General features: G+C 52.5%; 4 protein-coding genes across 7 annotated transcripts; 2 read left to right on the plus strand and 2 right to left on the minus strand.

Annotated features, from left to right (window-relative positions):
• Nucleotides 1-10,875: 10,875 nt before the first annotated feature.
• SDSL (serine dehydratase like) lies at nucleotides 10,876-26,252 on the minus strand. Of its 2 annotated transcripts, XM_075012637.1 has the most exons (9): nucleotides 22,014-22,174; nucleotides 21,511-21,629; nucleotides 19,579-19,746; nucleotides 19,076-19,115; nucleotides 17,850-17,989; nucleotides 15,644-15,732; nucleotides 14,548-14,775; nucleotides 12,517-12,641; nucleotides 10,876-11,784 (listed from the first exon to the last, which is right to left on the minus strand). In XM_075012637.1, the coding sequence occupies exons 2-9, from the start codon at nucleotides 21,568-21,570 to the stop codon at nucleotides 11,591-11,593; spliced, it is 1,044 nt and encodes a 347-aa protein (XP_074868738.1). In that variant the 5' UTR covers nucleotides 21,571-21,629; nucleotides 22,014-22,174; the 3' UTR covers nucleotides 10,876-11,590. The 2 variants fall into 2 exon arrangements, with proteins under 2 accessions (XP_074868738.1, XP_074868739.1); XM_075012638.1 differs by lacking the exons at nucleotides 21,511-21,629; nucleotides 22,014-22,174 and adding an exon at nucleotides 26,126-26,252.
• Nucleotides 26,253-33,053: 6,801 nt separating this feature from the next.
• On the plus strand, nucleotides 33,054-56,705 carry LOC142022508 (L-serine dehydratase/L-threonine deaminase-like). 3 transcript variants are annotated; one of them, XM_075012438.1, is made up of 9 exons: nucleotides 33,054-33,352; nucleotides 43,126-43,248; nucleotides 46,942-47,102; nucleotides 47,767-47,806; nucleotides 48,314-48,453; nucleotides 48,647-48,738; nucleotides 49,605-49,832; nucleotides 51,192-51,316; nucleotides 54,319-56,705. In XM_075012438.1, the coding sequence occupies exons 3-9, from the start codon at nucleotides 46,950-46,952 to the stop codon at nucleotides 54,525-54,527; spliced, it is 987 nt and encodes a 328-aa protein (XP_074868539.1). In that variant the 5' UTR covers nucleotides 33,054-33,352; nucleotides 43,126-43,248; nucleotides 46,942-46,949; the 3' UTR covers nucleotides 54,528-56,705. The 3 variants fall into 3 exon arrangements, with proteins under 3 accessions (XP_074868539.1, XP_074868537.1, XP_074868536.1); XM_075012436.1 differs by lacking the exon at nucleotides 43,126-43,248; XM_075012435.1 differs by lacking the exons at nucleotides 33,054-33,352; nucleotides 43,126-43,248 and having other exon boundaries at nucleotides 46,754-47,102.
• A 148-nt stretch (nucleotides 56,706-56,853) lies between these two features.
• PLBD2 (phospholipase B domain containing 2) lies at nucleotides 56,854-70,893 on the minus strand. Its single transcript, XM_075012434.1, has 12 exons — nucleotides 70,645-70,893; nucleotides 68,288-68,381; nucleotides 67,646-67,804; nucleotides 66,802-66,902; nucleotides 65,295-65,509; nucleotides 64,828-64,922; nucleotides 64,302-64,462; nucleotides 63,096-63,191; nucleotides 62,505-62,576; nucleotides 61,699-61,851; nucleotides 60,741-60,903; nucleotides 56,854-60,447 (listed from the first exon to the last, which is right to left on the minus strand). Exons 1-12 carry the CDS (start codon nucleotides 70,854-70,856, stop codon nucleotides 60,280-60,282), a joined length of 1,689 nt encoding a protein of 562 aa, XP_074868535.1. The 5' UTR covers nucleotides 70,857-70,893; the 3' UTR covers nucleotides 56,854-60,279.
• Nucleotides 70,894-83,892: 12,999 nt separating this feature from the next.
• SLC8B1 (solute carrier family 8 member B1) lies at nucleotides 83,893-100,673 on the plus strand. Its single transcript, XM_075012902.1, has 15 exons — nucleotides 83,893-84,281; nucleotides 89,961-90,113; nucleotides 90,611-90,663; nucleotides 91,336-91,392; nucleotides 92,469-92,575; nucleotides 93,141-93,308; nucleotides 93,462-93,569; nucleotides 93,661-93,723; nucleotides 94,119-94,249; nucleotides 95,275-95,416; nucleotides 96,231-96,352; nucleotides 96,770-96,923; nucleotides 97,904-97,984; nucleotides 99,321-99,385; nucleotides 99,881-100,673. Exons 1-15 carry the CDS (start codon nucleotides 84,117-84,119, stop codon nucleotides 100,076-100,078), a joined length of 1,767 nt encoding a protein of 588 aa, XP_074869003.1. The 5' UTR covers nucleotides 83,893-84,116; the 3' UTR covers nucleotides 100,079-100,673.
• Nucleotides 100,674-101,114: the final 441 nt, after the last annotated feature.

The following is a 101,114-nucleotide window of genomic DNA, read 5'->3' on the forward strand; positions in this document are numbered from 1 at the left end:
CAGATCCAGAGAAGTTATTATTCCCCTCTATTCAGCACTGGTGAGGCCGCACCTGGAGAACTGCGTCCAGTTCTGGGGTCCCCAGTATAGAAAGGATGTGGGTGTATTGGAGCAGGTCCAGCGGAGGGCAATGAAAATGATTCGGGGGCTGGAGCACATGACCTATAAGGAGAGGCTGAGGGATTTAGGCTTATTTAGTTTGCAGAACAGAAGAGTGAGGGGCAGGTTGATAGCAGCTTTCAACTTCCTGAAGCGGGGCTCTGAAGAGGATGGAGAGGGGCTGTTCTCAGTAGAGACTGATGGCAGAACAAGGAGCAACGGTCTCAAGTTGCAGAGGGGGAGGTCTAGGTTGGATATTCGTGTCGGGGAGGGGGGGAACTATTTCAGCAGGAGGGTGGTGAAGCACCCTTTTAAGCAGCATTCATGGAGATTAGGCCCAGCTGGAATGCGCTGTCTAGAGAGATGGTGGAATCACCATCCCTGGAGGTTTTTATGTCCCAGCTTGACCAAGTCCTGGCTGGGATGATTTCAGGGTTGATCCTGCTTTAGACAGGGGACTGGACTCAATGACCTCCTGAGGTACCTTCCAGCTCTAGGACTGTATGATTCTAGTCTGACCTCCTGTGTAACACAGGCTAGCAAATCCCACCTTATATATATATATATATGTATGTATGTATGCATTTCATCAAGCTCATAACTTCTCTTTGAGCTACTCCCTCTCTTACAAAGACAACTGGTCTTGACCTAAAGACTGTTTGTGATGGAATCCACCATGACATTCCTGCTCTGGAAACCTTACAATCCAAACAGGCGTGGCAGACAAAGCCAATACTATGATCCCCATTTTACAGATGGGAACTGTGCCAGAAAAGGCAATGCAGCATGCCCAGGGGCATGTAGGAAGTCTGTGGCAGAGAAAAATATGGGCTCCAGGTAACCCAAGTCTCGCGCCTTAGACTGGGGGAGTGCAAAGTGGGAGGCGGACCCCAACCGGGGTGTGTGTAAAATTTCATAAGAAGGGTTGCAGCACAATCGGCTGCTGAGTGTCATTCAGACATTCACCGTTTATCGAAAATAATCAGGAGGGTTTTTTGTTTTTGTTTTTGTTTTTTACTTTGCATTTAGAATGTTGGGAGCCACAAACATGTCCTTAAAGAGCCACATGCGGCTCCGGAGCTGCAGGCTGCAGATCCATTATCTAAGTGTATATTGACCTGGGAATGTGGCCGGTCCCTTTAAACTGGAAAGTCCTGTGTGGATTTGGTGAGATGGGTTTTACCAAGATATATTGGCATTAGAAAAGGTTCAGAAAAGGGCAGCTAAAATGGTGAGGGGTTTGGAACAGGTCCTATATGAATTGAGATTTAAGAGACCAGGATTTTGCAGCTTAGAAAAGAGGAGACTAAGGGCTGGGTATGCTAGAGGTACATAAAATTATAAGTGGTGTGAAGAAAGTGAAGAAGGAAAAATTATTTACTTGTTCCCATAATGAAAGAACTAGGAGCCACCAAAAGAAATAAATGGGCAGCAGGTTTAAAACAAATATAAGGAATTTCTCCTCCACACAGCACACAGTCAACCTGTGGAAGTCCCTGACAGAGGAGGCTGTGAAAGCCAGGACTATCATAGGGTTTTAAAAAGTGGTAGATAAGTTCATGGAGGTTGGGTGCGGCTGAACTGGAGAGAGCTGAACCTGGTGTGGGGCAGAAGGGTCCCTGTGTGTGCCGAGGGGCTGCGTGCATGGATGGGGCAGCTGGCTCTGGGGGGTGTGCCTGTGGGTTTAGGATGTGTCCCTGTGTGCACAGGTAGAGACTACACATAGAAGGTGTGTCAGTAAGAGGGTGTGAGCAGTGTGTGTGGGAGAAAGAGATGGGGCTGGTGAGACCTTTTTTTGCTCTGCACACATTTGTGTGTGCAGCTGGTGTCATGGACAGCATGTACAATAGCCCAGAGAAAGCCCTGCCTTCACAGGTTGCAGCTGTGTGAGACCCAGGGCTAGGGCTGCTCTGGACCTGCGCTGGCTGCTTGGGCTGGGACTTGGATGTAGCGGCTGGTTGGGGCTGGCCAGGGGCTCCTCTGCCTGCAGGGGGGCTCAAGGTGAGAAACAGAAGTGGCCACACTGGGTCAGACCAAAGGTTCTTCTAGCCCAGTAGCCTGTCTGCCGACAGTGGCCAATGCCAGGTGCCCCAGAGGGAGTGAACAGACCAGGTAATCATTGAATAGTTGCACAGAGGAGAAGGTAATCTCTGAGCAATCTCTCTCCTGTCACCCATTTCCAGCCTCTGACTAACAGAAGCTAGGGACACCACTCCTACTCATCCTAGCTTCTGGCTGACTCCAGGTTTCCCTGCTATTAAGGACCAGTGGATCCTCAGGGATGCGGTTATGGGGGATGGGCCTTGTGCATAAGGGGCAGTCACAGGGTTAGACTCACCAAAGGAGGGAAGGTCCACTCACCACCCATGGTTAGTGTTTCAATACACACAGGATGTGTCATTAAGGCTGTAGCTACACTGTTGTTGCTGTTTCAGGATACAAATATATCCTGAAATAGCAACTCCAGGGCTAAACTTTCCATTTTCACTACCCTTCGTGGTGACAGGGGTAGGAGAAACCTCGAAATAGTCCCTTATCTCGAACTTCAGGGCCGTTTGGACAGCACTGAGTTTGAAATAAGGTCTCTCAAAAGAACTTGGTTGCATTGTGCAAATTGTGTAAGTTATTTCAAGTTATGCCTACAGTGTAGCAATGTCCTAAGTGTGTGTGTGTGAGATCAGAGAGGGTGTGTGTGTTTAGCATGTTTTGTTGCATATGTATGCCTCTGTGTGTGGTTAGATGTGTCAGTCTGTGTGCATGAGATCAGGGTTGTGTCTGTGTGAGTGTTTCTGGGTATATGCCTGTGTCACATGGTTCGAGGGGGTGTGGATGTGTGTATAGCCAATGGACATGATGGTGTGTATAAATAGCTTGTACTGTGTTTCTGTGACTCTACAATTGGAATGTGGCTGGGGGGGTGTAGATATGCTTGTGTGTCTGTGTGATTCAAAAGTAAAGGTGTGTGTGTGTGAGAGAGAGAGAGAGAGAGAGAGAGAGAGAGAGAGAGACACAAGATGGGGTGTGTGGGTATCCACATAGTCAGAAGAGCCTGGGGGAGGGGGGTCTGCTGCATGGTGACAGGTGCGTGCGGAGGGGTGTTTTAAATATTGCTCATGAACTCAGCCAATAATTCACTGTAACACGCAGGTCTCTATGCATTGTTCTCTTCTGACCAGAGCCAGCACAGCAGGAATGAGGGAAGAGTGTAATAATTACAACAAAAAATGCAGAAAGACAGTAGTAAAGTCATTAAGGGGAAAAAGAAGTGCTGGCTAATTACTGCCTGGAGCTGCACTCGAAACAATTTGACTGAAGTTAAATATTAAGAGTAATAAACAAGCCTCATCACTGTGGGCCCAGCATCCAGCACCAGGTATTGGCTGTACATGGACGACATTGCTTTGACTTGCGTGCCAAACTGGGCATGGCACCGGCTTCAGAGGGCTTTGGTCGGGGGAGTCAGGAGACCAGAGGGAAGCACATGCCCTTGAGCCTGCCCTGGCCCCTTGGTTCAAAGTGCTGGGCCTACTCCAACAAAGGGCTGCAGTACTCTCCCATGGTTCATCTACAGGGGAGCCGGGAAGTGTAATTCCCAGCGTGGGTAGACACAAGCCTGTGATCCAGCTGACAGTGTGGCTGCAGGCCTAGGTTAGGCCATAGAGTTGTATGTGGCTGGAATTATGCAAGGGCTGGAGACTTGCGACCTCTGAACAGTGCCCAGGTATATCTCCCAACTGGAGTCTGACTCAAAAGAAAAACCCTGGTCAGTCAAGCTGGCATCTGACTCTTACTACCATGGGAATGAACAGCTGGGGAGGCAGGGAGGGGGAGGAACTGAGTGGTGGGAGGTTTAGCTGAGTCCCAGAAGAGCAAGCTGCACTGCTGACTTGCTGTGTGTCCCTGGGCAAAAGTCATGTCTTCCCACGCCTCAGTTTACCCATCTCTAAAATGAGACTAACAATACTTTGTCCATCAGCCGAATGGGAGGCTTCACTCATTGTCAAGCACGGAATGTGGTGTTCTTGTCCTAAACCATTGTCTACCCCTTGCTCTGTGCTGTTAAACTTCTTGCACTCTCCACCCCAGAGGTAGCCGCGTTTCAGCGGGCAGCTCAGTGAGCAATACGTAGAACAAAGGCATAAATGTGCATAGACTTCAGCTAGCTTTAAAGACAGATTGTAAAACAAAGGATTTTTGTGATGGTCGCCCCCAAGGGAGGTCAGAGCCTCATTATGCTGGTCCTGCTCGTACTAGTGAGAGACCAACTATGTCCCAAAGAACTCACCGGCTACATAGATATGACAGAGAGAGGGTGAGATGAGACAGCAGGTCAGTGGCAGATGTCAGGAATGGAACCCAGGTCTCCTAAGCCATGTCTACACGTGCACGTTACTTCGAAGTAGCGGCACTAACTTCGAAATAGCGCCCGTCACAGCTACACGTGTTGGGCGCTATTTCGAAGTTGAAATCGACGTTAGGTGGCGAGACGTCGAAGCCGCTAGCCCCATGAGGGGATGGGAATAGCGCCCTATTTCGACGTTCAACGTCGAAGTAGGGACCGTGTAGACGATCCGCGTCCCGCAACATCGAAATAGCGGGGTCCGCCATGGTGGCCATCAGCTGAGGGGTTGAGAGACGCTCGCTCTCCAGCCTCTGCGGGGCTCTATGGTCAACGTATGCAGCAGCTCTTAGCCCAGCGCTTCTGGCTGCTGCTGCTGCACCTGGGGATCCATGCTGCATGCACAGGGTCTGCAACCAGTTGTCGGCTCTGTGGATCTTGTGTTGTTTAGTGCAACTGTGTCTGGGAGGGGCCCTTTAAGGGAGCGGCTTGCTGTTGAATCCGCCCTGTGACCCTGTCTGCAGCTGTTCCTGGCACCCTTATTTCGATGTGTGCTACTTTGGCGTGTAGACGTTCCCTCGCAGCGCCTATTTCGATGTGGTGCTGCCCAACGTTGACGTTGAACGTCGACGTTGCCAGCCCTGGAGGATGTGTAGACGTTATTAATCAAAATAGCCTATTTCGATGTCGCTACATCGAAATAAGCTACTTCGATGTAGGCTTCACGTGTAGACATAGCTCTATTGTAAGCCCTAAGCCATGTGCTAAAAGACAAGTTACATGTTGCAGCCAAGCCATAAAATGGACGGGATACACCTGTGTCTGAATTCACCCAACAATGTGCCACGTCCCCTGCCAAAGGACTCGCTGAAGCCAGTGGTGTGAGGCCTGTTTACACCAGCCCAGCACATGGCCCTGGATATTTCATTACATCAAATCACTTCCCAGGAAAAACGTGGGCACATGAATGCCCCCATGATCTTAAAGGCCGATGGATGAAGTGGGGAGGGGGGTTGAGCAATGGAAAGTTACTGAGGAAAACTGGCCTTGCTGGTCTTCCACACAAGAGATCCACTTCCTGGATGCTACTGTGCAAATAAGTGATGGTCGCATAAGAACCACCCTACACCAGAAACCCACTGACTGCTGTGCTTACCTACGTGCCTCCAGCTTCCATCCAGGGCACACCACATGATCCGTTGTATTCAGCAAGGCACTAAGGTACAACCTCATTTGCTCCCATCCCTCACACAGAGACAGACACCTACAAGACCTTTACCCTGCTTTCCTGAAACTACAATATGCACCTAAGGAAGTGGAGAAACAGACTGACAGAGCCAGACGTATACTCAGAAGCCACCTGCTACAAGACAGGCCCAACAAGGAAAACAAGAGAACACCACTGGCCGTCACATACAGCCCCCAGCTAAAACCCCTCCAGCGCATCATCAGTGATCTACAACCCATCCTAGACAATGATCCTTCACTCTCACTGACCTTGGGAGCAGGCCTGTCCTCACCTACAGACAGCCTGCCAACCTTAAACAAATCCTCACCAGCAACTATAGACCACACCACAGTAACGCTAAACCTGGAACCCGTCCCTGCAACAAACCTCGCTGCCAGCTCTGCTCACATATCTATACCAGTGATATCATCACAGGACCTAACATCAACCACATCATCAGGGGCTCCTTTACCTGCGCACCTACTAATATAATATATGCCATCACGCGCCTGCAATGCCCCACTGCAATGTACATTGGCCAAACTGGACAGTCTTGATGTAAAAAGATATATGGCCACAGACCAGACATCAGGAACGGTAACATACAAAAACCTGAAGGAGAACACTTCAATCTCCCTGGACACTCAGTAACAGATTTAAAATTAGCCGTCCTCCAACAAAAAAACTGCATAAACAAACTCCAAAGGGAACCCGCAGAGCTGCCGTTCATTTTCAATTCTGACACCATCAGCCAAGGACTGAACAGAGACTGGGAGTGGCTGGCCCATTACAAAAGCAGTTTCTCTACTTTTGATGTTAATATCTTCACATTAGCTATTGAGAATGGGACACATAATCCCCCCACCCCCACCCCAACTGAGCTGACCTGATTTCTCCTCTCTTGATATTCACAACTCCTCATTAACTGCTGATTATGGGCCACATCCTCTGTGACTGAACAGACTTTGTCAGCTCTGGCCTTCCCCTTGACTAAGGTGCCCTCTTTAAACCCTCCTCCGGAACGCCCTGCCCCATGCATCTGATGAAACAGGTCTTTGCTGGGGAAAGCTGATGCTTCAAAATACCTATTAGTCCATCAGGTGACACAGGACTTCTTGGTGCTTTTGAAGACACAGACTAACTCAGCTGCCTCTCTGCTACTGGCCTTGCTAATTGTTCAGGAATCTCTATGTGAGTTTGAAGGGAGAGTATTAGCGGCAATGGGAAAATCTCCCATACCTGGTTCACCGGCAAAAATGTCACACCCCACTTGTGAATTGTGTAGCACTGGATCCTTGCTAGTTGCCAACATCCAAAGAAAATTACTGGTAGAAATGCCAGTTCAACTATGAGTGAGATGATGGCTCGAACAAACCAATAGGCCAAGTTCTTTGGGAGAAGGCAAAGGATGCTGGGAAGGAAGATCCAGCATCCCACACAAACCTCAGGAGTCTGAGTCACACACACACCTCCCCCACCCCACAAGGGGAAGTTGGTCCCCCCCCACCATAGCCGATGTTCCTGCCAATCTTTTCCAACCATGTGTGGATTTTTACCATCCATGTGTGGAATAATTTTATGTGCACCAAGGCACATGCAATGTGTACCACCAATAGTGAGCACTGTGCTAATCAGCTGGGCATCATTTGAACTCCTCCTGAGTGGCTGCCATGTGCACAGCTTACAGAAACACTGCCACCACCCTGCTGCCCCCAGCAGCTCCTGGCCCCGCTCCCCCCTCCTCTTTCTCTGCTGTGGCAGTGTGTGAAAAGGGCATCTGTTGTCTCAGGTGGAGGGGGAGGAAATAAAGACAGAGCTCCCCAAGCTCCTGTGTGCCAGCGCCCTAAGCACGCAGCAGCTAACAACAGCTGTTGCAGAGCCCAGGGTTTCACACAGCAAACAATGGGGCCGTGGGGGCTTAGCGAACAGGTGAAAAGAGCCGCTGTGCGATTCATCCGGGAAAGACAAAGATCCGGGAGACAAGACCTCACAGAGGGGAGCGGGCCTGGGTTATTTTTCTACCGTGTAACAACAAGCCAGCCTGGCACCAGCCGCTTGCTAACTGCTCGACTCTCATAAGGACATGGGTCCAGCCTGCCTGCTGTGTTGGCTGCAGCCTAACTGGGTTCTGTGGGCTACACTGTCCCAGTCCCGCTCAAATCAGAGGTGGCTTTATGTCAGGTGTGGGAGGGGAGCCAGATGGTTCATCTCAAACCGTGCTCAGCCCGTCACTGGGTCAGGCTAAGCCAGAGATCCACTAACCTGGGACTTAGGAGAGCAGCAATCATTTCTCTGCTGTCCTACAGCCTCGCTCTGTGATTTAGCAAATGTCTACACAGCCCCATGGCAGCCTGTCGCAGAACCAGGCTCAGAGGGCTCAGGCTTGTGAGGCTCACATAGAGGGGTAACGATCCCGGTGCACCTGTTCCTGATGGTGCTCTGAGCCCCACCTTGCTCACCAGGGTTGTTGCTTCCTTGTCGACATTGCTATGGGCTCTGAATGCCTCCTCTTCTCCAGGGCATTTACTTTGCCACCCCCTCCCTTGGTACCAGGACAGGGCTCCCAGGCACAGGGCAGGAATCAACACAGGCTCAGGTCCTCCATCCCTGCATGGTCCTGGGACCTAAGATCCGAGCCCTGAGTTAACCAAAGCAATTGGTATTTGGCCTCAAGGCGGGTTAGCTGAAGCCTGGGTTTACACTGCTGCACGGACATACTCCAGGCCTCCTGGGTCCTAGTCCTTTCTCTATCCCAGACTTCCCGTAACCTCCACTGTGCCTCCAATTCCTCCTCTTTGGAAAGGGACAGTGAGACTCGCCCACCTTGAGAAGTGCATGAAAATGCAACAAATGTGCAAAGCATTAATTCATTCACAAGCACCCTAAAGGCTCTGAAAATCTGCGGAAGTGGGTCTTACCCACGAGAGCTCACCACCTACTAAATAACATGGTTAGGCTTTAAGGTGCTGCAAGACTGCTTGTTTCTTATGAAGCTCTAGACTGACCTGGCTGCCCCTCTGAGCCCATTAACTAATTATTGTTACTATTACTATTATTGATTTTGGACATTAAAATGGGTTGGGAACATATTAACAGAAGGGGTGAGCACTCCTGGTTGCCTGATGTAGCACTGGAGGTGTGTTGGTCCTGGGATGTAGAAGGACAAGGTGGGTAAGGTAATTAGTTGGGCCAAATTCTGTTGGTAAGAGAGACAAGCTCAAACAAGTTGGTTCAGTAAAACACACCCACCTTGTCGTGCTAATTATCCCCAAGACAGGTACTAACACTGCATCCCTTGTAGCCAAGTACAAACACCAGTGTGCCCTTGTAGCCAAGAAAACCCATGGCATATTGAGGTACATTAGGAGGAGCATTTCCAGCAGATCTAGAGAGGTTGTCGTTCCCTTCTATTCGGCACTGGTGAGGCCACATCTGGCGTATTGTGTCCAGTTTTGGGCCCCCAGTATAGAAAAGATGTGGATGTGTTGGAGGAGGTTCAGCAGAGGGCAACGAAAATGATTTAGGGGCTGGAGCACATAACCTATGAGGAGAGGCTGAGGGATTTGGGCTTATTAAGTTTTCAGAAGAGAAGACTGAGAGGTGATTTAATAGCAGCCTTCAACTGCCTGAAGGGGGGCTCTAAAAAGAATGGAGAGAAACTGTTCGGAGTCGTGACAGACAGCAGAACAAGGAGCAATGGTCTGAAGTTACAGAAGGAGAGGTATAGATTGGATAATAGGAAAAACTACTTCACCAGGAGGGTGGTGAAGCATTGGAATGCGTTGCTGAGAGAGGTGGCGGAATCTTCATCCCTAGAGGTTTTTAAGTCCCGGCTTGACAGTGTCATGGCTGGGATGACTTAGTTGGGGTTGATCCTGCTCGGGGCAGGGGGCTGGACTAGATAGCCTCCTGAGGTCCCTTCCAGCCCTAGGATTCTATGGTTCTATCCAGAGAGGATGTGGCTAAGGGGAAAAGCCATTCAGGGGCATTTGGACACCATCACCTCTTTCCTCCAGGGCACATTTAAGAGTTGTAGCAGATTAAATCATCAAGGGCTCTGTTTCAATCTTTGAGCCACACTCCATTCTTTCCTGGTTGGTTTTTAGCTGAGAAACACAATCAGTGTTGCAACCCCCTAAAGGAGCAAGGCCTGAAAAAGCAACAGATGGTCTTAACAATCACCAGGCTTCTTACAAATCAGAACTTTGAGATCTTTTTATGTTCCTTCTAGTGTGGGAGCCTTCGGGGGGCCTGTTAGGGCTAGAAACATGCTTTTTGAATCTGAAAACTGAGTCTCATGTGTTTGCCTGCTGCCAGGAACTGTGAATACAAGAACAGCACCTAATATCATGAGCCTTGCCATAAAAAATCATGAGCCGGGGGTTACACTGTATCTGGAACAGCGAGACCCATTTTGCTGAAGGAGCCGTTGGATGGTCTCAGAGCTATGTATTGTCAGACCTGACACCTCACAGCTGCATCTACACGTGCACGCTACTTCGAAGTAGCGGCACCAAATTCGAAATAGCGCCCGTCGCGTCTACACGTGTCGGGCGCTATTTCGAAGTTAACTTCGACGTTAGGCGGCGAGACGTCGAAGTCGCTAACCTCATGAGGAGATAGGAATAGCGCCCTACTTCGACGTTCAACGTCGAAGTAGGGACCGTGTAGACGATCCGCGTCCCGCAACGTCGAAATTGCTGGGTCCTCCATGGCGGCCATCAGCTGGGGGGTTGAGAGATGCTCTCTCTCCAGCCCCTGCGGGGCTCTATGGTCACCGTGGGCAGCAGCCCTTAGCCCAGGGCTTCTGGCTGCTTCTGCGGCAGCTGGGGATCTATGCTGCAGGCACAGGGTCTGCAACCAGTTGTCAGCTCTGTGGATCTTGTGTTGTTTAGTGCAACTGTGTCTGGGAGGGGCCCTTTAAGGGAGCGGCTTGCTGTTGAGTCCGCCCTGTGACCCTGTCTGCAGCTGTGCCTGGCATCCCTATTTCGATGTGTGCTACTTTGACGTGTAGACGTTCCCTCGCTGCGCCTATTTCGATGTTGGGCTGAGCAACGTCGAGGTTGAACATCGACGTTGCCGGCCCTGGAGGACGTGTAGACGTTATTCATCGAAATAGCCTATTTCGATGTCGCAACATCGAAATAAGCTATTTCGATGTTGGCTGCACGTGTAGACGTAGCCCACGTGAACAGGTAGGGAACGTTAGACCTTTAACAAAAAATTCCTTTCTCCCAAGCATGCGGGCAACTGATCAGTAGCCATGAAAATGAAGTCGGAAGGATTTCCTGGATTTTTAGCACGAATATGCACACAGCTGAAAGCCTGGCTTGTGAAGAGTCCTATGCAGAACCCAGCCTCACTTTCCTTTATTTGCTAACTAGGCACATTTCAGCCCTCCAGCCAGGAACAAGGAACGTGATGGTCAATCACACATAGCAAAGCGCTGAGGGTGAACAGTTTGCGCCCCCCCCCCACACCCCCCTGCTCAGAATGATTCAGAACTGTGAAGGACTAGAACTCAGGATCAGTTGTGAATGACTCACACTGAGAAAGGTGGGTTAAAATCACAGTGATGTTGAGTCAGAATCCATTGTTTGTTCTGCTTCAGCGTGTGCCCTTTCCTACCTTCCCCAGATGCCAGAGCTAAGAGAACAGGAGCCGCTCACCTGACTTCCTCCTTCATTCTTCCCAGGAGCTGGGACCGCAAGGGCAAGCGGCCACACCCAGAAGCTTGAAGCTGTCACTCGGAGGCAGTGGGGAGCTTGAAGCCAAGCTGTAAAAGAACCCCGGCATATTTTCTGTAACTCCCTTGAATTTCACTAGACTCCACTTACAAAACGCCAGCAGTACGGCTCATCCGTGGTGTGCACACAATCCCCTGCCCCCCGCCCCAGGAGCCATGCTGGGGTTAGCATCTGCCGTCATTTCATGCCCAGCTGGGCTTTCAGGGCCTGCAGCCCAGCCATTTGGATACTGCTTCCTCCGCACACAATAATGACGATGGAGTCCAGGTCTGGCTTCAAATGCCCTTCCTGCTGTAGCTGTTGCACATAGCCTGTGTAGAGTAGGGCCAGCGGAGCTCCGCAGGCAGGCTCCACCAGCAGCCGCTCATCATCTGGACAAAGCCGGCAGGAAGGAGAGAGAAAGAAAGAAAGAAAAGATCATTCGTCCTCAAAAGCACAAACCTCCATTGCTGGACTGAAGGAGGAAATTCCCCGGTCACCGGCACTAAGCAGGTGTTCTCACAGGGAAGCCACTAGGAAAATGACTATACACACGAATTGGAGACTCGCCCTTGTGCTTTCAGTCTAAGCTGGTTTCCTGCATAGGCAACACACTTGGACTTTCGACTAATGGCCACATTCCCGACCAGCACACTGTGCTCCAAGCCCGTTGAGGAAGCCCCTCGCTACCTCTGATTTCTTCGGGCCGATGGCACGAGTCCTTTGTTGGCTGGAGCACGGCTGGACCCACCTCCTCGGGTGAAACCAAACATACATGATTAGGAAACATGTGGGACACAGCTGGGTCATAACTGCATTGCGTGGTTGCAACGGTAACACAGATGGGTCTGCAAGCGTCCGACCCCTGGAGCTGATTTCTCTATTCCATGATCCCATTTGACAGGAAAATCCTAACTAGCCCTATGTTCCTATTCTGCAGAGAGCTAGCAGAATCCACGGTCAACAACTTCCTTATGCAAGAAAGAGAGCTCGGCAGATGCTGCTGGGAGAGCTCAGCGCATGAAGCACCTTCCAGAGGCATTGGGTGGTGCTGTTGGCTCGCCTGGCATCCAGAGAACCGCAGCAGCAGCAGCCACAACTGTAGCAAAAGCTCATCCACTTACCCAGGAACTGCTCTATGGCTTGGACGGCTTCCACATCCTCCACCAGCTGGGAGATGACCTGGCCTTCACTGGCACACTCCAGTGCTCGCACACACACGGTCTTGGCACCTAAGCTTTTGGCCACACTAGGAAATGGAGTCAGCAAGACAGGAACCCCCATAAGCACTGAGAAATCCAGCCCTTGCAGTCTGCTGCAAGGACGCAGTGCCCTTGAGGAACGACATTGACCGGCCATAGCACAGGCCAGCTGGGAGGCAGAGGAAAGCAAGTCACACGGGGGAGTTTGGTCTCCAGGGCCCACCCAACCTTTTGCCTCTGCTGGCTGCCTAACCGTGTCGCTGGGGTTTGGAGCCCAGGAGTGAGACCCACCAACTCATTGCACACAATGACACTCGAGTGAGCAGACACAGTGAGAGTCGTCACCGACTCAGGCGGCATTTGAACCCAGTGCTTCCAAGAGGTGGCTGCAGTGAACGGGGTGGAGCTCTACAGCAATCACGCTGGGCCAAGCACAGAGTATCAGCAACAGCCGCTCTCCCTCCCACCTACAGACAACGCCAACGTGGTCATCTCCGCAGCTGCAGCCTAGACAGGACCTGACTCTACTGCCCTGATGGCAACCAAGCAGGGCATTGTCCACACATTTCACCCATGGCTGCAAATAGCCTTTGGAGTCCAAGGCCGGGCTCAAAAGGGCCTGCAGAGTTGGGCTCTCAGCTGTCAATGTTATTTCCACAGTCCCTCTCACTGCAGTGTCCGAGCCCCTCGTGAGCTTCAGTGGAGCTGTCTTCAGAACAGCCGGGAGTCCTTATTCCCATTGTACAGGTGGGGAACTGAGGCATATTGCCTGGGTCACACACAGTCTGCAGCAAAGTGGGGAACAGGCCCTGTCTCTCTCCAGCCTGAGGGGACACCCAAACCACGGGCCCCTCCCTTCAGCTCGCACAGCTCTGCAAAGCACAGCCCCAAGAGGGAAGGCGCTGATGGCTGGCTCAGCTTCTAGCTCTGGTCAGTTCAATCAGACCCTTGCATGGAGCAGAGAAAGTCCTGGGGGAGTTCAGGACGCAGCCCCCAGCGGAGCTCCGGGCATTCCTGTGGGTTCGATATTTCCTTTGCTTATATTGCCTGAGAAGAAGGCATTAATTCCCCACCTCCCTGGGAGAACATCCTGCCTTCAGATCTTCCTAGGGGCTTCTGTCCAGCTGGGTACCTGAGATGCCAGAGCGCACGAGGATGTCACTGCTGTTAGAAAGCAGGACACCCCCCTTCTTATGTTGGGCCTGGGACACAGACTGGCTCCCTCCTGATTTCTGGCTTTTTCTGTCTTGAACTGCCTGATGGGAGAGTCCCCAGACCTTGCGAAGCCCAGCAGGTCCCCGCCAGCTGCTGGCCTTGTGAATGACAAGAGTTCAGGGTGAGAAGCTGGGTCTGGAGCAGCCTGGCTTGGCGGGGCTGCCCCAGAGCTGCAGCACCTGGAATCCAGGGACCTCCTGCGAGGGCACCCTGGCACGGAACCGCAGGCAGGCCAGCCGGCAGGGAGCCGGGCCAGGGATTCAGCAAGAGGTCTTGCCAGCAGAGAGGTTTCTTCCAAAGCAGGGGCTGGGGAAGAGAACCTGCCCTTGGGTTTCCTGTTTGAAGCTGGCTGTCTGGCCGCAGACACCAGCTGGAAACTCCCCATAAGAGTGAGTGAGGAGCATCAGCCGGGCAGCGTGGGGGCCAAGCTCTTTGAAGAACTCATTCAGCTATTATTGGTCCCATTTCCTCCCTTCCCCACCCACCCACCTGCATGTCTCCTGCCCCTGCCACTACCTTTCCCCCTGGAGTCTGAACAGCACCTAGCACAACAGGGCTCCACCCGATCGAGGCCTCCGCGTGCTTCTGCAAGGCAGATTGGATAATAATAGCCCCAGATCCCTCTGCCCAGTCCACCTGCCCCAACATCCTCGCCTATCCACCCCCCACTGTCCTCCCCTGCCCGCAGAGCCCCCTTTGTGATGGGTTCCCTCAAGCCTCCATGGCCACTACACCCACCTGGTGATCTGTGGCAGGGTGACCAATCGCCCAGCCCTGAGCGATGCATTGAAGCTGTCAGCTCCTTTGGTTTCCACAGCAACGATGGGAACGTCCTGCCAGCCCACATCCTGCAGGCCAGCCACCACTCCTGCCAGCAGCCCTCCACCTCCCACGGCCAGGACAATGGCTCCCGGCTTGGCGCCTAGTGACTCCTTCAGCTCTCTGACCATGGTGGCATGGCCTTCCCTAGGGGGACACCAAACAGGCTGTGAGAAACCAACCAACGGGCACTTTGGTGTGAAGTGCCCCCTGCCAGGCTCTGACAACGGGCACAAGGCTGGGCAGTGTCAGCCCAAGTCAGACTTCACTGCAGTTGCACAAGGAGGCCAGTCAGGGCCCCCGGTGCCAGCCAGGCCGTGCAGCGGCAAGAGACTTGGAGGCAGCAGAAAGGCTGGAGACCATGGGAGGAGGGCTGGATAGATGCTCAGGTACAGCCAAAATCAGGACAGGGGGTGAGGGGTCCCCAAATGTCCCTTCTCCCAAGGCAGTCCCCCCAGCAGCTGAACACCCAGGCAGGACTGACTCCCACCTGGTGATATTCAGAGCCATCTCCCATGGGCTCACAGCTGCCCCACCAGGTCTAGAGAGAGAAGACCCTCTCGGCGAGCAGCTCCCTGCTCTGGACAAAAGGGTTGGTTGGACCCACCCACAACCCTACTGTACACAGGGTGGGGATAAGGGCAGCAGACCCAGCAGCCTCTCCCTCCCAGGCCATCCCTTGTGCATTTGCCTGGCTCCTGGCTTGTCTCCCCACATGGATCCTTCCCAGTGGTTTGAGCTCACAGCCTGAGGTCAGTCAAACCAACAAGCCTTTGGAGGCAGATGGAGGAACCATGCAGTGAATGGAGACACAAGCCCCAGAGCAGTGGGGGGCAAGCCCTCTGCAACCTGATTAGCCCAACAGCTATCCTGGCCATGGACAGGGCAGAAGATACAGAGAACTGGGGGTTGGGGGCACAGTGCACAAGCAAGACCCCAGAGGATCCCTGAAAGGCTCAGCAAGATGTGCTGAGGTCTCAAGAGCCAAGGAAAGGTCAACGCTCCAACTTCTCACCAGAGCAGAGGATGGTCGAAGGGGTGCACACTAACCCAGCCTTCGGTCTCCGCTAACGCTAGTGCTTTTATGTAGGCATCGTCCCAGACCTGCCAACACAAGGATGCGGGGAAGGATTATTTCAGACCTGTCTGCCATGGCTAGCTTCATCCAGCCCTTGCCAACACAACTCATCTTCATCCAGCCCTGACCAATGCAGCTTCATCCAACCTTCACCAATGCAGCTTCATCCAGCCCTCATCAATGCAGCTTCATCCAACCCTCACCAATGCAGCTTCATCCAGCCTTCGCCACAACTACCTCAAGCCCTTGCCAACACAACTTCATCCAGCCTTTGCCAACACAACTTCATCCAGCCCTCACCAACACAACTCCTTCCAGCCCTGACCACCCAGCCCTCACCAATACAACTTCTTCCAGCCCTCACCAATACAACTCATCCAGCCCTCCCCAACACAACTTCAATCAGCCCTGACCAAAGCAGCTTCATCCAGCCCTCGCCAACACAGCTGGCTGGGAACGTCCTGCCTGACACTTAGACTTTCCTTATATTTATGTGCAAAATCTCACACAATGGGGCCTCTGGGTGGGAGGGAAGTTGAGCACCGCACCCTGGTCACCCTCTTCCTGCAGAATGATCTAGGAGTCCACCCAGGAGTGGACTTACACTGCTGGAATACTGGGGGAAGCAGACACTTGGGCCCAGCGATTGCTAGGGTGTGCTCCTGTGAGTTTGTGTATTTGTGTCTGTGTGCCAGGTGACAAACAGGCCTACGGACTGGTGACCTTGTGTGTGTGAAGGAGAGGTGACTCAGGCCTACAGATCCATGAGTGACTGGGTGTACAGGACGTTGCAGAGACCCAAAATGACACACCAGGCCAAATCTTGCACTCCGGCCTGTTGCCCTGTGATGTGCATTGCGTTGCCCACTGGTAGGGTTCAAGAGGCTGAAATTTGGACCCTTATCACTGCGGTACACAGGGAAAGTCCATTTATCTGACTTTCAACTCTTTTAACGCCGTATGTCCTCCCCCACACCAGCCCTGTGGGAGCTGATCACCTGCTGAGTGACTGCAGAGCCGCAGGTTGGAAGAAGAAATAGGAAGAAGGGGAACAGCGGCAGGAGACAGGAGCGGGGCATGCAGGTCTGTTGGGCCAAACCAGTTATCCCAGGGCCTCGGACCTCCCCCAGGCCATTCAGATGAAGGGAACCCACCTGGATGTGCTGGCTCCTCTAGCTACCCATTAGCAATGTCCAGCAAGTCAAATGCTAGGCAGAGAGCTGGGCTATCCCAGAACCCCAGGGGTGCACATGACTGGCCTCGAGCAGTTTTACTACCTGCTGCTGCTCTGCAGGTGTATGCTAGGTGCTGTTCTCTGCATTTCCCCCAGCACAGGAGTAATGAATGGGGGCGCTTTCTGTGTTGCTCTTAATGAAGGATCCAGGTGATTCTACCTATCACTTGGGAGTGACTAGCCAGCAAGGGCAGAAAAGCTCAAACGCCGCAGGCAGGCAGACCAGGAGACACCTGGTGCTAGTGTCACATCGCTCTCTGGGGTGACATGAGTAGGTACCAAGGACTGTCTAGAACCAGCCGAAATCGATGGAGATCTGGGACACCAGTGGGAAACCCAATGACTGAACCATTGACACCCAATGCCGGCAAGATCTGGCAGGAGGAATATATGGCCCCAGCCTGGATCTCCAGACAGAGGAAAGGACCACAAGGAGTCTGGTGTCCGGGTGAAGAGTTGAGCCCCACAAATGGGCTCTCCCCTGGTACTGAAAGACAAAGGGGCTGAGAGGCAGCCAAGATGGCCCCTGCAGCAGCTTGGCTGAAGCTTTACCCCTCAGTGCTAACCAAAGGACTTTCAGCTTCTTGCAGCCCGAGGACAAACACATTGTTCCTGTGTCCGGTAAAGGCTGCCCGATGCTGCTGCAAATAGTCCCTGGGAGCATGGCACGCCAAAGAGGCCCAGAACGGGCCTCCTGCTAGATCCAGCTCAGCTGCACTGGCAGCACGGGGCCATGGAGTGAGATGAGCTGGCTGGTGGCCAAGGCCACGCTTCAGTGTTATCGACTTCATGGACCAGCTCCCATGGAACTGTGGCCCTGGGTGTGGGGCTGCTGGAGGGGTCACTTCTAAGGAACTGGTTTCCGGCTGGGGCCTAGACCAGACTCTGGGGAGCCATGACAACAGGTACCTTCCCGAAGACCTCCACCTTCACCCCCTGCTCTTCCAGCTTCTGCACTGTGGCCTGAGAGGTGTTCGTAGGCACCACAATGGTGGCAGAGATCCCCAGCTTCTTAGCAGCATAAGCTGTGGCGAGCCCAGCATTCCCCCCTGCAGGGACACAGAGAACAGTTTTAGGGGGTTGGGGCACCCTCTTGGAGCAACAGAACAATGTTCCAGGGGGCTCTGGATTCAGAAACAAGCCCAGGTCACCATGTCTGGATCCTGGCATGGATTCTGAACACCTTGCAGATGGTGGCTCTTTGGAACGGGGGTTTGGGTCAGGCCCCCCGTCTACCAGGTAGGGGATCTGAAACCAGAGCATGATAACCCCCACAGCTGTCACAGAATCAGTCGCTGCCCCCAGCGTGGAGACAGCCCCCCCACACCCCCAGACAGACAGGGAAATGCATAGCGAGGAGCTGAGCCTATTGGCTGCAACCTGTGACAGAATCTGAACAAGCAGTCCAAACACTCTTGGTGTCAACTTCTTCAGGGACACACGTCCAAGCAGGCCCCCACCCGCCCTAGCAGAGACCGGCAGGAAGTCAAAGGAGTGCAGGATTGCAAATGGACACACAGCACCTAGTAGTCCTGGGCCTCTCTGGGGCTATTTCCCCACATGGGATGACAGGCTCCCTAGTCCCTGGACTTTGCACAACCAAGGTCATGCCAGGTACAGTGCAGTAAGGACCCACCAATGCAGTCCAAATCCCCATGCCCCTCTGTGTTCCCTGCAGCGAGTGTGGCGGCTGGTTGGGACAGGGAGGATGAACATCCTGCTTTCCTCCCATCATCCTCCCTTTCAGAGAATGAGGTTCTTCTCCCATCCCCGTACCCTTCCACCTACTGCTCCGTTTGCCACTGAGGTGAGAAATGATGAGTCATGAGACTGAGCTGAGACACAAATATTGTGCCTAGAAATGAAACACGGATCTGTGATCCGCTGCCTCATTCCCTCTTGCTCGGGTTCCGGGCTGGGTTCCAAATGTGTCTTCTGGCCAGTGTTTAAGAGGCCAGATGCCCTTGCCTGAGCCTTGGCAGGGTGACAGGAAATCCACCATCCCCTATTCTTTAAAGAAATCCCCCTCCATACCCCTTGGAACCCCAGGGCACCTTCCCAGGAATCAGGGGCTGAAGCAGAACAGCCTTGTCTTGCTCAATATCCCGAGGGAGAACCGTTTGAAGTAAATTTACCTGTGGAACAAACAAAATGTTTGCAGCCCTTCTTGGCAGCCTGAAACCAAAGAGAAAGTAGAGCCTGGAATTCATTTAATTCTTGTCTCAGGGCTGATCCTGTAAACCAGCCATGCCCCAAACACAAGCTGGGGGTGAAATTTACCATACAATTACAGCTATAACACCACGCGTTCAGTAATACTGTTCAGACTGCACACCCACACTCAAATGCAGCCTGTGCCATATGCTCACATTACCTGTACCACACACACACAAACGTACATCGCCTCCATCCCACACAATGATCCTGTGCCATTTTGCAAGCACACACAAGTGCGTTTTGCACACACGCCCACACTAGTGCACTCTGTACCACCACACACACACACAAGCACCCCAATGCATTTTGTACCACCACACCCCAGAATGTACACATCTTTCTTCTGTGCACACTCACAGCAAACTGTCAGCCACCAAGCTCCTCACAAGAGAAAGTGCTAATGCCTCAGGGCTAGTCTCACCTCCTGACAGAAGTAGCCAATGCCCCGAATCTTGAAGGAACCTGTAGGTTGGACATTCTCCAGTTTCATGTAGACCCTGGTGCCTGCAGCCTTTGACAGGGCTATACTTTCCAGCACAGGTGTGACCAAATGGAACCCTCTCCCATGCCTCTCGACCACAGCTGTCATCTGTGTCAAAGGAAACACCTTAAAGTACAGATCAAGTATAGCCGAAGGCAAGGAGATTAGGCAGGAGATACCCAAGGTCAGATCTGAAGCATTGCCACTGACTGGAGGTTAGTGCAGTTACTCCGAATTTGCACTGATGTAAGTGAAGGAATCCAGCCGACAGCCTTTCATGCCACACATACATAAGGGAGCAGGGAAAATCTCAAAGGCCAATCTGCTTTCTCTGCCCAGGGAACCAAGAAATAGGAACAAAATGACTAGTGCAAAAGCACAAGCGATTTGTCCTTTCACAGACGTGGTTCCAGCCTTCCAAGAGTCTCTTTGCATGGGTAAGAGTTGCAGGATCTGGCCATGAGGAAAGGTGTATCTTGCAAACTATTTGCAAGGACATTGCATGGAGCAATGGGCTGAAGTCACAGAGTGAGAGAAGTAGGTTGGATATCAGGAAAAACTACTTCACCAGGAGGGTGGTGAAGCACTGGAATGCAGTGCCTAGAGAGGTGGTGGATTCTCCATCCCTAGGTGTTTTTAAGTTCCAGCTTGACATGGTCATGGCTAGGATGATTTAGTTGGGGTTGATCCTGCTTTAGGCAGGGGGCTGGACTAGATGACCTCCTGAGGTCCCTTCCAGCCCTAGGATTCTATGATTCCATGACATCTGAATGAATTGAAATTTGAATGGTTTTGCAGTTCTTCCCCAAGTTGCAATTGTCCCACTCACCATTTTCCCCCCCCAAAAAATATCAAGACTGAGCTCTTCTGAGCGAAAAATGGCCTTTGACCAAATTCCTATCATTGTAACAACATGGCTTTGTGTAATTTTGCGTGGCTTTTTCAGGTAAATTGCTGCTTTCAGAAAAATGATGACCACAAAGATTAATGACATCAATACACTGGCGGAAAGTGTCATGAAAAATGTCCTTGCTTGAGAACTTGGTTGCAATTTTTCACACTTTTGTAATTAACATGACTCAGATATTTCTGGTAGAGAAGCAGAACCCCTTCCCACTTGAGTTAAAATTCAAGAAAGTAGTATAGGACATAGGAGGTACAGTTATGCAGTTCTGATACCGTGCAGTAGAGAAGAGTGGTGGCATCTTGCCACTAGTCTGCTTATTAAAATGCAAAATTCAAAAAAAAACATTCTGTTTTGGTGGGAAAAGAACATTTAACAATTATTTATTGCAGTGACTCTGGATAACTGTGCTGCTATCACTAGTCAATGGGCTTGGCTACACTAGCTCCCTACTTCGAAGGGAGGTTGGTAAGTAGGGTGTTGGGAGTTATTGATGAAGTGCTGTGGTGTATGTGCAGCCCTTCATTAAGCAAATTCCGCCCTCCCCCCCACAGCAACTACAACATGGCTCGCCCGCCAGTACTTCGAAGTGCCCAGGCACTTCAAAATTTTGAGGAGTAAAGGGTCTTTGAAGTACCCCAGGCACTTCGAAGTACGAGCAGGTGAGCCGTGAATAGACGTGAGCCAGTACTTTGAAGTTTAACACTTCCAAGCTGCTGCGGGGAGGAATTTGCTAAAGGAAGGGCTGCATATGGACCACAACACTTCATTAATAAACTCCCGACACCCTACTCACCATGCTCCCTTCGAAGTAGGGAGCTAGTGTAGACAAGCCCAATGTGTTTGTTCTTAGCTGTCTTTATCCACATGGGACCAGACATTTGCCTAACGTAAGTCGGCAGTATTCTCTTGACTTCCATTGCGCTAAGTTGATTTACACCCCCAGAAGATCAGGCCTGTGTTCTCACCTTGCATTCTTCTTTAGTCTTCCTTTTCATGTCATGTAATTGTAGGCCCAGATCACCCATGGTTCTGTATGGCAATGCACTCACCCTTGTTTAACGAGTATTTCACTTACAAGCACTTGCTAAAAGGAGGGACACACATACAAAGCTTTGTTCTCTAAAAGAGTGAACTTCCCCTGCTTATATGAGCCAGCCGTGGGGTCCCTGGCCCGGGGGGGGAAGGAAACCCGCAGCCCCAACCCAGCCCACTCCTAACACCCCCAGCTCACAACTCCCTGCACAACCCCACCAGCCCAGCCCGCTCCCAACACCCACCCTGGCCCAGTCTCCTCTCCCTGCCACCTGCTGCACCCTCCACAGGTTTCACCACTGCAGCCTGAAGAACAAGCCACCACCCCCTCCACTGGAGCCGCCCCCAGGTTTTAACCCTCCCTCCCGCTCATGGCGCCAAATTGCCCCCAGCCTTTAACCTTTTCCAACCCCCCCCGCCCCCAAAGTTCACTTACTTTTCAAAAGCAGCTGCATGCTGCTCCTCCTTCCCTCAATTAGGAGCCCTAGGAACCAATCAGAGACTTGAACATGTATTTAAGGGGAATTTAGTGTCTCTCTTATGAGTTTTCACCTACCAGCAGAAAGCTGGGAATGAATTGTGCTCGCATAGGGAGGGATGAGCGTACTACCTTTCCCTAGGCAAACTGGCCATGGTCTGTACTTTCCGGAATTCCCAGAGAGAACTGAATGATAAAGGAAGCGGTGGTTGCATTTAGGAAGGGGCCTGCCTGTAAAATTTTCCATCCAAACTGGTTTTCAACAGAAAATACAGCTTTCAACAACAATAAAAGAGACCCTACAGCGCAAACAAAAGTTATGGGCTTAATGCAAAAATTACAGCATGAGGTTCTCCACAAAAATAAAAATCTCAGATTAATAAATTCACACATGTAAGGCTGGAAAGAAACGGCTATGCTCATCTCATCTAATCCCTGCACAGCACAGGTCAGAGAACCTCATGCAATAATTTTTTTCATTAAGCCCATAACTTTTGTTTGTGCTGTAGGGTCTCTTTTGGAACAGTATCCAGTCTGATGTAAAGGATTCAAGTGGGAGACAATCCTCCATGCCCTAAGGTGAGGGCTTCCAATGGATGACTAACTGCACCTTTACTTCGAACTGAGAGGGGCTTAGCTATGGCTGTGGGTTTGGTGGGAGATAGAAAAACCCCTTTGCTCATTTTGTTGACCTTTGGGAGTGGCTTTCCCATGCTGCGCAGTCTCAGCCAACTCATCACTGGTGGTTGCCATGTGGCTCTGAGCCCTTCACCCAGAGCTCAGAAGCTCTGCTTAGCACATGAACAAGAAAGAGGATGGAATGATTTTAAAGAGGAGCAATGGAGACTTCCGAACCTCACTCAAAGTAGCAACTGCCCCATTTGAAATTTGGGGTATTTCACACACAGAAATGAGGCTCTCCAGCTGCTTTCCCAGCCTCACACAGAAAGCACTTCCCATCTCAGCCACCCACACATCCCACTGGTCTGCTTCTGCCCAGGAGGTAAGTCCTGGTCTCAGCACGCAAATCCCCAATGCAAGCACCCTGCATGGAGAGCATCTGGGTGCCATATATCTTTTGAAATATAGAAGGGATATATATGGAGATTCACATATCTCATAGAGCTGGAAGGGTCCTCAAGAGGTCATCAAGCCCTGTCCCCTTGCCCTCGTGGCAGGACCAAGCACTCTTCCTGAGAGATTTTTTTTTTAAATCTATTTGTCACAGTCCCTTAAATGGCCCCCTCTAAGGCTGAGCTCGCAACTCTGGGTTTACAAGGTCAGCTCTCAACCCCGTGAGCCACCCTCCTCCACCTTTATAAGGCCATAAAGTAGCTCCTGTTAAGAGGTTCTGTACGAACACCTGTGACTCCTGGGAATCATTACTCTTCGGAAGCTATGACTTGAATCTCTGTCCTTCCTCAGTCTCGGTTGCCAGTCCCATTTCGGCTGATCTGCACGGCCTCCCTGCTGCCCTGGTGATCACGCCAACAGCTGTGACATTTCGGGCTGTCAGGATCAGACTCAGCACTTTGGACTTGTCCTCAAAATCACCCAGCGGGTCTCCAGGCGAGGCTGGCACAGGCCTCTTATGTCAGACTCTGCTTAGCACACAGCTAGTGTGCTGTGCTAGCAGCAACGTCCTCATGCTTCAGACGTGCAGCTTCGCACATTGCTCCCAGCAATGACTGAGGCCAGAGAGGGGAACAAAGCCAAGGATGACTAAGCACAGCGAGCTCCCCCAGCCAAAGAAAAGGCCGCAGATAGCAGGAGATGCACAAAGCAGCAAGTACAGGCTGGGAATGCAGCAGTAGGTGGGGATGAAACAAAGCCCCAGACATTGGAGACAAGTGCAAGATGCACCCTATGAACTAGGGGAATCACTGCAAGTGCTCCGGGCACTTCCCCTCTCGCCTCAAGTTCATCTTGGTCCTAGCTTGCTGGGTCGGACCCTGCTGCCTCAGGCTCAGTTCGTGGGTGCCTGCTCTGGGGGCGGGAACGAGGTGGGGAAAAGAGAGCTTAAGCAATCTGTGTGCTCCATGTTCCGGGGCTCTGCAGGCCCCTGTCCAGTCCATGGGGTAAGCTAGAGCAGCCTCAGAGTTGCTCGGACGCGGGATTTGCCCCCTCGGGAAGCACAGAAGAGTTCAGCGAATTACAGCCATGCCCCCTTTCTGTCCCTAACGCGACCTCAGCGGCAGCAGCTGGACGAAGAGGCACTGCAGAGCTCTCATGTCATTTCCACAGCAGCCAAAGGTCCTTTCCTGAACCCTTGTGCTGCCAGCAGGGACGGAGTGCGTATTAATATAACTGAGACGTGGACCCCGGGCAAGCCCCTCTGATGCAGCCTGAGAATCAGATGTCTGTCTGTCTGTCTCTCTCTCTTTCTGTCTAGCCCAGCGGTGGCCAATAGCAATTCAAGGATCACCACATTTGAGGTTGTCGTCCTTCTGTAATCGATGCAGCCCTGCCCCCCATTCTGACAATGCCCTCCCTGTCCACTAGAGCCGGGCACCCTCAGTGCCCCCCAGCTCTAACAACGCCTTCCCCTTCCCCCAGAGCCAGGCACCCCAAGCCCCCCCAGCTCTAACAATGCCTTTCCCCTCCCCCAGAGCCAGGCACCCCCAGCCCCCCCAGCTCTAACAACGCCTTCCCCTTCCCCCAGAGCCAGGCACCCCCATCCCCCCAGCTCTAACAATGCCTTCCCCTTCCCCCAGAGCCAGGCACCCCCAGCCCCCCCCAGCTCTAACAATGCCTGCCCCTTCCCCCAGAGCCAGGCACCCCCAGCCCCCCCAGCTCTAACAACGCCTTCCCCTTCCCCCAGAGCCAGGCACCCCCAATCCCCCCAGCTCTAACAACGCCTTCCCCTTCCCCCAGAGCCAGGCACCCCCAATCCCCCCAGCTCTAACAATGCCTTCCCCTTCCCCCAGAGCCAGGCACCCTCAGCCCCCCCCAGCTCTAACAACGCCTTCCCCTTCCCCCAGAGCCAGGCCCCCCCAGCCCCCTCCTCCTCCTGCACAAACTGATTGCAGCGACTCACCAGACCCACCACCGCAGGAGCCGCGCAAGCCGCACCGGGGCCCAAGCCGTGGCCACAGGGGCCGCTGCTGCCACGTGCTTATCCCACTGCCAAGCAGAAGGGCGCGTGCGCAGAGCAGGCAGAGGACACGCCACGCGTGCGGCCTTGAGGAGCCGCAGTTAATGGCTCCAAGAGCCTGAAATCGCCACACCGCACTGTCCCCTCCGCCCCCTGTGGCGAGCGGCGAACGTTTTGGACACCGCAGATCTAGCCCATCATCAACATATCAAACACGTTACTCAGGACAACAACACAGCTGCAGAACAGGCCGCCAGCTGCCTACCCTTCCGCCTGTATTTCCTTTGGAGGGGTCTGGCACCCACACCCTCAGAAGCAGGTGCCTAAATATCCCCGAGGCTCTGGTCCCGGCTGCCTGAATCCACGCCGGACCCTTTCTCCTGACCCCTTCAGGAGCTGCTCTACATCCCACCAAGGCTGTTTTCTCCACTCCTGCATAAGCAAAAAGGTGGCCGCTGAGAGCAGCACAAACGTCGGCCAAGGTCACCCGGCGGTGGAGGGAGGCGGTGGCCGGTCAGCGCAGCCTCAGAAGCCGTGAATTCTCAAACTCAGAACCTTGGACTCGTTGGCAAAGGTTTGACCCGTTGGAGGGCTGAAGAAAGAGGACGGAGTTCAATCCCTCGTTGACTATTCCTGACATTGAGCGAGACCCTGGCCCGCACATATGACCTGTCTGCACTTAGGGAAGTGGGTCAGGCTCATACAGGGGTTATCGGGTACAACAGAAGATAATCTCAGTTCATGGGGAGTTGAAAATCCTCCCTCCCTAAAAAAACCAGGCCCTGCCCTTCCGAATCAGACACTCCCCTTGCATGCAAGGACAGGATTGGCTCCCTGAGCTCAGCTCTCCCCAGCCCTCCCCGAGCTGCCTCTGTAGCAGCTTTGCCCATCTGGTGGCTGCACAGTGACATTTCTGCCATCTGCTTCATAGCTGGAATAGTTCAGTTGATTCTGCCCCAGTCCAGAAAGGAGATACCTTTCTCCAAGCCCACAGAGGGGGAGTCCTGCGTGAGTGCAGAGGATTGGTCTCTTGAGGTCCCTTCCAGTTCTATGAGATAGGCCTGAGAGGAGTCGCTGATTCCAACCTGCAAGCAGCAGGGCAGAGTTGAAGAAACAGAGGCGGGGAAATGGAGTTAATGAGGGACATGCGACAAGCCCACTTCCGCCCAGAAAACGTTTCACCGGCGCTTGCTGCCAATAGCGCCCAGAAAGACTGCCGGGGACGGGAGCAGAGAGGAAGGCAGACTGCGCTCCTCTCTCAGCCTGTTTACTTGGTGTTTCGCAGGCTGGCCGTTCCACTGCTGAGTCAGGGTGACATTTGCAAAAGCACCTAAGTGAATGAGCAGCCAAAGCCTCCTTTTCAGAAGGGATTGGAGGCTGCATTTTGAAAGGCGTTAGGTGCCTTCCCCTCAAAGGCCCATATAAATCTTTCGGCTCCAGGCCCACAGGAGGTTAATCTGGCACTGACTCTGCCCCACAGGCTCCAGAGGCTTCCCCCCCTGCAGGCAGCACGGGGGGAATGCAGAATTAAGCCCTGCCATTCCCAGCTGTTGTCCTGCAACGGGGCACTGGACGGGGGCTCCTGCCTTGCCGTGGTGGCCCTGGGCATAGAGGCTGCAGCTTCCCAGTGGGGGCAGGGGACCCTGGAGATTGTGGCTGCAGCCTGCAGGCCAGTGTGGTCCTCCCTGGCTAAGGAGGTGGCTGCCCAGACATGGGGCACCAGTAATAAGCCAGGCAGAGAAGGGGGCTGGCTGCAGGGGGCTGCCCCAAGCAATGGTGCACAATGGGGCTGCTGCCCCCTGGAGGAACGGGGGGCGCTCCTCCATAGCAGCCCCACACTGAAGGGCTCCCCAGCTGTTCCACACTGCAGCGTGCTAGGAATTGGCTGCCTTCACGCCACAGGGGAGCTCCCAAGCTACAGAGGCATTTGCCCTGTGGGAGCTACTGCCCCATGGGCAGGGCTCTTCCTGGCTGCCCCATGCTGCGTGATATCAGGAACAGGGCTGCAGCCCACAGCTGTGGCTCCCGTGTTCCCAGAGCTGCAGGGAGCTTGGAACCAGGCTGCAAGCCCTGACTTGGGGAGGTGCCTCCCTGGCTGGAGGGGCGGCAAAAAGGACAGTGGGGGACACACACTAGCCCCCCACCCCAATAAACCCTACCTTACCCTATGGCATGGCCCCTGCTAGCTCCCTTCTCCTGCTGCTGCCTGCACACCTGGGCAGTTGGTACCTTCTACACATGCTCTCCAGCCAGCCCCTGGTACTTGCAGCTGCAACTGTGCTGACCTGGGGGAAGGGCAGATCTGCTGGAGGCATAAATATGGGATAATTAGCCCTTAAAATAAATCAGGACGCCTTCCTGACACCTGAAATACAGGACTGTCCCCACCAAAACGGGATGGATGGTCACCTTTCCTTTAACGGTCTGAGCCTCGGGGCTGTCAGCAAGATTTAAGACTCTGTAACAGCAAATAACAAATCATAAAAATAAGCATCCAAATCATTTTTGAAAACTGGGTTTCAACTCCTAGACCACGTCATCATCTGAGCTCCCTTAACACCAGATTACAAAGGGAGACATCTGAACTGGAATTTATTCTCAAATTTGACACCTTGCGACTTGGTCTTAACGGACATGGCAAATACCTTACACACAACCAAGACAGCTTCCCCATCTTTGATATTCGTAGTGATCCAGGCAAGCCACTTCACTTGAGAGACACTTGCAGTAAGTAATTGTCTTCCCCCTCCCCAACCTTCGTCCCCTCAGCTGATGTCAGGTATTTTTGTCCATTTTCTCTCTCTCTGTTATATATTTGTCGTGCCAGTTCCTTTCAGCGCTATTTCCAGATCTGAAGAAGTAGGTCTGCCCCTAAAGCTCAACACCTAATAAATTAGTTTTCCTAGTCATTAAAGTGCTCCAGGACTGCTCTTCTGCTTTGCCAGAAAGTTTCCAGGTTTAGTTTGGCTCTTGTGACACTGGGCTATCATACATCCTCCCACGATCCTGTTGCAAAGTTGCCGTAAGGGAAAGCAAACCTGGCATTGTGCTGCACTAACAGAGCATTGAAACAATATTATTTTGTTGCTTTGCTAAATTGGTGGCCTTTCCTGCCAGGGCACCACTCCTCATGCCATGGTGAGCCTGGCCACTTTTCCAGGCATGCGCCAAACAGCCGGGCTGAATGTCCACTACAGTTCTAGGAACTTTAACCTCTTCACTACCGGGTCCCCATTATTTCTGCTGTCCAGCTGTTGTTCTATTAGCATGCCAAAGGACTATTTAGCTAGTGGGATGCACTTCCCAATATGTTCAGGAACTCAGCAGGTGCCACTGAGCAGATATCTCTGGAATGTTTGGCTGCACATAAATAAACTAAAATCCATAATGGGTGTAGTGCATGTGCATTCACAAGGACAAACAGAGCCGTGTACGCAAACTCTGCAAGCATCCATGCGACAAAGAACTGTGTGAGCAAAACCCGCAGTCGGGTTTACATGCAAAACGCAGGGAAATGCCTGCACACACAGCCACATGTGCAATCATGCATGCAAAAGCCATCTGTAGCCATGCCAGTTCACGTGGGGTTGCCTGGCATCATGTGTGTCTGCAGACACAGGTCACCTTTTTGCACAAAAACATGCAGAATTTGCTGGTGCCACTTCAGGACTGAATTTTGGAGATTTAGCTCTGAGTGCTGCCAAACAGCCTCCCCATATGCACTTTCAGGGCCCCAGCTACAGGCCTTCCCAACAAGGAGCAAGTTGAGCAGACCAGCTCAGCAGCCAGACTTCTCTGCTTTGCAAAGGATGAGCCAAACAAGAGCTGGACAACACTGCAGCAGGGTGCAACCAGACTGGCTCAGCAGCGGACAGCCTTGCCAGCGTCTTGATGCCATTTACAGATTTGCACAATAATGCTTCCGTCTGCGCCATATGCACAAGTGCCCTTGGATTACGTGAGATCTGTGTTTAATAATCAAGCTCAGGTGCATCAGTCAGGTTGTACCTGAGCTACAGAAGGAAGGACAGGGAATTATCTTTGCAGCCACAGGACTAAAGGGTTTGGCCTGAGCCTGTCGTAGACCTCAGACAGACTGTTGGGGGCTTCTCGTTGATCAGACATGCCCATGAGCAAGCCCTCTTCATAGAATCATAGAATCATAGAATACTACGACTGGAAGGGACCTCGAGAGGCCATCGAGTCCAGCCCCCTGCCCCAATGGCAGGACCAAGCACTGTCTAAACCATCCCTGAAAGACATCTATCTAACCTGTTCTTAAATATCTCCAGCGATGGAGATTCCACCACCTTCCTTGGCAATTTATTCCACTGTTTGACCACCCTGACAGTTAGGAACTTTTTCCTAATGTCCAACCTAAACCTCCCTTGCTGCAGTTTAAGCCCATTGCCTCTTGTTCTATCCTCAGAGGCCAAGAAGAACAAGTTCTCTCCTTCCTCCTTATGATTCCCTTTTAGATACCTGAAAACCACTATCATGTCTCCCCTCGATCTTCTCTTTTCCAAACTAAACAAGCTCAATTCTTTCAACCTGTTTTCATAGGTCACATTCTCTAGACCTTTGATCATTCTTGTCACTCTTTTCTGGACCCTCTCTAGTTTCTCCACATCTTTTTTGAACTGCGGTGCCCAGAATTGGACACAATACTCTTCTCAGAAAGTAAAAGATACTCATGCGTTTGTGTACATGCCCATGACAGCAGTTGCACGTGTGTGCCTGTGTGTTACTTGTACACGCATGTGAGCAGGTATGGGTGCATGCATATGGTAGGTAGACCATGTGTGGGTGTACACTTTGGAGTGCAAGCTTGTGGTTATCCAGTATTATTCTAGACAGCAGGATCTCCCCAGAGTTACGGTTGCCTAACACTTTCCGTCATAAGTCCCGGTTTTCACTTGCTCTCAACTCACAAACATTAATGAAATTTCCTGCACCACAAAGCTGATTTTCTGAAAGCTTCAGTTAAGACTGACCTGTAAAGGAAGCTAGAGGAAAATCTGTTGTTTTGCCTGGAATTGAAAATTCTTGCAGTTGACTGGATAATATCCTAATAATCATCATTAATGCTCACAGCTGCTTCTGCCTGTCTGGTTGATTTCTTTGTGAGAAACAGACTCTCTCAGCTTCCCCTCCCTGCTCCTGGAGCTCGGCCAGATCTGTAGGTACTGAAAACGCGGGACAGGCTGCTCAGAGAACTAATGAGCCAAGAGTCCCAGCCTGCTGCTGCTGAAGTCCGAGGAAAAACCTTTGGACTAGCCCAGGGCCAGAAGCAAATATTTACCGAACCTGCTTAGCGCAGGATCCCTTAGGAAGTGGTACCATTTGTCTCCTTTCTTGCTGGCCCTGCGCCTGCTTTTCCCAGCAGAAGGAGGGGGCTCCATGCTCGTTGCCCCTGGCTCAGGACATGTTTCCTGCTGAGCTTTTATTCTCTTATCCCAGTTGCCAAGGGACAGCTAGGCTGGCACAAACAAATCCAGCAGCCCTGGCTTCCCCTCCACTCCCCCTCCAGCTGCAAAGCACAATGGTCGGGGGGCAACACCTGGCAGCCAACGCTCTGCCCAGTGCCAGCTGGGGGTGGGAAGCGTCCAGCAGGGAGAGGAGAGTGTGGAGGAAAGGTTAAGTGTGGAAGTGAGGAAACATGGTAGATGGAGGTTGACTGTTAAACAGGAAGCTGGGGAGCACTGCAATAAAGGGGGAGACACTCGGAGACTCTGTGGGCCCCCCAAGTCAGCAGCACCAAACAATTCACACACAATGCCTGGAACAGTAGTTCAAGGTGCCAGGCTCTCTATCCATTTGTGCAGTGAAACCTGGCGGGGGGTTCCCAGTGCATGAGTACCTCAGACCTGGAGACCCACAATCTTACCCCCGGGGAGGTCAGTGAAGCAGCAAGGCAGGAGATATGCAGGGGGGAGGGGTGGCTTTCAGCTTAGTCCTGGAGTTTCTTTAGGTTCAGGGAGGAAGGTGGGGTTCGGGCTTTGCGAGGGGCATTTCCCCTGGGGAGGTTGTTTTGCCTCACGCCTGGGCAATGGCACAGTGGGACACATGAAGGTGAGGAATAATATTTGCCTTTGATTCTGCCAAGCATGGGATATTCCTGGCGAGCTCCCAAGAGCTGTACTGGTGAGTGAAAGTGCCCACCAATGGCTCAGGACTCGCAGCCCAAGTGGGCAAGTGGTCCTCCGCCTGCACAGCTCTCAGCTGTGGGGCTGCAACCCTGCCCCCAGTGCCAGTCACCACCCACAGGAGGCCACGGGGGAGATGGGGAGCTGCTCGGGGCTGCAGAGCCAGCAGGAGGCAGCAAGCCACACTCCTGGCCATCAAAGGCCTTCTCCTGGCTCCCTCAGTGCTCAGCTAGTTCAGCCCCTGGATGAAAAGCAGCTGGCTAAGGCCCGATGTGGGTGAAACCCAGGGGATGTGGATCGCAAGAGGGAAGTGCTCTGATGAACTCACCTCCTCCTTGGAGCAGGGATCACCTCTCTGTTCTGGGATCGTACAGCACCTGGCGCGGGCTGGGGCTGGCCCTAGGATAACATTACCTGCAATACCTTCCGCTGTCAAGGGTGCCTGCCTTCAGACCGCCAAGTCCTCCTCAGCGTTACAGTCTTTTTGGCCTTGCCAGCGCTGTTAGATGCCAAAAGAGCTCCAGAAACATCCAACCCCGATGGCCCAGCCAGTCAGTTGCACCCCCAACCCGCTGGGTGTATGGCAACTTCTGGGGCCAGATTCCCTTCTCATACACACCACTGTCAGCCAGGAGTGAGTCTTCATGGAAGGCAACGGTGCTACACCACTCTGACCCTAGGGTGAGTGAATGGAGATGCCGGCCCTCTGTGTCGACCACACTCCCTGAAAAAGCACCACCTGGACAAAACGCAGCAACCCCTCAACCCCAAGCCCCCACCTCCCAGATGTACCTAGCACCCCTGTTATCTGCTGGCTGTACCACCTCACTGACCAGCAAGTCCAGAGCAGGGCTTCTGTCCTCAGATTCAGCACCTCCCTGTGACTGGCTCAGGCCACGGGACTGACACTACCCTTACAACCACACGACAGCTAAGTCCCTGCAGCACAACCTAACTATAGAGGTGTATGGAGAGGCTTGAGAACACCAGCAACAGGGGAACTGGAGATAGACCGTGGAACTGCCGGCCACAAGAAAGGAGCCATCCTAGGCTCAATCTTTTGAGAACTAAAAACTTTGAGCTCAGCTTTCCCTCCGCTTGTTCTTCATACATAACACACCCATGCTCCGTAGCTCATCTCCCAGGCCAGGCAGAATCCCAAGCTAGCTTCTGCTGGACAGGAGGTTAGTGTTGTTTTGAACTTGAAACCATTGGGAAGAGCTGGTAGATGGATGGAGGAGGCCCAGCAAAGGTACTAGCTCGTTCCTCATCACACCAAGTCAAAGGGAACCCCAGAGGCCTGCCTCTCAGCCCCACCCCCCACCTCACATTTCATCATATCACGGGACCACCTCTTATAATCTAGTATTTATAGAGCAGCAAACGTGCCCAAGTCTTGTAGCCGTTGGAGAGAAGATTAACAATAAGCCAGATTTGAAGAAGCAGCGATCCCAGCTCTATGGACTCCCTTGTCCAGTCCAGTCCCTGGCTTGCGTTTTCCCTGCCAAAGCAAAGGGACAGCTTGTCCTTTTGAAAGGAAAAGCCCTCCCCCGCTGCTGCCTTTCCCCCTAATCATCATTCCAGACCCAGCTCTTCAGCCTGGTTTGAGCCGGCTCAGAAACATCTGACTCAAGGAACCTTTGTCTGAGCAATGTCCCCACCCCAGTGTGCACGTCATCCTCTTTTTGGCACGTTAGTGCCTGAAATAGGCTCTTTTCCTTTTGCAAAGAGCCTCCAGCATTCCCCCTCCCTGACCTCGTCCCTTTTGGTATTGTTGCTGCTGGTTTCTCTCTGGCTGGAAGAGGGACGAATGACATCAGAGGTGAGGAGGGTGTGGGGGGTGCCCCATTCCCCAATTGGCCACCAAGCAAAAACCATGGGCCTATAAAACTTGCCAAGAGACCAGCATCCTCCAATGAGGCAGTGGCTCCACAGATTACCCTAGCTGCAGAGAAGGGACCACAGACCAGCAGCCAGACTTTCTCCTGCCCTGAAAAGCAGCAGCAAGAACACAAACACTTGGAATATACATTAGCAACAAGCTCTGCTGCTAACCGGTAAGTACCTTCTCTTGCTTCCTTTCCAAGCATGTCAGGAGATGATTTGTTACTAAGAAAGAAACAGCCAGGTTTGGACAGAGCCCAGGTAGCTCTGCCACTGACTCCCTCCAGGGCCATGGGCAAGTGACTGCATCGCTCCCTGCCTCAGTTTCCCATCTACTCATTGAGGTAACTGCTTTTCCCTGGCTCGAGGGAGGATGAATCAGTGAAGGTTTCTGAGGTGCCTCTGCTTCTCGTCCGCCCTTGTCCTCTTGGCAGCGGAGGATCTTTGATGACAAAGGATGATTGTTTTCCGACCCAGCCACTGGTTTTGTGAGGGTCTCAGTTTCTTTGGGGCCTGGCTGAAGATGAGTAAGAATAAGTGGCCGCTTCTTCTTAAAGGTAGCCCTCCGGTGTTTGGTCCAGGGCAAGTCCAGTTATTGCCAATCAGGTTCCTGTGATGTGCTAGGAGCTGCTCAGCCCTTTGTGGAGTCAGGCATCACGCGCTGCACACTTCTAACAGGAATGAGCTGGACTCAGGAGGCTGCTGCGCTGTCTCTCCCCCTCACACACCCTGCCCCATGCCTCTGTTTCCCTGCTGGATCTTCAGGACCACGCGACCTAACCCTCCCCAACTTTTCCATCTCTAACCCCACCGGTCCCCCATCTCTGCCATTGCCTGGCTAACCAAGCCGGGTTCACTTGATAGCTAAGGGGCAGGTGGACGGCCAGAGGGGATGCCATGGGGGCAGTGGCATAGCCTTCTCCTCTCCATCGGAAAGAGGCTGAGCAGTCTTTTCAGGCCTCACGAGCCAAGTCACTCACCTTCACAGGGATGATCCGTTAGTGCATTTCTGCTCGCAAATAACCATCCCGGGGACCGGCTGTAAATGGGACAGCTCTGACGTAGGGCCCCGGGAGGCCATAGAGAGGATCTGTCACTCCAGCAAAGAAGACATCACTGAGTTAGCAGCAGGATGTTTGCTTTGTGCATGTCATGCACTCAGAATGAAGTTCCCTGATTGGACTCCAGTCACAAGGTAGGTGCAGTGCAGGCAGTTGCGGGGTTAGCTTCCCAAACAGGCTCCCAGAGCATTCCCCTGCCTGCACTTCTGGGATAAGGCAGGAGTTCAGAACCATGCTGCTACACACTCATAACAAGAGCCAGTTAGGGCAGTGGGCTGCCTGGTGCAACCCCTAAGTCATTCTCCACGTAGGTAGAGGGGCCTGGTGTCCACTAGAGCCAGGTAGGAATTTTCCACTAAAATGTCTTTCCATCAGAAAAGGCTGATTTCTCAAAACAACCATTGCCCAGGGAAAAGTTGCTGGCGACAAATTTCGAATGAAGGTTCAAAATTGCCAAAACTTTTCATTTCAACATGTCATAAATAAAAACACTTCCACTTTGCTAACTCAGAATAATTTTTTGTTTCAACTTTTAAGCCAGTTATAGTTTTTTTAAAAAGAAAAAAAAAGGTCAAACTTGAAAGAAAATGTGTAAACTGACCTGAAACAACACTTGTTTCAGATTTTTAATTTGTGGGGTTTTTTTATTGGTTTGTTTTTTTTTTTGATACCTCAAAAGTTTCCATGAACTGGGAAACCCATATTGCTAGCCAGATCAACTGTTTACTAATAATTACAGATTCATAGAGCTGGTAACACAAGAAAAACAAAATCAGGAGTCTCTTCTCCCCTCCCTCCTCCCAAAAAAAAAATGTCTTTTTGACAAATTAAATATTTTTCATTTGACTGAACATTTTCAAAGAAAACTGAGAAACATTGCTGTGTATTCCTTCTGGAGACAGGGAGAGGATAAAGAAAAGAGGTTAGAGTGGGAAGGATAAAAAGAGTGTGTGTGTGTGTGTTTAGTAATATGCAAAAATGAGGAAAGGTCTTTGCCCCCAAAGAACTGACCTTCCAGACATACACATAGACAAGAGCTGGGGAAGCAGTGTTTGAATGTGTCAGGTTAACTACACTGGCCAAGTGTCTGGGGTCTCCTCTGTAGCACCTGGTCCATATAGAGATAAAATTCCACTACTGCTGCTAGCGGCTGTAACTCAAGTGGCAGCAGCCTGGATATTTTTTTGGTCATGGAGGCTCCAAGGTGTATCCCAGGTGCTGGCCTCTGGTGGGGTTGTTATGCAAGCATCTGGCTAGTGCCGTGGTCTGTTTTGGGAGTGTCGTTGGCTGCCTTTCTTTAAGAGGAACGCTTGGATTTATAGGCCTCATTGGCTATGTCTGCACTAGCAAGTTGTTTTGAAAATGCTGGGGCTCTTCTGAAAAACCCCATGGAGCGTCTACACACAAAATGAGTTCTTTCAGTATTAAATCAGAAGAAAGCACCATTTTCTCAGGTGGCCCTCTTCCACTCCCAGATGAGGAAAAGCACCTTCTTCTGAATGCTTCTTTCAGAATAAAACATGTAAATGCCCTGGGGGCCCTTTTTTTTCCTGAAAGAGCTGTCCTCGTGGCACTGGATTTTTCAATCCCTGGACCGTTCTTTCGAAAGAGAGGCGGCGGTCTGGAAGTGCTCTATCGAAGGAGCAGCTCGATCTTCCGATCTGCTTTTTCGTGTGTGGACGCTTTCTTTCAAAAGATGTTTCTTTGGAAGAGATCTTCCAGAGAACTTCTTTCGAAGGACCACTGTAGCGTAGACGTAGCCCCTGTGTTTGGAAGGGTGGGTGAGGGCAGGGATACTGCAGATGGCGGCCACACCTAGCAGGCCACGTGGAAGACAGGACAGGAGTGAAAAAGGACATAACTGGATGATGGGGACTGAGATTCAATCTACTGACTGACCTGGGGTCCGGTGGATTTGGCCCCTCAACGCGGGCAGATGGTACGAGGGGCAAACGGACGTCCTCTTCCTCTTTCTATTCTGACAGTTCACCGGCTTCACGAGCTGGCCTGAAGCGGACAATATGCTCCATTTTCTTTAGACGGGCCTTTTAACTGGGCATTTTTCCTCCAGATCTCATTTGCTACATTTGGGTTCCTGGATTTGTTTGACAGGGGCAGGCTGGGGAGCTTGCCTCTCCAGGAAGCAGCTTCACCCACCGCCCCTGCCCTTCAAGCTTAAGGTGACCCCACCGCCCTACAGCAAATACAGGACACCAGCCTGCAGGGATGGGGGGGCTGCTGTTCCATGTCACGTCTCCTCAGCAATGGGGGCAGATACTCACAGTGAGGCACCATGGATGGGGGTTCTGCAGCCTCCTGATGAGGGGAAGAGGAGGATGGGGGCTCCACTAACTCCCTGCAGGGGAGCTCCAGGGAGTAAAAAGGCTGCCCCATGGCACAGCTCACCAGCCGGGGGCTGCCTCTGTGGGGTGCCAAGGAATGGGGCAGCCACCCAGCAGAGGAGCTCCCCGGCAGTGGGGGCTGCTGCCTCAAGACATCAGGTGCCAGGGAACAGGAGCCCTACAAAACATGGGACAATTTGCCCATTTTCTTCAAAAAGTCGGGACGCCTGGGAGACCCCTTAAATAAGGGACTGTCCCAGGAAAAACGGGACAGATGGTCACCAAATTGGAGCTGAAAGGCTCCATATCCCCTTGCCCCAGTTCAGGTCATCCTGGATAACATCTTTCACACACAGGACCACAAAGCAACTTCGCTCCAGGGAGCCATAAGCTAAGGAGCAAAGGAAGGTTTTTCACATGAACCCTATAGAGAGAACAGGACTCAGATGACTCTGGCAGACGCAGTCCAGCATGGTCTGTAGCTGGGGCACACAGAGGGCACTGAATCTATGCCAAAAGCTGAGAAGGGGGAGGCTGCAGATATTGCTAGAGGTGGCCAGAGAAAGCCTTGGGAGGGTAACATTGTGGGCAGGGACCGATATGCCCGAGGGCAAGGTGGGAGTAGATTCTGCAACAAGATCCTGTTGTATCCTTTGGAGTCACCACATTTAGGAAGAAATCGCTTGAAATGCAGAGAACTGCAGCAAATTGCAGGCTTTCCATTTTACTGGAACTAACTGGAACCAGCCAAAACCAGCTGGGCCAGCCTCTTATGATTTAACTCAGTTACTGCACACCAGCAAGATCTATCACTACGATAACCCAATACACAACTTTTTCCTCCCCCCTGAATAAGAACGTCCCTGGTAATAGAATAAACACTAAAGTAGGGAATGAGAGTAGACCACCTCAGTTCCTGGCTAACTCTGGGATTATTTAGCCTCGTAACCATGGGTTAGCCTTAACTAGAGATCCAGCTACTGAGGAGATCTTTGTTCTCTAGCCGGATTAGGGCAGACATCTGGTGTACTTCCACCCAAAGGTCCTATAGGTGCAGGCCTGACAGGTTATGTCTAGACAGTGGGCATTATTTGTCAATACAGTGGTATCCTGAAATAGCAGCCCAAGTCTGTGCAACATGCCTGTTGTCTCAAAGCAGTTTTTGAGATAACGGGCGCACTATCCCCATTCAAGGTGACGGGCGTGCTATCATTTACATGAGGAATACAGGGATGCCTCAAAGTAGGGCTTTATTTCAACATGCAGCACCTTTTAGATGGTGCCACATACTGAAATAACCTAGTATGAAATCTACTTGAAATAAGCTATGCAATTTGCATAGCTCAAATTGTGTAGCTTATTTCAAGCTTACCACGCCGTCTAGCCATGGCCACAAGTGAAAACAGGTGAGGCTGTTGAATCAGCCTGCACAGGGATGGGGTTTGTGTTCACCACAGGCAGTGAAGGAGGAGGAAAATCAGGAACTGGTGACTCTTGACTCAGTATCTCATCAGTAGTGGAGAGGTCAGGCAACTCCTTTGGATATGGGATAGATCATAACCTGGCAACAGCTGATCTACATGCCACCGCCAGAGGAGATCATTTGCAGTTCAGACAGTGTAGAAAACAGGTCTGTTTGAGCAATGACAGTGATGGGGACCCCTTTAGCTCCAGAAGCATAATTCTGAGCCAAAACCAGCTGTCCAGGAGCTAAAGGTTTGGTCTTTTGCCCTAGATGCAAATCTGATGACTTGAGTTGCTGTTGATGTTACACTATTTGCCTTGGTTCAAAAGGTTTCAGCAGATGAAAGCAAGTGTGCGGCTGATGTTCCATCATTAGAAAGGCTGGGGATGCTTTGGTTGTAGCATGAGGTGTGTGTCTGTAGGCTAGTGAGAAGGTGTTCAGACGCTTTTGAATGACTGATGTCCTCCAGCCAAGTTCAAAGCTCGTTTCGTTGTCTGTACAAACTTTCAGCGAATCAACTGGTGGATGGATGATGCGGTGCTGAAGTGATGTGATGAACCCCGTTTGCTTTAATAAAATTTCCATACTCCTGCAGACCTTTGTCACGCACAAGTTTTTCTGGCAAACCAAAACAACTGAAGATTCCTCACTGTTTTTGGAGAATACTCTCAGCAGTAGTGGACAGCTTTCCACAGGTTTCTGTCCATTTAAAATGGGCATATACCAGCAAGAACATGCTTCCTTCCAGCAAAATCAATGTGAATACACTGCCACAGTTTTTCACAAAACTCCCATGGGGGTAGAGGTGCCAACTGAAGTGTATTCCTGACACCCTGACATGAAATACAAGCTCTTGCCTTCTCTTCAATGGCACAGTCCAAGTCAGGCCACCAAAAAAAGCTTCATGCAATTTCTTTTATGTGCACCATTCCACAGTGACTGTAGCTGTTGTAACATCTGTGATCTCAGAGGTGTTGGACACACATTCCCCCCAGCAAGCACCCAAAATGGATCGATAACTCCGTCCTCCAGCACATGTGGGGAACAAGGATGCGTGAGAACTGAGAGTCCCACAGAGATGTTCCGTGCATCACTAGGTCCATAACTTGGGACAGTACTGAGTCAATGTTTTTCTCTTAACCTGAATGGCAATGATAGACATGTTCTCCACCTGTTCAAAGGAGATTTCTTTCTGCCAGTATCTTGATGGTTGACTGGCAAAGACAGCCCTGAGAGACCATCTGCATTGCAACACCGAGTGGATTTCCGATATCTGATTTCACATGCGAGTCCAGAAAGCAACAATGCCCATTGTTGCGTACGCCTAGTAGCCAATGGTGGAATTCCTGTGTGGAGACCAAAAATTGAAATAAGAGGTCAGTGGTTGGTGAGAAGTGTAAACTTCCATCCAAACAAGTACTGACGAAATTCCCAGCGTGATTCCCAATGCTTCGTCCTCAATTTGTGCATAGCTGGTTTGTGCCTTGCATAAGATACATAAAACAAAAACAATTGGTCTCTCTTCTCCCGAAGGCATAATGTGTGACAAAACAACTCCCACTCCCTGAGGGGAAGCATTGCAGACCAACTGTGAAGGTAAACGGGGATCAAAATGTGTTAGGCCCTCTGAGTTTAGCAATGCACATTTAGCTTTGTTAAATGCAAAATCACAGGCTTCAGTCCATTTCCAGGCCTTGCTCTGGCCAAGGAGTTCATGAAGTGGTTCCAGCAGTGTGTCTAACTGTGAGATAAACTTTCCATAATAGTTCAATAGTCGTAGAAATCAGAGACATTGGCTAAAATTTTGAGGGTGTGGAGTGTCCAGAGTAGGCTTAACATTTGCAGGGTCCTTACAAAAGCCAGTAGCAATAACGATGTGTCCCAAATATTCAACAGAGTGCTAAAAGAATGTACACTTGTCTTTGCAGACTTGTAGGCTGTACTCTTCCAGTCTTTGTAGGGTAGCCTCTAAGTTCTTAAGGTGGGCCTCCTCATTCCTACCAGTGAGCAGGATGTGCTCAAGATAACACTGGACTCCTGACAAGCCACACAAGATCTGGTCCATAGCCCACTGGAACAAAGGTGGGGCAGATGTTATTCTGAAGGGTAAGTGACAGTCACAATAAAGCCCTTTATGCATCACAATAGTCAACAGTTCTTGGGACCTCTCATTGGCATGATATTCTTGACTCAGATCAATCTTGCTAAATTTTTGGCCCCCAGCAGGCCTGCAAGAAGGACATTGACTTGGGGAAGAGAATGTTGGTCTGTATACAACACCGGATTAACACTGACCTTAAAATCTGTGCAAATCTTTTTCAATATTGGAACAATTGGAGTTGCCCATGGGCTATGGTTGTTTGATACTTGGACTCCATTTTTGACTGGGTACTCTAGGTCCACTTCAACTTTTGGCCTGATGTGATGTGTCACAGATCTGGCCTTCAGATTTGATAGCTTCAAAAGCAAGCTATCCCACTGCGTAGGAAAGATAGAAAACATGGCAAAAGACTGCCTTGGCTTAACCAGGAGATCTTTCATGATCTCAAACTAAAAAAGGAATCATATAAGAAATGGAAACTAGGACAAATTACAAAGGATGAATATAGGCAAACAACACGAGCATGCAGGAGCAAGATTAGAAAGGCTAAGGCACAAAATGAGCTCAAGCTAGCTACAAGCATAAAGGGAAACAAGAAGGCTTTTTACGAATACATTGGTAACAAGAGGAAGACCAAGGAGAGGGTAGGGCCATTGGTCAGTGATGAGGGAGAAACAGTAACAGGGAATTTGGAAATGGCAAAGATGTTTAATGATTTCTTTGTTTCGGTCTTCACTGAGAAAGCTGAAGGAATGCCTGACATAGAGAATGCTAGTGAAAAAGGGGTAGGTTTAGAAGTTGAAATACGAAAAGAACAAATTAAAATTTACTTAGAAAAATTAGATGTCTGCAAATCACCAGGGCCTGATGAAATGCATCCTAGAATCCTCAAGGAGCTGATAGAAGAGGTATCTGAGCCTTTAGCAATCATTTTTGGAAAATCATGGGAGACGCGAGAGATTCCAGAAGACTGGAAAAGGGCAAATATAGTACCCATTTATAAAAAGGGGAACAAGAATAACCCGAGAAACTACAGGCCAGTCAGCTTAACTTCTGTGCCAGGAAAGATAATGGAGCAGGTCATTAAAGAAATCATCTGCAAGCAGTTGGAAGGTGGTAAGGTGATAGGGAACAGCCAGCATGACTTTGTTAAAAACAGATCATGTCAAACCAATCTAATAGCTTTCTTTGATACAATAACGAGCCTTGTGGATAAGGGAGAAGTGGTGGATGTGATATACCTAGACTTCAGTAAAGCATTTGACACAGTCTCACATAATATACTTATCAATAAACTACTCAAATACAACTTAGATGGGGCTACTATAAGATGGGTGAACAACTGGCTGGATAACCGTACCCAGAGATTAGTTATTAATGGTTTTCAATCCTGTTGGAAAAGTATAACTAGTGGGGTTCCGCAGGGGTCTGTTTTAGGACCGGTTCTGTTCAATATCTTCATTAACGATTTAGATATTAACATAGAAAGTACACTTATTAAGTTTGCAGATGATACCAAGCTGGGAGGGGTTGCAACTTCTTTGGAGGATAGGGTCATAATTCAAAAGGATCTGGATAAACTGGAGAAATGGGCTGAGGTAAACAGGATGAAGTTTAATAAGGACAAATGCAAAGTGCTCCACTTAGGAAGGAACAATCAGTGTCACACATACAGAATGGGAAAGGACTGCCTAGGAATGAATGCAGCAGAAAGGGATCTAGGGGTTATAGTGGACCACAAGCTAAATATGAGTCAACAGTGTGATGCTGTTGCAAAAAAAGCAAACATGATTCTAGGATCCATTAACAGGTGTGTTGTGAACAAAACATGAGAAGTCATTCTCCCGCTCTGCTCTGCGCTGGTTAGGCCTCAGCTGGAGTATTGTGTCCAGTTCTGGGCACTGCAGTTCAGGAAGGATGTGGAGAAATTGGAGAGGGTCCAGAGGAGAGCAACGAGAATGATCAAAGGGCTAGAGAACATGACCTATGAAGGAAGGCTGAAAGAACTGGGCTTGTTTAGTTTGGAAAAGAGGAGATTGAGGGGGGACATGATAGCAGTTTTCAGGTATCTAAAAGGGTGTCATAAGGCAGAGGGAGGGAACTTGTTCTTCCTTGCCTCTGAGGATAGAACAAGAGGCAATGGACTTAAATTGCAGCAGGGGAGGTTCAGGTTGGACATTAGGAAAAAGTTCCTAACTGTCAGGGTGATCAAACACTGGAACGAATTGCCAAAGGAAGTGGTAGAATCTCCATCACTGGAGATATTTAAGAAGAGGTTAGATAGATGGCTTTCAGGGATGGTCTAGAAAGTGCTTGGTCCTGCCATGAGGGCAGGGGGCTGGACTCAATGGCCTCTCGAGGTCCCTTCCAGTCCTACTCTTCTATGATTATTTTGGTTGGCTGCCAGGTTTAATGTCAATTTCATAGTGATTCCCCGCCTACTTCCCAGTTCCTCTCCAAAAAAACAGCAGCATGTTTCCTTACTAGATGGGTCAGACCCGTTTCTTCTCTAGTCATCCAGCACATTTCTGCCTAATTCAGCTAGCTCTTCCTAAACCATAATCTATTCCTTAAGGCTGCGTAATGGCCTTTCCCTGCAAATCGTGTTAATTCAAGTGTCTCCATTGAGCTCCACCTTCACATTGGTAGTGCCCAGCAGGGGTACAGCTTCTCCTGTCTATGTCCTCAAAACCATCTTTGTTGTCTTAAGTGGCAGGTGCTTTAGCTTTTCCTTTCACACAGTGGCTGAGACCAGAGAAACTGATGCACCAGTGTCCAATTCCATGCTTACAGTTTGCCATCCAAGGAGGGGGTGACCAAGTATTTATGTGAGCTGGCTGCCAAAGGCAAAACATGGAGTGGCGCTTCTTCTTCAGACGTGGTGTCCCCTTGACCATCCTGAGCTTGCTGGAGGGAATGCAGATATTTTTTCCTTTTTGGTACGCAGCCCACAGGTCTCTTTTTCTTTTGTTTGCAGGCACAATCAATGTGTCCCTTTTTGCCACATGGTCGACACACAAGGTCCTGACATCAGCATTCTAATGCATTGTGATTCAGCTCACCACAGCGGTAACATTCCTGGCTCCTCACCGTTCTGTGGGTAGGTTCTTGGGATGTGTAATGTACCCTAGGGGGTGCACTGAGGTATGGCACCTCCCGTGTGGCTGGTTCCATGGAGACCACAATATCAACGGCCTTCTGTAGGGTGAGCTGGGCCTCTGTTAATAAGCGTTTCCGTATAGCTTCACTTTGCAGGCCCCATAATAACCTGTAAATTATGGCATCATTTAGCATCTCCTTAAATTCAGAGTGTTCCATGAGCTTTTTTTCATAGTTGCTACAAATTGTACAAGCGTCTCACTTTCTTTTCGATCTCTTTTGTGGAACCAGTGCTTTTTTTGTATTTAAAAAAAAAAAAAGAAAGAAAAAGAGGAGCTGGTACTGAGCCGACCTGCCGCCCCTCTCCACAAGCCAATCCTGCAGTGGGGGCTGCCGAAGTGCCAGTACTCAGTACCAGCAAGTACTGGCACAAAAAAATGCACTGTGTGGAACCCAAACTTTTCTGCAGTTACTAATGGGTTTGGAGAATCATGTGACTCCAGGATTTCCACAATGTCTGTAAGATTCAGCCTTTGGTTTAACGGGGTGCAGTAAACTGTGCAGCAAAGGGGTAGGTCTTAGCCCCTACAACACTTCAGAATACTGGCACCTTCTTCTCTTCCTTAATGTCATTTGCAGTATCAAAAAGCTCAAGACGCTCAGTATGTACTTGCCATTGGGTTATACTCTCCTCAGAAGGTCCCAGCATAAGTCTAACCACGGCTGCTGCACCTCCCTGCTTTCTCTTTCTTCTTCTTCTTGTTTTAAATGTCCCAGCCTCTGGGCCTCTCTTCAGTCTAAACAAAGCAGACTCCATTTTAGTTTCAGTTTGCACCATCAGTGTAACAGTGACTTTTCACCCCTTCCTCGTTTAGGACAGCAGAAAGGTTTGGGTTTTTTGATTGATGTCTACTTCTTCTGTTGCTGGAGGCGGCACAAGAATCCCATCCTTGTCACCACTTTATCTTTTGAGATCACCAAGTTTAGGAAGAACTCTCTTGGAATACAGACAGCTGCAGCAGTTGTAGGTTTTCCATTTTATTCCATCACACAAACCTAGCTAGAACCAGCCAAAATCAGCTGGACTAATGCTTAAAATCAGGGCTGATCCCCACTCTGACACTCTGGGTGCATCTACACTAGGAACTAACTTTTAAGTTAACTTTGACATTAGGCACTACATCAAAGTAGCCAGCAGAGAGTCTATACCTGTTTTCCCTTACATCAAAGTTAACTTTGAAGTAAGGGAGCCCAACTTCAAAGTCCTTACTCCATTCCCAGGAATGGAGTAGTGCCCTACTTCGAAGTAGGGTGCGTGTAGATGTTCCACTTCAAAGTTATTAACTTCGAAGTTGTACTTTGAAGTAAGCAGCTTCAAAGTTATTTTTGTAGTGTAGACACAGCCTCTGAGTGCAGAAGGTAGGGGCCTGCAAAAGACCTTAAAGATACCTTGCCTTTATAGGCTTCTGCTTACAAGCTTCCCAAGGTCACAGATTCCCTGACCTTGGGATGTAGCTCATCATCATTATCCATAACCGTGGGCTCAGCACCCGTTGGTGTCTGATGCTTGTCTCACTATTTCCTTCCATCTTTCCCTGTCCAGCGCAGAGTGGCTTAATTTCTGTAGACTAGCTCCACACCAAACTACTATATCATCTATCCCTTGCCACCACCTGTGTGGGAAAAAAAACCTTTAAAACCCAGGAAAACACACTTGAGATGTCCCACTGTGGGTAACCCCAAGCTTCTGCCCCTCCCTTAGGAGAGAATTTAGACACAAGGAGATGGAATTACACTGCAATCTGATAGCTGACCTTTTGGTCAAGGCATGGGTATACACGGATCTTTCTTTAGGACACAGGAATCAAATCATTGCCTTAAAAATGTAATTGATTAACGAAACACAAAAATAACATGTACTTGGTTGGTAGTGTCACAAAGCAACTAAAATCAAGGTTAGAGCACAGAGAATTATTTCACTAGGTTGCAATTTAAGAAGTTACAGAGAATAGGGGAAATACATCAATCAACCTGAGAAGCTCCACACCTAATCCAAAATAAAAAGTAACCTGATCGTGTCTGACTAAACATTTCCTTCTACTCACATATCTGTACACTGTGATTATGAAGTGGCCAGGATATATACTGGAGTCATTAAACCTTCTCAGGATTAAGCATCTTGGGCTCTCCCTCCGCTCGGGCCAGAGAACAAAAGACCACCTCAGCGCACAACTGCTTCAGTTCAAATGATCCCTCTCTCTCCCCAGTTGTCTCACCTGGCTGCTTGCCAACAGAGAACCCACCCTTTCTGGGTTTAACCCTTTCCAGGCATTCATTCATGACATCTACTGATCTTCTTCAGTTTCTACAACCAGATCGATCACAACAACCCCATACACAACAGGTCCCCTGGGTGCTGTGGCACCTGGTATGTCAGCCTGGTAAATATGCGGCCACTTCACTGCATTTGAAATATGGATAGGGCTTAATAGGAAGGAACAATCAGTTTCACACATTCAGAATGGGAAGCAACTGTCTAGGCAGGAGTACTGACGAAAGGGATCTAGGGGTCATAGTGGACCTCAAGCTAAATATGAGTCAACAGTGTGACGCTGTTGCAAAAAAAGCAACCTTGATTCTGAGGTGCATTAAAAGGAGTGTTGTGAACAAGACACAAGAAGTCATTCTTCAGCTCTATTCTGTGCTGATTAGGCCTCAGTTGGAGTATTGTGTCCAGCTCTGGACACCACATTTCAAGAAAGATGTGGAGAAATTGGAGAAGATCCACAGAAGAGCAATGAGAATGATTAAAGATCTAGAGACCATGAGCTACAAGGGAAGTCTGAAAGAACTGGGATTGTTTAGTTTAGAAAGAGAAGAAATGGGAAATGGTAGGGGTTTTCAAGTACCTAGAAGAGTGTTACAAGGAAGAGGGAGAAAAATTGTTCTTGGCATCCGAGGACAGGACAAGAAGCAATGGGCTTAACCTGCAGCAAGGTGGGTTTAGGTTGGACATTAGGAAAAACTTCCTAACTGTCATGGTGGTTTAACTCTGGAATAAATTGCCTAGGGAGGTTGTGAAATCTCCATCACTGGAGATATTTAACAGAAGTTTAGATGGGCATCTGTCAGAGATGGCCAAGATGGTGCTTGGTCCTGCCTTGAGGACAGGAGCCTGGACTCAAAGACTTTCGAGGTCCCGTCCAGTTCTCTGAGTCTATGATTCAATTCATTAAACCAGGAAATGAACGCTCCACTCAGTACTGCAAGCCTCTCTCCCCCATTTGTGTTAGCTTCAATTAGTTTATTTCATGTTGGTCCAACGCTTTTATTGTGATACAGATTTTTGTATTGTGTGCAGGGGAGCGGAGAGAAGCTGGAACAGCTGCGCAAGGGAAGTTGGGGATTTTAACAGCGGGATAGGAGGCAATTTCAACATGTGTGTGAGGTGAGGGGGGGCGTAAATACATTAGCTAAAATGATCAGCAGTGAAAACATTAACAGTCCTGATACATGAACCATCATCAGGCTGCAGAGTCAACAGTCCATTGACATGAAAAAGGCAGCGCACACTTCTGTAAAAACAAGAGCTGAGACCCTGGAGCACAAAGCCATAGCACGAGGCGGGTTCCATGGTCAACCCACAGAATACTCGAGGGCCTGATGATGGGTTTATTTCCCCTTTTTCCCTCAGAGCCCAGCATGACTTCTGCCAGGAGTCTGCACGTGAACACACCCCTGAGGGACAGCATCCCACTCTCCAAGGTGGCCGGCACCAACGTTTACCTGAAGCTGGACAACGCTCAGCCCACAGGTTCCTTTAAGATCCGGGGGATTGGCCACCTCTGTCAAACGGTATGGACTCAGGGCAAGAGGTGGCAGTGAGAAGGGCACAATGATGGCCTGGTGGGGAAAGAAGATTGCAGAGCAAAGCTGGAATGGTCCAGTGCTGGGGCATGTAGGTGGGGGGACATGAGGGTAGGTTGGGATCCATTTTCAGCAGGCACAGCCATCCGGTCTGGGTGTTCCCTGCTGCAATCTCATATGCTGGGAGAGCATTAGCTCATGAAGCCTGACCGGATGACCAACATGGAATCCTGTTGCCCCCTAGAACGAACTCTGAATGCAGCCCTGGTCTAGGAGGAAAAGAACCTGGCCTGGATTCCTGTGTCCTCCTGGTGCGGACCAGCTGTGGTCCCGACACCTTTGCAACACATCAGACTGACCGCATCAGCTGTGGGACTGACTATGGGAGAAGGAGGGTGGAAATTTCTGGGACCCCACTTTTCGGAGCTGCAGGAGTGGAAGGGAGGCTGCTGCCTGGCTTCACATCATTGTGTTGGCTTTGGTGGTGATGAAGAGACTCTCTGGGTGGCCGTTATGACAGGCATAAAAGGAGCTCCAGCCGGGGGGAGAAATGGCTTGGAGGACGTAGGCTGCTGAGAGAGGAGGTCATGAGGTCACAGGCTGTGACCACGCTCGCACCCACTCACCCCTTCCTCTTGCTTTGTCTCCACAGTGGGCAGAGAGAGGCTGCAAGCGCTTCGTATGCTCCTCAGGTGAGATAGGCCAATCCAGGGCCCTGGCTCCCTGAGGGGGCTGGCAGCCATATCACAGCCCCGCGGATACTGCCCCAGAAACTCAGAGGCTCGGCTCCTCCTCTTGTTCCCATATGTAAATAATGATCACACAGGTGCGCAGGAACCCCTAGCCAGGCTGATTCCAGCTGGCTGGTGCCACATTTGTGGGACCTTCGCAAAAGGAAGAGAAGCCCCAGTGATGATGTTGGTGGGGTTGTGCAGGGCTGGTGACAGGACTTCAGACATCTTTGGTCAAGTGGGAAATGTAATCTTGAGTTCCTGTGAGGCTACAGTCCTCCCCGCCTTGGTCTTTCTGTTGGGGTGCTGCACTTCCTGAAACTCCTGGGCAGCCCCAAGCCCGGGGAGGGCTGGGGAGCACTGAAGGAGAAGAGGTCAGATCGACTCACTGTTTTGGGAGGCAGCACTGAGACACTTCCTACATGGTGGAATGCGAGAAACTATAAGGCCCCATGTGGTTGATTTTAGGTGGCAATGCTGGCCTGGCAGCTGCCTACTCTGCTAGGAAACTGGGCATCCCAGCCACCATCCTCGTGCCCACATCCACACCGGCTTTCACCATCGAGCGGCTGAAGGACGAGGGGGCCACCGTCTGCATTGTGGGAGAGGTAGTTATGTGCCAATTAGACTGCCTGACTGGGAGGAGAGCCCCAATATCTCCCCCAGCCATGTCCCAGCGCCAGAACTTAGACAGCTCTGCAGAGCAGGCTGCCCCGTTGGCTCTGAGGTTCATGGTTCTGGCCGTAAAGTGCTTGGTGCAGCCTCCGAAGAGGTGTCCAATAAAAGGTCTCTTCCCTGCAGATGTTGGATGAGGCCATAGAACAAGCCAAGGAGCTGGTGAAGAACAACCCCGGGTGGATCTATGTGCCCCCTTTCGATGACCCTCTCATCTGGTATGTGGCCTGAGGGAAGGCTGAGTTTGGAAGGTCTCATTTAGCCATTGCTGCCAAGTAATATCGCTACTCCCCTGAGTAACCAAGAGCTGAGATTAAACCCAGCTGCATGTAACCCCAACAAGGTCATTGTCTGTGGCACATGTCGGGGAGGTGATTTGGCAGAAGTCCACCCTCTGCTGACCGCATTCGCCTGGCCACCATCTCTCGGCACAGCAGGCATGGGATGCAGGGCGAAGCTTGCCAGAGAGCGAGAAAGAGTACGTGCCTATTTGCCACCCATTTATGGGGCCTGTGCTCTGCACCGCTAAAGTCAGCACCTCCAGAGAACATAGACCTAGAGCTAAGAAAGGGAATCATGTTGTTTGCTCGCACCTGATTTTCACAATTACCACGGCGCTGCCGCCCCCCATCCCTGCCCTGAAAACCACAGCCCTGTCTCAGCCCCACTGGAGCAAGGGCTTTAGAAGGACATATAGCAGAGGGGAGACGTTCAAAGGTCCTCCCGCCCTGAGGGGAGATGGGGCTGTGGTCTGTTTGTCACAGAGTCCCTCACCTCCTCGTTCTCACACCCGGGCCTGGCCCAGAGGTGGTGAGATCGCAGCCTGAGCACAGAGGGCAGCCTTTCTAGGCTGAACTGGGCTAACCCAGGCTGTCCTAGGCTGGGGGATATGCTGCTTCACTGACACTGGTGTGAGCCAAGAGGAATGCCTCAGAACTCAGTGGGATGAGATTGGTGGCCCTGAGCAGAATCAGGACCTGTGCTTTCTGGGCACATTTATAGAGCATGGTCAGGACTGTTGATCTCTGGATATCTCTAGGATTATTTTCCCCTGCTCCTGATCTCTCTCTCTGTCTCTCTGCAGGGAAGGCCACATGTCCATAGTGAAGGAGCTGAAGCAAAACTTGGACTCCAAGCCTGGGGCACTGGCCTTGTCTGTGGGAGGTGGCGGGATGCTGTGTGGAGTGGTCCAGGGCCTTCGGGAGGTGGGCTGGGAGGATGTGCCCATCATTGCCATGGAGACCAAAGGAGCACACAGCCTGAATGCTGCCATGGCTGCTGGGCAGCTGGTGACGCTGCCAGAGATCACTAGGTGAGTGACAGGAGGAGGGTAAATCAGAGCTCTTTGCCTGCCTCATATTGAGGCAGAGGAACCATGGCTTGGGGAAGGGGGGTGGTCGGCAGAACCCTCAGCTCAGGCCTGATAGGGGAGAGAATTGTCCAGCAGAATCATGATTCCCTCCATGTTCTTTACTCTGCCACCTGCATGCCTTGGATGTTATTCCAGTTTGGCTTCCTCCCCCTCAGCACCTCCAGCCAGCCCCTCCTGTGCATAATCTGACATAGAATCATGGAACAATAGAGCTGGAAGAGACCTAAAAAAGCCATCGAGTCCAGCCCCCTGCTCTAAGCAGGACCAAACCCATCAGATCAGCCCCTCCAGGGCTTTGTCGAGGCAAGACTTAAACACCTCCAGGGATGCAGACTCCACTACTTCCCTGGGTAGACCATTCCAGTGCTTCACCACCCTCCTAGTGAAAAAGTTTTTCCTAATGTTCAACCCCGACCTTTCCAACCACAACTTGAGACCATTGCTCCGTGTTCTGCCATCTGTGACCACTGTGAACAGCCTCTCTCCAGCCTCTTTGCAGCCTCACTTCAGTAAGTTGAAGGCTGTTATCAAGTCCCCCCTCAGTCTTCTCTTAGGCAGACTAAACAGTCCCACTTCCCCCAACCTTTCTTCGTAAGTCATATGCTCCAGCCCCTGAATTATTTTGGTCGCCCTCCGTGGGACCCTCTCCAGTGTATCCACATACACAACATAGAGTTGGAAGGGACCTGAGAGGTCATTGAGTCATCCCCGGCCCTCATGGTAGGACCTCTCAAGGGTCTGGGCTGGGGAGAGGCCCCCCTCAATGGCTGAACTCGCAACCCTGGGCTTATAAGGCCAGTGCCCTAACCACTGAGCTATCCCTCCCCCCAACAATACTGCCCCACAGAGACAGCTGGAGGAAAACGTGTCTTGGCACCGCACATGCCCTCTGCTTCCTGGGGACACACACCTGGGCCCAGATCCACAAAGTTGGACTCCTTTGTGATCTAGGAATAGGTAGGAACCAGGCGTCACAGGCACCTGCTGCCCTCCATTGACCATGCGAGGGAGAGCCTGGAAGGACTGACTGTCTGAGCAGGGACAGGGGACAAGAGAAGACAGCAGCTTGCCCAGTGCTACCCTAAAGCTAAGGCTCTCCACCCTGTACAGAAAGATGCAGCATGAATCTAAGGAGAATGTGGGGACACTGGGGACTCCACCCTGATATACTCCAGCTCCTTGCCAGGATCAAACCCCAGCAGCCTGCGTGCTCGCTGGGACAGGTAGCATTCACCCGACTAGGTGGCTCATTATCACCGGCGGCCATGTCTCTTTCCTCCTCCCCTCTCCTGGCCGCAGCGTGGCAAAGACCCTTGGGGCCAAGACCGTGGGAGCCGAGACGCTGAAGCTGGCCCGAGAGCACCCTGTCTTCTCAGAGGTCATCACAGACCAGGAGGCAGTTATGGCCATTGAAAAGTTTGTGGGTACGTAACAGCCCCCTCCCTGCACGCCACAGCCTCAACACACTCACAGCCAGCCACTGGCCAAGGGGGGATCCTTTTCACGAGGGGGTTTGCTGTTCCCCAGTGGTGAATTAAAATGTTGAAAATAGCCACGCTGAGCAGGGCCAGGGCTCTCCCAGTCACAGGCGTGGCAGGTGCAGTGTGCAGTTCAATCACGTGCTATGGCTGACCTTCTCCCTGTAAGTCGCAGGCTCCTCACCTCCAACCTGTTGACGTTCCAGTGCCAGATTGTGCCTGGAGGGGCGAGGAACCTTTCTGGGGAACAGGAGACACCCCAAAGTGAGAAACAAAGAAGCCCAGTCCTCACTGACAAGCCCCCAGCTAAGACACCCCCAACCCCTTGCACTCCAGGCCCACAGGCAGGAGGGACAATGGAGGTTCAGAGCTTTCCCCAGACCAGGCTGACTCTTGTAAGGTCACAGGGAGAGCAGATTTTGTGGGCTCCGTACACTGTGGGGTGGTGCCAAAAATGAGGGGTTCAGTGTGTGAGAGAGGGGCTACCACAGAGCAGGATGAGAGTGGGGGGGGGTCTGGGAGTGGAGGGGGAGGGTCGGGGTGGGAGGTTGGGTGCAAGAGCAGACTGGGGATAAGGGGTTGGGGGGAGGTGGAGCACAGGAGTGTGCTGGGGCCTGGGGGCCTGAGTGAGGGGGAGGTGCAGGAGGGGGCTGAGGGTGGGGGGCTGAGTGAGGGGGAGGTGCAGGAGGCGGCTGGGGGTGGGGGGCTGAGTGAGGGGGAGGTGCCGGAGGGGGGTGGGGGGGCAGTTACCTGCAGAGCTCCCCAGGCGCACATGTGGCTCCATGCCCCCCATCTCTTCCAGGCACCGAACTCCAGCTTCCTGCCTTCTGGGCAATGGGAGCAGTGGGGGAAAGCCTCCAGGCCAGTGGTCCCTGCTCTGCCATCTCCCCAGCCGTGGGACAGAGGGATCGGCAGCACACAGAGCCACTTCCCCCCCGGCGAGCTGGATCGGACCCCGGCTTGCTTTGCCCCAGCCAGCGAGGCTCAGGGCTCACCCCTCCCCTCCAGCTGGGAGCTAGGGCTCAGGCTTCAGCCACACAGGGGGGCTGCAGGGCTGGAGCATCAGCAGGATGAGCTGCAAACTCATGGGCCAGACTCACACAAGCCATGGGCCGGATGCAGCCCTGGGGCCCTGGGTTCCTGCTTAACAGGTCAGGGCCTCCTGCTGCCTCCTAGTGGTGGCACCCAACCTTGCCGCTCTCACCAGCCAGTCAAGAGGCTTGAGAGGAGGTGGGTGAGGACAGAGGTGTTGTGGGACCCGCACCTCATGGCAGGAGAGACGAGGTTTGGGGCTCACTCTGAGGCTCTTCTTGATCTGAGGGACAGATTGGCAGAGCTAAGCACGGGGGGGAACAGAATGGTTAACACAGGCAGCTAATGCCCATTGCAGGGACTGTTCCAGGTCACATGGCCTTTGAACCCCACCCCCCCCACCATCACTCACAAGGGGAGGCTGGAACAAGGAGAAAGCACCCAGAGGGCTGCTGGGGGTCACAGCCTCTTGTAATAAGCCATAAATCCAGTGTCTCTGGCCAGCCGAGGATTTGTAGTGTCTAGCAACATAAGGAATGTGAGCCCCCGGGGTTATCTTTGGAAGGGTTGTGCAGATTTCCAGGGGGCTTTAGAACCTCCTGGAAGAACCTGGCTAGGGGTTGTTTATTGTTTCAGAGGAGCCTCATCCCAGCCCAACCTGCCCTCTTTGCAAGCATTCCACACAATAGCACGGGACTAGTACGGAAGAAGTCCTGTGGCACCTTATAGACTAACAGATGTTTTGGAGCAAAAGCTTTCATGGGCAAAGACCCACTTCGTCATATAAAGCACGACTGCATCTGACAAAACAGGTCTTTCCCCTAACAGCTTATACACCAAAATGTGTTAGCCTGTAAGGTGCCTCAGGACTTCTCGTTGTTATTATGGGACTGCTTCTCCAGGTCCTTCCTCAGGCTTGGGTCACTCCCCTTCTCAATGCAGGAATGCCAGATTCTCCCCTTCAGAGTTACTCAGACTGTGGTTAAACCTGTGCACCATCAACTACCTCCATCATCACCTGGGCTTCCCTACCTCCAAGATTTCTTCTGCCTGTGGCCAGCAGGGCCTTTGATCCAGGCACACCTGCCTGTCTAAACCCAGATGGGACCAACAGAGACCATCTTTCACCGAGCCTCCTCTTTATAGTGCGTGCTCCTGGCTTCACCCAGCTGGGACTGATGCCACCAATTAAGTAGCACCAAGTGGGGGTAAGCAGCACAGCAGACTGGCCTCCTGGCCTCTTAAAAGGACAATGCATCCTGTGACTGCCACTGAGAATGCCTTTCCTGCAACCCACTGTGTTCCCTAGAGCCATGGGTGTCCCGTTGGTCTTTGTCAGGGACTCAGGGCTTCTTCCCCACAATTGAGCCTATCCCCTTTCTGCTTCTTCTCTTGGAGGCATCCTGTGTTGGAAGTTGGCCTGTCTCACTTGTGGTGCGAAGGGAAATCCTGCAGAGCAAGACCGCCCTGGCTGGTCTCTTTGCCCAGGGTGGCGGTCAGCTCATCCACAAGACTGTTCCTGAGCGCAAGGGAGACCAATGGCTTCTTTGACTATGGTCAAATACATTGCTCTCTCCAAGCTTTGCCTTGGAGGCTGGGGGAGCCCCCCATTAGCTTTTGTAGCCCCTTGTTTGCGGCTTGGCTCTTCTCCACAGACCTGCCATGAAACAAGAGCAACTTTTTATCCTATTAAGGCCCCTGAAGCAATTAGCGAGAGTGACTGAGTCCATGAACCAGGAACTTCTCCCCATCCCTGGGTCAGGAGCTGCCTCGCCATCCGGGACAACCAGATCTGTATCACCCCCGACCCTGCTAGCTGAGGCCTACTATGCAGGCAGACATGTGCTGGGTGAGTGACATGGCTGCTCAGAGCCCCAGCTAACCTCCCCCCATCCCTCCTCTTTTCCTTCATGCAGACGATGAGAAGATCCTGGTGGAACCAGCCTGTGGGGCTGCGCTGGCCGCTGTCTACAGCGGTGTGGTGCAGAGGCTGCAGGCAGAGGGGAAACTGAGCCCAGCACTGGACTCCCTGGTGATCATCGTGTGCGGGGGCAACAATATCACACTGGCCCAGCTACAGCGCCTCAAGGAGCAGCTAGGCATCCAGAACGTCATGGCAGCCTAAGCTGGCAGGACACCACCTGGGCTGGGGAAAGGGGAGCTCTGGAGTTTTATCCAGGGCTGTGTTTTAAGCGTAGGACGCTGGTTTTAACAGTCAGCATGTTGAAAATGATGCGTGTTTCTAACTTGTGGTCACGTCGCCCCTTCCTCCAGCGCTGGCTCACACAGGCTGAGGCTCAACCCATGGCTCCCAACCCACCTACACCCAGACGTGGGTCCATCACAGGCCCCGGGGCAGGAAGGAATCTCCTCCAGGGCCCAGACTTGCACTCAACCCAGTGCAGGGTCAACAGCTGATCCAGAAGCTCCACTAGGCCTGCCCTGCGCCAAAGGCTCCTTGGTGCCAGGTGCTGCAGAGACGCATAGTGAGAGACAGAGGCTGCTGCCCATCTAGCCAGACAACAGCTGGGAAAGAGGCCTGGAGAGAGGAAGTGACTTTGGCCAAGGTCACACAGTAAGGCAGGAATAAACCCAGGTCTCCTCCATCCTTACCCACTGCCCTGAGCTGCAAGCCATGCTGTGTCACTGACTCACCCCCTGCAACAAGGGCGCGTGTTTAGACTGGAGAAATGAAGGCTTACAGGGATCCTTGATCACAGACGACAGCGATCAACTGGTCTTCGTGTCCACTGGCAGTAGGACAAGAGCAAGGGGGCTTAAGCTGCTGCAAGGGAGGTTTAGGCCACATCTACACTAAGGCGTGGGGGGAGAAATCGATGTAAGACACACAACTTCAATGCATCCTAAGTCAATTTTTCCTGCCATCCTCACAGTGGGAGGTTGCTGGGAGGGACTTTCCCATCACCTCCCCTTACTCCCTGTCCCAGCAAAAAGCTCCTGGGTCGACAGTGGAGCCCTGATGGTTCAATTTAGCACAGCCCCATTAAATCAAATCAAGCCACCACCTGGATCTTCCAGTCAGTGGAGATGCACCCCTAGGTTAGATAAGACTTTCCACTTAAGAGCTGCTAAGCTCAGGCCTACTAGGCTTTCAAAGGACACTTTTAAGAACAGTTTGGACAGGTACCTCTCAGGATGGTCTCGGTTTATGGAGAGCTGGGCTCTAGGTCCCAATCCCCCATAGAGTTCTAGGACTCTCAGAGGAGTTCCCAGGGCTGGATGGGCTGTAATTCTGCACAGGCATGGCAGGAGACAAGCTACCACACTGGCTTGGTCTGCCCCAGCGGCCTGATTCTTACCTTGAAAGCTTTAGCTGATGTAAAATACCATTAGCATTCCTTGCCCAGCAGTTGCACAAAAGCCTATGCCTTCTGGGGAGCTGTCTGGTTTAGCATCACTGATCAGGCAGCCCTCTGAGCCATGTGGGCAGAGAGCAGGCTGCCCGAGCTCGCTGGAGTTACCTCTTTCACTTCACTGTCCACTGAGCAGGGGGCAGTTGTCAGGGGAGGTTTTGTATAACGTGACATTATTCCGAGAGTATTGTATCATGTAGCCAGAACTCAGCATGCCAGAGCGTGCTGGCTTCTCTAATCACACCCACTGTTCAACTGTTAGCACTTAAAAATCTTCCACCTTTCGCTAAGGCTGCAGCCCCCATTGTTTTCAGATCGTGCTGTATGGCCAGTTGCAGTGAGGCTGCCCTGCTGGCACCACCCTGTTATTTCATCAGGCCACTATTGCTGCAGAACCCAAGTGTCTCACTACAGCCCTAGGAAGGTGGGCCAGACTATTAACCCTTGTACACATGGAGCTCTGAGGCCTGGAGATAAATGACTTCCCCAGGGTCATGTAGAAAGTCAGTGGCAGAGGAAGAAACGGAGCCCAGGTGACTAATACCCTAATCCCTAGTTCATATTCCTCACTGTGGAAATTTATCAACTCTGTCTTTTCACCTAAATTTGTCTGGATTCAGGCCTCCTCCATCTATCAGAAAAATGTGTAACAAGAGCCAGCTGGAAGCTGGATTGTCAAATTTCTCCCCCACCCCACCCCACCCAGCTAAGGCTTTTAGCTAGGTCCATAGCCAGACAACCTCAACAGTGCTCTCACAGAGGTGTCATCCTCCACTTGCCCAACCCAGCCTGAAGGGATAAGGGGAGACAACTCAAAGGTAGGAAAGCAAAGGCAGAAAATACAAATTATTTTGCCAAAACCAATGAAATAATTTTTTTGTTTTTGTTTTTTTTAAACAACTGGACCATGTAAATTTTCAGCTTAAAAGTCCCCTGGAAATGTTTCCGTTTTCCTGTACAAACTTTTGGTTTTTAGAAAATCTGATTTGACATAAAAAATGTAACAGGCCCCAGTCAAATCCACATTAAGTTTTTTCCCCCCTCACTAAAATGCTGGAAAAAGTCTATCAAAATGAAAATATTTCACTAACATTTATTTAGTCACAAACACACCCAAAACAAAATAGGTTTTGTTTAAATCAAAAAGGTGCATTGGAAAAGGAGAACCCTGCTACTCCACAGGGGAAGCATTGAGGGCTGCCAGCAGCCGAAACTGCAGTGCAGGAAGACATTGGTCAATCAGCGAAGGCCGTGGTATGATGTGAGGTAGGAGGCTGGTTTTTAGCTGGAGAGGCACAATGGGGGAGTCCTTTGGGCCTCACCTCCAGTCATGTACCGAGGCCTGGAATCCACATGCCCTTCAAAGGTCAAGAGCTGAGGTCAGGCAGAACCTGATGTTCAGTCCTAAAGTTGGGGTCTGGGGGCACTTGAGCACAGCTGAACAAACTCAGCTGCCCTTCCCCTGCATGCCTCAGCCCGTTATTAGACATTGGCAGAACCCAGCAGAGTTTGGATTAATCCCCACACCTACCAGAGGAGCTTCTGTGCTCATACCACCAAAGCAAGGAACCCCCGAGTCCCCCGGCTTCCCATTAATGGCCAGCCACCTTGCAGAAAGTCTGGCCCAGCCAGAAGAAACCAGCAGCTTGGCAGCACCTGGACTGGAATGCCTGCTGCCTTTCCAGCTGCCTGCACCACCCCAAAAAGGCCGCAAATGGGACACTTCACGAAAGGGCAGCTGAGTTTGTTCTTGGGGAGGCACTACTGGGGCAGGCACCTTTCATAGCTCGCTCCCTCTTAAACAGTATTTTCCCTCTAGACATCTCCAAGAACTTCACAAAGGACGGCCACACCATTAGCCTCATTTTGCAGATGGTGAAACTGAGGCACAGGGGGGCATGAAGTGACTTGCCAAAGTTCACGCTGTAGCCAGGCCAGGAGCAGAATCCCAGGTCAGGAGTGCTAGAGGACACTCCTGCCCAGTTAGCAGGAGTTGTCAGGGCCTGGCTCGAACTCAAAGGGAAGCCAAGAGCCTGGAGGCACCAGGGAACCCAGGGAATTGCAGAGTTGGGAGGCTGCTCCACTGCAGAGAGAAAGAGAAGCCCTGCCCGAGGGCACAGAATCCATGCCTTGGAGAAGGGCCTGCACTGCACTTCATCTATTAGCTGATTAATCCCACCTGACCTGCTAACTCCCTGCCAGAGCACATCACAAAACCTAGATGGAGAGGACTTTGCAAACATTTTGTGACTATTAGAAATACCACCAATGGGCTCAGCTACCATCAAGCTGGTGCTGGTACTTACAAGTTTCTCTGAACCCCTTATAGATTTGGGGTGGACTGAAGAGAAATACCTCAAAAGAGGTAGGGCGGTGCTGTTACCGCCATCTCCCAGATGGGCAAACTGAGGCACAGAGCAGCCTCCTCGCTTGCCCAAGATCACACAGAACATTTGATCTGGAACAGGGAACTGAATGCAGGTTTCTAAGCTGCAGCCTCTCCCCCTGGGTCCTAGGGCGTTCCTTGCTTTTCTTCAAAGCACTACCAGAAGCCCCTCTGCAAATAAGGGTCTGTACTAAAGCCCACACACAGCTGTCTCCACACACCATTGACAGATGTACCGAGGTTTGGCCACCCTTGGGCAGCAATCAGCTAACAGGCCACCTACTGCCACCATGGAATTGAGTCTGGGATGGGTTAACCCAGACCTCTGTACAGCTGTCCCAAAATGCACTGCAACAGACACAGCTGCTTCTTGCCCCAGGCCCTGAGGAATTGATGGCAGCCCAGCTCTCCCCACCCCTACACTGGCAGCTGGGCAGCACAGACCAACCAAGGCTGTGCTGAGAAGCTGCTGTCGCAGCTGCACCCAGCTCATCGGAGTGAGCCAAGGCCAGGAGCATCCTGATGCTCTCTCGCCAGAAAGGGGGCGGGGGTGGGGGCAGGGGCTGGGCTGGGGCGAGGGAGGAGGAAGTGCAGACAGCGCCTAGGAGTCCTTGCTGCTAGCTGGAGAAGTGACTCAGCAGGAGAGCCACACCCCGCACACGAGCTGAGCCGGAAATTATGGCCTTGGAGCAGGAGGCCCAGGGCAAAGGGCTCAGGCCTGTGCAACACAGGTCAGGCTGGATGCTCAGAATGGTTCCCGGGGGCCTTCCGCTCGGCGTCTTCTTCCGAGCTGAAACCCCAGCCTGCCTCCATCCATCCCAAGAGCCAGGCAAGACACAACGGAGCCAGTTTTATTACTAAAGCCGAACCAATCAGCTAGTCGGTGCTGTGTGCCCAGCACCCCCTGCTCCGCAGTGGGACACAGGACAAGCCCTGCTCTGCAGCCCTACGTGAAGCTACATGCCTGCAGCTGGGCGAGCCAGGACCACCTCACCACCTGAGCCTGGCTCCAAGGAGTTGGCTTTCTGCTGCCGACTTTGAAGGGGAGCAGGCTTTGCCCAGGTGGCCTCTGCCTAACCTTGTCCCGTCTCCCTTCCACAGCCAAAGGCTTCCACCCCTGCACAAGCCCCACACCTGGAGGGATAGGGGACAGGCAGAGGCCATGCCTCACAGGCAGCCTGCTGGGGTTTCTCTTTGGACAGGAGGGGTGGGGGTGGGGGAGGACATGACCTGAGCCACAGAGGCATCCAAAGATAAAGGCAGCACTGGCAAGGAGCAGCGAACCCCACTCTCCAAGAGGGCTGTACAGGGAAATGCAGCAAAGAGGGAGGCAGCCCCGGCTGTGGATGTTCCACCAGGGATCTTCCCGGGGCTGCCAGACGCCAACTGGGCCGGTGCACCCACACCCCCAGCACTGAGGAGAGGGGAGGGAAGAGACAAACCTGCTGCCGTGCGTTACGCTCCGCGGGGGTAGCTCCAATTCTGCCAGCGCCCCTTCCCATGGGCCACCGCCAGAGCTTGTGCAGCAGCCAGCCCCACTCCTCAGTGCCAGCGCCAGGGGACCCAACTTCTGCCCCAGGTCCCACGAGGAGGAGCTGCCTTCGGGGAGAGATCTGGCCTTGGAGGTGGGGTCCCTTCTGGGAGCACCAGCAATCACCTCAGCACTGGGAGAGGGAAGGAGGAGAGCTGAGGGGCAGGGCTTCCCCTGGCTTCCAGGAGGCACCACGGTTTGTTGAGAGAGCAAGGAGCCCGTTTGCAAGCTGAGAGAATGCAGCCGAGCCACACGCTTTGGCCCCTGGGCCAAACCAAGGCCTGGCAGAAGCAGGTGCAATGGTCACGAGGTTCGCTGGACTTCTGCCAGGCTGAATTTGATGCATGAGCTGCATTGTACCCTAGATCATCACGCTGCCCCCCTCTGTAGTTCTCCCCCACCCCCAGGCATCCCTCCTGCTCCACCTACAAACAGGCACATTCTTCCCTTATTTCCCAGGCAAAAGGCAGCTAGGGACGGAGCAGTTCCTCCCACCTACCCTCCTGCAGCAGACTGGCAGGAGATACCATCAGCAGCCCTCTGCCAACCCACTCAGACACACGCCCCGGGGGATGCGGGCTCCACCTCAGTCCCACCAGATCTTGATGGGGGGGAACTTCCAGAGGTCAGGATGCCCCATGTGAAGCAGGTTGCTGTAGGGAGAAGTGCTCCACTGGAAAGCAGGGACGTCATCCCAGGTGGGCCCACTGGCAGCAATCAGGCTGTGGGCCTTGGCCATCTCATAGGACGTGAGCTAAGGAAGAGAAAAAACCACGTGTAACAACATCATAAAGTCAGCAGAACGTCTCCGGTCACACGTCCTGCTGGTGACAAGGAAAACGCGGCTGAATCCAGGGCTCCGCAGCCTGTGTACGCAGGCTAGTCATAATGCCACACCCCTCCATGAGCTGTCAGCAGCAGGGATTGAACCCACAATCTCTGGATCCACATGAGAGCCGCCGTCGGCTTCCTCCCCTGCAGGAGGCGGCGCTACTCCAGCCGTTCGCCCTGTTAGCAACATCCCCCTCCACCTCCCACAGCCCTCACCTTCATGTCGGTGCCCCCGTGTGAGCGCTGGCCCAGTGCAGCGAAGGGGTAGGTCCCGTTGGCAGGGTTGAGGTCCGACCTGGCAGCAATGGCGTTCTCAGCGTTCTGGGGGGGGTCGCAGCCCTGGCACCGGGACAGGGGGTCCTTCTGGAAGTTGTTGAACCTGTAGTGCGTGAACAGGTTCACTGGAGGTGGCAGAGAGGTGGGTCCTGCAGGCACAGAGCTCACACCGACAATTGGCCGGATCTGCCCTGGGGGTGGCAGGTGAGACACCCTGAGTGGGGTGCGACAGGGGGAAGGAGAGGAGCTCTTCTCTTCTGCTCAGGGTCTCACAACACGCTCAGCGCCGTAGAGCTGGAGCCAAAAGGCCCACGTCATCAGTGCAGAGTCTTGTCACCCCCAACGTGTCGCCAATGAGGCCCCTGGAGCCCCACCTGGGCTGAGCTAGTGAGGTGGGATCCAGCCTCGGCCCTCGCTCACACCAAGGTTAGACCGGGCTGGAGCGAGGAACGGGGCTGACTCCGGTTGGAAGTGCTGAGTGCTTGGTATGGTAATTACAGCCAGGTCTCAAGAAAGCACAAGGACCTGAACATCTCCACGCTGGCGCCTTGAGCCCATCTCTCTGCCACTGTACCTGCCCAGGCGTCCCTCAGTCAGACACCCAAGAGGGGCTGGCTGCTTTGAGACAATCTGGGACAGTGCCTCAGCTTGCAGGATGCTCCAGGATTCCTTGCTAGCTCTCCACATGGCCGGCGCACGCGGCTGCCTTGTCAACATCACAGTAAGTGGCAAGCCTACAATACAGCCTCAAAACTCTCCCTCTGCCGCCCCCAAACCCTTTGGCAGCCCCCATCTGTACCCCCCTCCCCTCCATCTGTGCCCGTGACAAGGTGCTGGAGGGCATGGACCACTGGGGTGAGACGCTGCCAAGCTCCTCTCCCCATAAAGAAGCTCTCACCTCATGAGCTGGATCATAGAGTCCATGTCCCGGACGAGCGTCTGATTGCGCCTGAAGATCTGGGCCCGGGGGGTCCTGTCATAAGTGAACCAGTCTCCGTACTTCTTCACCAGCTCCAGTTGGCCGCTGGCATTGAAGACCTCCTCGAAGTACCTGGTGAGCCGGGGAGGGAGGAACACGCGGGTCAAACAGGGACCCTTCTGGCCTTCGCACACTGCCTGAAGGAGTCACACGCCGGGCTAGGGCAGGTTCCAAAGGGATGGGGGGAGTGAAGGCCAGCTCAGTGGTTAGAGCACTAGCCTACAACCTGGACACTCAATGCCCTGCTCTACCCCAGACTTCTAGAGTCACCTGGAACCCATCTCTCGCCCCGGTGCCTCAGTTCCCCACTGACAGAAGGGAGATTACAGCTCTGCCTCACCTCAAGAAATGACAGGCTGTGAAGGCCTTTGACCACCACTCCGTGAGGGGTGTCTAGAAAAGCCTGCCAGGGCCAGGCCTATTCTGAAGGGGCATTTCCACCAGGCAGTGATGCAGCTGCATGGATCCGTGTACCAACCGCCTGTTAAGGGCGGAGTCCTTCTTACCAGCTGAGTGCTGCCCCCTTCAGGGCCAGGCAGCACATCATTCCCAGGCCCAGCTGGCTGGAAGGCAGAGAATGCTGCTGGTAAGCCCAACCGGGTTTGGATGCAGACAGAGGGCAGCCGGGGGGAGGGATGCCTGTTCAACCCTTCCCCAACACCCGCCCTGGAGCAAGGTGCCCAAAGGCAGGAGACTGAGCTGGAGAGAGAAGAGAAGCTCCTTACGGTACGTTGTAACTGGCCCAGTATCCCTGCTGGTAGAGCTCTTCCGTTTTGTCAGCCACAACCACCAGGCCCCTGAGACAGAGAGGAGTCGTCAAGGCACGAGAGATGAGTACACAAATTGGGAAGCAGATGGCATGCTGGGAAAGCAGGAGGGAGGCCTCTGGCTCAGATAATCAAGAGCCCTGGAAGATCAAGGGCTGGGGGACTGGGTTGTGGCTAACCAGCTCCTCAGGGATCACCCAGAGCTGGCTCTGATGGGCAGCTGGCCCAGGTATGGGCAGCCAGCCGGCTCCCACAAGGCCCTCTGGCTCAACAGGGCTTCTGCATCCAACCAGTGCTGCAACCCAGCACAAGAGCCAGACCAGAAGCAGCCGGCCAGCCTGAGAGGACAGGACAGACCTCCATTATCAGCCTGCCCAGGGCTGAAGCCTTGGCAGTGAAGACAAGGTCTGCGACCCCACCTCTGAATGGAGGCGGGGAAAGGAGAGGAAGTTGCAGCCGGTCAAGGCCACACGTAATCTAGACACCGTCCTAATGCTCGCCAGAGCCCCCAGAGTTTGCAGCTCGATAACACATCAGCCAGACACTTACGGGATCTGCTCCAGCACTGTGAGTACCCCTGACTGCAGCCCAGCCTGGCCAGGCAGGAAGACGTTATAGTCCACAATCATCCACTGGTTGTTGTACCTGGACAAGAGGGAAGCATGAAGGCTTCAGTGCCTCGCGCGGTGGTGGCAAATCTCACGTTACAGTCCTGGGGTGCTGATGCTGCCATCCGGTGGCCGTTCATTCAAGATAACGACACTCTGTCGATTTCTTTACTGAGAATAAGCTGAGAGCCCCCAGAACTCGTGGCCAGGGTGTGTGCGCAGGCTCAAAGCACAACTGAGCTCAGACTCTAGCTCCGTCAGTGACTGCAAGTCAATTCAGCCCAGGGCACCTCCCCTCACTTCGGCGGTCCCTCAGCCTTGGACTGCTGGGCACAGGAGCACTCAATAATTGCCCTGTTCTGTTCACTCCCTCTGAAGACTCTGGCACCAGTACTGGCAGGGCCACCCCCCAGCCCAGCCTGTTGGCGCTCCCCTTCCACCACTGCAGGGCACAGAGGCACCTGGCTGGGACACGGGTGACGGAGCAGGCTGCCGGGTCACTACAGCACAGTGAGAGAGGAGGAACCCCTGCTGCCAGTCCTGGGCAGTCCTCTGGGCCACCCTGGGTCCCTCTCGCTGCAGGGGCAGGAGGGATCCCAGCCACAGCCCAGGATACGGAGCGATACAGCCTGTCGGTCTGACCCAGAACGGCCGTTCACACGCTCCTGTTTGAAAGATCCCTGCGTGGCTGCAGTGGACACCACAAAGAGGAACGAACTGAACACAGCCCAAGTGTCACACACGTTCCCTAGAAACCAACCCAGATCACGTGCACTAGAGCAATAACTGCAATGACAGAGACGATGGTAATTCCAACCAGCAGCTGGGAGTGGGGCACATACAGATCAGCCACCGATTAGCAGTTCCTTAAGTTTCCTTCTTGATCTCAGCCCCAAGGTATCGTGTAATGCACCAAACCTCAACCCATTGACTAACACCCCAGGACAGCTCATGGCCAAGGCATGGACAAGATCACACGCTGTCCAGAGGTATCACACCATCCCCTCGAAGCGGCTGGTGCAATAACCTGGCACTGGGACGGATAAGATCCTCCTGCTCAACTAAACTCAAGGGTGATAACCCAGAAGTTCCCCCCTATTCCAACCCGCCGCTGCCAGGGGTGGGGGGACACCGCTCATTCACTTACGTGCCACTGTTGAACCGCCGGAAAATGGCGGCCCACTCAGCCCCACTCCTGGCTAGCCGATTTGCCACTATATTTCTCAGCCATTCCAGGACGCTCCCTTTGGGATGGATGTACTTCCACAAGGCAGCATTGCTGTTTCCGATGGTGGTTTCCAAAGTTACCTGCAGAGGGTAGAAAGGAGCCATGAGCAAATTCACGGAAGGGTGCATGGCCCCTACCAGAGGCCAGACCGGGGCTCCTGGCAATGGAGTAAGGGTGGGGCACAAGCAGAACCGGAGGAACCACCAGCCCCATGGCCCTTGCGACGTGTTAAAGCAGTTCATAGACAGAGGGAGATCTGGGCTCCACTCGAAGCTGATGGGATTCCTGGTGTACACACAGACCCCAGGCCCAGCTGCTTACAACCTCTTTGAGCCCCAGAGCAGCGATAGGCCAAGAGGCTCCACCCCTACCCAGCAGAATCCATGGGCAGCTGAACTATGGGGAGGGGAGGCCAGGGAGGAGGATCCAGGCAGCACCTGCTCACCAAGCCACTGCTCAAGATGTAGAAGTCGTCTCCCGAGAAGATGGTGCCAGGGTAGGATGAGAAAGTCTGGACGTGCCCCGAGATGACAGCGTCACCTGGGAGAGCAGACCACAGGGAGCCATCAGTGATGCAGACAACAGGCCCCGTCAACTCCAGAGATGAGCCCTGCCAGGTTCCAAGAGCGGTACCAACCCCATTCCAGCAGCGAGGGGCAGGGGACCCCTCCCCACTTTGCATGAGGAGCCGGGAAACTTACACTGTATCTTTGTGGTGTCTGGAAGCACCACTCTGCTAGCTACCCCTCTCGCCCTGTCCACGGGCCAGCCAGCATTCCTGCTCCCTGGCAGGCAGACAGTACTGGCTTCTCCCCACTTCGTCCTGCCTGCACCGCTGCCCTGCCTCCTGGCCAGCACTCAGGAGCACCAGCCCACGCTGCTCTCCCCCAGGCCCCTGCCCATCTTACGCACTCTGGGGCGAGGTCCGGAAGGGCAGCGTGTACTTCTTGATGATGCGCAGCATGGACTGGTAAGTGTTCCAGGTGTCATGGGAGACCAAGAGCTCCTGGTTTCCTGGCAGCAGCTTGAGGAGCGCAGAGCAAGACCCCGAGCCCAGGCTGCGCTTGCTGTCAGTTTTGTTCAAGGCAGACTCCAGGTCCTCCAGGTCACCACCCAGCTGGAACAAGCTGGAAGGAGGAACAGAGACACCTGGGATCCCTGGCAACATAGACAGAGGCCCCTGGATTTGCCAAGACAGAGCCAGCCCTTGGGGCCAACCACCTTGCCTGTTAGCTGGAACCTGTTATAGGTTATACCCCCTTCCCGGCTTGGAGGAACCAGGGAACTCTGCCCTGCTGGTCCCGGCCATCCACAAGCCACGATCCCTCCTTGTCCCCACAAGCTCTCCCTGCAGTCAGGGCTCCCTTCTCAGACCACGAGACAAGCCACAAGCCCTAGCAACGCCCATAAAACAGCAGCCGGGGCAAACTCAGGCACCAGGGCAGAACTCCTGACCTTTGGCTCCAGTGAGTCAGGCCCTGCCTCAACCCTAGGGCCTAACGAAAAAATGACATTAGCTCAGCCACTGCGGCACAGGGGCAGGGTGGCGACAACCTACAGAGATCTTTGGGAGCTGCCTGTCCCGCTGTGCGGTTATAAAGGGCGAAGAGTCCAGGCAGTAGTAGTCTGAGAAGCTGCCAGACTGCAATGAATTTTAATCCAAATGGAACATCTTGTCTGTTGGCCCAAGAGACAAGTCATCAAGGTATTGGGCAAACATTAACAAGCCGTTCTCAACACCCTGGCAGGAAGCAACTCCACCCCTTGGTTTACAGATGGGGAAACTGAGGCATGAGGCAACGGCCTGACCAGGAGATGGCCTGCATTCAGAATCCAGCCAGCGATGTGGGAGGCAGACACAAATCTGGCCTGTTTTCCTCCTCTGCAGAGTTTGAGAGCCAGGGCATGCCGGCTGGCAGCAAGTTGAGCAGAAGCTGGGGGCGGAGGGTGGGGGTTTCCTATACAGACTGGGGGTACAGCAACAAATCACCATGTCTGATCAGGACCTGTATTTTAATAAGCATCCAATGGGGGTGCCAGCTGGGGCTGAAAGCAGAAGCAGAGTCAGCGCTCCAGGTTGTACTCCCAGTGCCACCACCAACACAAGTTACAGCCCTCTCCTGCCTCAACTTCCCTCTGTAAAATGGGGATAATAGCAGGTCCATAAAGCCTACATCTTGCCCTTACCAGGTACATCTGGGGTGCAGGCCTCCTTCCCCCCTATAGCTGCCAGTGAACTGTTGCTGCCAAGCACATATATCAGGTTAACACCTTCCTGCTACCTCTGCCCCTACTTGGCTGGAGTGTTCCCCTTTGCTCTGTCCCATTCTCCAGCTCCCCTTTCCACCCAAGGTTGGCCAGGACCACACGGGATATGACCAGTCACCCACCTCCAGCCCACGTGCCCAAAGGGACTTACAGGAAGCCAAAGGGGGCTACCGAGAATTGCCCAGTCGGGAAAGCCACTCGCCCATTGTAACTGTCCTCCAGGCCCTTCAGCTGCAGCAGAGCCAGGCGCACCTGTCAGGGGAGGGACAGGCACTCTGAGCCCCACATGCACGCAGGCCACGAGCAGGCCAGGGCCCGAGAACCCCATGTGCAGGAGGTGTGGGGGGAGGCAAGTAACAAGAATGGGAAAAGGGAAATCTAAAGAGAGGGCCAGTTCTATGCTGAAAACACGGCTTTGGACGGACGTCCTGCTCCTATATGTTTAGCTGCATCTGAGTGACTCCATATGACACCTGCTCAGCTTGTTCACTGGATCCCCCAAACCTCCAGCCCCATATCTCTGTAGATGCCTAGAGACAGCTCTCTATGGACTACCCCCACAAACCCATCATTGGGCATGTGCAGAGCTAGCTACCCAGACAGCACTGCCCACTCAGAGTTTGCGGGGGCAGAGGGTGGCAAGGAGGAGCTTTGCCAGCCAACATTGTGAAGAGGGAAGAGTTACAAAGGCTGGATCCAGTCCCTCTAGCTGGAATTTGGCCAGGACACCAGGACTACCTTCAGTTCTGCACTTGCCCAAAGAGCCGGGGGAACTTTAAAGGGCACAAGCAGGCAGGGGCCCAGTTTTACAGCTAGGATACCAAGCGACTTCTACTTCTGGTTCCCTGTGTGACTTCAAATACACCACCACCCAGGCTTCCACTATCAGCTGTCTGGTCAGGGCCCCGTAGGACAGCAGTGGGAACTGGCCTCTCAGATCCCAGCCAGAGCCCACGGAACCTGTCCTCTTCCCACTGCAACCAGCACAAACCCACCTGGTACCAGTACTCAGGATCCTCTCCTTTCGCCATCTGCTCGTCCATCCAGGCCAGGTTGGTTTCTATATAGCTCTTCAGCTTCTCACAGTAGTCAGTCTGGTATTTAAAGGGGCCGCAGTAGCCCACCATGGTGTTCATCCAGTGCATGTAGATGAGCTGAGGAAGAAGGGAAAACGGGGTAACAACAGGACAGGCAGATCTGAAGGCCCAACCTGTTCACCCCTTTTCATCTACTCAACACCTGGAGTGAGGGGCTCGTTCTCCACCAGCAGGGTCGTCTCTGCAGGGCATCTCCCGTTGGCAGGCTGAAGAGTGAGGGTCCAGCAGAATGGGGCAGGAGACAACCCGACCACCTTGTGTTTCTCCAGGCTACAGTCGAGGCCGAGCTTAGCTCACAAGGGAAAGGAGCGCGAGTCTCACAGCCTTGCCCCCTTCTTCCCCCAGTGGGCACAAGTGATCCCTTCACCTTAGGCACCGCCGGCCATCTCTGACGGCACAGGGCCAGGAATGGACTAAACCGGGCCTGAGTCCAGACGGAGGGGCAGCGACAGTCTAGGAGTGCAACAAGAGGTGGCCCTGCAGACCAGCCTCAGCAGAGCTCCAGGCTCTGACCGCCCCCTGCTACACGCCATCATTCACCTGCTCAGAGACAGCAGCTTCCGCCAGTCCCGCGGCGTAGGCCTGCAGGCTGTCATTGTACTTCTCATTGGTGGCCACCTCCAGGAAGGACCACCTGCCCCAAGCAAAGAGGGCATTGAATAAACAAGGGATAGATGCAGCTGGAACCCACTCAAGGCCAAGCCCCCATCTGGCCCACAGCACTGCATTCCCTGGCACTGCCTGTGTATGGTTTACTTTATCTTATCGTAAGTGTCCTCCAGATAAACCTCCAGCCCTGGGACAAAACACACGGCTCCCTTGGCCACTCTTTGCTTTGCTTCTTGTTTGCCTTGGCTGGAGCTGCTGCCAAGAATCCTTCAGCACTCTGCCACCACCCCTGGGGCTGAAGACTCTCTGGAGCCATGGGAGGTGCTTAGCATGGTCCTTCTCCCTCAGAAAAGAATCAGGAGCAAAAGGAAGAGGATGGGGGGAAAAAAGTCAGACAAACTTCTGCTCTCCCTCAAAAGGACCTACATAAGCATCTCCCCTTATGTAAGCATTGGCATTTCCATGGTATCCAGACTGCAGGGCCCTCTCCATGCAGTGCTTTACCTTGCATACGCCTTCAATAATTCAAACCCCTGTCCTCAAATCCCTAGGCGGGGGAGCGTGGAGAATGAGCAGTGGGCAGAGAGGGGGCACACTACAGGAGATGCAAAGAGGCCAGGGCCTTCAGCAGCTGGCTCTGGGCCACATCAGCCTCATTGGCCACCTTCTGTAGCGTAGTTCTCCAGCCGCCAGGCAGGTCTTAGCTGGGTCACACCCCCACTGCAGACAAAACTGAAACTGGGACTTCGAGTGCCCACAGAGCTACAGTGTCACTCCGAACTCCAGAGACCATGCACGAGCACCCATAAAGCCTCCAGCTCATTCACCCAGCATGGCAGCAGCCCTTCCCAGCCTCCCGGCTCTGACCCCGCAGAACAGGGCCAGGAGTTCCAGCATCAGTGTCTGCCTCCCTGAGCTCAGAAAGCAAAGCTCAAGGTCAGCACAGCAGAGCACAAACAACTCTGACTGGCTTAGGCGACCAAATAATCACACCAAGATAATGCTCTGCTCCACTGCAGCTGGCTAAGGCCTGCCCCCCGGGGGGAGAGAGTTATTGATGCATAAAAGAAACAGCTTTGGGCCCAGCTTTACTACCCTGAAGACTGAAACCACCCCCAGGACAGGTCTGACCAAGGCCCTGGCAGTAAGAGCTCCCTCCACCCCCCAACCCATGCTAAGGACAGCCCTAAACAGGATCCCACCTGACAACGCAGCAGGGTAACTCCACAGCACCAAAACAAAAAGCAGTCAAGCAGCATTTTAAAGACTAGCAAAATAATTTATTAGGTGAGCTTTTGTGGGACAGACCCACTTCTTCAGACCATTCTTCTTCTGGTCTGGCTATGGTCTGAAGAAGTGGGTCTGTCCCACGAAAGCTCACCTAATAAGTTATTTTGCTAGTCTTGGAAGTGCTACTTGACTGCTTTTTGTTTTGATAGTACATAGACTAGCAGGGCTCCCTCTCTGTTACTATCCATAGCACCAGCGAGGCCTGAGCTAAGAATGCCCAGGGACTAAGCACATCTTAACCCCTCCAGTACTACGTACTCGGAAGCCGCTTGACCAAAGTCACACAGCAAGTCAGGCTGGAACACCAACCTCCACCCAAGCCAGCAGCCGAACTTCCTCCATCCAACAGCCCCAGCCTGTCACCATAAGCTCGAAACAGAGCCACTATCCTAGATCATGACCACCCTGGGGAAGGGCCTAACATCCCTTTGTACAGCGCCTGGCACAAGGGGGCACCGGGCCTAGGGCTGTTGCTGTCACCCGCTGCTAATGCGGTGGGCCTGGAGGGAGCGCAGCCGCTGCAGCCCTTCCGCGAGCCACGCAGCCTTCGCCTGGTTGCAGCCTGCGCTCCCACGGCGGCTGCGCCCACCCCGCGCGCTTCCCCCGCCGGTCCGCGGCCACCGCCCGCTGCGCTCGCAGAGAACGGCGCGCAAGCGGCCGCGCGGCCTAGCGGAGCCCGCCCGCAGCCCGAGGGCTGCACGCGCAGCCAGCCCACGCCAGCGCCCGCCCCACGGCGCGGCCGGAGGGGCTCTCCCGCGCCAGCCGCCCGCACGAGGCCTGGCTCCGGGCTGTGGCGGCCCCGGCAAGCTGCAGCCAGAGGAACCCGCTGCACCAGCCCTGCAGCCAGGCCGGGCAGCTCCCGCCTCCAGGCGCCGCGCAGCGAGCCCGGCACGGCTAATGGGGGCCTCGAGCCCCAGCTCGCCCAGCACCCCCTGCCGGGCTCACGCTGCGGGGGAGCAGACTGGAGCCGGGACCTCCAGGCCCCACCGCCCGCCTACCCCGTGTCCTGGATCCGGTCGGTGAGATTGGCCCAGGCCACGGCCGCAGGGTTCCAGCCCTGGACGATCTGCAGCTGGCCCGAGGCGGGGTCCAGCAGCACCGAGCTGCGGCGCGTCTCGGGCCCGGCGCGGGGCAGCGCGGGCTGCAGGAGGAGCAGCAGCAGCAGCTGCAGGGCCATGGGGGTGGCAGCCGGGCAGCGCCAGCGGCTCATGGCCTGGCCAGTCCCAGGTCCTGCTGACTCCACAGCCCTGCGGCGGCGCGGCTCAGACTGACGCTACAGGGGGCGGAGCCCGGGTGGGGCAACCCCGCTTAAAGACTGCCCGGGAGCGGCAGAGGAGCTGGGAGTCTAGGGATGGGGGCAGGCAGCGATCCTGTGTGCTGCACCTTCATCCCGCCTTCCTGTGCACGGCCCCACGGGGCGTCATCAAACAAGGGCGCCCCAAGGGAACCCCCAGCGTCCTCCTCTGGCCTTTAAGGAGCAGCTGAGCGCAGGGCATCCTCAGAGGCAGCTCCCTCCAGACCAGCGCCCCCCTCAAAGCGGAGCCAGGCCCCCTGGAAGACCAGGCAGAGCCGAGCAAGGAGCTGCCAGAGGGAAGAAGAATAGGAGGAACAGACAAGTATGAAACACTGGAGGGGAGCAATAGGCCGCTGCTGGCAGCAGTCAATCCTATTCATGAGGGGGAATCCCAGTTCTGGGCCTGTGAAATAAGCACAGACTGGTAGGACCCCATAGTTACGTAGCTATGGGATGATCAGCCCTGGCTACAACATTTTCACATGCGTAAGGCCACTTTCATGGAACTTTGTGAATTGCTTTCCCGACCCTGAAGTGCACCAATACCAGAGTGAGACCTGCTCTGACAGTTGAGAAGCAAGTGGTACTCACTTTGTGGAAGCTTGGAACACCAGACAAGCTACCGGTGGGTTGGGAGTAGGTACATCTACAGTAGGGGCTGCTGTGATCCAAATAACGAAGGCAATCAATCCCCTTCTGTTTGGAAGGACAGTGACTTTGGGAAATGTGTCTGGCACAGTGGATAGTTTTGTTGCAATGGGGTTTCCTAAATGTGCTATAGATGGAATGCACATCTCTATCTTGGCATCAGACCAGCTTGCCACAGTGTACAAAATGCTCAAGAGGTACGTCTCCATGATGTTTCAGGAACTGGTGGATCACAAGGGCTGTTTCATTGACATCAGCATGTTTTGGTCAGGAAAAGTGCATGACATGCACATCTTTAAGAGCCCAGGTCTCTTCAGAAAGCTGCAGGATGGAACTTTCTTCCCAGACCAGAAAAATTACCATTAAAGACATGGAGATGCCAACAGTTTTCCTTGGAGACCCAGCCATACACATGGAGCCTGGACTAGACTGAGCAAGTGCAGAAAGTAGAATTGTGTTTGGCTGTTTAAAGGCAAGGTTTAGGAGTTTATTGACTCAGTTAGACCTCAGCAAAACCAATAGTCCCATTATTGTGGCAGCCTGCTGTGTGCTCTTTAATATCTGTAAGAATATGGGGGAAAATTTCATCCTAGGGTAGAGGGTTGAGGCAGATCACCTGGCCACTAATTATCAGCTATCAGACACAAGGGTAGTAGGGAGAGCACATTGAGGGGCACTGCTAATCAGAGAGGCTCTGAAAAATAGTGTTTTGGATGACCAGACAGCAACATAACAGTCATGTATGTTGTTCTTAATGAGGTGCCCCCTGAAAACCCTGCCATCCCCATGCAACACAAGCAATAAAGATACTAGATACTGTTGAGAAATCATGCATTTTTTTATTTCGGAAACACAAGGAAGTAAAGATAGTAAAGGAATTAAGGGCAGGAGCTGGCAGAGGAGGAGCAAGAGAAAGCTGCATTTTGTATTCCCCCTATTCAACAATTGCAGGAGTGAGAATGTCAGCCTTCTGTTCTGGGAAATATCTCTAGGGGTTGAGTGGAAGCCTGCCCTTGATTCCCTCTAACCCCCCACCCCATGTTCTAGTGGGCCTTGGAGCGGCAGTTGTGCTCACAACACTGCTAGAAGCCTGGTGTCAGAACTTCTCCAGCAGACCTACACCACCACCATTGGAAAGGGTTATTTGTGACACAAGCACCAGTGTTACAAACTGTCACGATTCCATTTTGAGTCTCATGATAGTTATAGTTGTCCTTAAAGCCTCAGCTCCTGGAGTCAGGTAGAGATGTGCTGATTTCAAACTCCATTCTTAAAAGGAAAAGGAAATTTCTAATCCTTACAGCCATGGAGAAAAGCTTCAAAATATAACACCAGTGCACCCTATGGGCTTAAAATTGGAAGGCAAATAAAAAGAACAATCAATCTATTATTTAGAGAGTGAGATACACATCTCATGGAACTGGAAGGGACTGTACATAATCTCATGATTTTTAAGATAATCTTGTAATTTTTGATTAGCCTGGCTCATGGGCCAGGTCTACATATGCTCCTCCCTTTCAGAAGGGACAAGTTAACAAGGCACTTCAGAACAATAATGAGGTGCTGATATGCATATTCAGTGCCTCATTAGCATAAAGGCAGCCAGTCACACTTCAGAAGTTCTGCTTTCGAAAGGCAGACTGGCTGTATAGATATGAGTGCTTTGAAGTAAACCTTTTGAAGTGTGGTGCTTATTTCAAAGTACCAATGACTATACAGCCAGCCTGTATTTCGAAAGCAGCGCTTTCGAAGCGTGACTAGCCACTGCTATGCTAATGAGGCACTGAATATGCATGTAAGCACCTCATTAACCTGTTCTGAAGTAACTCATTAACATGCCCCTTCCACAAGGGAGGGGCATGTGTAGACACAGCCATGGTTTTTGAACATTTGGGGTTGGCACTAAGGCAGGCTGAGCAGGGGGAAGCCAATGACAAAGTCAAGATGCCAGGACAGAGGGGCAAGGCTGTCTCACAGATGGGGCTGTCCCTTGTCATCAGGCTTGGTTGTTGGCTTCTTTGCAGATCAGCAGATTCTGTGATGTTTAAAGACAGTCCAATCTCCCAGCCCCACGCAAGACAGAACTCTGCAGTTGGGGATATCTCAATAAGTAAAGCGTAAGGATGAATGCAACTAGGTGTGAAAGTCCAGTGATGCCATACAATCAGACAGATCAGAGCCAGTTCCACCACAAGAAGGACCACCAGTTATGGGAGACTCACCCACCAGGGAAGGGCTCTTTTATTACCTAGATCCAATGCCACAGGGCCTGGCAACTGCTTTGTGCTGAGTGATAGGGTATATCATAGAAGGTCATGTGGTTCGGATGTCTGATCAGCGCCTCCCAAAACAGATTCTGTTTTCCAAGTTGGAGGAATGACAGAGGAGCACTGGGGGCCAGTGGAAGCAATAGAAGGATATGCTGAAGGCACACATGAAAAAGTGCAGCATCGGTATTGACACTTGGGAGAACCTTGCCCAGGACCATTCCCAGTGGAGAGCAGAGATCCATGGGGGGGGGGGGCGCAATTTGAGAGGTCCTGCCTCAGTGCTGATGCGGAGAGGAAGAGAAGAAGAAAAGAACCTCAAAAACTGCCCAGCAGCTCTCCGACAGCTACCATCACCTGCCCTTTCTGTGATAAGAGCTGCGGCTCCAGAATTGGGCTGATCAGTCATCAACGAACTCACAAATAGGAGGATGACATGAAGACCTAACTTCAAAAAGATCTCAGCAAACTGAGTGATTGGGCAGCAAAATGGCAAATGAAATTTAATGTGGGTAAGTGTAAGGTAATGCACATTGAGAAAAATAACCCTAATTATACATATAATATGATGGGGGCAAATTTAGCTACAACAGATCAGGAAAGGGATCTTGGAATTATAGTGGATAGTTCTCTGAAAACATCCACGCAGTGTGCAGCAGCAGTCAGTAAAGCAAATAGGATGTTAGGAATAATTAAAAAGGGATAGAAAATAAGACAAAGAATATCTTACTTCCCCTATATAAAACTATGGTATACCCACATCTTGAGTACTGCGTGCAGATGTGGTCTCCTCACCTCAAAAAAGATATATTGGTGTTAGAAAAGGTTCAGAAAAGGGCAACTAAAATGATTAAAGGTTTGGAATGGGTCCCATATGAGCAGAGGCTAGAGAGACTGGGACTTTTCAGTCTAGAAAAGAGGAGACTGAGGGGCAATATGGTAGAGGTATATAAAATCATGAATGGTGTGGAGAAAGTGAATACAGAAAAGTTATTTACTTTTTCCCATAATATAAAAACTAGAGGACACCAAATAAAATTAATGGGTAGCAGATTCAAAACTAATAAAAGAAAGTTTTTCTTCACACAGTGCACAGTCAACCTGTGGAGCTCCTTACCAGAGGATGCTGTGAAGGCCAGGACTCTAACAGAGTTTAAAAAAGAGCTCGATAAATATTTGGAGATTAGGTCCATAGATGGCTATTAGCAAGGGGTAAGGTATGGTGCCGAGCCTTTTGTCGAAGGCGGGAGATGGATGGCAGGAGACAAATCGCTTGATCATTGTCTTTGGTTCACCTCCTCTGGGGCACCAGGCATTGGCTACTGTTGGCAGACAGGATACTGGCCTAGATGGGCCTTTGGTCTGACCCAGTATAGCCGTTCTTATGTTCTTATGACGTCCTACTCATTATTGAGTGACTGCCAAGAACCGTGGAAGGACCAAGGTGTCTCCTACCTGGTGGTCGTAGATGCAATATGTACCAGGTACCCCAAGCAGACCTGGCAAAACTGTTTGGGTGCCACCATGGATGAAATTCTGTTTCTAGTTAAACAACAGGGGGTGGTTTGCCCTTGACATCAATAGGACTGTGTTTTACCCCACACTTGATCTTGGCTCCTGCTGCCAGGCCTGCTGATGGGGAAGAGCAGAGGGGGCAACTGCCCCTGCCCCCAGACCATGGCACTAAGGGCTGGCGCACGTGTGTGGTAGGGTGGCGTGGGTGGGGAATGCAGCACCATCTGGAATTGCCAGTCCCCTTCCACCCTGGGCTCCATCACCTCTGGGAGAGCGAAGCTGCCCCACCCCCTTGCCTAGGGGTCAGGCAATGTTGTTGGATCCCCTGCCTGCTGTCACAATGCAGATGGGTGGTTTGAAGAGCGCTGGAGGTTTGCGTGACCCAGCCCTGCCAGCTGTAGCAAAAACATGCAGTCTAGAGCCTGTAACCGCTCCTGGGAGACACTTCTTGTTTCACAGCTTGTGAGCTTTGTGCTCTGGCTCAGGTGCGCCTGAGATGGGGTTTCCAGGGCCCTCTGCTGGATACAATCAGCACATCACCCACTGCAGCTGGGTTGGCCCTGGGATCTGCCCTGATTCCAGTATATTTCCAAGCACCGTTAGGTGGGGGTTTTAAAGCTATTGGTTGTTTGGTGTCTTGTTGTCTGAGAGCTGCATCACCCCTCCTCCAGCTGCAAGCCATACAGATGTGAGGAAGAAAAATAAAAAGTGTCTGGCTTTTGTCGGAGAAGCCAAAGAGGACACATGGGAGCTCAGCCCCTTTTGTAGTGCAGGGACTCTCAGCCTTTCCAGATGACGGTTCCCCTTCCTGGAGTCTGATTTGCCTGGCATACCCCTGAAGTACCCCTCACAGGAAAACTATTTGCTTACAAAACCAAACCTAAAAATACAAAAATGTGTCCCAGGCACACTTACTGACAAATGGTCGACTTTCCAATGTTCCCCATATAATTGTAAAATAAATGAATTAACATGTCAATATTATGCTCACAAGTCAGTGGATAGCATATACATCAGTATAAACAAGTCATGTTCCCTATAAAACTTCAGTCTGTACTGACTATGGTAGGGCGTTCCACGTGGGTTGTTGTAAAACGAGGCAACTATATGAAAAAGTTCCCATATCTCTGGGAAACCTCTGCATACCCCTGGTTGAGAAACACTGTCCTAGTTCAACTTCAGTTATCCTCAGACCCTGAGGTCAAACCCTGGCCCCCTCAGGCCCTGCTAACAGGATCCGAAGGGCTTCCAGTTCTCCTCCAGCTCATGGAGCATAGACAGGACATGTGCTAAGGGTTTTCACTCCCTCCCTGGTCAGCCACGACCTCTCTGCCTGGGCTTCTGCCTTTGAGCCCAGCTGCTCCTGGTGAGCCACAGCTGGCCTGGTAGGGGCTCGATCCTTAATGCCATCCCATGACACAAAGCTTATTTTGAATCACAGAACCACAGAACACTAGAACTGGAAGGGACCTCGAGAGGTCATCGAGTCCAGTCCCCTGACCTCACAGCAGGGCCAGCCGCCATCTAGACCAGCCCGAGTAGATGTCTTTCTGACCTGCTCTTAAATATCTCCAGTGATGAGATTCTGAACCTCTCTAGGCAATTTATTCCAGTGTTTAACCACCCTGGCGGTTAGGAAGTTTTTCCTAATGTCCAATCTAAACCTCCTTATCCTGATCCTTATTAGTATTTGTTATTTCTATTCCAGAAGCTTCTGAAGGCCCCATCTAAAATAGAGACCACACTGCTAGGTAAGCTCATACCGAGGGACCATCCCTGCCCTGGAATGCCTACAGACCAAGCAGACAAGTCGGACAAGGGTGGCAGGGGAAGCTCACAGGCACAATGGGGCTGGGGATGGCATGGACATGCAAGCAGTCGCAGAGAGAGAGTGGCTGGAAGCTGCCTTAGCCTTGGCGGTGCTGGTGGTGGGGGTCCCAGGGCCACTGTAAGTCGCCGGAGGCAGCAGGTGGGCTGGGAGATGCATGGGAGGGGAATGTGGGGGCAGCAAGTGGAGCGTTGGGGGAAATAGCAAGCAGGTTGGCAGGCGGGGCCAGGGAATCCATTAGAGGAGCACACAGGGGTGGCCGGCAGGCAGGCAGGCAGCAGCATGCAGAGATCTCTGCCCACTAGGAGTCGTTGCCAGAGGGGGTGCCCCAGGTAAGTGCAACATCCCCAACCCTTTCCCCCAACCCGTCCCTCCCAGATCCTCCTCCCTCTCCCTGTCTTCTGCCCCCAAATTCTTGCACTTCCTCTAGCCCCCAAACTCCCTCCCAGAGCCTGCACCCCCTCGCCCTCCCCCGCACCTCACCTGCTGCCCCAGGTTGCAACCAGACTTCATCCCAGAGCCTGTACTCTTTACCCTCTTCTGCACCGATACTCCCTTCCCAGATTCTACCCTCCTCCTGCTCCCCAATCCCCTGCTCCAGTCCACAGCCTGCACCCAGCACCCAAACTCCATCCTGGAGCCTGCACCCTCCCCACGCAAACTCTCGGGGAAGGGTGTGGGCACTGAGCATTCTGTGCACTCCCAAAATTTCTGCAAACCTCCTGCCCTGCAAGCATGAAAAGGACTTTAATGTGGGTTATCCATAGTTTGCTAAGGATTAGGTGGGACTTGGAGCCCTACTGGTTCTGACCATTGTGTTGTTTTGCTGTATTTCTCCCCTTTGCTGTATTTCCTTCCCCTAAATAAATAGCGTTTTGTTTGCACCTTCCACTTGGGTTGTCTTATTTTCCTGGAGTGCTGGTGGGCAAAGTGGCGGGGATTTTATTTTACCAGGCACTAGATACAGGATGCTGGGGCAGTCGCATAACATCAGTGGTTGGAAGATCCTGCCATGGGCTCTAGCAGATGTTCATGGGAAATAGTTTTGCAGCTCTGAGCTCTCAGGGAGGCTTGGTCTGTACAGCAAAGGCAGCTGTAACTTTCCTGAACACAACAAACCCAGTGCCCCAGGGTGGCTGGGTTCATTCTTTGCTCAGTTAAAAGCAAATTTTTTCTCTTAAAGGCATGTGATTTTAGTGGGTAGTTTCACAAGGTGGAAAATTGACCCTTTAATCCCTAAAAACGCTTATGTCGCCAGCAGCCTGGCTTCTGATTTCCCGTTATCAGCTCCCCTGGCTGGGCTCAGAGGTCTCCTATCTGATCTGTGTCCCCTGCACACAGAAGGGGAGAAGCAGGAAGCACAAAGTCAAAGCCAGGTACAGTGACTTGGCCTTACACTGGCACTGCACGGAGAATCAATTCCGACATAGGATCTTCTTGCCAGAGCGGGGCAGTGGGAGCAGGGTGGACAGGAACTGCAAGGTGTTGCAGATTTGGTTCCCAAGGAGGGAAAGGCAGACGAGACTGCAGCATTTCCTGCTCCAAGACTCACGAACCCGTCTGGTGCATTGGCTTGCTAGCAGGAAGGAGAGGAAAACAGTTCCATTTGGCCCTCCCTGCATTTGCCACTGAATAGGTGGCTGCGTCCAATACTAGCTATGTCTCTCTATGCATTATCATATGGCCTCAAGCTTGTGCTGTAATGGCCTACCTAGCCCATGGTGTAATATCCTGATAGCATGTCCTCCAGGGGTTTGGGTATCAGGGACAGCTTAGTATGTGACCCAGTGTAGAACAGTGACTGGAGCTTGGGAATCCTACAAAGAAACAACCTTTCATGAGAGACCATCGCAAAATTTATGCTGAGATGAGTTCATGGCTGGAGGCAGCATTGATGACTGCTGTGTAGACACCAACACGATGATGCCATCAGGTCTCATTGCCTTGATTTAAGGATGTCCCAGAAGCATATGACTCTCCTGGGAACCTGTGTGTTTGTCCTGTGTCTGCACAGCACCAAGCACAGTGTAACTGGGGACTATGGGAGTGACATAAAAATAGTAATCAATAAAAAGTTGATAGTGCTTCTGTCCAAGTTCCACTTATTTGCCTTATAGCGGGGCAGCAGGTTGGAGACACAATTAGCAATGGCCCCTTGTCATTACCCTCACCTCCAGTGTTAAGCTTTGTTGTCCCCAGAGACAGGAATGGAACCTAGGTGTCCTGATTCCCTCTTCCTTGCTCTAAAAACTACAAAATGCTTCCTCCTGGTAGAACAATCATCATCAGTTTTGATTCATAAGGGCTTCAGCATCAAAGTTGGGATCTTCCCAAAGGTCCTGCAAGGGTTTGTATTGTGTACTGGCGTCAGAGAATAGCACATGGTGGGTTAAGTGGGGCACTAGTGAGCATTTGACCAATTGGTGAAGGCCCAATGCCGTGGCTGTACAAAGGTGGGTGTGTCTCTTCAGGACCCCTGAGGTTAGCAGACCCAGCACTACGGGGGGAAGCTGGAAGAGCAGAACATGAGCTGAAGCTGGATGCATGTTGGGGAAGCCGGAAGAACAGAACGTGGGCGGAAGTTAGCTGCACGTTGGGGAAGCCCGAAGAACAGAGTGTGGGCTGAAGTTGGACACATTGGGAAGCCGGACGTGCAGAATGTGGCAGGAATGTGCTGCTGTCCTGGTTTCAGGTGGAAGTGGGCCTTTGGCTTCCTAGTGGGTAACAATCAAAGGGGCTGTGGCAATTGTTCATGCAATCAGGCATGGAGATCCCTGTGTACAGACCCATCCATGTAGCTCAGGTTAGGGGTGGCAGCAGAATTTGGGGGATGATCATTTCGCTTTTTACTGTGGGCAAAGAGCAGGCTGCCCTATTCTGCTGGATTCAGCAGGATGCAGTGAGGAGCTGCAGCACCCAAAGTTTATGCTGTATTTTATCAGGAGAAACTTCAATGGCCCCCAGACCTGCGAAAACCAGGGCATTGTGTGAAGGGCTGGAGAGAGATAGGGGAGAGGCTGGAATTAGTTTGGAATTACTGCAACCCTTCTCCCCTCTCTTGTTCAGCCAGGCTATCCTGCAGAGAAAGACTACCAGGGTAACGCATTCCTAGCCCCACCCTCTCATGTTCAGGGAGGCGCAGAAGCAGAGAGCCCTTAAAGCCAGGCAAAGCAGGTAAAGTGGAACTGCAGCCAGCTGTGGAGACCAGTAAACTGGAGAAAGGTGTCTGTAGCTCCAGGGCAGAATAGGGAGGTTGGCACCATGGGAGCCAGGGCTGACTCTCAGAAGGGCTCCATCGTCTTCAGAGCCATTGAGTTCATTGGCACAAACTGAGGTGTGCATTACAGAAGTGCTGCCAGTTGGCATTACCCCACCCACCTGCCTGACACCAGCACGTGGGACGAGTTTCTAGGCAGCTCTTTCTAGCCCACCTTTGACCCTTCAAACCTTCCTTTCTATTCGGGAATGGGGCTTTAGGTTCCCATCCAGGGAATGTGGGGGAAGGGGGGCTGCAGAAGCCCATTTGGGTAATGCAGAGGCCTGGGAACTGTAGCACCGAAGAAAGAGGGTCTCACTCAAGCACGTTGCACCCAGAGGGGTTCCTGAACACAACGTACAATCCCCAGCTTAGCTGCCCTTGCATATCTCTCTAATGGCGTATTAATCTAGAGCTATATGCTGAGTGCAATGGGTCCTGGCCAGGCACTGGGCCTCCTATGGGGAATTACAGCATAGGGGTGAAGACGGCCATGCACTATTCAGGGGATTTCAATCATGCTGAAGGTGAGGCACTCCAATATAACTGCCCTACCAGGGACTATGCTGGTGTTCTCCTAGCTGTCTGCTGTAATTGCAACAAAAGTCCAACCTGGTTGCAATGCAGTTAAAAGCCATAGTGTAGACATGGACTCCCCCAAGTTTGAGAGTCTTGAGGACTGGAATGCCACTTAATCTTAGCCACTTGGTGTTCAGTCATCTTGTAAGCAAGCCCTCCTGGCTCACTGGTAGGGGGTAGGTTTCTTTGCACAACTTCCCTGAAAGCAGAGCAGCAGTTTGCCCCTTGTAGTGCAATGAAGCAAGCCTGGGTTTTTATTTAACTTCCTTACAAACCAGTTTCAATGTGAGTCCTTTCTGAGCAGGTTCTGTCCATTGAAAGGTTTCATTAAAGTACAGGCTAGTATAACATGATAGGCCCAGTCGCACAAGGGCGTTAACTGCTCACAGGAGCTGTCTCATACACCATTTGCTAGCTTGGGACTGGAGCTGTTTGGGAATTTTTCAATTAAATGTTCTGACCTTGGCAAAATCAGTTTGTTGGAAATGAACATTCTGCAGGCAGAGGTCAGTTCTGAGAAATTTCTCCACTTGAAGAATGTCTGAAAAATAAAGAGCTGCAGAATCATTGGAATGTCCTGTTTCAACACTCTCTGTACGCAAGTTTTCTGATTTCCAGTTCAAAACAACGTTCAAAACTGTTTTCTTAAGCAAAATGGAAATGAAATGTAGCGTTTTTATACAAATAAAACAAAAAGGGCCAAAATAAAAAAGAACACATTTAGATTGCTGAACCAACCTGGGGTGGGGAGGGGGGATTCTCAGTCCATGGACTTTTTCAAAATTTGGGGATGAGGAAAATTTCCAAAGTCTCAAAAATTTAAACTCGCTGAAAAAGCCATTCCCTGACTCTCTCGGATCAGTATCAGAGGGGTAGCCATGTTAGTCTTTATCTGCAAAAACAATAAGAAGTCCTGCGGCACTTTATAGACTAACATATTTTTTTGGAACATAAGCTTTCGTGGACAAAGACCCGCTTTGTCAGATGCATTTAACTGAAAAAATAGTGCATAGTTCCAGCCCTGAGATAGCAAATGGCATAAGACACAGCTCCTGAGAGCAGTTAACGCACTCGTGGGACTGGGGCCTCCTGCTACACCAGCCTGTATTTTAATGAAACTTCACAGTGTACAGAACCATCGCAGAAAGACACATATTGAAACTCATTTGTAAGGAAGTTAAATAAAAACCCAGGCTTGCTTCATTGCACTGCAACGGACAAACCGCTGCTCTGCTTTCAGGGAAGTTGTGGAAAGAAACCTACCCCCTACCAGTGAGCCAGGAGGGCTTGCTTACAAGATGACTGAATGCCAAGTGGCTAAGATTAAGTGACATTCGAGCCTTCAAGACTCCCAAACTTGAGGGAGTTCATGTCTACACTATGGCTTTTAACTACATTGCAACCAGGATGGGCTTTTGTTGCAATTACAGCAGACAGCTAGGAGAACACCAGCACAGCCCCTGGCAGGGCAGTTATACTGGAGTGCCTCCCCGGTCTCCAATAGGAACATGACTGAAATCCCCTGAACGGTGCATGGTTGTCATCACCCCTGTGCTGTAATTCCCCATAGGAGGCCCTGCGCCTGGCCAGGAACCCACAGTGCTCAGCATATAGCTCTAGATTCATATGCCTTTAGAGAGATATCCAAGGGCAGCTAAGCTGAGGAGTGTGCGTTATGTTTAGGAACCCCTCTGGGTGCAACGTGCTTGAGTGAGACCCTCTTTCTTCAGTGCTACAGTTCCCAGGCCTCTGAGTTATCCAGGTGGGTTTCTGCAGCCCCCAACCCCCGTATTCCCTGGATGGGAACCTACAGCACAGTTCCCAAGATGCCTGTACCAAACAGAAAGGAAGATTCGATGGGTTCTCTCTGATCAGACTCCTCAGCTACTGTCTGTCGCTGGCTGCCGATCTGCGGCCATCAGCTCCCCACTTTGTGCCTCAATTTCCCCATGAAAAGGGGGGTGCTGGTGTTGCCGCAGGCTGAGCTGGCCCAGGTGAGCGTTTTAGAAGAGGAATAGGGGAGGTGTAAAGAGGAAAGTTCTTCACCTCAGGAGCCCCACTGGCCTGCAACTGCACTACTCCCCCGGAGTCTTTGAGTTGCTGTTCCCAGGACAGAGGCAGAGTGGTGGGGCTGGGGAAGAGGAGGCTGTCTCTTGGGCTATGTCTACCCTTGTATTCCTCTTTCAAAAGTGGAATGCAAATGAGGGAAACAAAAATGCAAATGAGACACTGATTTACATATTTTACACTTCATGGCCCTGGCTACACTAATCCCCGCCTAAACCAAGTAGGAAGAAGGGGCTTTTCACCTCCCAGGATCCTTTCCAAAGGCCCCTGTCGACAGAAGCACTTCCACAACCTGCGTGGCCGCCACTATGCTAATGAGGCACTGCCTCTTCACGGCAGCATCTTAATGAGCAGCTGCCGAAGAGGCTCATTAGCACCCCCCTTTCGAAAGACAGGGGCTAGTGTAGCCACGGGGCCATTTGCCTAATCTCCTTTCGGAAGAGAGTCTTTCCACAGAAAGGAAACACTGGAGACGGGTTCTTTCGAAACTGGACACGGGCTCTTTCGACACTGAACCCCGCGATCAAAAGAACCCTTCCGCCTGACACAAAAACAAGTCGCAGAGGAAAGAGGCCGCGGCGGCACCTCACCCCCCCGCCCCCCGCGGGGAGCCCAGTCCCCTCCGCGCGGGAGCGGGGCCGAGCCTGAGGGAAGTTTCCGGCGGGCCTGCAGGGGGCGGCCGGGTTGCGCTGCGGCCACGTCCCCGCCTTGGGCTGAGCCCGGGCGGGCGGGGCCCGGCGCCGCTCTCCCGCCTCCCCTCAGCGCGTCACCCGGCGGCGAGGGGCCCGGGGCTCCGCCCCTGCTTTGGCGGGAGCGTTTTCGCGACAACGTCCCCGGGTCGTGCCCGTCGCGGCCGAGGTCGGACCCGCCCCGGCCGGCGGCCGTAGAGCCCCGCCCCGCGCTACTTCGCTTCCCTCAACTGCCCCGCTGGCGACACTGCCCGGGGCCGCCGATGCGGGCGCAGCTGAGGGGCCGCAGCCCGAGGGAGCGGCCGTGACCGGGGACACGGCCTCGGCATGGCCGGGCGGGCCGCGGGCCGGAGGCGCTGCTGGGTCCTGGCCGCGCTTTGGACGCTGCGCTGCGGGGCGGCGGCTTCCAGCGCCCTGGCTAGAGCGCCGGCTGCGGGGCGGCGCGGGGCCGAGGGCGGCCGGTGCGCCCAGCCCTGGGGCCGGGCCGCGGATGTAAGTAGGAGCGCGGGGTGTCCGGAGGCAGAGGACGGCGGTGGGGCTGCTCCAGCTCCCCCACGCTGGGTCTGTGAAACCCGAGCTGCTCTGTCGGGTGCTGGGGTGGTCGGCGGGAGAGCAGCGCTGCGTGTGACGGAGCCGGGAGGGGCCCGCTGCCAGCGAGGACAGCAGCCGCAGTGAGGGGTGGGGGCTCGTGCCTGCGCCTCCCCAGAAGTTGCCGTGAAGGAGCCGGCGGGATACTGACTGGGCTGTGTGTGGGGGTCACCTCTGTACTAGCAGGTGCGGGAGAGGCAGCTGCCTCAGCCTGTGTTCGGTCAAAACAAACAAGCAGTCGTGTAGCCCTTTAAAGACGAACAAAATAATGTGTTGTGGGGATGAGCGTTGGTGGGACAGACTCGCTTCTTCAGATCATCACCTCTGTTCCAGGAAAGCTCATCACCTAATACATTTTTTTTTGTTTGTCTTTAAAAGTGCCACGTGTCTGCTTTTTTTTTTTTGGTATTAGCAAGAGAAGTGAGGTCAGTGTGTGTGGTTGTAAATAAGTGAGTGATGGGAGGGAAGGGAAGGATGAGCTGTGGGGGGGCCCTGTCCCCTCAGATCCCCAGGGACATGGAGGGCAGAAGTGGCTGCTTCTGCTCAAACCGTCATTAACATAAATACCTGTCCTTGATTTGTTCACAGGGGTTTGGGCACTTCCTGATGATTCACTGTGTTGATGTCACAGCCCGAGAGAAGTTGCATTTGCCGATTGGTTAGAGTGCCCTGTAATGCCATCAAATAGAGCATTAAAGAGAGGAAATGACTGAGGCAGGTTGCTGGGGAGCAATGTAGTTGCAGCACACTAATGTTCTAACCTCATTAGGCATCACTGACCTGCTCATAGGAATACATCTCCATGAAGTGCAGGATGATGCATTCTCCAGACTGGCTAGTCCTGGGGCAGATAGTGGTAGGCGCTGTATACCCAGCCACGACCTTGGCTGGATGTTTCTCTGCTGCTGGTGCCAGGCAAGCACTTGCAGTGGTTCACTGCTCCTGCATTTTTTAATGCTTGTTTGGCACACCAGGGACTTTTGCCCCAGTCTTTCCCTTGTAATTTTTGCCAGACATTTGCTCTGTAACCACCAGTAAGCAGAATTGATGGCTGTTTGTTCCTTACTGTGGATGGAAAGTGCAGGCAGGCTTACTGTTGAGAACATGATTTTTTCAAATGTGTTAAAGCCACCTGAGTACTTCGATTGTCTTGAAATGCTGGTTCATGTGGGATCCATGGTAGCATTAGGGATCCAAGTTTAAGTTTCTTTGAGGGCGGGACTCCCAAGATGCAGCTCACATTAACGAAATAAGTAAATCCCACAACAGCAACATTTTATGGCTCATATAGCTGTTTATACAGTTCAGACATTGTGGGAGGTGCTGTTACTCAGGTAGCTAGATACCGTGTGTATGCTGGAGAGGGGGCATGTGGCACTTGTGGGTGGCATACAGGAAAAAGTTGGGTATTGGCTGTAGATCTCAAAGATCTCTAATTCTGCTGTTTGGTCTGAGCCGTGCCTGCTATTGGACAGTACCAACCGCAACCCTCACGATTCTTCTTTTCCATGCTGTTATAAATAATGAGCAAATCCACAGAAACCAGCAAAGTAGTATCAGCACAAGCGGAGAACCAGGGTCCTGGAAGAAGTAATAAAAAGCAATTGCGAAGGCTGAGGTTACATGTGCCTTTGGAGAGTATGAAACATTGGTTTCTGTATCTGCAGGTTTCTAGAATACCCAGTGTGGTAATCTGAAGACAGTTCACATTGTAAGAAGATAGCAAGCAGAATGATGGGATTAAAGTTTCTTTTCTCAAACCAGGCCCAAAACAAATGATTTATGCCACTGGAAAGCACAGATTGAAGTCTAGCTTTCTGGATTCACAAGACCGCTGCACCTTTTTAAAGTTGTGCTGTTGTAGGAGAGCACACTGCAAACTCCTGTTCTTTCTTGCTGGCTGAACACCTACTTGGAAACCCATCTAGTGCTTTCCTGCTTATGCCTCCTGATATTTTTGAAGATTCCCCAGTAGAAACCATCCTCTGCTTAGCAAGAGCAAGCAAGATGTGTGTTCATCCTGACCGATTTGGAAAAGATGCCAGCAGCATGCACAGGCTTACTGGAATTCCTAAGGGATCCTAGAAGTGTGATCTCTTCTGACCATAGGCTGTCCCGTTTCTTTCACTTGCATCTAGCATTAGCTCAGGACTGACTGTAGCAGCATTCCCAGCTCAGCAGCTGAAGACAAATCAATGTAGTTCTTCCTTTGTGGTGGTGGGGACAAGGCAAGGTGGGCCACGTCTGCACTTTCTTTGGTCTTTGCCACTTTCCCCCTGCAATGAAACTTTCATACCCAAGACTAGGATTCTCACAGCTGTATAAAGTTGCAGAGAATGGTTTGCAATGGTAAAATGGGGGCTGCGGGGTTCAAAGCCCAGCAGGCTTGACCTTGCTGCAGTGTGGCTCAGTGGGTTGGGGCTGCAACATGGTAGATGGGTTCTGTTCCTTGCTCTGACCTGTTGTGTGAGGTCGGGAAAGTCACTTCTCCTCTCTGCTACTCAGGGCTTGTGTACATTGAAATGTTGCAGCTCTTGAGTGGCAACCTCAGTCCAGAAGGGAGGGGCTCACCAGTTGATATAGTTAACACACCTCCCTGACAGGCCATAGCTAGGTCAACAGAAAAATTCTCCTGCTGACCTCGTGCAGTTTACACTGAGGGAGTAACAACATCTTTCAATCACCAAGCAATGTACCTGGATTGCTTTCATTTTCTACACTACAGCTGTAATTTTCCTGTAAGGGTACAACCTTTGGGCTCTAGTGCTGGAGGTAGGGAAGAGAGAATTCTGTATTACCCTCTAACTGCAGCCGGTCAGTGCTGGTCCATTTGCTGTGGTGACTCACCTTTAGGCCTTCTGCCCCCTTTGGACTGGGTGGCTCTGCTTCAGCTCTCGCTTGTCAGGACTGCAGCAAGCCTCTTAATGCAAGGCTAAAAATAATCTGGCTACATCTGCCTGTGGGAATGCAGTGTGGCCAGGCAGCACTCAGCTGGGTGTTTCTGAGATGAGATCAAATCAGATGATTAACCATTGTATTGAAATGGTTAATAACAGGCTGTGAGGTTAACACCCTTTGTCAGCTTTATCTTTGTGCTGGAGTTCCTGGCTGGATGCAGGCTATGAACACAGCTTTGCCTGTCTACACCAAGGAGTTATTAAGCCAGCACATCTAGACAGCATTGTAGCACCAAGAAAGGCAGGTCACAGCCTCACAGAGTTCTGGCTTCCTAGTCACTGGGAGAGGGGTGTTGGATGCTCCAAGATAGGCAAAAATAGCCAGCAGGCCTTGTGCCTCTACTCTCCAGTGCTGTGGGAGGAGGGGGAGAACTGAAGAAATTCCATCACCCAGACATGGGTTTGGAAAAATTCTCTGCTCTAGAAATAGTTTGATGTAAGGAAACCTGACTGCCACTCATTTAGCCAGGGGCACCTGACAGATGTGGTTGCTTTCTCTGGACTAATGTGTGACCCACAACCAGTCATGGTGGGCTCTGCTACAGTGACTGTCTTGCTATTGCTTTTGTACAGCACCTAGCACACGGGTCTGCAACCTGCGACTTTGGAGCCACATGTGGCTTTAAGGGCTTCTTTGTGGCTCCCAATGGTATAATTGCAAAGTTAAAACAACAACAAAAAAAAACCCTTGATTATTTTTGATATCTCAGGGAATGTCTAAAAGCTGAACAATGAACAACAACTTGTATCTAAATAGCAATGATATCTCGAAATATTGGATAAACTCCCCTTCTAACATGTGAAGTGCATTGTGGGATGTGTGTGCACTGTTCTTAAAACAGGGATTACAAAAAGTATCGTTTGATATTTATTAAGGACTGTCTCATTCACATGCATTGCAGCTCTTGACTTACTGAGGTTCTTTTTCTGAATTAAAAAAAAAAAATGCTCCTCTTGTGGCTACTGACCCCTGATCAAGCAGAAGTAGGTCCAGGTCCCAGGTCTAGCACTGCTCCTAGCATTCCATTCATACAAACAGTGAGTCATAACAACCATCAGGGCTCAGGGTGCAACATTCAGAGGTCCCAGCAGTGATCCCCATGGCCACTGGAGCAGTCTGGCATGAGGACTTACACGTTTTGCCTTTTCTGTAGTCCGTAGCTAGACTGACCCAAAGTGGGGGAAAAAGGGGACCTTGGATTCTCTCTCTGATTTTGAGAGGTGCAGCTTCACAAGTGGCAGCAGCAGCAGCAAAGAGGGAGAAGTGGTTTTCCCCACATCCTCTGGCTAGCATTAGAGAAATGCTGAAGCTTTGTCTCAACAGCAGCAGACAGGCTTGTCACCTCTGAGGGAAGCAGTGTGGCTAGAGAACCGCAGGCCCCTGGTGCACAATGTAGCTGAGGCCCTCCCCAGATATCCAAGAGATGGGCACCTGGTTGCATTGTCAGTCACTGAGCTGCCCCCCCGATCTTGGGGAAGTCTTGCCTTGCTCATTGAGCATGTGTGCTGCTCAGCTCAGGGCATGCTTCGCACAATAAGTCTGTGCAGTAGCTAACACAGCTGGCTTCCCAGCTGCTTGGAGCCTCTGGTTATTACTGTAACAGGCAATAAGACCTAGTGCCTTGAGTGCATTTTTCAGTCCTAGAAATTAAAGCACTTTTAAAAAATGAAGCCACTATCAAAGTGTTTCCCAAATGGTGTTTCGTGGCAGGACCCGCGGACTTTCGCGAAGTCAAAATAAGGGTTATGCAAGAAAATTCCATTACAGTAGCTGACTCCTCTGCAGCTCCCTGCCCTGCTGCTGTGGAAATAGTAGAACTAAATTTAATTGGTTTAAGGGCTGGCAGGAGGGGGTCCGGCCATGAAACCAACTGAACTTAATTCCATTATTTCAGAAGCAGAAGGGCCAGGAGCCACAGAGAGCCCCCTCACTCACCCTGCTACCAGAGTGGCCGTACCCTTCCAATAGGCATGGCTTGGTTCACCCCCACCACTGCAACACCTGCCTGCCAGCCTTCGTGCTGCTGGGTGCACATGGCCTCCAGGACTAGGATACCCAGGCAGCGCCATAGATGGGTTAGCCCCGGGTACCAGTTTGGGGCTGAGATGGCTTTGAAGGGTGAGAGGTTAAGCCTGGGGTGGAGGGGGTAAATCTTGGGGTTAGAGGGGCAGATTTGGGGGCTGTGGTGGGTAAAGCCTGAAAGCGGGGTGGATTGGGAGTTGAGGGGGATAGAGCCCAGGAAAGGTGTTCTGTAAAATTCTTTCAAGTTTAAAAGGTTACCGTGGCCAGATAGACTTGGGAAACACTGTACCATTATCCCTATTGTGCAGGTGGGTAAGCACAGAGCAGGGCAGTGAGATCACACAGCACGTTAGTTTCAGAACCAGGAATAGAGCCCACATTTCCAGAAGTATGAGCCAGTGCTGCGCTAGGCCATACACTGCCTCCTAAAGAGCGTAATGATACAGGGCCACTAAAGTTGTGCTGCAGCCATTAGCTGACCAGCTCAGAGCGCACAGGCAGCCAGCCAGCCAGCCGGCTTTCCAGAGGAAGCCTCAGCTGCAGCCTGGCTTTCAAGGATGTGTTGCTCAGAGCTCAGCTCATGACTCCTCCTCTGTTGTTTAGTGCTGGGAAGTGTGGACCCAGAACAGTTCCGAGTGGTGCTGCTTCATCCAGACCAACCAGGACTGCCGCATGGACAGCGGCTTCCTCAACTACCTCAGTGGAGTCTTCTGTGTCTTCCCCTCCATGCTGCTGCCACTGGCGGTGACCTTATATGTAAGAATTGCTATGCAGGGGCTTTGTGAAGGGAGAAAGTGCCTCACCCTGGCAAGGAGGTGGTGAGTGTTAGACACAGGGCAGCACGAGCCCTAGTGGGGACCCGCCTGTGTGCAGCACAAACAGTCACTCTTATTTTTCCATGCACGGGTGGAATACATTTTATGTGCACCAAGACACTGTGGATGTGTACCACAGATAAACACAATGCCAGCTGTGGGGACACAGCTGATCAGCTGGGCTGCACCTCAGTCTCTCCTGGGTGGCTGCCCAAGTGCTCAGCTTACAAGGAATGCTGGGACAGCCTGGGGGTGGTGTGGGGGAACATGGAATTTTGTGGGAGGGGCTGGGCACAACTAAGTGCCACGCATTAGCATCTTGTCCTTCCTGCCCCACTTTCTCCTACTGCTGTTTTGGGGGAAGGACCCAGAAGTCCCTGTGTCTTACCCTTGTCCCTCTGTCCTGCCCTTGGCTAATTTGCTCTTGGCTTATTGCAGGGCCTGTGGCTGCTGTATCTGTTTCTCACCCTCGCAGTGACAGCGGAGAAGTTGTGAGTAGCTGCTCTGACCTGTTCCATCCCTCAGATGGAGGAAGTGTGGTGGGCAGAGAATGGCCCAGGCCTCTCACATTCAGGACAGCTGCATTTTCCTCTGTCTAGCAAAGGTTAAGGCATGACCAGGGCTAGAAACTGACACGATCTGATGACCAGCAAGATGGTTATGCCGCCTATAAACCTGTCCTGAATGTGAAAGCATATGAGCTGCCTCAACGCCCCAAGCACAGCCCTATCTGGGGTAGACCTGAGAAAGGGACTTCAGAGCCAGGCTCTGGTGGCAGCACCTGCCTCCTGCTCTGTCACCTGGGGAGAAGTGGGCTCTTAATCTAAGATGTCGCAAACTAGGTGAGGTCGATGGCTCTGGTTCATCCTCATGGCTGTTGGTTTGCACTGTAAAAGCAGCAGGCAGCAAGATAAGATGCCAGACAGCTCTACGGGAGTGCTGCAGAGCTGGGTGTGGAGAGAGGATAGCACAGGTGGAGCAGGGGAAGACAATGCAGTGGGGAGCAGCAATGTTTCACAGCATCTTATCTACACCTCACTGACTGCAGCCCCTGCATGCCACGAGTGTTGGCATTCACTTGCTGATGAGCATAGATGGGATTGTTCTCACCCTGGCTCCAGGAATTGTAACTCATTCTATGTTCTTTTGTCTTCTCTCTCCAGCTTTTGCCCCAATTTATCTGCCATCTCCACCAATCTGAGACTGGCTCACAACGTAGCAGTATCCTTCCACTCGCCCCTTGCTGGGGCTGGGGCTGGGGTGGCTGGGAGAACTGCCAGCAGAGAGATCAGAGAGAGGGGAAGCAAGCAGGGCTGCTTTCAAATGCAGAGCAGTATCATGAAAGTAGGGGAAGTCCTGAGGATGTGAGCGGGCTGGGACCATGCTAAAAATGGCAGGTGTCAGGAGATCAACGCTAAACCCACGGATGTTAACGCAAAGCCAGTTAGAACAGGACCTCCCTTTCAGAGCCAGGCAGGTCCTATCCTACCGCCACACCTACCAGCCAGCAGCTGGTGTGTAAGGGTGAGTGGGGGAGAAGGGTAAGGAAAAAGGGTGGGCTCCAGTGAGTCCAGGTGCTGTGAAGTCCTTGTTGGTGTTCACTGTCCTTTACAAAGAGCACAGAGAACTGGGCCTGGGCAGAGAATTTGCAAAAAGCCTCTGTACTGGTTTTCTGACTCTGGCTCTGCTCCCTTTGCAGCCACAGGAGTTAGCCCAAGGACTGATAGCAGAGCTAGGCTGTTACTTTCTCCTGCACTATTGTAAGGCTCAGAGCATGGTAACGGTGTCCCTCTCCAGTCCCCTGCAGTAGTGTTTCAACTTCCAGCCAGAGCTGTGGTTTCTAAAGGACGGTCACAGCCTTATCCCCATTTTACAGTAGGGGTAACTGAGGCAGAGAGAGTCCCCAGCAGGCTAGCACCAGCATTGGGAATGCAACTGGATCTGCTGTGCACTGAGCAGTGGTGACAGCTTCTGCAGTCCCCATGGCAAGGTAGGAATGGGGCCTGGCTTCACCTTGCAAAACAGGTGGGGTCAAGCAGTTAGCTCTCAGTGCCACCCAGACTGTGCCTTCCCCGCTCTCTCCACCATTGGCAGGAGTGCATGCACTGAACCAGACTGCTTCCTGGCTGTGCTCCCCGCTGGGAATTCCTCAGGGCCTAGATGGCTGGCACAGGTCATGGAGCTGTCTTCTCAGTGGGGTTCCCTGCCAGCCCTGGACTAGTTTGTGTGCACACAAGGGAGAGAACTAGACTGGAAGTGGTGCAGCATCAGCCTTTCCTTGACAAGCTCCTTTCCATGGCGTCACCTTCCTGGCCTTTGGGAACGGGGCTCCAGATGTCTTCAGTGCTGTGGTGGCGTTCTCTGACCCCCGGACTGCCGGGCTGGCGATCGGCGCTCTCTTTGGTATGGAGCAGGCCCCCTCCCCCACCATGCTCACACTTCTCTCCAAGGACCCCTCACACACTCAGCTGCAGCCAGCCAGTTCTTCTCCAAGCACCTCTTCTCCCTCACAGCCCCAGCTTAGCTTCTTCCTGGGTTTTTCCCTTGTGCTGTTCCAGAGATGCCAACTTCTCAGTACCATCCCTGTGCGTGGCCCCTGACTAAGCAACTCCCTCCCCCAGCAGCTCTGCAGGGACTTGGCCATACTCTGGGCATGTGTCTTCACTGTTGGCCTTCCAGCCCCGCTATCCATAGCCAGGGTGACCTCAAAGACTCTTGTTGGTGCAGATATGGCTTGCAGGAGTTGCTGTCGATTCATGGTGTCTGTCAGTTCCTGGCTCCAATTTGTGGGATCTCTCTGGGCAGCAGGAACATGGTGGTGACTTTGTAACCCAGTCCCTCTGCCCTGGGCCATCTTCGAGCCTGGCTAGTGCAGCAGGAGGCAGCCAGCAACTGAGCACCTAGGACCGCAGCAGAGTCTCTGGCCAGCAGCCGAGTGTTGTTGACTTGGCCCTGTTTGTGTTCACAGGTGCAGGCGTGTTCGTGACCACAGTGGTGGCTGGCGGGATTGCTCTGCTCAAGCCCTTCACGGTAGCCTCCCGGCCATTCCTCAGGGATGCCATTTTCTACATGGTGGCCGTATTCCTGACGTTTGCAATGCTGTATTTCAGGAGGATCACACTGGCAGGGGCTCTGAGTAAGTCCCCAGCCTGCAGCAAGCAGCTCTGGCAGGGCAGAGAGCCAGTGGCCATAAACACCCCTCAGGAGAGCTGCTGCTGAGCGTAAGGGGGTGGAGTAAAACAGGGTCTTAAAAGTAAAACCCATTCCCCTGCTCTTGTCTTCTGGCCAGGCTATCTTGGGCTGTATGTCTTCTACGTTCTCACAGTCGTGATCTGCACCTGGATCCACAGGAGACAGCGTGGTGAAGGGTTGTCCCCGGCCGGCTCCGGCCAGCCAGGTAAGGGAGCTGCCAGGCCCTTTGGGCCCGAGGAACAGCTCACTCTAGAGAGCCTTCATCATGCCCATCTGCCCCTTCTTGTCTCTTCCAGAGCAGGTGTCTGACCCAGAAGATGAGGATTCCCCCTCCTTGAGCATTCACAGTGGGGAGTACGGTAGGTCTTCTCCTGGCTAGCTGCATTTTCTGCCTCTATAGGCACGAGCAGGCTGGGGGGCTGTGAGCGCGTGTGACTTCAGCTGCTCCCCAAGCAGCCGCGCTGGCACTTGATCAGTGGAGAGCCTGGGGCTCTGTGAATAGGGAGAAAGGATTTTACGTGTGTGTCAATCCAGAGCTGAGCTGAAGAACAGGCACTTAACCTGCAGGAGGCTGAGGGTGCGCAGCTCCCATTGACAAACCTTGGGCAGACGAGACTACCAGAGGAGCTGGGGGGGTCCCACACCTAGGTATGAAATAGGGAGTAGCTCCAGCGCAGGACAGAAATATGGGGTGACCCAACTGGTTCCTGGAGACTGAAGCTAAAGGAATTCTGCCTTGGCACCTGTCTTGCAGAGGAGGAATACCGGCCCCTGCTCCCCTCTGAGGAGGGCACGCTACAGATCCTGACCAAGTCCCTGAACCCGCTGGATCGCAGGAAGTGGAGGAGGAAATCCTGCTACTGGAGATTCCTCAAGGTTTTCAAGGTGCCTTGGTCAGAACTGCCTGGTGGTGCTGTAGCACGGCGAGGGGCACCTGGGGCTGGGCTCGGGGTGCAGTCTGACATGGGACACCCAGGAAGCAGAACCTCCTGGCTGACGACATGGGCAGCTCCCCATCTAATCTGTTCTGTGCAGAATAAGCTGTGTGTGCACTGAGGCATACATGGATGTGCCACCAGTAGAAACACATGCTGCCAGCTTTGGGGACTGGGGGTGCTCTGCTAATCATCTGGCTGGCATTTGAATCTGTTCTGGGTAGCTGCCCAAGCATTCAGCTTACAGGGATCTCTCCTCCCCTCTTGTTCTGCCAGGCCCATCCAGGTGCAAGTAGAGAATCATTCTAGTCTTCCTTCAGCACAAGGAGGGGGACTAGCATCTTGAAGGGTGGAAGCTGGAGTAACCTGTCTGAGCTCTCAGCTAGGCTGCAGCCCCTGAGCTCCTGGACACAAGCAGTGGGTTGCTGGTCCAGCAGACAAGTCTCTTGGAGCTGGCCTGGATGAGAACCGGGGATAGAAGTGAAAGGGCCCAGGCTCCCATCACACCACCGATCTCTCTGGGGGCAGAGGCCTTACCACACATCCACCTGCAAAGTGGCTGAGCTGTTCCAAAGCAGCCCAGCTGGGTCCTGCAGGAGCAGGGCTGAGCTCTTTGCTTAGCTGAGAGACACTCCAGACAGGGATGGCCAAGTGAAAAGTCACAGCCCAGAGATGCGCGCTTGGGTAGCTGCCTGTGTAAATGGCCTGTTTTCACAAAGGGAATCCCCCTCGAACAGGGCAGGGATCTGCCTTTGAAAATATCAGCCAGTGTATCCTCTGCAGGGATTGTAGGGCTGCTGGGGCCCCATGAGAGGTTGTCCCATGAATCTCTGGCTTCAGAGGCAGTCAGGCTAAGCAAGGCTGGGATCCACATGGAGAAGGGTGGGGTCCATGCAGGGTCCCTGCTGCTCTCTCCAGCCTACCTGCAAGCTCAGCCCTGCGTCAGCTGCCTCCTGGTGGGCTGTCCCTTCCCAGATGCCAGTGGAGTTCGTGATGCTGCTCACAGTGCCTGTGGTGGATCCAGACCAGGAGGACCAGAACTGGAAGAGACCTCTCAACTGTCTGCACCTCATCACCAGCCCCTTGGTCTGCATCCTCACGCTGAAATCTGGAGCCTGTAAGAACCTTGGCACTTCCAGCCGGACGCCCCTGACAGAGCCTCTGTAGGTGGTGCAGCTCGCCTGGCTTTGCAGCTGGAATTGAAGGGAGCAAGCGCAGCAGCTGCATGGCAGGTCCAGGGCTGAGGCTGCTGGAGCAAGCGTGCAGGAAGTCTAGGCAGTCGCAGATGGCTGGGCTCCCTCTCCTGCCATGGGGAGCGGTGGGCAGGAGGGAGATGGGTAGGGTCAGCTCCAAGGCCTCGGGAGTCCCAGCCTCTGCCAGGTTGAGTGACCTCAGGCTCTGTTGTGAGCTACAGGAAAGCAGAGGCTGTGTTTGGTCTGCGGGGCAGGGGAGAGCAAGAGCAGGAGTCTGTTCTACCCCAGGCAGTCACCCCTCCAGTACGGTAGTGGACTGTTTCCCACCCCCCGAGCGAGGTGGCTGCAGTTCAGGGCCGGGGAAGCCCTCAGCTGCTGTAGTGCTGGCATGCTGGGCTTTGTTGCGGCTGCTCGGACCACGGCTGCAGTGGGGGCAGAGGGTGGTGGGAAGGGTGGGGAGAGAACAGAGTGCACTGGGCTTGGGCCCTCCTCCCCAGCAGAATTGTCCCTAGGGCCCAAAACGAGCTCTTAGGCTAATGTCACTAGTACTGAGGATCCAGATCAAGTTGGTTTAGGTGCTTGGAGCCCAGGGGCTGCCCCTTTGTGAGCACCTTGAGGACTGAGATCCTGGTCTCCTGCCTGGGTTCGCAGTAGGCCCCTGCCGTGGTCTCTGGTGGGCAGGGGGATGCTCTCCTTGTCCACTGATCCCTACCATGGTTTTCTCTCCCTCCCATTCAGATGGGCTATATAAAATCCAGGGGGTCTTCCCAGTCTGGGGCCTGGCAATCCTGATTGGTGCTTTCGTGGCCACTCTCGTCTTCTACACTACAAAGAATGAGGAGCCGCCTAAGTATCACTGTGTAAGGACCCCTGGCCTTCAGCACCATGTCTGCAAGAGCCCTCCCCAGCCTGGCTCTGCAGCTGGGGGGGACCACCCATCCACTCCTCCCCTCCCTTCAGCTGTATGGGCACAGGAGCCCTGTGCCTCTGCTCTGGGCTGCAGGGATCCCCCCTGTACTGCTCTTCCCCCAGCCTATGGCTGGGAAGAGCTGCATGCCAGGGGCCTGGCTCGTGTTCCAGCTGCCTGTGAAGAGAGGCAGACTGGGCTCTACATCCCAGCCTGGCTACCTGCAGGGTGATGCGAGCTGGTGAATTACCCAGAGGGAGGGAGGGAGGGAGGGGACCTGGCTAGTCCCCAGGGCTGGCGTGAGAAGGCCATGACGGAGCTGCCCGGCGGTACTGCTCTCACACAGCAGTCCTGCTCTCTCTCCTGGCAGGTGTTCTCCTTCCTGGGTTTCATGGCCAGTGCCCTGTGGATTAATGCTGTTGCCACAGAGGTGGTCAACATCCTGCGGACTTTGGGTGTGGTCTTCCATCTGAGCAACACCGTGCTGGGCCTGACGCTGCTGGCCTGGGGGAACAGCATTGGCGGTGAGCAGCTCCACACCCAGCACTGCAGGGAATTTCCCAGTGCAGACTGGCTGGTCCTGGCCAGGATTTGCTGGCACTGAAACCAGAGGCAGGCCAAGCAGTAGGGTTTTTGGTCTGGATCTGACACAGTCAGCTGTGGACAAAGCATGGAGCCGCAACATGGGCTGCTGCTGTGGCTGGAGATCACACCCTTCTCTGTTCTCCAGCAGGAGGGGCTAGAGCCAGCCCCATGTTCATGCCTGCCAGTGGCAGTGTGGCGTCCATTGCCACCATTACACTGAGAGCAGCTGCTGGCACACAGCTGTTGCTCAGGTAAGGGTAAGTCTCCCTCAGCTACAGTGCTGTACCCCACCCCAACCAGGCTCCAGCTTGGGGAGAAGGGGAGTCACAACTGAGGTTTGCTTCTGCCCTTTCCATCTTTTCTGGCCATACCTGCAGCATGTGGCCGATTCCCCGTAGTGCTGCAGGGCCTGAAGGCTGCTGTGCAGCGGCAGATCCAGGACTTCATCACTGTGTTGAGCTCACTGCTCTCGCTGGCTGTGGCTATGGGGTGACATTTCCAGCAGGAGGTTACGAGCAGAGAAGCAGCTTCCAGTACTACAGGACACTTAGGGGGTGGAAGCCCGTGTCCTCTACTTGTCGCCACAGAGACGCCAGGGCTCCAGTCCCAACAGGCTGCATCAACTCATGCATGAGAGTTAGGATTTGCTGCTGCAGCCTGCATCAAAACCTGGAGGCTTTGCTAATGCACGTTTGGCTACTCAACCACCTCCGTACAGTGTAGCTGGGACTACATGGCTGAGGTGAGGCCATTCCTTAAACCCCAAAGCCTCCATATTCCTCCCCCCACCCCCCAGGACACCTCAAAAGAAACCCACCTCCAGAGAATGCACCTTTCTCATGCCACGTCTCAGGAGCCTAGAGGTAGCCCTCTGCAACATTGATGCAAGCAGACAATGGCTTTGTTCTTCCCTTTGCAGACACTTTCTCGGACCTCGCCATGGCGCGTCACGGCTACCCCCGCATGGCCTTCTCCGCTTGCTTTGGGGGCATCATCTTCAGTATCCTTCCAAACCTCATCTCCTTTGGGCAACTGCTAACTCAGACAGCACAGACTAATGGGTAGAGCTCTGACTGGAACTCAGCTTCTGTTCCCAGCCGAGCCCCAGACCTGCCGGTGACTGGGGAGTTTTCCACGTCTATTTCCCCAAATCTGTAAAAGGGGGCTGACAAGCCTGAGGCCCATTTGCAAAGTGCCGAGAGGCGATGAAATCTAGGGGTAATGTTAAATTGGTGCCCAGGGATTTTCCTTTGCACAACAGCTTAAACTCCATTTCTTTCCCAGGTAGCTGTGTACTGCAGGCCCCGTAGCTCTGCCTGGGGACACGTCTGGATGTCTTGTCCAGGTTTCCCTACAGAAGGTTGGGTTGTGGGGAGGGCTGCTGTATGCAGGAGTGAATTCTGGCTTTAGTAAGGAGTCTGGGGGGGATGTGTGATTGGGGCATTGTAGCAAGGCTGAGGAAACTTGCACTGGCTCCGTCAGGGTTTGCATGGACTTGGCTTTGATTTTTAGTGCAACACTGCACAGTCCATCCCAGTGTAGCCACAAACTGCAATAAGTCACAGACTACATCAGACTTCATTCACCCTCACCCAGGCAGGAAGGCATCAGTGACTACACTGCATAGGAGAAAACAGGGACACAGCAACTGTCACTTAGCCCAATACATCGGGTAAGTTAGTGCCAGGGTAGGATTAGACCCAAGGAGGCCTTGGCACCAGCCCGCCTGCGCTTCTCCAAGCTACATTGAAAGAAGCACGTTCATTGCTTGCTTTTGGTTGTAGCCTTCCAGGAGGCAGTCCACTCTGCGATCAGGGATTGGGGCTAGGAAAGGAAAAATCCAAGCTGAGGGCCAGTTTATCCAGGGGAGGAATTCGGGCCCCTCAAGAGGAGCCATCCTGACCCTGCATGAAAGGTGTTTTTTTTTTACCCTCCTGCTCAGTTCATCTCAAGCAACTGTAGGGTCCCCATCATGGTAGCAGCAGAGAGCTGGGGTGCAGCCAGGTCTCCAACCCATATGCAGGCCCTGAACCTGGGGGAAACAAGTGGCAGCTGTTTGTTCCTTTCCTTTTTTGCCGGTTACAAAGAGCCAATTCATAACTCACTCCAATCCAGCGCTTTTTTCATCACCAGAGAGCAAAACTGGACAAGTATCCACACTACTAGTCTGTCATTGCAAAAACAATGAGAAATCCTGGGGCACCTTATAGATTAACATATATTGGAGCATGAGCTTTGGTGGGCAAAGACCCACTTCGTCAGCTGCGTCTTGGGTATGCCATCTAGGGGCTGGTTCCATTTTCTGTAGGGTTTTTCTTTCCTGAGCCTGGCCGCAGATATGCTGGTGGGAGTTGGACTGGGCTGTTTGCTGCAGATGACAAGCAGCCAGCTCCTGGTAAAGGTACGGCTGTCCCTTGCTGGCCTTGCGTGCTCTGAGAAGTGGGTTTGTCTTGTTTTTACTCACCTGCTATGGGAAGGTTTACACAATGTATCGGTTGAACAACCAATGCCTGTCCATGTTACAGCTTCATTACTGTGCAGATGAGTGGGGGACGTTGAGTAACCCCATATCCATTTGCTAGAGGAAAACAGCCTTCCACAGTGGAAGCTGTGGGTGAAGACACAGCTGAAAGAGGAGGGAGAGCCCACTCCCACTTTTGAGTCAGGGAGAGCGATGGGCCCTGCACTGGAGACCAGGATTATCCTGGCCCTTTTAAGATATTTCAGGAACCCCAGTTCTTGGAGTCTGCCATGAAGGCAATGGGCAGGTACCTCCTTGCTGTACACGATTAAGTAGTGCTATATAAACTGCCAGCACCAACACACTGTATTGCTCTACTGGCACCTGAAGGAGCCATGTGGCATGAAGGATTAATTCTGGCCTTTCCTTTCTCAGCTAGAGCTGGATGGCCTCCTGGTCTGGATTCTGGCTGGAGCACTGGGGCTGAGCTTGGTGTTTTCCTTCATAGCAGTACCAGCTCAGTGCTTCCAGCTGGGCAGGGGCTATGGGGTCTGCCTTCTGCTCTACTATCTGGTCTTCCTCACCGTAGCTTTGCTGACTGAGTTCAAGGTGATCCGGTTCAGAGCCTTTTGATGGCATCGCCACCAGATGACAGCTTGCCTCTTGGAACCACTTGTGTATGTTGCAAGAATGGTAGGAGCACGTTGAAGAGCGTGCAAGGCTTGGACCAAGCTTCTGATGGTGAAGGGGCAAGAGCTGGTGGTTGGGTAGCCAGATGCAGGCAGGCAACTGGCATGAGTCTTTCCATATTCACTGGCTGGGCCAGTTCTATTCCCAGTGAATCACTGAAGGACATACCACCGGCAGGTGGAAGAGATTGCGCTGACTTTCTTGTAAGCACAATGTTCACGTCTTTAAGCTGAAAGTATGAGGACAATTGGAACGTCTCGCTGTGATGGGGCTTTGGGTCCTGTGCACGAAGGGGCCGGTGACACTTCTGCCCCAGGAAAGGAAGCTGGTGCTGCAAGAGTTGAAGCTTCATTGCCTCTCATCTTATACATCCTCCAGCAAGAGGCTACCCAGAGTTCAAGCCGAGGCTGCTGGGACACCATTCCTGGGGTTCCACGGGCAGCATTAACTGTCTCAGTTGATTTCTTTTTAAGGAAAGAAATGATTTTGCTTTAAACTAGGATCTGGGTTTTTTAAATTAAACAAAGATTGGTTTTAATAGGAAGACTCTGCATTGCTTTTTAACTGGGGACCAGTTTAAATCCCTGTTGCCTCAAGTGGAATTTTGCAGATACACAGAAGCGGGGTTTATGGGCTGGGTTTTTTTAGCCTCTAGAAACAGGTTCAGATGCTGGAAAAAGGGTTACAAAATAACATTCAAGGAGTTCTATCTAGTGACATTTTGTGCAGCACCTTGCACCGTGAGGTCATGGTCCATGCTTGGGGGTCACAGGACCTATTACAGTACATCTGCCTAGCCATGACGTATGTGAGAAATACATCACTACAGCAGGAATGACATGCAGGATAAAGGCAAATACAGCAGTGCCACAGTAGATAGCTGTGCTGTGCAGCTGAGTTCATTTAATTTGCTTAAGTGCAATTGTCTCCCTTCATTAGAAAAGGATTCCTGAACAGAAGTCATGTGTGGATTAGTTTG

Source organism: Carettochelys insculpta, chromosome 18 (assembly GCF_033958435.1).
Source record: "Carettochelys insculpta isolate YL-2023 chromosome 18, ASM3395843v1, whole genome shotgun sequence".
Classification (NCBI taxonomy): domain Eukaryota; kingdom Metazoa; phylum Chordata; order Testudines; family Carettochelyidae; genus Carettochelys; species Carettochelys insculpta.

What these genes read in the sequence shown, in the direction of transcription:
- LOC142022508 (XM_075012435.1), top strand. Translation starts at nt 46,911, where the DNA reads ATGATGGGTTTATTTCCCCTTTTTCCCTCAGAGCCCAGCATGACTTCT. An exon ending in GCGCTTCGTATGCTCCTCAG is followed by an intron (nt 47,807 to 48,313) that starts GTGAGATAGGCC and finishes GGTTGATTTTAG; the next exon opens with GTGGCAATGCTGGCCTGGCA. An exon ending in GGCCATTGAAAAGTTTGTGG is followed by an intron (nt 51,317 to 54,318) that starts GTACGTAACAGC and finishes TCCTTCATGCAG; the next exon opens with ACGATGAGAAGATCCTGGTG.
- SLC8B1 (XM_075012902.1), top strand. Translation starts at nt 84,117, where the DNA reads ATGGCCGGGCGGGCCGCGGGCCGGAGGCGCTGCTGGGTCCTGGCCGCG. An exon ending in GCAGTGACAGCGGAGAAGTT is followed by an intron (nt 90,664 to 91,335) that starts GTGAGTAGCTGC and finishes TTCTCTCTCCAG; the next exon opens with CTTTTGCCCCAATTTATCTG. An exon ending in AGCCGCCTAAGTATCACTGT is followed by an intron (nt 96,353 to 96,769) that starts GTAAGGACCCCT and finishes CTCTCCTGGCAG; the next exon opens with GTGTTCTCCTTCCTGGGTTT.
- PLBD2 (XM_075012434.1), bottom strand. Translation starts at nt 70,856, where the DNA reads ATGAGCCGCTGGCGCTGCCCGGCTGCCACCCCCATGGCCCTGCAGCTG. An exon ending in ATCCTGAGTACTGGTACCAG is followed by an intron (nt 66,903 to 67,645) that starts GTGGGTTTGTGC and finishes CTCCCCTGACAG; the next exon opens with GTGCGCCTGGCTCTGCTGCA. An exon ending in GTAGCCCCCTTTGGCTTCCT is followed by an intron (nt 65,510 to 66,801) that starts GTAAGTCCCTTT and finishes TCCTCCTTCCAG; the next exon opens with CTTGTTCCAGCTGGGTGGTG.
- SDSL (XM_075012637.1), bottom strand. Translation starts at nt 21,570, where the DNA reads ATGGGTGATCTGGGCCTACAATTACATGACATGAAAAGGAAGACTAAA. An exon ending in AGGTGGAGGTCTTCGGGAAG is followed by an intron (nt 15,733 to 17,849) that starts GTACCTGTTGTC and finishes TTGTGTTGGCAG; the next exon opens with GTCTGGGACGATGCCTACAT. An exon ending in ACCCTGCCACAGATCACCAG is followed by an intron (nt 12,642 to 14,547) that starts GTGGGTGTAGTG and finishes TCCATTTCCTAG; the next exon opens with TGTGGCCAAAAGCTTAGGTG.